Source organism: Miscanthus floridulus, chromosome 8, assembly GCF_019320115.1.
Source record: "Miscanthus floridulus cultivar M001 chromosome 8, ASM1932011v1, whole genome shotgun sequence".
NCBI lineage: Eukaryota > Viridiplantae > Streptophyta > Magnoliopsida > Poales > Poaceae > Miscanthus > Miscanthus floridulus.
Window position 1 is genome coordinate 9,964,254 of NC_089587.1, and position 144,179 is coordinate 10,108,432.

At 44.1% G+C, this 144,179-nt stretch overlaps 5 protein-coding genes, 1 non-coding gene and 5 pseudogenes across 10 annotated transcripts; 5 read left to right on the top strand and 6 right to left on the bottom strand.

The window, feature by feature from the left end:
• Positions 1 to 15,988: 15,988 nt before the first annotated feature.
• Positions 15,989 to 20,600, bottom strand: LOC136475679 (eukaryotic initiation factor 4A). Its single transcript, XM_066473264.1, has 5 exons — positions 20,428 to 20,600; positions 19,438 to 19,510; positions 19,232 to 19,326; positions 18,702 to 19,132; positions 15,989 to 16,885 (listed from the first exon to the last, which is right to left on the bottom strand). The coding sequence occupies exons 2-5, from the start codon at positions 19,506 to 19,508 to the stop codon at positions 16,250 to 16,252; spliced, it is 1,233 nt and encodes a 410-aa protein (XP_066329361.1). The 5' UTR covers positions 19,509 to 19,510; positions 20,428 to 20,600; the 3' UTR covers positions 15,989 to 16,249.
• A 44,694-nt stretch (positions 20,601 to 65,294) lies between these two features.
• Positions 65,295 to 69,041, bottom strand: LOC136471078 (dolichol kinase EVAN-like; annotated as a pseudogene).
• A 1,106-nt stretch (positions 69,042 to 70,147) lies between these two features.
• On the bottom strand, positions 70,148 to 70,221 carry LOC136478883 (small nucleolar RNA snoR1). Its single transcript, XR_010764548.1, has one exon. It is a non-coding gene; the product is annotated as a small nucleolar RNA snoR1 (small nucleolar RNA).
• Positions 70,208 to 78,678, bottom strand: LOC136475680 (uncharacterized; annotated as a pseudogene).
• Positions 78,679 to 79,111: 433 nt separating this feature from the next.
• Positions 79,112 to 80,297, top strand: LOC136471079 (KIN17-like protein). The gene has a single exon (XM_066468812.1). The coding sequence runs from the start codon at positions 79,220 to 79,222 to the stop codon at positions 79,988 to 79,990; it is 771 nt and encodes a 256-aa protein (XP_066324909.1). The 5' UTR covers positions 79,112 to 79,219; the 3' UTR covers positions 79,991 to 80,297.
• On the top strand, positions 80,164 to 80,888 carry LOC136468541 (KIN17-like protein; annotated as a pseudogene).
• Positions 80,889 to 81,985: 1,097 nt separating this feature from the next.
• Positions 81,986 to 86,442, bottom strand: LOC136468542 (uncharacterized; annotated as a pseudogene).
• Positions 86,443 to 87,371: 929 nt separating this feature from the next.
• On the bottom strand, positions 87,372 to 89,325 carry LOC136468543 (tyrosine-sulfated glycopeptide receptor 1-like; annotated as a pseudogene).
• Positions 89,326 to 91,400: 2,075 nt separating this feature from the next.
• Positions 91,401 to 99,836, top strand: LOC136471080 (DNA-binding protein BIN4-like). 2 transcript variants are annotated; one of them, XM_066468813.1, is made up of 12 exons: positions 91,401 to 91,572; positions 92,431 to 92,635; positions 92,753 to 92,799; positions 96,517 to 96,703; positions 96,804 to 96,850; positions 96,984 to 97,034; positions 97,801 to 97,918; positions 98,153 to 98,199; positions 98,277 to 98,303; positions 98,438 to 98,513; positions 98,817 to 98,956; positions 99,401 to 99,836. In XM_066468813.1, exons 1-12 carry the CDS (start codon positions 91,528 to 91,530, stop codon positions 99,494 to 99,496), a joined length of 1,086 nt encoding a protein of 361 aa, XP_066324910.1. In that variant the 5' UTR covers positions 91,401 to 91,527; the 3' UTR covers positions 99,497 to 99,836. The 2 variants fall into 2 exon arrangements, with proteins under 2 accessions (XP_066324910.1, XP_066324911.1); XM_066468814.1 differs by having other exon boundaries at positions 91,531 to 91,661.
• A 217-nt stretch (positions 99,837 to 100,053) lies between these two features.
• On the top strand, positions 100,054 to 107,926 carry LOC136475681 (pathogenesis-related homeodomain protein-like). 2 transcript variants are annotated; one of them, XM_066473266.1, is made up of 12 exons: positions 100,054 to 100,562; positions 101,307 to 101,757; positions 102,409 to 102,574; positions 102,658 to 102,778; positions 103,955 to 104,070; positions 104,154 to 104,504; positions 104,623 to 104,814; positions 105,249 to 105,338; positions 105,655 to 105,705; positions 106,133 to 106,207; positions 106,872 to 107,114; positions 107,272 to 107,926. In XM_066473266.1, the coding sequence occupies exons 2-12, from the start codon at positions 101,342 to 101,344 to the stop codon at positions 107,638 to 107,640; spliced, it is 2,190 nt and encodes a 729-aa protein (XP_066329363.1). In that variant the 5' UTR covers positions 100,054 to 100,562; positions 101,307 to 101,341; the 3' UTR covers positions 107,641 to 107,926. The 2 variants fall into 2 exon arrangements, with proteins under 2 accessions (XP_066329363.1, XP_066329362.1); XM_066473265.1 differs by having other exon boundaries at positions 100,093 to 100,566.
• Positions 107,927 to 137,480: 29,554 nt separating this feature from the next.
• Positions 137,481 to 141,128, top strand: LOC136475682 (protein CHLOROPLAST IMPORT APPARATUS 2-like). Of its 3 annotated transcripts, none has more exons than XM_066473268.1 (3): positions 137,481 to 139,263; positions 140,310 to 140,521; positions 140,640 to 141,128. In XM_066473268.1, the coding sequence occupies exons 1-2, from the start codon at positions 138,013 to 138,015 to the stop codon at positions 140,484 to 140,486; spliced, it is 1,428 nt and encodes a 475-aa protein (XP_066329365.1). In that variant the 5' UTR covers positions 137,481 to 138,012; the 3' UTR covers positions 140,487 to 140,521; positions 140,640 to 141,128. The 3 variants fall into 3 exon arrangements, with proteins under 3 accessions (XP_066329365.1, XP_066329366.1, XP_066329364.1); XM_066473269.1 differs by having other exon boundaries at positions 140,310 to 140,516; XM_066473267.1 differs by having other exon boundaries at positions 137,482 to 139,263; positions 140,310 to 140,474.
• The last annotated feature ends 3,051 nt before the right edge of the window (positions 141,129 to 144,179 follow it).

Here is a 144,179-nt window from a genome sequence, read left to right on the forward strand (position 1 = left end):
TCTTCGGCTCCGATCATGGTGATTGTGAGGGGTCTTGACCTTTCCCCGACGGAGCGCCAAAAGATACTCTAATGGATTGCTCGTGGCTTGTGTGATCCTTATTTTGTGTTGGTTGTATGGCACCCTATTGAGGGTTTGGCGTGTGAAGCCAATTAGCGCGTGAACCTCCAAGTATGTGAATCGCCATAACGAGGACTAGCTTGCCGGCAAGCAAGTGAACCTCGATAAAAATCATTGTGTTCATCATTGCTTCTGAGGTGATTGGTCTTCATTGTTATTCATCCTTGGGATTGATTGGTTCCCTCATCTACACGGCAGTATAACCTTCTTGATCACTCTTTTTACATTACCGCAAACTAGTTGTCAAGCTCTTTAGTGTAGCTAGTTGTGAGAGCTTGCTTGGTTGGTTGGTGTGGCTCTTTAGTTAGCCTTTGAGAGCACACTAACATAGGGTAGTGTCATAGCTTTTGTGTGAATATACACTATCTAAACTAGAATTATGGTAGGTGGCTTACATTTTGAGTAGGCTAGCGCAACACTTGCTTCGCCTCATAATTGTCTAACCTTTTGTTAAGTGTTATTGTAGAAATTTTTATTAGGCTATTCAACCCCCCCCCCCCTCTAGCCATTAGGACCTTTCATCGGTCGGCACCACGCCCCGCCCAAAGCCCCCATCGAGGAGGCGGTCCGGCCAGGGTGGAGGCGCTCTCCCTCGATGGATCCGGTTAGGAGGCCGCTCGGCCTAGTGGAGGGGCTTGGCAAGGCCGAGGCTGCCTGCCCGCTCGTTCGCACATGCCTAGCTACCATCGTTGCCGACTTCTGCAGACGCGGCCTCAGCACGCTCGTCTGTGACTACTTCCTCCACTCCCTCAAGGTCCATACAAAACCCTCTCCTCCCTGATCCACCCCCTCGGTTGTTATTATGTATTCCGGTGGAGATTTGGGCGGTGATAGTCGCATGGTGTGAAGGTTCGTGTCTGTTGCATGCTACGTGTCTGAAAATTATTGCCTACACCAAATGGCAGGGAGACATGCGAGGATGGAATCGAGATCCTGTCCCGAGCTCGGGTGTGTATGAAAATGATGCCCAAGTGAAATCTTAGTGCTGGAGTGTACAGTGTAGGATTTAGAGTTGCGGCACTCAGCTTTATCTTTCAAACAGGTAAGAATCACTGAATGCTGAAGCAAATGGGAAATGCCCTAAAGTTGAGAAGTTAACAGTAAACTAATTTGAGATTGAAATTTTATTTTTCAAGGATCAGCCAAGGTTGATTGAGTTTCGGTATCCTTGATCCTAAGTCAATGAAGTAGGAAGCTGGAAATTTGGGATCAATGCAGGTGGCTACAATGTAAGTTAGGATGATGGTGTCACAGCAGTGCCGATCCTGAGTTTTATTGGACCTAGAACGAAACTAAAATGTTGGGTTTTTTATATAAACATGATAATATACTCTCATTGCTAGTATATATACACACATATATACAAAATGTTACCAATAAATAGTTAACTGAATGGAAAAGTAATATTCATATGAAATAATTTGTATACATATTAAATTACCTCAAAAATTTCTTCTAACATTCCTCGAAGCGAAGTCATCAATAATGGTGTCTTTTTTTCTCGAATACGCAAGAGCGTTGCGTATCATTGTATAAAGGAGAGAATAGAGGTTTTGTATAATGCGCTGGCTCTAGGCCTGGCTCAGACGGTTGGTTACTGTGGGGGTATGGCCCCTGGTATCCACGGCAGACAACATGGGCTGCGCCCTCAGGGGCGGCCCAGCCCACAAGACGAAGCCTTGCGGGGCATGACTCTGGTCGGTGCCTTTCGTAAGACATCTAGAAGATATCCCAAAGATACTACGAGATCTATTAGGATATGTATGATCCCAAGATTCCTGTAATCAGTTATTACTATCCGATTATCTCTCAGATCTAACCAACTTGTAACCCTGCTCCCGGACTATATAAGGAGGACAGGGACCTCCTCCAAAGACACGCAATATCATACGATAGCTAATACGAACCAACAGACCACAGGAGTAGGGTATTTATGTCATACTGATGGCCTGAACCTGTCAAGCTCGTGTGTCTCTGTTGCCTTCTTGTTCTTGATCTCACACACCTCCACCGATCAATCCACCTTCGTGGGATACCCCTCGGAGGACCACCGACGTTATTCTGTCGACAGTTGGCGCGCTAAGTAGAGGTGTGCGCTTGATCCATGGCGAGCCAGATGGACCTCAAATCAACAGCGCGTTCTCATCATCAATCACGTGGAGATCCATGCCGGTCCACTTCGATGATTCATCATGGGCTACATCAGCCCCGCGACAGCAGATCCGATCTCAGAACCACCTCTGAGGTCACCTTCATCAACAACTCGCCGCCCGCTTCCTCGCTACCAGAGGAGGTAGATCAACAATGATGATCTGATCTTATCCATCGATCGGGTCGGTCTGAAGCTCACCGATAGCCTCTCCATCGCTGAATCGGCTCTGGACACTCTGGTTTAGCGCTGACCACCCTTCGATCTAGATCTATCGGAGGCTGCTCGAGAAACTCCAGGGGTTACGGCCCTACCCTTCGGGTTCACCAACGCTGTCGTCGCTTACCAACATGCCCTGAGGGGCAGATTCATCGACAAGGTTGAAGATGTCCATCCTCTCGCCGACCAGATAGCGTCATACGTCACCGACCAGACATTCTGTCTAAAGCTAAGTCATGCTTTAATATTCTTTTAAATATTCTCCGGTCTCCATATATCGCCGCAATGTTTCTCTGAACTGTTTTCTCCATGTTTGCTCTCCAAATGATTTTTTGAACCCCCGAACAGTCCTGTTGATGCTCGGACGCCTCCAGAGACAGCCCTGTCTCCGGCTCCTCCCTACACATGCACGAGCATCTGCCCTCTGTGTTATGGATGGTCGACAGCGTCTCCTTAGCGACGCTTGTTCATCCTACATGTGCACGGGCTCCGCACTTCGTGTTATGGTTAACAGGCTATCTAGGGCTGGAGACTCAGCTACACACTAACTGTTCGGGCAGTTTATGTTAAATACATCTTCGCTCTAATTGATCGCCAAGCTACATACGCTATTTTTCTCCGGAGTTCATATATTTTTACATCACGTACTACCTGTTCTACATGTTTGATGTTTGTATTGCAGGATCATCGTCTAGGTGATTGGACCACCTGGTGCTCGGACTTCTCCATCGATCAACTGGTCAGACCGCTAGGTTCATGGACTTCATCGCTGACCAGTTGATCGGACTATTCGCCAGTCACTTCTACTCAATGCTCATTTCACCGCTGACCAGTTGACCAGACTGTTCGTCGCTCGTGCTTCATCGCCAGCTACAACGGTTACTCCTCGGCGCTCGAATTCTTCGTGCTCGAGGACTAAGTGGGCACACTTCACCGCTCCTCGGTGCTCGATCATCTCCAGCGACGTCGGGGACTCCTCGCTCCTTGATGCTCGGTGATCGCCAGCGACGTCGGGGACTCCTCGCTCCTCGATGCTCGGACATCGCCAGCAACGCCGGGGACTCCTCGCTCCTCGGTGCTCGGTCATCACCAACGACGCCGGGGACTCCTCACTCCTCGGTGCTCGGACATCGCCAGCGACACCGGGGACTCCTCGCTCCTCGGTGCTCGGACATCGTCAGCGACGCCGGGGACTCCTCACTCCTCGGTGCTCGGTCATCGCCAGCGATGCCGGGGACTCCTTGCTCCTCGGTGCTTAGACATCGTCAACGACGCCGGAGACTCCTCGCTCCTCGGTGCTCGGATATCGCCAGCGACGCCGGGGATTTCTCGCTCTTTGGGGCTCGGTCATCGCCAGCGACGCCAGGGACTCCTCGCTCCTCGATGCTCGATCATCGCCAGTGACGTCGGGGATTTCTCGCTCTTTGGGGCTCGGTCATCGCCAGCGACGCCAGGGACTCCTCGCTCCTCGGTGCTCGATCATCGCCAGCGACGCCAAGGACTCCTTGCTTCTCGGTGCTCGGACATTGCCAGTGACGTCGGGGACTCCTCGGTGCTCGGACATCGCCAGCGACGCCGGGGACTCCTCGGTGCTCGGACATCGCCAGCGACGCCGGGGACTCCTCGGTGCTCGGACCTCGCTAGCTTCATCGGGGACTCCTCGGTGCTCAGACATCGCCGCCTACGTCGGGGACTCATCGGTGCTCGGACATCGCCAGCTTCGCCGGGGACTCCTCGGTGCTCGGACATCGCTGCCTATGCTGGGGACTCCTCGGTGCTCGGTCATCGCCAGTGACACCGGGGACTCCTTGCTTCTTGGTGCTCGGACATCACCAGCGACATTGGGGACTCCTCGCTCCTTGGTGCTCGGACATCATTGGCGACGCCGGGGACTCCTCGCTCCTCGGATCTTGCTACGTCTCATCGGTGTGCTATCAAGCTGCTCCATGCTGTTCGGATCAGGGTGCTGATCTTGGGCAACACATCTGTGGTCTTGATACGCGCATGTCAGACGACGTCAGCAAGCTTTCAGACTTCTTTGTCTTTGACCCTGCTACAAGATTCATTCTTTATCTTCTAGCAGGCTCGGGGACTAAGTGGACACACTTCACCTTGCGGTGAATGTGCTTGTTCTCATCTCGTGGCTATGCCCGGGGACTGGCTGCCTGCTCGGCTGGTCTTCTACTTTCTAACCCTGACACCACGTGACTACGTCACCTACTGTCAGTCTCGCGGACTAGCTATGGGGGTATGGCCCCTGGTATCCACGGCAGACCACATGGGCTGCGCCCTTAGGGGCGGCCCAGCCCACAAGATGAAGCCTTGTGGGGCACGACTTTGATCGACGCCTTCCGCAAGACATCTGAAAGATATCCCAAAGATACTACGAGATCTGTTAGGATATGTATGATCCCAAGATTCTTGTAATCAGTTATTACTTTTCGGTTATCTCTCAGATCTAACCGACTTGTAACCCTGCTCCCCGGACTATATAAGGCGGGCAGGGGTCCCCTCCAAAGGCACGCAATATCATACGATAGCTAATACAAACCAACAGACCACAGGAGTATGGTATTACGTTATACTGACGGCCTGAACCTGTCTAACTCATGTGTCTTTGTTACCTTCTTGTTCTTGATCTCACGCTCCTCTACCGATCAATCTACCTTTGTGGGATACTCCTCGGAAGACTGCCGACGATATTCTGTCGACAGTTACATTGAGATCTCGGTAAGTAGCGAGCTATCCCCGTTGCTAAACTCCCTAAATTCATTGCTCCAGCTTGGATCCACAGGTCGGCCTCCGCCTTGATGACGAGCAGGATATCGGGCACCGTGGTCGTGGCATCCCTGAAGCAACGGGTGTTCCTCTCTTTCCACGATTGCCATGAGACCAGCGCGAACAGCGAGTCAACGCCCTTCTTCTAATGGTCGTGCCAGCTCCGTCGAACTCGCCTCCACCATGCTAGAACTGATGGCGCCGGTGCTGGTAGTTCACGTCCTAGAGTTCGGCAAATGTGGAACCATACCTCCCTTGAATAGGGGCAGCTACACAAGATGTGGTCTATTGTCTCCGGCGCTTGATCGTATAGGTAGCACTCTTCCCTTGCTTCGAGACCGTGCCTTGCACGTCGGTCGTTCGTCCAATGTCGTCTCGTGAAGGTGAGCCAGAGGAAGATTTTTACCCTCAACGGCGCCCATGTCTCCCATATTAGCGAACGCCCCCGGAATGAAACGGAGCCCGCGTGCACCATTCTGTAGGCGGACTTGGCGCTGTAGTTTCCATCAGGTGACCAACGCCACACCGTCCTGTCTGGCTGATCGTTGAGGCTGATGTTCTCCATGGCCTCCCAAAGATCTAGGCATTCAGCGATCGTAACCGGTGTCAGGCTGCCAGTGATGTTCCGCATCCATTGCTAATTGACAAGGCCTTGGCAGACGGTGAGGCGAGCTCTGGTTCTTCTGGGGACGAGCTGCACCAGGTTGGGTGCGATGTCCGATGGTGCCTGTCCCTGAATCCACCGGTCATCCCAGAAGTGCACAGACATGCCGTTTCCGAGGGCTGTGAACGTGAATGCGTGGAAGAAGGCGCGCACTTTCGGCTCGGCGTTGATCGGCAGTTCGCTCCTTGCCCGCGAACTGTCAGTCTTCTGCAGCCACGGCCACCTCGTCTGTAGTGCATAGCCCACGAGTTTGAGGTCGGTGATTCCGATCCCTCCTAACTCCGTCGGCCTGCGAGCAGTGTTCCACGCCACCATGCATTTCCCACGTACCGATGCATCCTTGCGGACCCACAGGAACTTCCTGCATATGGCGTCGATTTCCTTTCTCGCCCAGGGAGGAAGATTGTCCGCCATCATTGAGTAAACCGGTACAGTCTGGAGCACCGATTTGATCCACACAATCGCTTCTCAATGTATAATATTGCCATTCTATTTATCCTCTCTTGTGACATTATGGATCTCATATGGTTCTTTAGCAATTTTAATTTTGAGAAACTTCTTTCAGCTGATGTGACATAGTAAACAAAATGCGATAAGTAATGGAAGTACTAGGATTTACCTGGGTAACTAAATTTCAGATTCCTACCTTGCTGCCGCCTGACGCCTGCCTGGTGCCTGCTCTGCTGACTGCTGGAACTGCCGAAGCCGAACAGGGATGAGGGATCACGTGAGGTGAGATTAGTGCCCTGTGTGAATCTCCGTTTGCGAACGCCGCCCGGCCTCGCACGCGCCCACACCCACACGCAGGAAGGAAGGTCGCGTACTTGCGCCCACGCCGCACTCGCAAGGAAGGAGTCGAACAGTCCGTGCGTGATTCTTCTGCCGTACTGGATACTGGGCTGAGTACTAGACGTGTATGCATACTGGGGAGGGCCCATTGGCTCACTGGGCCTGGGACGGCCGTCCCTCCCGCCCCGCCTCAGGGCGGGGCCTGTGTCACAGCTGGTGAAGCATGACCCATTGAGACTTCGCGAAAAAGGTGGTTCGTATCGTTGCTGGTTTGTGAAGAAGTACTGCTGGTTGGTTTGTGTGAGAGAAAAATATTGTTTTGGCTGAAAATTTACGATCATTTACGACAAACCACAGCCAAACGAACCGGCTGACTGTGGTTTCTTCTAGTGGGTGCTTGTGGTGGGTGGCTAGGATTTGTGTTTCAGGATTTCTATCGTTGAATTCCCTACCTTTGTCGTGGTTCGTTTCAGGAAATGGAGATGCCGAGGAATACGGATCAGATTGCACGGCTAGGGAAGGAGGTAATCAGAACACCTTTCCCCTGGTGCTAATTAATTTCCGTCCTGAAATATTGTGGTATTGCATAGTACTCACGAACCTGTGCAAAGCAGTGGGTGTAAAGCAACCTCGCAATCAATTTGTGAACTATGCACATAGGTTAGAAATAATTGCAAGAAAGGAATCACTTAGTTTGGTATTTCCATGTTTTATTGCTTCTCTATCACCGGTACAATTCAGATTTGGGGATCTCACTTCACTAGACCTGTATGCATTGTTGCCAAAACTGGAGTTGGACAATATCAACCAATGGTTAGACTTTAGGTGTCCTGTCTGTTGTTTGACATTCTACTTCAGTGAGATCTCAAAGATATGTTCACATGTAGTTTCTTTTCTACCTCCTTTTAAACAAATCAAATGTTAAAGAGTCTCTCATCAGATAACCGATCAATAAGCATATCACTATTCACTAAAGCCTATTTTTTTCTAGCATAGAACATAGCCTTCGTTTAAAAAATCTATTTTCAGTAGTATAGGATACAATATCCCTATCCTTAGATATGCATTAACCTTTCCTTGTGGGCACCAGAGTCCCTGCCTCCCTGGTGTGTTATTCTTTTGTCAGAACAAAAAAAGTTTTTGCCCCTTGCAAGTTAGATAGGCGACAGGATCGTTTAGAAGCAAATATCAGAGTGCTCTACTTGCTATCATTCACATACGTCGGTTTCTATTTTTCTCTACCATTTTTTTTAATTTGAAATAGATATTCTTTTGGTGCTTTCATCCCTTACAAATATTGTACCGAGTTACTTGATAGTTAGTCTTCTAAATCATGGACGGGTGCTAAACAAAAGTTTTAAATCTCCGGCTATAGCTGCAGCTATAGCCGGAGATAGCTGCTGGATGAGATAAAAGCTAAGATATTCGACTTTTGGCGCTAACAATAGCCAGCAACTAATAGCCGGAGAAATCCAGATATAGCCGCTAATGGAGCCACGTTTTAGCTACAACTGAAACTTTGCTGGCCCAGAAAAGTCACCCGCGGCCCAGCTAAAATTTTCTGGGCTCAACTTTTCCCAACCCACCCCCACACCCCGTAATCCTAGTCTGTAGTCTCGGTCACGCTCGACTCTCTCCCAAGTCCCTGAGAAAAAGGAGCAGGCGGCGACAGCAGCCTCTCTTTCGATGGCGGCGGCGGCCTCTGCTTCCGAAGCTAGCGTCGGGCTGGGGCCAGAAGCGCAACCAGCCGGATCCCCTAAGCGGCGGCTGCTGCCTGCTGCGGATTCCCCAACCTAGCGCAGCTCGAGCCGCAGCGGAGTCAGCAGTCAGCACGACCGGAGGCAGCTCGAGTGTCTTCCCCAACTCTAGTTGTCTTCCTCAGTTCTTCATCTTGCCCAATCCTAAGCAACATCAACAAGTCGTTGAACACCATGAAAGATCAATCAAGTAACTTTCTTCATTTTCCCCAATCCTAAGCAGCAACAGCGACACCAAGTCGTTGTACTGTTTTCTTTAGCTCTACAGTTTATTCAGCGGTGAAGCCAGTGCAAAGTTGTCGGGGTCATGCGACCCCGATAACTTTGTATGAATCAGTGGAACCCCGCGTATTCCGGCCAGCTACGACCCCATCAAATTGAGTTCATGAATCTGTGCGACCCCGGCAGCAGTTTAGTCTAGATTCGCCGCTGAATTTATTAGCCTGTGATGGCCACCTATGAACCTGTGATTTACTCATCTGAAGTTTCAACTGTCATGTGTTTTTTTCTAAAGGGCTTAGCTACATCAATCTCCGGCTATAGCTGCGCTTAGCTATTAGAAAGGTCCACGGCTAAGAGGCTTAGCCGAAGATTTAAAACCTTAGTGCTAAATGGGGAAGGGTGTTGCTAGCAGTGCGTACTGCGGACCGGCGTACAGCCGCAGAAGTGACAACCAGCTACCTCCGACCATCGGCTGGGAGGCGTGGCGGTGCGTCACGCATGGCTGGCTGGTCGCCTCTTCAGTTTGCCAGCGCAGTTGCAAGAGTGGTTGCCGGATGTGTCTACGGCAACTGGGCAGAGCCTATCACTGAATCGTGCATGACGTAATGGAAGGTAATGCTTGCAAATTACCAGACTATTTATTAAAATTTGCAATTCGATGGATTCCTTAAATAGGTGAGCAATTTATTTGCTTCAAAGAGTTTTACCGCATGTGACCGGAAGGTCCCGGGTTCGAGTCGTGGTCTCCTCGCATTGCACAGGCGAGAGTAAGGCTTGCCACTGACACTCTTTTCTAGACCCCGCACAGAGCGAGAGCTCTCTGCATTGGGTACGCCCACCGATGGTTCTACCTGATTATTGGTGATATATGGATTAAATGCTTACATACAATTTATTTCTGAAAGGGGGAAAGGGAGTATGGACTTACATTAGTTTCTAAAATTACTAATGATAAATGCTTGACATAGCTCAATTCAATAAAATAATAAATGTACCTTGTTGTTATGTCGGCGCACCCTCTGGAGCAGACTTTGCATTTTGGTAAGATTGCACATTCAAGTGCGACGCACAGCACAAGTTCAGGTTTATGCAGCGTGCTCAAATCCTGCACAGCTACTAAGCTACATGGAGCAAACCTCATCGAGGCTTCTTGACGACGCTTCGTGGGATTGCTGATTGTCAGAAGTCAGAGTATGGGGCGGATTACTGTTGCTCACTCTACCTGCTGTGTTTTTAGCGAATTGAATTGCCATAGAATGCAATACAGCCCTTGTTTAGTTCCCAACTTTGGTACTATGCAAAAAGAAGATTTTCCGTCACATTAAACTTACGGTACATGCATGGAATACTAAAAGTAGACGAAATTAAAAACTAATTGCACAGTTTGGTTGTACTTTGCGAGACGAACATTTTGAGCCTAATTAGTCAACGATTAGACAATTATTACCAAATACAAACAAAATGCTATAGTAGGGAATCTGGCACTATGCAAACTTTGCACATCCAAATTCCGGCCAACTAAACGCGCCCACAGTTCACCGTGATCTGCAACATATGTCTCTGGAGTTTCCTGATCCAGCTTCCTATCAGTCATGATTTTGTTTTGTTCTTCTAGGTTATTGCCTACAGGTTAATTTTTTGTACTGCAGAGATATTCATCGAACAAAAACAAGGACTCATGAGGGATATCGCTGCTTTCAAGTACATCAAGGGCCACCATACTCTTACAATCAAGTTTGCTTCTGCTATCAAATTGATGAACCTTTTTTCTAGGAAAACTTTACTACTTAGGATGTTTGCTTTGCCTTCTAGGGAAGAAATTGATCTCTCTTCCAATAACTATTTGGACAAAATCAATTATTTCTTTCTATAGTAGTTTGAAATTGCAACACTTCGCCAAAGCCCTGATGCATGACTATTGAACCATTTGATAGGGCTGGCTATTTTGAACTAGAAGATCCCTGTTATATGAGTGCTGTTGCTAACTCCTCTTTTTCTCATTTTACTCACCAGGTGGTATGAAGTGCATATTCAACAGCAACATGATACCGTGTGCATGAGCCTGCTCACATGTGCGTACCCAAAGTAGCAGGTATAAGATTAAATGTTTGCATCTTTATTCTGTAGTACCGATAGCAGGTCAGGATGGTATCAAGTTTGTAGTAGAGGTCAGGATGGTATCATGTTTGTAGTAGAGGTCAGGATGGTACCCACATTTGTGGAGTGATACATTCTTTTAGTGACAAAGATAATACATGTGCATATCAGTATACAATGTTGAATGTTGTTACCATATCAATATAGAGTGATGTTAGTTGGGAATATGCTCTTAGAGCGATCTTGCATGTCATGCATTTTATTGTTACCTTCCATCCTTTTTTTTTCTCAATATACCTGCTTATGTACCATCGAATTAGCATGATCAATGCAAGTATGACGTCAACTTCTTAATGGGGATTTTTTTGGGGTCCTTCTTTAAGAAAAGGGAAATTTTAAGAGCTGGTCTTAGTATATTGCAGAAGGATGAATTGGCAAGAAGTACATAGCTACGGAGGATCAATCGTTGCAATGGTAATGCAGAACATCAATGCTATAGCAAATTCCACGAGATAATACATGGGCTATGCTCTCAACCATTTACAGCTCATGTATAAGTGAATAAAAATGTAATATCATGTATTGTTGAGGAATCAGCTAAGAGTAAAGTTGAGAAGTCCAGCGATGCATAGATTATTTGCAATTTCAGTGAGGAAGCGGCTTAGTAGCATCGTCAGGTTAGCGAGGTGGGGGCTGAACTGAAGGTCTTAAATTCCTGGTGTTGGAAACACAACTGGAGGGCTAGGCGAAGGAGAGTACCATGGACTAGGAAATAGAGAAAGTTATTAAATTGTGTGCCAAGACAAATTTAAATTGTTGTAAAGGGTAGATATGAGGGAATATATATGATGATTGATATTTTTATTGGAAATTGATGCTTATTTATTTGAATGTGATTCGGAATAGTATGTTATTAAGATAAATTTAAATTTATTTGTCTATTCATCTTGACACAGTATATATTTTTTATATTATTATTGCATTGAAATTTTGCTCTACTAGCAACGCACGGGCATATGCTAGTATTTAAAAAAAGAAAGAAAAAAGGAAAGAAAGGGCCATGTTCATCATCCCTGCTCGCCGTCTGTTCTTAAGTTGTCAGTTTCTTTTCTTTTTTTTTTTGCGAAACAAGTTGTTACTTGTCAGATTGGTAACTAGCAAGTCGCAGAATAAGCTATGCGTGAAATTTGATTCATTCGTGCATATCTGAACTGATCTGATTGGTGAAGTTTATTCCACGAGGAATATAGTACCCCCTTTCATCTAAAAAAATCATAATTCTGAAGTCAAATATTCTCAAATTTGATTAGTTTTATAAAAAATAGTAGGGCTGTCAACATTTATCTTGAGATAGGTTCATTATAAAAATATAGTCCATCATTAATTTAAGTTACATATTATAACTATTAGAGAAGCAAGATTTACATTTTGTTTAACAGAGGGATTATCACACTGGTTGCGCGTGTATTGAAATTGCATTCCTCAAATCCACACTATCAATAAGTAATCATCAAGTTCCTCTCTTAGCTTAAACAATATATAGTACTAGTTTTTATGTTGATTATTTTACAGAAGAAGTCCATCCTCCAACGACAGAATATATATCGGTTTGAATATGTATATATAACGGCAAGGTTTGCATGTTCGGACTTATGATTTTTTAATCTTTTTTTTCAGGGTTGTGAAGTTTGATATGTGTATATATACCTATCAGCAGGATCCGTTTTGTTTATAATGATGAAGTATACTTCAATCAAATCATGGGGAAAAATAGTTAGCCATCCATATCTCTTCCGTAGTTTAATAAGGAGCCGTCTTTATAAGAGAGAATGTCATTTATTCTTACTTTACTTACTTTAATATAAGGCCTTTATTTAGTCTATAGTGATACCATACTATACGATGTGATATACTCGTGTCCTTACCAAGTACCAAGCGGCGAAGATACTGGTGCTTATTGACTTTCCAGCCAGCTGGCCAAAATCAAGATGCATATCACAGTGGCATGCATGCTTTATTCGCCAAAAAAAAATTGACATGCATGCTTGACCAAGAATAATTTCAATTGCAACGACCAATTATAATAGGCAATGCACAATTGTGGAGTTAGCGGGTGATTAGTTGTTGAAAACTAGAAAAACACTCACGTTACCGTGGAAATTTCTTAGAAATAAAGCAGCTGTATCATTGCATATAAGACATATGTTGTCAAAACTAGGTAAGTAAACTTTCAATATAAGACCGAATTATAGAATGCGACGGCCAAACAAATAGTACAATGCGGATGCCTTGTATCATTGTATGTTGATAGACCAGAAATAGTAATTGCATTTAGTGCACGATGTTGTAGCACTTATTGGGAGGGGTGATGTGGCCGGCCAGTGGCCCTTAGTGGGGTATGACGCAGCTTGCATGTGAAAATTGAAAGATAGTGAGGTTTGCTTTTATAAGAAATTTAGACATGGATATAGATATTGATATACATTTATTTTTAAACTTCTCCTATATTTCAGATGTTTGATTTTTTTTTCCAGACAATATGCAACTTTGTCATTGTTTGACTATATATAGAAAAAAATGTGAGTTACCTCTTGCGAATTGTCCTTATAGTTGTACTACCAGTTAGTTACCTAAAATTATTATATAGAATTTCAGGCATCTAAAATTTAGCAACTGACTTATTTAAAGTCATACTTCTTATTTAAAGTCATACTTCTCATGATGTTTTTTTACCAAGACAAGCACAAGAAGAACCTCACTGTTGCACAGAAGCCTAGCCCAGCCCGATCACTTCTGCACGCTCTGAAGCCCATGGGCCCTGTGCTACAACTGGACCTCCACTTGTGGATCCATGGACCAGGGAGAGAAAGATGATAGGGAAAAAAAGCAGTCCGTTTGGCACAGACTCTACCCTAATGCCACTGTTGGATATGTAGTTGTAGTTTAAATTAAAATAATTAAAATATTTATCTGGCTCCAACTATAATAAACAATGAAATGAACCATCAAAATATACTCAACGTATCTCTTGGTCTCTCTATCTTTTTTTTTGGAGTTTACGTATACACCCAGCTTTGGGAGCTGGCGCCGGCCAAGAAAATGCCTCTAATACACTCCAATATGTTGTAGTTGTTAAAAGTCCATCTTTAAATTTGTTTTCTTATAGTCAATTTTCATGGGTTGAGTTTAGATATTCGAAATGCCACAATAACATACTTCTTGCTTTATAAGCTTTTCATTACAAAAAGGGGTACTGATTAAAGTTGTATCTTAGAGACCATATCTATGTCCAAAGTAGTTCACAATTTCGCATCTCAAAAGCTAGCCACATACACACGAGATTATTCAGAAAAAGTGTACTCCAAAATCTTCACATGAAATTTCACTATTAAAAAGGCCCGGCGCATTGATCAATATCCCTTTCAGAGGTAGCAAGTGGCAGAACAAGAAGATCCCAAGCTTATCACATTCATGGGAGACTGAGGAAAAAAGGCAGCTAATGTTAGATGACGCTGACGAGGCTCTGAACCGGACGATAGCCACAGGTCAACATCAATCACCATGGCTTTTAGCAGCCCATAATATTCCCGATGAAATGCATTATTGTGATGACTAGGTACCTCCAGAAAAGATACTTCATTGGTCCCAAAATAACTAGGTACCTCCATTCTGGAAGAGTCAAACTTCTAAAAATACTTTCAGTCTTTGAATGAATCAATTGTTAGACCAGCCTCAGTGCAGTTTCATCTGAGTTTTATTTCCATTTAACAATACTATAATACATCAATAGATTTGATGATGTGGCAGATTAATTATGAAAAGAGAGATAGAGAGAGTTTCATAGAATTTTATTTGAATGAAACTCGTAGTCATGGTAACCAATACAAAAGCTGACGTGATAGCCTTGGTAACCGTGTTACGAAACTCTACTAAGACTGACCTTAGAGTTATTCTTAAGTTAAACTTTTTATATTCAACTAAAATAAAAAAAAACACAAAAATTTATAACATCAAGTAAACACATTATGGAAATATATTTTATAGCATATCTAATAATTGGGTGTCATGAATCTTATTGCTCTTTTCTATTAATCCAGTTAAACATAAAAAAAGTTTTATGCGATACAACTCGATTTATTCAAGGATGGAAGGAGGAGTATCAACATTTATCTCTCAACATAAGTTTATTTTAAACGTATATTCCATGATTGGTCTAATGATATTTATTGCATATCATAAATATCAATACCTTTTCTATATATTATTAAGTCTTTCCGCAAACAAAAGTTAAAAAGAGTTGTCGTCTTGAGAAACATGATGTACAATTCTAAGATAGTATTAAGTCAAACGATGTTAAATTTAACAAGTTTATATTAAAATATTAATATTTATCATGTTCTATATATACTAGCATAAATAAATACTAATAGATTTGTCATGAAATATATTTTATAGCATTATCCGTCATGACCTTTTAACTTTGGTCTTGAACACAGGAGTTAAGGAGTGAAAAAGTTATAGTGCAGAGAAAACTACAAGGAGAGAGATAGTGTATTGGAAAAAGATAAAGGTGGATTAAAAATTGAGAATGACAAATAATTTGGAAAGTAGAAGGCTACAAGACAAGCCCTACGGGACAGAAAGAATACCTGCATTGAGTAATAATTTCTATCAACTTCAAACCTAAAACAATGACTTTAATTGAAGTTAGAATAGAATTGCATCTTTTTTTTAAGAATGTATGTACTATCCTACCCTCTTGTCCCAACAAAAAAAACAGTATACTACTCTCTCCGTTCTACGTTATAAGTTATTTCATATTGTATTTTCTAGATACATTAGATACATAACTTTTGTTATGCTTATAAGTTGTTATAAAAAATCAGCATGACTTAAAGTTTGAAGTGGAGGGAGTATCACATAGCAGGGTGCTTAAGATATATATAATATATATATTTTTCATACAAAATTATTATCATTAGAATGATGATCAAATATATCTACCTATTTTTGAGTCGTTTAAACGGTTTCTATAAATCTCCCAAAATTAAGACATTGTGATCTAGACCGAATCTCTAGAATTGCATACTTTATGCGTCTACGCAAACAGACAATAAGCTTGCCTGTTCATACGATGCACCCATGCAGACATGGCTCCGAAGCCCGGAAAGAACACACACAGCGACACGAATCATAGCACAACAGTGAAAATAAAAATACTCCAGTAGTGTCTCAGCACCCAGCTAGCCCAGGAGCGGCACATAGCCTACTCAGATACAAAAATTCCAAAATGTTGCATACGAGAAAATTAACTTAGAAACCATCCTTCGCCACAATTTGAATAGACCCCGACCTTACCACTCCTCCAAAGCAGAGAAAAGTGGGCGTATTTTAACAAAAACAGACTTCTTTATCCAGAAACCTTAGCAGCCAATATTATCTAGAGAACATCATCTAGAGAAGGTCAGCGACGTTGGCCGGCAGCTCCTCGATGGTCACGTTGTAGAACCTCTGGATGTCAAACAGCATCCTCTCGTCGTCGCGGGTGACGAAGTTGATGGCAACACCCTTCCTTCCAAACCGACCACTACGACCGATGCGGTGAAGGTAGTTCTCAGGCTGGGTCGGCAGGTCGTAGTTGATGACAAGTGAGACCTGCTGGACATCAATACCACGGGCAAGCAGGTCGGTGGTGATGAGCACACGGGAGGAGCCGGACCTGAACTCCCTCATGATGATGTCCCTGGTGTTCTGGTCCATATCACCGTGCGTGGCTGAGACGGTGTGGTCCCTGCTCCTCATCTTGTCTGTGAGCCAGTCCACCTTGCGGCGGGTGTTCACAAAGATGACACTCTGGGTGATTGCCAGGGTCTCATAGAGGTCACATAGAGTGTCAAGCTTCCAATCTTCCTTATCCACATTGACATAGAATTGCTTGATACCCTCAAGGGTGAGCTCATCCCTCTTGACAAGAATCCTCACAGGCTTGTTCATGAACTTGCGAGTGATCTCAAGGGCCTCAGGCGGCATGGTAGCTGAGAAGACACCGACCTGAATCTTCGATGGAAGAAGCTGGAAGATATCATAGATCTGCAAAAGGCACATGTCAGTTGAAGCCAAACAGCTATAAGCTATCAAAAGATATCTTCCATAATAGTAGTAGATAAGAACAGATCAAAACTAGTTTAGGAACATTAGATGACCATATAAGCAGGTTGGGTCTCAGAAATTAAATTAGCCTATATGCATATCCCAATACTAAATTTGACTTATCCATATCACTATCCTACTAACCAACGGGTGTGCCATGCATAAATATGGATTAGTTGATAGAAAATTACAGCCTGCAGGACAGCAATTCAAAATTGGCTGTAACAGCAATTTAAGAATCAGATATGTTTTAATAAGGGCAGAGCCAGTGCCGGAGGCTCCCACATGAGTGGGGTCTGGGGAAGGGAAAGATATGTTTTAATCCAAATTTTTATTTTTATCAATTGAAATTTGTAATAAATCAGGATGCATCAGGTTTAGGCCTTCATTGGTAACACCTAAAACATAATACCACAACACAAACTTAAAAACACACACCAATTGAACAGTTACAGTACCTAAAATTGCAGCCATTGTTTTTGAGGCGTCGCCTAGTCGTCGCCTAGGCGTCGCCTAGGCGACAAGGCGTGGTCGACGGCCTGGGCGTCGGGGTCGCCACGACCTCAGCGTGTATGGCGTCCGCCTCATAGGATTAGGCGTCGCCTAGGCGCGAATGGCGTCGAGCGGACGCCTACCACCGCGCCGCGGACGCCGGATGCTGGTCGTAGGGGAAGGGCGCCAAAAAGAGCACGGCCGCGCGGGGAATCGACCGCACGCCCGCGGGAAACGGAAGAGACGCGGGAAATCGACCGCGCGTGCGCCTCTTCGCGTGGGAAATCGACCGCGCGAGTCATTGACCGCGAGTGCGGGCGAGGGGAGAGGAAGAAAGAAGGCAGCGGACGGACCTCGACCTCCGCTGGGCTGCTACTCTGCTCGTGTCCACCGGCCGGCCGCCCCTGCCGCGGAGCCGGCCTGCATCTTCCTCCGTCGGCCCGCCTGTTGACTGCGCCTCCATCGGGTCCCCTTCCGCCTGGTATGCCCCCCGCCTCCACTCTGCTTTTCCGCCTGGTATGCCCCCCCGCCTCCACTCTGCTTTTCCAAATCTCCGGCACCGTCGACTATTCGGGGGAGGCGGACGGCGACGGGGACTCAGCTGCGGACTCGCGGCAGGACGAGGACGCGTAGTCGGAGGACGGCGAAGAGGAGCAGTTGCTGGTGGGGGTGGACGACGACGTGGTAGCAGCTGCAGTGGCGGAGGCGGGCTTCTTGGCGCCCTTCTTCTTGGACGCGGCGATGTTCTGGCAGAGTGTCTGGAGCTTGGCGTCGACGGAGGCGTGGAGCGGGCCGCGGGAGGCAGCTGCAGTGGCGGAGGCAGGCTTCTTGGACACCCACGCTTCTGTCTGCTCTGCTCTGCTCTGCTTGAGTGCTTGTACTGCTGCTCTATACTCTCTGCTTTGCCTCCTCAAGCTCTGCTCTGCTCTGTCTGCTCCGAATATGCTATACTCTCTGCACTGCATGGGAGAAGAGCTTTTGGAAAGGAAAGAAAGGAACATGGGCTCTAGAATTGGCAACAAACGAGGTATGTATGTGCTGCACTAGTATATAAAATTCTAGCTTACAACGCCTTACAATATGCGTATGGCGTCGCCTAGGCGTCCGCCACAAACGCCTAGGCGTTGTGAAGGGGTTCGGGCGCCGCGCCTCGCCGCGGCGCCTCAAAAACAATGATTGCAGCATGACAAGAACAAACAAAAACACATGTATGGTTTGACAATAGCACTGGAAGTTGTAGCATAACAAGGAGTGAGAAGTAAACCTGATCCTTGAATCCACGGGAGAGCATCTCATCAGCTTCATCCAACACAAACATCTTGATGTTGTCGGGGCGGAGGGACTGCCTACGCAACATATCAAACACACGCCCTGGTGTGCCCACAACAACATGCACACCACTGGCAAGAATCCTTTGGTCCTCACGGACAGATGTTCCACCAACACAGGCATGCACTTTGACACCCAAATAGTCCCCAAGAGCACGCATAACCTTCTCAATTTGCTGCGCAAGCTCACGGGTTGGAGCAAGAACCAATGCCTGGCACTCAACCAATCCATAATCAAGCTGCTGTAAGATTCCAGAACAGAAGGTAGCTGTTTTTCCAGTTCCAGATTGGGCTTGCTGAATCACATCAAGCCCCTTGCAGAAGGGAACAATCCCCCTTTGCTGAATAGCTGATGGCTTCTCAAAACCTGAAGAATGCAAATGCGAATCAAGTAATGTAATTGTAGGATGGATCAAAACTTCACTGAATGAAGGAATATCAGGAAGTAATTGAGATTATTATATACCATAGGCATAGATGCCTCTCAGAAGGTTCTCTTGTAGCCCCATGTTGTCAAAACTTTCACAAACTTCATCATACGAAGTGAAGAAGTCCTCAGTTCTGTACATTGCAAGCACGGTACGAAAGTTAAGTAAATCAAAAGCTACAGGACAAGTGAACAACTAAACATAGCATCCAAATGACTTGACAAATTTATGCAAGAGGACTTACAGTAGCTCCTGCATTTTCTTGTCATACTGCTTGTCGTCAAACTGGGACCCTTCTGGTGCCAATCCTGCCATGGCTGCAATGGAGAAGGTAACCAATAAATGACAGTCAACACACTAGTAATGATGGCCACAAAGGAACACACGGTAAACATAACACCAATAGCAAACTGGACCACAGAACAAACTTTGAAGACATTTAGTGCTCATGCACATAATAATATATCACACCACAAGTGACCATGTTATATTCAAGATAGAAAAATAAAGAATGACAGCAATTTCGAGTAACCATTAGCTTTAGGAATGGACTTCACACTGGATCTGTAAAATTTCCAGCTCAGCACTACAGCAAAAAGTGGCATAACTGACCTAGAAGTTAAGATCAAGCCCAATTCTCTAATGGACTAGTGCATACTGTTAGATATAGGGGTCCCAAAAATGCACGAGTAGTACTTATACAGTGGTACAAACTAAAAGACAGAGCCCAGAGCAAGTAGAAGCCGCAAAAAGGCTAGGTGGAAACATATACAACTCCCATTACATATGGATGGAAAGTCATGACGGACCAACCAACCAAACAGTTTGACCTCAAGAAAGGACCAATGTTTTCCTCCACGACTTAATGGACAAGATTGACAATCGCAGAACAGAGACGACACCGCGCGCAGCCAAGTACACAATAAGCAATATGCCTTTCTTATTTATGCCAGGGCCTATCAATCAAACCGCTCACAGAGACCTTCCTCGCGCCTCCACGCCGACAACACCGGCTCCTCGCCCGAACCGGCCCGGCCCAGATCCGGCCGCGACGCCGGCGGGCAGATCCGAGCGCCCACGAAACAAACCCCACCCCGAGGCCAGATCGAGCAGCGGGGGGCGGGAGACTGGACCAGACGAAACGCGGCGGCTCAAGCCTCAAGGGCAGCGACGAGACGAGACGAGCGAGAGACAGATCTGGGGGTGGGGCGCGAGGGGCACGATGGGGCGTTACCTGACGAGACGAGCGGCGGGAGCGGCGACGACGACGAAGGAGAGCGCGGCTACGGCGACGGCGACGGAAGCGAATCCGAGATCGGCGTCTCGGATTCGATTCGGCGGTGGCGTTTGCGGGGTGAAGGGCAGGGAGGGGGTGGCTAGCTAGGGGAAGAAGGGAAGGGAGGGTTTGGGGGCGGCGGCTTATAAGGGGTTCCGACGGAGGCGGGGCGCGGCTCGACCCGTTCCTCGCTTTCTCTCGGCTCTTGGAGTCTCGCGTCGTGGGGACGGACGTGCCCGTGCGTGCGTGCGTGCGGGTGGTAGGGTTTCGCTCGTCTCGTTCTCGTGCGTGCGATCGCCTCTGCTCTCTCTTGCGGTGCACGGTGGTGGGCTTGGCTCGTTTTTAAATGGGCCGGTGCGCGTCGCGCGCTGGGCCTTTTGTTTTGTCTCTTTTCCTCTCGTCTACTAGCAGTCTCCTCTTCCGGTGACACAGACTGTTCTCAGTGAAGTCAGCATATAAAGTGGCGGTTCAAAGAAGACAATATGAGCTTGGCAGAAACGCAGCAAGTTCTGAGTCAGTACCAGTGGGAGACTCTGTGTTCAGGTGGGATAGATACCCTATTCGCTTACGCTGAAATTTGGTTTATATTGATGCTTATGCTGATTTGTTGTGAGAGAAAAACACTGTTCGTTGGCTGAAAAGTAGTTCAAGCGAACATGATAAAAATCTAGGGTATGGAGGTTCCTAACAAGGTTAAAATGTTTATGTGGCGTTTAGTTCATAATAGCCTGGCGGTCCGGTGGAATTTGATTTGCAGAGGGATGAAGGAGGGTACTCTGTGCCCCATGTGTCGTAGGCTAGATGAAGATGCTGGTCATCTCTTTTTCAAATGCAAAGAAGTGAAGGAGTGCTGGAGGGGTCTAAATCTAGAGGGGCACCATCAGATCTTAGCAGCCTGTCATTCTGCAGCCTGTTCGCTTGCTCGTAAACGATCGTAAATTTTCAGCCAGGAACAGTGTTTTTCTCTCACACCAAACCAACCAGCAGTAAATAATCCACGATACGATACGGCCTCCCGAACAGGCTGCTGGTCGGGACATGATGCAAAAGATATGGTCCTTCTCATCACAGATCCGTCTACAAATCGTTGTTTTATTGTGGAGATGGTGGTCGGCGAGGAACAAGGTGAATGCTGGGGGGAAAAGGATCACAGGCTCTGAGGTATGCTCTCTGGTGACTTTTTATATGGCACAATTTGAAAAGGGAAGGAAAACAAACAAAGGCCAGCAGCAGGCCAGGCAAAACAAATGGGTTGCCCCCTCGGAAGATATGTATAAGATCAATATTGATGGCGCTTTCAGAGCTGCTACAAGTCAGGGAGGATGGGGATTTGTTGCAAGGAACAATGTCGGTGAGTTTTTGGAGGGTGGGTGCGGCAATCTTTGTAGAGTGGCCACCTCTTTTCAAGCTGAAGCTCTTGCTGCCCTGCACAGTCTAGAGAGAGTAGCGCAGTTGGGTATGTCAAGAATTATCCTTGAGACTGATGCAACAGATTTGGTGCGGGGTTTGACTTCTGTGGACCTTGATCAAAGTGTGGATGGTAGCCTCCTCAAGCAAATCAGAGATTTCATTGGTTTATCATTCGATTACTGTGATATTCGGCACTGTCCGAGGAATTGCAACAAAGTGGCAGATTGCCTTGCAATGTGTGGGGCGAGCGTGGTTATGACGAGGACATCACTCCATCACATACAAGCCAAGGAGAGGAGGAAGTCCAGCATGGACGTCCAATTCATCTTTCTCATGGTGGAGGCCCAGTCCAACTGAAGTTGGAGCCCGTCTCGGGTTTTAGGACCAGTCTGTCATAAAACTAGTCCATGCTCCGTTTTCGACGATCCACATATGGATGGAAAACTAATTAGATAAGGAAGCCAATGCAAGTGGTCTCACGTCAAAAGCCCTTCGAAATCAACGGGAATTGTCGAAATAAGTCAGCGTCCAGAATCTATCAGGGTGATGCGACACCGTCTTTTGTTTCGTTGGACCGTGTATCGTGTTTGGGCCCATTAGGGGCGCGTCCAGGAGGATGACGCCCAAAACTCTATATTATACCGCCGTCACTCTTATTAGGATTTTGGGGTTTTGTTTAGTTCTTGATTTCCTCGTGAAACAGACGTCGTTTTGCTACAACTATGACGTCAAGGCCGCTTGTTGTGAACCAGGGCCCCGGTTCTTGATCTTGTTTGCCTATGGCGATTAGCCCTTTCGAATAAAGACCTGAACTCCTCGTTATCATAAGCCTCATATTTATTTGCAATTTCATATTGCGTTCATCCCGTTCTTACTTGTGTTATAGATTCGCTTGCAGGAAAGCCTTCTCGACGAGGTCATTCGCGTTCGCGTGGTTGATAACCAATGGAGCAGTGGTATAACGGTTGCGAGTGTCCAAATCAGTCTTGGTTCGAAGCCTAGATCGTGAACGTCGAGTCTCCACCAATCGACACTATCGTACCTATCGAAAGATCAGACCTTGTCTATATCAGGTTAGCTCTGGTTCGACTGTGTTCATGAACCAAGTCCCCACTTTTCTCTCTAACTAGGTAGCGTGTCCGTGCGTTGCTACAGGACAACTAAATCTTTTATACTAAAAACACACGGATCACACGATAAGATAACAATACTGTTAAATTAAATACCGACGCTAAAGTGACATTTAATTCAAAAAGCAAAGTTCATGAAATTAACACAGTCACGGAGAACGCGATGTTGCAGGCTCACAAACTATACTGTATAGACTTTTTCGTGATATGGCTAAGATAATATTTTATATCGACAGAAAGAATTCTCCGATATCCATTTCTTTCATGTGCCAATAAATCCATGAATAAATTTCACTGCATCTCCATATAATCTAGACAAGTTCGGGTGGAGACAGCGATTTAGACAGGTTCGGACCGTCTAATCGACGTAATGCCCTATGTCCTGTGTCTTTGGTGTATTGTATTGAGATGTAGTAGATAGATCGTATCCATTAGGGGACCTCTACCTCTCCTTATATAGTCTGGATGGACAGGGTTACAACGAAAGTATCCTATTTGGTACTATACAATAGCTTGCGGTGCACGCCGCGCACGTCTTGATCTTGTGGGCCGGACCACCTCTGATGGTGCGGCTCATGTCTTGTCTTGTGAATACCGGGGGCCATATCCCCACAGGTATCCACTTAAGTGTTTGTTCCAAGATGTTGAATTAGGTGTTGTAATTCTTAATTTCGACACATTTTTAAGGTCAATGTAACCAATGATGACACTTTTTTTAGTGGTGCATAATTTTATGGTGCACCTCTTGACTATCTGAGTAAGGACAAGTTAGTATTGCAAAGGCTCAGAAAAGCTACTGAGAAGGCCAAGATTAAGTTTTCCTCCACTATGAATACTAAAACCTATGTCCCCGTTTTATCATTGTCAATGCTTTTGATGCAAAGCAATTCAACATTACCATGATCAGATATAAGTTTGAGTCGCTTGTGAGCAATCTCATAGAGTGACTCTCATTGTTTATGTGATTTGTCTTAAGGATATTGGTAGGACTATAGACCCATGTTGGAATGTCGCACCAAAAAGTATCCACGTTTTGTCTATGATTTATTTTCTATGAATACATACAGGTACTATGATAACACTAACTACACCAAATGAAAGATTAAAGAGAATTTGCATTGCCTCCAGAAGGATTTATTTATTAAGTTCTTTGGACTCTATAGGTAGTTTTAAAATATCTGTTTGCATGTCTTACTTCGCATCCTAATTCAAATTTTTGTAGTTTAATTAGAATATTTAGGTGATTGTATATATATATAATATTCAATACAAGAATAATCTGTCGATGTTTCACCACCAATAGCCTGCCACGGGGGTACCCGGGGCAGTATGTTCGGGCTTCGGCGTATGCTGAACTCGATGGTTAACGCAAGAGACAGCCGATTTATCCTGGTTCAGGTCCTCGATCGTAGATCGAGTAATAACCTTACGTCCAGTCGGCCTTAGCCTTTGCATTGGATTGATTGTCAAGTGTTTTGTTGTACCAATTGTTCTTCTCTTAGGAGCCCTGCCCTCCTTTATATAGTCAGGAGGCCAGAGTCTTAGTCGGTTTACAATGAGATTTCCTAGTAGGATTACCTAATAGTTCTACTACTACGATTATATGGGAAGAATCCTAGTTGGACTAGATCTTTTTTCTACCTTGCGGGGTATCCTGTGGGTCCCGCATCGACAAGCCCCCGAGCACTTCATGGTTGAGCTCTGAAAATCTCGCTCTGCTCCTTCTAGTCTTGTTGAGTAGGAACAAAATGTCATCCGAGCGTTTTCTGGAGTGAAACCTTGTAGCGCTTCTTGAGATCTTTAGGTGGTGAGTGCTTTTTGAAGAAAAAGTGCATCCATCTGGTTGTAGCCCCCGAGCCTCTTACTATTTAGAACAAGGAGCTAGAGGATCTTGTCTTGAAGTTGCCCTGATTGTTCGTTGAAATTTTATCAAAAAGAACTCGAACATGGCTTGTTCCAGGTTCTTTTTGCCGTAATGTCTTGAAGTAGTCTGCATTGAGGAAGCCTATTGGTGACGTGCGCTTTTTCGAAGAAAAAGTGCACTCACTGAGTGTAGCCCCTGAGCCTCTTACTATTTGGAACAAAAAGTTGGAGGGTCTTGATCCTTTATGTTGTTTGAAAATTTTGTATTCTGAAGTAGTCCCCGAGACTTGGATTACGTCATCATCCGAGTAGTTTTGCGGTAAGCAGCCTCTGAGCTTATGTCAAAAAATTGCACTCACTGAGTGTAGCCCTCGAGCCTCTTGCTTTTGTTTGCAAAAGTTGGAGGGTCTCCTGCGGCCCCGTGCTTTCTCCGAGTTCTTCTTTTTAGAAAAGAAGTCGGATGAAGAGTCTTGATGTGTCGTCGTTGTAGTCTTGAGTTTCTTGTATTCTTGGTCCTTTGTCTTTGGTTTCGAGCCTCCGGGAATAGGTGAAAATTAAGGCCGAGCTCCCTAGCTCAGTGTTGTTTAAGCTATGATGCTGGCCAAGCCCCCGAGCGTATATCCGTGTTGTTTTGTTCAGGAAGAACTCGGATGCGTGGTTTTGGCGTATTCTTTGATAGTTTTGCTGTTGTCAGATGTAGTTGTATGGTGGTGGTTGAGTGTAAATGCCTTTTGTTCACGGGTTGTACTGTGCTGGTATATTCTTCCGAATATGCCCGTCTTCGAGTACCGCTTCCTCTCGCCTGAGTCGTCCATTATTGTGTCCTGTCTTTTCACTGTGTTCTTTGTTAGGCCTATTTCGTTGGTACTCCTAGTCCATGTGCGCCGATCCTTTGGTCTATAAATACTGTCCCTGAGTGCTTGTTTTCATTCATTGGATATTCTATTGAAACCTTGGTGGTCATGAACATGGTAGTTTGTGAAGTAGAGCAGCCCCCGGGCATGTTTTGTACTTTCTGTGTGTCTTATCGTAGATGGAGGAAGTCTTGTGATAGGGATTAGAGGTAGGCTGATCCCGCGACAGCATTGTGCCAGGATGTACATGGTGGTAGTTGGAGGAAGTCTTGTGATGTGGGCTTCGTTTCTTCATCCGGCAGTTCTGGGTTGATCCTCGTCGCCTGTCTTGAGACCGTCCGGTGCAGATCAACACCATATCCAGCATCACATCGGTCTTGGGTAGACAGATGCCTGCCGGTCTTCTATGCTCCATGTTGCCCTGCCGTGAAGAAACCAGTGCCCTCGGCGGTTGCGGGATTCAGTTTCGCTAGGGTCTCAAAATTAAGTTTTTTGACTATGACCTGGTTGATTCTGTCAAAGATTGGCGTGCCGAGTGGTTTTACGCTGCCAATTTGATCCCTTCTCTTGTTGTTCACTCTAGATCCGGTCCTGTGGCGAATGACCGATGGGACAAGAAGCTTGAGTCACCTGCTGAGATTCAAGCGATCCAGCCACTCCTTGATAGGATTAGCATGTTGAAACAGCAGGGATTGACCGGCTTTGGTATTGTCTCAAGCTTTCTTCGTCACCGGGTTCAGCCCTTGAAAGAGCGGGAACATCTCGGCTTTGAGTATTCTGGGGCCGAGGATCCTTCACGCATGGTCCCAGCTCTTGAGCTGACCGGTGAGGAGGTACTCGAGCGCCTCCAAAAGATGCTGAAAGGAGTGAGCGTCATTCCTCCTGCCATCTCTGAGTTCTCGGCCATCAACCCGCCCCCAGCTGTGAGTTGTCTATCTTTTTTATTTGAGTTCTTTATGTACTCTTGCTGCATCCATTCTTGCTTAGCTTTTCCTTGTCTTAGTGTTTTATCTTTTTTCGCAGGAGCTTGGGCGGAATTTTGTCGATCCGATCCCCCTTGGTGTTCTCCCTGCCGTGGCGGAGACTGGGGATCGTCTAGCTGGTACTTCTACAATTAGTAAGTCTCAAACCTTTACAGCCCTTCCTGGGGTTTCTTTCAGATTTGTTGATGTATATGAAGAGTATGTTCCTCGTCTAGTCCCTCGCGGTCCTCGCAGTGTCCCGAAGAGGGGGCGAATGGACGGGTCTTCATCTGGCTTGCCTGTCTCCAAGAAGCCTCGCAAACCAAGTACTCCCTTAGGTACTCCAGTTGTTGCTAGCATGCTCTTAGGTGAGCACATTTAATACTCTTTGTTCTTTTATTTTCATGTTTCTCTCTTGAACCGAGTACTTTTCATCTCCTTTTCAGCGGGTGCTCTGGTTTTGTTGGCTGAGGAAGAAGAGGATGATGAAGTCCCCCTCGTCATGCGGCGGTGAGTTGTTTTTCATATTCTTGTTGCATTGAATTTCTCCTCTTTGTTTTGAATTTTAGTCTTGGACTTTTTGAAGTAATCGGAGGTCGGGTGTGAGTTCTTCCGAGGCTCCCGCGCCGACTTCTTCTGAAGCTCCGGTGTCGAGTTCTTTGGTTGCCTCTGTCCCGAGCTATACCGCTCCTCCGGTGCGGAGTTCTTCTACGGTTCCAGCCCCAGCTTCTTCTTCAGCCCCGGCTTCTTCCACAGCTCTAGCCCCGGCTTCTTCCGCGGCTCCGTTGTCTGCTGTCCCGCTCCCGTCGCTGGGTGGCGGGGACGTCTTCGCCGTCGTGGTTCCCCCTGCGAGGCCTTCTCTTGGTTTCGCGAAGAAAAAAGTAGTCGGGTGAGTAAATTCTAGCTTTATCTCTTTGGCTTTTATCTTCCTTCTTCTGGTTCTTATTGGTGCTTCCTTTTATCACTTTTCAGTGTTTCGTCTTCTCTAATTTCTTCATTGACTTCTTCTCTGCCTCCCGCCGTGCCAACGAGTTCCGAGCCTTGGGACTCACAACATTGTGTTGATGAAGTCGCCGTGGGGGCTTCAGAGCTACCTGGCGGAGTTGCGGACTTGGTCGCTCCGGAGGTAACTGTGGCCGTTGCGCCGGGTTCTTCTGAGGGTTTGGCTTCGGCTTCCCTGGAGGTCGCTTTGGTCGTTCCTTCTTCGCCCCAGCCGGCCTCTCCTTCCCCTTCTCTTGTCTCCGGTGGCCCCTCCTTTTCCAGTGACGTGGTGCAACAGTTCGATGCCACTCATCGGTTATCAGAGCTGACCGCAGCCTGGGGGAGCTTGTCGACCCTCGCGACTTCTTTTGGTGAAAAGCTCCAGGTAGGTTTTACTGTCATTCCTCTTTTGCATGCTTGTTTTTTCTTCTATCCTTACGCTTTGTTTCTCTTTGCTTCTTTTTGCCCAGTCTTTTTCTCGTGATTATTCTGGCTTCTTTTTCTCATCTGAAAATGAGAGGAAGTTGTCTTCGGAGGTGGACGCTCTGAAAGCCGATCTTGACTTTCTCCGGGTTGAGTTGGAGACGCATCAATTGCACCAAAAGGAGGAGAAAGCCCTTCGCGCCCGGGTTGTGGAGACGGAGAAACAGAGAGATGCTGCGGTGGAGTCTGCGAAGAATGAATGCAAAGGTGCCGTGGGTTCTACCTGTTTCTTCTTGTATTTTGACTTCTTTTTCCGCTGACTTGTTCTTGGGTGTTCTGTCTAGCTCTCCGAGTTGAGAAGCAGAAGCTCTCGGAGAGTATTGATGAAATGAAGGCCCTTGTCCATTCTAGTCATAATAGAGTTGAGGAGGTAATTACTCATGCTGAGGAAGAACTCGCCCTTGCTAGGCTGATTAGGCGTGGAGCTGACAGAGATCTTGTGCAGGCCCAAAAAACCATTGAAGGCTTGTTCGGGAAGCTGGCGACGGCTACCGAGAATTGGAATGCCTTGTGGAAATCTTTTCATTCGGTAGCCGATGTCCTCTGGACTCCAGCGGATGACGGGCAATCTTGGGCGTAGTTCATTCCCCGGATTCCGACTCGTTTCCAAGAGTTCGCGAAGAGGTGTGCCCAAGTATGTACCAAGAATGTGCTGGCCCAGGTCCGGGTCCTTGCTCCAGAAGCGCCTCTCTCCAAGATAGCAGAAGAAGCTAAAAGCCAAGAATATCTTGACGCCGTTGAAAGGATGGAGCCCGAGGTTGAAGATCTAGCCAGTAGGGTTGTAGATAGTCTAAATATTGATATTTCCCTTTCTGATGACAACGCCTGACTCGATTGAGCGTCCTCTTGTAATATTACACTTCTTTTTAAATGAAGATTCTTTATTTTTGTCGATGTATTCTTTGCCTGGGTGCGGTTGAAGTTACTTGACTTGCTGAGTACCTTGTCTTGTTCCCGTCTCTGCTCCGTAAGACAACTCTGTGTGTTATTCTGACGAGGCCCCTCGATTTGTCGAGTACTTTTCTTTTCTTCTTCCTTTGTGATCCGTCGAGTGCTTTGTCCGTGCTATGACTTGTTAGATGTAGGTCTTTGCGTTAACAACCTTTTGCCTGCGCTATGTAAAACGACTTGGTATAGAATGTTGCCTCAATAAACCTCGGCATCCGAGTGCTTTCTTGAGTGGCACTTGTGCTTTCCTGAGGAAAAAGTATTCCTATCTGGATGTAGCCCCCGAGCCTCTTGCTTTTCGGAACGAAGTGCTGGAGGGTCTTTTGAAGTTGAAATTTTGGTCGACTCAGCCAATTTGCTTTTTGTTAGCTTTTAGCTACCCTCATCGGCGAGTTCAAGCGTTTTTTCAGCTATTTTGCTCTTGACCGGGATGCTCAGGCATGTTTTCAGCCATTTTGCTTTTTGTTTCGGGTGTTAGCTTTTAGCTACCCTCATCGGCGGGCTCAAGCGTTTTTTCAGCTATTTTGCTCTCGGCCAGAATGCTCAGGCATGTTTTCAGCCATTTTGCTTTTTGTTTCGGGTGTTAGCTTTTAGCTACCCTCATCGGCAGGCTCAAGCGTTTTTTCAGCTATTTTGCTCTCGGCCGGAATGCTCAGGCATGTTTTCAGCCATTTTGCTTTTTGTTTCGAGTGTTAGCTTTTAGCTACCCTCATCAGCGGGCTCAAGCATTTTTTCAGCTATTTTGCTCTCGGCCGGAATGCTCAGGCATGTTTTCAGCCATTTTGCTTTTTGTTTTGTGAAAACAACTCGTTGGAAGTCATGACAAGACATGCTGTGGATGAATATCATCTTTATTGATCATGAGTATAAACTAATACATATGTTGTTGAAGAGTATTGTCTTTCATTGATTGTGAACGTAGGTCCCTTGTGGCTTGCATATCTGTTTTTTCTTGAGTTGTTTTTACGCGTAGAATCTTCTTAGCTGGCTGATGTGCCATGTACTGCTGACTTCTTTTCCATCTTCGGTCATTAACTTGTATGTGCCTGGTCCGGTGACTTTTGTGACGATGAACGGGCCTTCCCATAGACTGAGTAGCTTATGTCGTCCATCAGTCTTTTGTATCCTTCTTAGCACTAAGTCTCCAACTTGTAGTGATCGAGGTTGGGTACTCTTGTTGTAGTGCTGTCTTAAACCTTGTAGGTATCTGGCTGATTGGAGGGTAGCATTTATTCTGACTTCTTCTGAGCTGTCGAGTTCTAATCTCCTTGTGTGTTCTGCTTCTCCTTCATCATATTGTTTTATTTTTGGGGATGTCCAGATCAAGTCGGCAGGTAGTACGGCCTCTGACCCGTAAACTAGGAAGAAGGGTGAGTGGCCTGTTGCTCTGCTTATTTGAGTTTGTAGCCCCCATATTACTTTTGGTAATTCTTCAATCCATTTGGACCCATAATCCACTAGTTCTTCGTATAACCTTGGTTTTAATCTGGCTAGTATGAGTCCATTAGCCCTTTCTACTTATCCATTGGCTTCTGGATGTGCAACAGACGCATAGTCTATACTGAAACCACAGTCTTGTGCCCAGCTCTTGAATTCTGTAGCTGTGAAGGGGGAGCCTAGATCTATGATGATTCGATTGGGCATGCCGAAGCGGTGCATAATGTCTTGGATGAACTCGACTGCTTTGGTTGCACTGTATTTCACGAGTGGTTTGTATTCAATCCACTTGGTGAACTTGTCGATTGCTACAAAGATGTACTCGAAGCCGCCTTTTGCTTTTTTCAGGGGTCCTACTTGATCTAGCCCCTAGCAGGAAAAAGGCCAAGCGGGTGGGATGCAGATAAGATTGTGAGCTGGTACATGGGCTTGTCTTGCAAACATTTGGCAACTTTTGCATTTTCTGACAAGCTCTTCTGTGTCTTTCAAAGCGGTTGGCCAGTAGAATCCGGTGCGAAATGCTTTGCCCACTAGTGTCCTTGAAGCGGCATGATTTCCACAGCAACCTGAGTGTATTTCGTCTAGGATCTCTTTACCTTCTTCAAATGAGACACATTTTAGGAGTACTCCTGATGATGCTGCTCTTCTGTAAAGTTTATCTCCTACTAGAACGTAGTTTTTGCTTCTGCGAACAACTTGGGTGGCTTCTACCTTATCTGCTGGTAATTTGTTTTCTTTGATATAGTCGATGAAAACTTGGGTCCATGAAGTGTTGATTATCAAGATCTGAACGCCTTTAGCCTGAATTTCATGTGTTGTTTCACCAAGTTGTTTGATAGAGGGAACTGATAGCTCTTCTATGAATACGCCGGGTGGAACCTTTGCTCTGTCTGATCCGAGCTTGGCAAGGACATCTGCTGCAATGTTGGAATCACGTAGGACGTGTAAAATTTCTAATCCTTGGAAGTGTTTTTCAAGTTTCCGTATTTTAGCACAATAAGCACCCATGTTTTCTTTGGTGCAGTCCCAATCTTTGTTGACTTGGTTGATGACCACTGCTGAATCGCCGTATACGAGTAGTCTTTTTATTCCGAGGGTAATCGCGACTCGTAGCCCATGGATGAGGGCTTCATATTCTGCTTCGTTATTTGTAGCTTGCCATAATATCTGAAGGACGTACTTGAGTTGTTTTCCTTCTGGAGAAATGAGGAGAACGCCTGCACCGGCCCCGCCTAGTTTGAGTGATCCGTCAAAGTACATCTTCTAGTGGTCGAGGATTGTATCTGATAAGGGCTGTTGAATCTCTGTCCATTCGGCCATGAAATCAGCGAGGGCTTGAGATTTGATTGCTTTCCGTGGGGTGAAATTGATGTCAAGAGCTCCAATTTCAACTGCCCATTTGGATATGCGCCCTGTGGCGTCTTTATTGTGTAGGATGTCTCCGAGTGGAAAATCTGTCACTACGGTAATCTTGTGGCTTTCGAAATAGTGGCGAAGTTTCCGTGAGGTAATGAGTAGGGCGTAGAGTAGTTTTTGTACATGCGGGTACCGGATTTTGGATTCTGTCAGTACTTCGCTGATGTAGTATACTAGACGTTGCACTTTATACACGCGCCCTTGTTCTTCTCTTTCTATGACTATTGCTGTGCTGATTACGGTAGGAGTTGCCGCAATATATAGCATCATATCTTCATCTTTCTTTGGAGGTGTCAGGATAGGTGATGAAGTGAGGTATTCTTTAAGTTTTTTGAAAGCTTCGTCGGCCTCTATTGTCCACTCGAACTTGTCTGTTTTCTTTAGTAGTTTAAAGAAAGGTAACCCTTTTTCGCTGAGTCTTGATATGAAACGGTTGAGGGCTGCCATGCATCCTGTTAGTTTCTGCACATATTTGACACTTCTAGGTGGGCCCATTTCTGTTATAGCTCGAATTTGCTTGGTGCTGGCTTCGATCCCGCGCTGACTGACCAAAAATCCAAGTAGTTGTCCTGAGGGAACTCCAAATACACATTTATTCGGGTTCAATTTCCATCTCCATTTCTTCAAGTTTTCGAAGGTTTGCTTTAAATCTTCAATTAGAGTGTCTGGGTTCTTTGTTTTTACCACCACATCGTCCATGTATGCCTCCACATTTTCACCAATTTGATTCCCAAGGCAAGTCTGGATAGCTCTTTGGTACGTGGCACCAGCGTTCTTTAGTCCAAACGACATGGTCTTGTAGCAGTAGGCACCAAACGAGGTGATGAAAGATGTCTTGCTCTGGTCTTCTTCTTTTAGTGCGATCTGGTGATATCCTGAATAGCAATCGAGAAAAGATAATAACGCAGATCCTGCTGTCGAGTCAACTATCTGGTCAATGCGTGGTAGCCCGAACGGATCTTTTAGGCAATGTTTGTTGAGATCTGTGTAATCGACGCACATACGCCACTCGTCCGTGTTTTTCTTCTGTACAAGGACCGGGTTTGCTAGCCAATCTGGATGTAGGATCTCCTTGATGAATCCGGCTGCCATTAGTTTTGTTATTTCCTTTTTAATTGCTGCTTTCTTGTTGGGTGAGAATCGTCATAGCCGTTGTTTTATAGGTTTGGAGCTTTTGTTAACATCAATTCTGTGCTCAGCCAACTCCCTTGGGACTCCTGGCATGTCGGCTGGCTTCCAAGCGAAGATATCTTTGTTGTCCTGAAGAAAGTTGGTGAGCGCGAGTTCCTATTTTACCGAGAGGTGAGCACTGATAGTTGCTGTTTTGGAGGTATCGCCTGTGCCTAAGTCAATTTGCTTGACGTCGGCTTCTTTTGGTGGTGCGATGATGCTGGGCTTTTTAGCCGGTATTTCTAATTCTTCTTGGCTTGTTTCTACAACGATTGCGGCTATTTCTTTTCTTCCATCGTCGGCTTGCGCTTTAGCTGCAATCTGGATCGCCTGAACATCACAGTCAAAAGCGCGCTTTAAATTGCTTCGAAGGGAAAGGATGTTGTTGGGTCCTGGCATCTTAAGTAGTAAGTACGGGTAATGTGGTATTGCCATGAATTTGGCCAGTGCTGGACGTCCGAGGATTGCATGATATGATGAATCGAAGTCGGCGACTTCAAATTTGATAAACTCTGTTCGGTAGTTTGAAGGAGTTCCAAAGGTAACAGGTAAAGTAATTTGTTCGAGTGGCATGGCTGCTTTGCCGGGTACTATTCCGTAAAAAGGTGTGCTTGTTGGCGTAATCATCCCGGCGAGTTGTAGTCTCATTTTCCTTAGAGTTTCCGAAAAGATGATGTTAAGCCCAGCTCCTCCATCGATTAGTACTTTGGTGACGGTCATACCAGCAATAGTCGGATCCAGAACCAATGGATAATGGCCTGCGTTTCCCACGCTAGTCCATTGGTCTTCCCTGGTAAATTGGATAGGATACTGTGACCAATTGAGGTATCTTGGTGTAGCCGGTTCTGCTGTCATAATGGTCCGTAGTGCTAGTTTTTCTTGATGTTTGCTTCTACAATCCGGAGCCCCTGAGAAAATCACTGCTACCGTTCCCCTAGGTTTTTGGAATTCTTTGTCCTCGTGGTTGTCTTCTTCTCTTTTCTGATTGTCCTCTTTAGTGTTTTCCTTACTATCTTTTCTTGTGTATCGATCATTGAAAGTGTAGCAATTTCCGATAGTGTGCCTCCCACTAGGGTGCAATGGGCAATGTATGTTTTCAATGTCATCATATCTTCTTGGTTTGGGAAATTTCTTTGATTTGTCGGCCATTGCCACAGTATTGTCTGGTCTACGTTTTCTTTCTTGATGTCTGCTATTTCGTTGACTTTGCTTGTCTGGGTTGTCTTGGTTGCTTCTGTCCGGGAACCTCTCTCGTGTTTTTTCTTCTGCAGTAATCATCTTTTCTACTGTACGTCTGAATTCTTCATTGTTTCTCGGATTTTCTTTGCAGAAGTCTTGAAATTGCCATCTGGACATGATTCCGTGAGAAAAAGCTTCAATTACTTCTTGTTCGGTTATGTCATGCACTTGAGCTCGTAGTTCGCCGAATCGTCGATAATAGTTTCTGAGACTTTCACCTCCCTTTTGCTTGAGTCCTTTTAGTTCTGCATGAGTGATTGGGTGTGTAATGATTCCTGCGAAATTCTCACAAAAAGCTCTCTGCAAATCCTCCCAATTTCTGATAGATCCTGGATTTAGTTTATCGAACCATTGGAGGGGCATGGCCTCTAGTGCCATGGGGAAGAAAAGGGCTTTGATATCGTCGTCTCCTCCGGCTAGTTCAATCGATTGTGAATATATTCTGAGCCATTGCTTTGGTTCGGTCTTGCCATTATACTTGGAGTGATTAGATGGTTTGAATTTGTGAGGTAATCGCACCAATGCGAGCCTGTTCGCAAAACAGGGGAACCTGTCGTGAGCCTTGGTTTCTTTGAATTCAGATTCGGCGCCTTCCTCTGGCCAACTATCGTTCTGATGGGAACAATTTTGCGAGGTTGTCTGGGTAGGAACCCTGCTCCTAGTCTTCCTTAGTTGTTCAAATCGGTGGCCTTGATTATGTTCCTTCCTACTTCCTCCGTCATGGCTTCCACCTGGCCCAAGTCTTTCAAAGGCGGATTTCCTTTGATTTTGATCTTCTTGCCGGTGGGTTGTTGATCTGGCGGGTAGTCTTGATCGAGCTTTCTCTTCATGTGTTCTCAGGATTGTCGATCGGAGCAAGTCCTGGAGCTGTTCATACTTCTCACCAGGATGCGAAGTTGCTCCGAGTTCTTCTAATGCTTCTCGAATCTTATCGTAAGGCGTATTCGCCGTGCGTCTCCCTTCGACTTCTCGTTGTGATTTTCTTCTGTTGTACTCATCCAATTCTGACTCGTATCTGGTCCAAGCTTCCCTGTGCTGCCTAGCACAGTGTTGGCGCCCTTGCTTCAACTTGTTTTTTCTTTCTCTAGCTTGTTTCTGACTATCTGTTTCTCCGTCGTAGCCCTGGGCAAAGGGTGATATGTTGGATTCTGATTCATCTGATGATCTGACATCGGGTGCTTCCAGGGGATTTAATGGTGACCGCGGTCGTCGAACCATGAACACTTCTCGTGCATGAGTCGTTCTGTTATTGGCGTTAGTTTTCATACTGTCGGAGTCGCTGATAACTTTAGTGGATGCCTCGGTGTCGTAGATCGAGTCTCCTTCTTGGTAAGGTAAAATAGCTGTTGTTGTCGTGCCGACTAGTTGGGTTCCGCTACCTTCAGGAACGGAATCCGGCCAGTGGATGATACAGTCCCACGATGTTATCGTTAGCACGAGGCCCTCCTGAGCTCCTGTCAGTGGTATCCCGAATCTTGGATTGAAAAATCTTTCGACCTATCCTTGATAGGATTTTGCCATGTTGTCGAGCCCAAATGGAGAAGAACTCGACTTCTTGAGAGAATTCTGGGGGTAATCCGAGTTGTTTTGGGTTGTGCTCCGGAATCTTGCCAAAAAAGAACTCGGTTTCTTGAAAGCACTCGGATAAAACTTTGCTTTGGAGCTTGAATTCGAATCGGATACGAGTGGTCGTGAAATCCGATTTGATTCGGATACTATGAGCTGCGCGAATCTTCTGGTGAGCTGATCCATTGTAGTTGTTGGAATAGGAACTTTTTTTAGATGATCTAAATCTTCGAGGAGATGGCTTTGAAGCTTGCCGTTGTTGTCTGCCTCGCAGATCCATGAGCCGAAGATGAAAGTTGATCCCGTCGAGAAAATCATGTTGTCGAGGTCCATCGACCTCTCAGAAGCAAAGTCGCCGAAAGCCCCTACCTGGCACGCCAGCTGTCGATGTTTCACCACCGATAGCCTGCCACGGGGGTACCCGGGGCAGTATGTTCGGGCTTCGGCGTATGCTGAACTCGATGGTTAACGCAAGAGACAGCCGATTTATCCTGGTTCAGGTCCTCAATCGTAGATCGAGTAATAACCTTACGTCCAGTCGGCCTTAGCCTTTGCGTTGGATTAATTGTTAAGTGTTTTGTTGTACCAATTGTTCTTCTCTCAGGAGCCCTGCCCTCCTTTATATAGTCAGGAGGCCAGAGTCCTAGTCGGTTTACAATGAGATTTCCTAGTAGGATTACCTAATAGTTCTACTACTACGATTATATGGGAAGAATCCTAGTTAGACTAGATCTTTTTTCTACCTTGCGGGGTATCCTGTGGGTCCCGCATCGACATAATCCATGCATGATCTTCTTGAAAGATTTCTGCAGGGTAAAGACATCTTCGTTTTTCATGCATGCCCGTGCTAACACTACGGTAAAAACAAAAGGATAATATATCAATTAAAAAATAAAAACAAAACTCATGCTCAAAGTCAATGAGATAAATTATAGATACTTGAATTTTGTCATCCATTATCTACTGGCGTGCCTATAAATTAGACTGAATAAATGTTGACACCGTTTTTTGCACGTGTCAAAATAATCGGAGTGGACTAATCGGCAAGGGGAAAGTTATTGAATACTTTGATAGCCAACGAAAGCCAGTTTGTAAAGATGGTTGCCGATAGCTGGTGATGGTCGATGGAAAGGTTGATTTGGACTCGGGCGTTGCCGATGAGGTTGGAGGTGTTATTGTCGATGCCGATGAAGGGAGGCTTGAAGACTACTGCCGATGAAACATGGAGTATGCCGATGAAGGGAGGCCTGAAGACTACTACCGATGAAACAGGGAGTATGCCGATGAAGGAAGACTTGAAGACTACTACCGATGAAGTAGGGAGTATGCCGATGGGAAAGAGGACGGTGAGATTTCCATCGTAATTGAGGCGGACAGGGAAATAGATAGGAGTTGATTTCCTTTTCTATATTTGTTAGGGTGTGATTCATGTAAGAGTCACGTGTTTCCTTAGATATGGGATTGGTGTCCTAGTTGTGTTTGGTTGTGTCTCTTTAGATCAGGGTATAAATATGGAGTAAGGGGCAATGTAATATGATCATATCAATCAACATCAAAACCAATTTTTACTCCTATTTGCATCTACTTACTTTTCGGCGACTTCGTCAATTTGCATATTTTTCCTTTTTTTACGAGTTCTCATTGATTCGGCGAGCTGCATCGCTTTAGTGCGACCTTCGGTGATTCTCGAGTTCCGCGTGAACACCTCTTGGTCGTGACTTCTGGGCGTATCGCTGTTGTCAGGACCAAAGTGTTCGTATCTTCATCCTTGTCGATTAGCAGGTCAAATCGACTGGCACGCTTTGGATATCGATTCGGGTATTAGCCCTTTGTGTTTGCAGATCACTTTTGCATCAACACATCTTTTGGCACGCCCGGTGGGACCAATCAATCAATATGTTCAATCCCGAGATCGATTCAGGGAACATTATCGCAGTATCAGAAGAAGATCTCAAGGAAGAACAGAGGCAGGCTATGGAAAAGGCTGTAGAAGAATACAAGCAGCTTTGTCTGAGATCGTTTAGCTTGAACAAGAGTGGACAAGTCATCCAGAAGCAAGATTTGCCGTTGCCTCGGCAGGTTACCTTTGACTCCAATCCTGGTAAACTTCAAGAGATGGTTAATTCTGCAGTAAATCATGCTTTGATTAATCATTCCAATGTGCTGTCCAATACTGTTCATAATGCTGTGGTTCGAACTCTCAAAGAAGGACAAGCGGCACCACATTACGTTGGGCCTGCCTATCATCAACCAGAGCCGGCATCTGTCAAAACTCCATCGGCTCCTTCGGCCGTTGTGGGTACAGAAGTTACTTCCCCTCCAGTATTGGCAGGCTCACCTAATATTCAATCTACACCGATACAATCAGATCAGGTACTACCAGGAGGGCGAGTTCAGCTTAATACAGATCTATCGGCATCAGCTATGTCAGGCCCTGTGTCTCAGAATAGCCAGATTCCTACTAATTGGTGGGGATATGGCATGCCTCCAGAGTCATCTGCTTTCAATCCTAGATTACCTCAAGTGTTTGATGCAGTAGGAAGAGCGCCTATACCATCGGCCGTTTCGCCGATGGCTCAAGTGCCTCAATATGCCGCAACTACTTCTGTGCAACCAACTCCAGGAGGTTTCCAGATGCCTATGGTTCAAACATTCAATTCAAGTCCATCGGCGAGCTTACTGCCGATGCAGCAGAAAGCCCCTGCTATGAGTCAAACTGGGGTTCAGTTCATGCCTCAAACCAGTTATAATTATCCAACAATATCAGCAAATTACCAGCCATCGGTAAGTTTTGTACCGATGAGTTCTAATAATGATTGGTCAGGATAGTTACCTGTTCAACATACAGTTCAGCGAAATCAGCAGGTTGCAGGGATTCAACAAGGTCATATGCAAGCTGGTTTCCAGAATCAAGCATCGGCAGCCCAGCCGATGAATCCTTTCCAACAGGCTAATGGGCCACAAGTAACGGCAAATATGCCGATTGCTGGAGATCGTGGGCTACAAAGATATGTGGAGGGATGTCAGCAAGCACCTCCTGTAGAAATTCAACCAGTTCGTCAGCAGGAGGCTGATGCTTTTTGGGCCGATAAGATAGCAGAAATTGTGAAGGACCAGTTTGGGATAAAGCCCAAGGTCAATACTTATTCTTATCGGACTCCATACCCTCCTGCATACGATTTAATTCCTCTCCCAAATCGGTACAAGGTACCGGATTTCACTAAATTCTCTGGGCAAGATGATACATCAACAATGGAACATGTCAATCGCTTCATTATTCAATGTGGAGAGGCAGCTAACAGAGATGAATTAAGAGTTCGATTATTTTCATCATCTTTGTCTGGATCAGCATTTACATGGTTCATTTCATTACCACCAAATTCTATTATTACTTGGGTTGATCTAGAAAAACAATTCCATAAGTATTTCTTTGCTGGAATCCATGAAAAGAAGCTTACCGATTTAGTAAAATTGAGACAGCGTAATGATGAATCGGTAGAGAGCTTTGTACAAAGGCTACGAGATGTAAAAAATAAGTGCTATAGCCTGGTGCTGGATGATCGGCAGCTTGCCGATCTGGCTTTCCAAGGGTTATTGCCACATCTTAAAGACAGATATGCTTCTCAGGAGTTTGAAAGCCTCAGTCATCTTGTGCAAAGGATCTCTGATCAAGATACTAGGGTTTTTGAACCTAAAAAGAACTGGAGTAAAAAGGTATCATTTGTTGAAGAAGTAGGAGATTCTGACTCTGATGAAGAACCAGTTATCGGCTTAGCTGAGTGGGTTAAGAATAAAAAGCCGATATCATGTCCCTTTGGTCAAAAAGAGCCAGAAAAGTTTACCTTTGATATCACCAAGGCCGATAAAATATTTGATCTTCTGCTTCAAGAGGGCCAAATTAAGCTGTCACCTAATCATGTGATCCCATCGGCAGAAGAGTTGAAGAAGATTTTGTACTGCAAATGGCACAATGCAACTTCACACAGTACAAATGAGTGCAAGGTATTCAGGCAACAGTTACAATCGGCTATTGAATCTGGGAGAATTAAGTTTGGTACTTCCAAGACCCAGAAGCCGATGAAAATTGATCAACACCCTTTTCCAGCAAATATGTTGGATGCCAAAGGAAAGACCAAGGTATTGACGTCAGAGGCTGCTGAGAAAAACGCATCAGTGGACCCCCAACATCGGATAACTACTGATGATGCAAAGAGTAAGGGTTTGCTAGGAGAAAGCAGTAGTTCCAAAAATCCTCCTCGACCTGGCATTGTGATTACTCATCGAAGGCAGCAGGAGGGTTGGCGTCAACGTAATGACCGATATCGACAACAGCAAGAAATGAGACGTCGGGAAGAATGGAATCGACATAAAGATCATTGGAGATGTCCGTTTTTCATCCATTGCTGGGAAGAAGGTATTAAATTGCCAACTGTTGAAAATTGCCCTGAGTGTAATGGTTATTACGGAGTCAATCGCTCAGAAAGGAGGTTTCAACTTGGTAATCAGGGTTTGTCTATCAATGAGCCGATCAGAGGCAGAGCATCAGTGCATGATCGGCTGGGGGGCAGACTTAGTGTACATGAGAGGCTTGGTAAACGTGCTGGATATTTTCTAAGGAATCAAGAGGAGCTTGAGGAGATGGCAAACGCAAGAGTTCCCGATGAGGAAATATTCTACAGGGACCCTAATATACGTCGTGTAGAACCAACTAGGACTTGTTATCAGCCGGTTTGGAAAACCAAGTTTCCTCGATGGTGCCCAGAGGGTCTGACAAAGACGCAGAGAAGGAGGATGCAACGTGAGCGTCAGGAGGATTTATACCAAGAGGAAAATTCCTCCAATGAAAGGGCTGGTCATCAGCAGTGGCAGGTAAAACACAAAAATAAGGGTCCATCGGCAGATGTTAATATGGTATTCATGTTGCCGATGGAGTTTCTGGCACTATCTGATAATGAGGAAGAAGTTGTTCTCTCTGATCAAGTAGCTCAGCTAACACTAGATCCAATGATGGCTATTTTTGAGAAACCTACCGATGACGAGAGACAGCATCTTAAGGCTTTATTTGTGAAGGGCAGAGTTGATGGGCAGCCTGTGTCTAAGGTACTTATTGATGGAGGGGCTGCGATTAATATTATGCCTTACGTGATGTATCGGAAACTTGGTAAAGGAGATCAAGACTTGACCAAAACCGATATGATGTTGAAAGATTTTGAAGGCAATGTGTCACCGGCTAAAGGGGCAGTGTGCGTTGAATTGACCATCGGCAGCAAAACCTTGCCAACGACGTTTTTTGTTATCAACGGCAAGGGTGCATATAATCTGCTTCTAGGGAGGGATTGGATTCATGCTAATTGTTGTGTTCCTTCTACAATGCATCAATGCCTCGTACAGTGGATTGGGGATAAGATTGAGGTCGTCCCTGGTGATTCTTCTTATATCATCGCATCGGCAGAATCAGATACTTATGAGCGAACTAAATGTATATCAGGAGAAGCTTGGGAAAAAGAATTCCTTAGAGTTGCTGATTATGAAATTCCACCGATCCAAGCAGTCGGTTCTAAAGAGGAGTTTTAATGGATAGGTTTGCCGATGATGGAAAATTAGGTCAAGGGTTCACATCGGCAGATGATTTAGTAGAAATAGATATCGGTGATGGTGATAGGTCAAGACCTACTTTTATTAGTGCTAAGTTAGATTCCAAGTGTAAGCAGCGAATAACAGATTTGTTAAAAGAATATAAAGATTGTTTTGCTTGGGATTATACTGAGATGCCTGGATTAGACCGATCGATAGTTGAACATCGGTTACCTATCAAATCTGGATTTCGGCCACATCAGCAGCCAGCGCGCCGATGCAACCCTAATGTACTTCCTGACATTAAGGCCGAAATAACTAAATTAATTGAAGCAAAGTTTATTCGGCAATGTCGATACGCAGAGTGGATCTCTAATGTGGTTCCTGTTTATAAGAAAAATGGAAAACTTCGTGTCTGTATTGATTTCAGGAATCTCAACAAAGCCACACCGATGGATGGCTATCCAATGCCGATTGCTGATTTGTTGATTGATGCTGCGGCTGGACATCAAATTATCAGCTTCATGGATGGTAATGCAGGTTACAATCAAATATTCATGGCTGAGGAAGATATTCCCAAGACTGCTTTCAGATGTCCAGGACATGTGGGGTTGTTCGAGTGGATAGTCATGACGTTTGGTTTGAAAAATGCCGGTGCTACTTATCAAAGGGCTATGAACTTTATTTTTCATAAGTATATCGGCACATTAGTGGAGATCTACATTGATGATGTAGTGATTAAGTCTGGAGATATCACAGCACATTTAGCCGATCTGCGAAAAATACTGGAGTGCACAAGGAAGCATGGATTGAAGATGAATCCTAATAAATGTGCATTCGGTGTATCGGCAGGACAATTCTTGGGTTTTATGGTGCATCAGCGGGGCATTGAAATTAGTAGGAAGTCTATTGATGCAATTAACAAGGTGATTGCTCCTGCCAATAAGACTGAATTGCAATCTTTGATCGGTAAGATTAATTTCATTAGAAGATTCATATCTAATCTGTCGGGTAAGATCAAGGCTTTCAGCCCACTACTTAAATTGAAAGCTGATCAGGAATTTGTATGGGGAGTTGAACAGCAATTAGCCCTTGATGAAATTAAGAAATATTTATCAAATCCTCCAGTGCTAGTTCCACCTCAACATGGGAAGCCTTTCAGGTTATATTTGTCAGCTGATGATACAGTTATCGGTTCAGCTCTTATTCAAGAATTTGAAGGGAAAGAACGTGTTATTTATTATTTGAGCAGAAGATTAGTGGATGCTGAGACGAGGTATTCGGCTATCGAGAAATTGTGTCTGTGCTTATACTTTTCTTGTGTCAAATTAAGGCATTATTTGTTATCTGCCGAATGTACGGTCATATGCAAAGACGATGTGGTCAAGTATATGCTGTCGATGCCGATATTAAGTGGTAGAATCGGCAAATGGATTTTAGCATTATTAGAATTTGAACTACGCTACAAATCAACTAAGGCAGTTAAAGGGCAAGTGATGGCTGATTTTGTCACTCAGCATTGTAATACGGTGGATTCTCTGGGGATTGCTCCCTGGACACTTTTCTTCGATGGGTCCACATGTGGTGAAGGAGCAGGTATCGGCATTGTGTTAATTTCACCTCAAGGAAAGAAGTATGAGCTTTCATTGCCGATTGTTGCTACAGCGACAAACAATCAAGCTAAATACCAAGCCTTGATAAAGGGGTTAGAATTGCTGAAGGAGATACGTGCCGATGTTGTTGAAATCTTTGGTGATTCTATGCTAGTTATAAATCAATTGGCTGGAATTTATGAATGCCGAAGTGAAGCTTTGATTTCGTATTATGAAAGGTGTTTGCAATTATTGAAAGGATTTAGAGATTTTCGTCTTGAACATATCTCTCGATTGCATAATGAGGAAGCTAATCGACTAGCTCAGCATGCTTCAGGGTATCAGCCTATTCAGGAAGTGCTAACATCGGCAGTTGATACCGATGACTGGAGGAAGGAGATTGTCGATTATTTAAAGGATCCATATAGAAAGGTTGAGAGACGTATAAGGTTCCAAGCTACCAAATATGTGCTCCTCGATGATGAATTATATTATCGAACTATGGATGGAGTTTTACTCAGATGTGTTAGCAATGATGAATCGAAAAGCTTGATGGGTGAAATTCATGAAGGAGTATGTGGGGCACATCAATCGGCTTTCAAGATGAAATGGATGATCAGAAGGAATGGGTACTATTGGCCGACTATTCTTGAAGATTGTTTTAAATATTTTAAGGGATGCCAGGGGTGTCAAAAGTTTGGTAATATTCAAAGAGCACCTGCATCGGCTATGAATCCTATAATCAAACCATGGCCGTTCCGGGGATGGGCTATTGATCTCATTGGTCAGATTTATCCGCCATCGAGTAAAGGACATAAATTTATTCTGGTTGCTACCGATTATTTCACAAAGTGGGTTGAGGCAATTCCTTTAAAAAAGGTGACATCGGTCAATATGATTGATTTTGTGAAAGAGCATATTGTTTACCGATTTGGTATTCCTCAGACTATCACTACCGATCAGGGTACTATGTTTACATCAGGAGAATTTGATGAGTTTGCTGTAGGTATGGGAATTAAAATTTTAAATTCTTCTCCATATTATGCTCAAGCTAATGGTCAAGCTGAGGCTTCTAACAAAGGGATCATCAAACTCATTAAGCGCAAAATTGAAGAAAATCCTAGGAGGTGGCATACAGTATTAAATGAAGCCTTGTGGTCATATCGGATGTCATGTCATGGTGCAACCAAAGTAACGCCTTATCAGTTAGTATATGGACACGATGCAGTATTGCCTTGGGAAATTAAGGTTGGCTCTAGACGAATACGTTCTCAAAATCAGCTGACAGCCGATGATTATAATACTCTTATGAAGGATGAGTTGGAAGATGTGGCGGGTCATCGGTTAAGGGCTTTAGTTAGTATCGAAGAAAATAAGAAAAGAGTAGCTAGATGGTATGACAAGAAGGTGAAAGTAAAAGAGTTTGCCGATGGAGATCTGGTCTGGAAATTGATTTTACCGATTGGGACTAAAAGTTCAAAGTTTGGAAAGTGGTCTCCTAATTGGGAAGGTCCATATCGGATAAATCAGTCTATTCCTGGTAATGCATATATTTTAGAAACCCTCGAAGGGGTTGTGTTTCCCAGAGCGTTAAATGGAAAATATTTAAAGAAATATTACCCTAGTATCTGGACAGATGCATAAAAGTATAAGTGCCGATAACAGTACTATCGGATAGAATTATGCAAGGGTGTCAATGTCTCATAAAGTGCCGATACAATAAATAAGATTACACGTTCAACAAGGATTGGATAGCTAATATCGCACGCAGGCGAATCTGGTCAGCTTCCTCCATTTCTTTGATATCGTCATCGGCAGCACCCTCCACAGGCTTGAGTTTTTTCTTCATGGCTAAAGCTTTGCGAGCTTGGATATCTCTTTCTTGCTGGAGGGCTTTGACGGCATTGGGTAGCTGGCTTTCTTCTTGTTGAGCATGAGTTAAGGCTGCGTCGATTTCTTTCAATTCAGCCAATAGAGCTACCTTCCTTGCTGATAGATCCAAGATTTTCTGCTTAAGTGCAGCACCCGAAGTCTGCAAGTTGACGATGCCCTTGTGCTTCTCATCAGCGATTTGCTTCAGTTGTAGCATCTCTTCTTTAAGTTGAGCTTGAGCTGCTCTATCGGCAATGCGCTGAGCAGCCCGTTGATATTGCAGTTGGCGGCTTTCTAAGTGAGCTGCTGGGAAGAGTATTTCTTCAACATCGGCAGGGACCTGGCCACGAATTGTTTTGAAAATTGCCTTTGCGGGGTCCGAGTCATCTACCAGTTGGGCGGTACCTTGCTGTAGCAAGTTCAGGAGGGTTTCCAACTTGGATTTAGTCTCTGCCGATATTGTTCCCAGTGCAAGGGAAGAACTTGTCTCCTCTCCATCGTCGTCAGAAATGTCAATGGCAAAGGAAAATAGGCTGTTCGGGGAGTCTTGTTCCTGAGAGAGAGAAAAGGAGATCAGTTAGGGGTAAGTATGAGTATTGTAAAATCAGATAGGTTGATTGGTTTACCTGTTTCAAGGCAATTTCCTGTGCTTGACTGGAGGAAGCAACCTGGAGTATGTCGTGTGGGGGATCGGCTGAGCTTGCCGATGGGATATCCTCTGTGACTTCATCGGTGGTGGGCTCTTGAGGTATGATGACCGATGACATTGGGGCAGATGTAGGGATCGGCATAGACCTTTGTCGTTTTGGCTGTACTTCAGTATCTGTTAAAGCTTTGCGCTTTGCTTGGGCATCGGCAACGATTGGCTGGGGGGCATCGACATTTGTTGGTTGTGAAGCTTGGACATCTGGTATGTTTGCCGATGTACCCAATTGTTGCTGCAAAACAAGTGTAAGATATGATATTTAACAGATAAAATGTAAAGTCAAGAAGCTACCTCTGAAGGTTCATCGAAAGAAGTGGTGCTTGATATCGGCGGAATTGCCGATGACGATCCAGTAGCAGCTCTTACCCCCTGATGATTAAGGTTAATACAGTTTGTGATCGGCATAAGTGAAAATAAACAAGGTTGTTACCTTAAATGCTTTGACCAAGGTTGTAGCAGCGGCCGATGGAGTAGCCCTGGATGTAGCCAATTTGGATTTAGAAGTGATGGTCTTGGTACGAATCTTCTGGTGGGTCAAAGCGGCTAAGGTGGGAGCGTTGTAGCCGATCAGCGATGTTGGGGAAACAGGCCGGAGATTGAAGGGTTTCCCACTTTTACTCACCGATGGTGCTGGGTTGTTAACCTGTTACAAGAGAATCAGTTACTGATATATGAAGGGAAAAGCAGAAGGGAGTTAAAGGAAACTTACCGCGTCGTCAGGGATGGCATATTCAGGGTCGATCATGTGCCGATATGTGTGAACAGAAGTTGCGAACAGTTGTTCTTTCCACTCTCGCCACCATTGCTTATATGACTCGGTGATGAAAGATATTGGTGTCCAGGTGGATATATCAACATCTGTAGTATCGGCATCGGGGGAGAGTTGTACTACCTTGTTCCAGTCTGTTCCGCAGGTGATTGTTTCCCTGGGTTTGATCACATCGGCAAAGCAGAGTTTGATTGGCAGTTGCCCAAAAGCCAATTGGCGGGATACTGCCGATGGGTTGTAAAATTCATATGTAATGTTGGTGTTTTTCCCGCTGCCGAATGTGTTTACTGGAATTGCCCTGGGAGTGATGATAGCCATCATGAGCTCATTATCTTGATTCAGAGTGTCATCGGCAAAGTTGAAAAGAAGGGGGAATCTGTTTTCTTCGTCGATATAAGGCACCCAGGCCCTATGATCACGAGAAAGACCATTGTAGAAGCTTTGAAAGAATCTGCCGATTTGGTCTTCGTTGGCTTCTGTTCCAGGAAGGACAATTATGGCTTCACCAAAATTGAGGGGTGAGCGTGTTGCCGATTCATCATCCCCGAGCACATAGTCTTCAGCAATTTCTCGTGGGAATTGTTGAGCAAAAAAGTCCCATTGCAAACATTTGTGCATATGGGCATTCAGCCACATGTTGATAAACCACCACGGGCCTCCCAGGTTGCCGATGGGTTCACCAAGCAAAAGTTTCTGAGACACTTGATGAAGAAGATGATAAGTGGAGCTCAGAAGGTATCGGCCAAGAGGAAACCTTACGCCATTAGCCAAAAGTTCAGCTGCAGGGAGGAAGGCGTTGGTTGGTCCTACTGATCGACCACAGAAGATAAATTTTTCTAACCACATATTCAGGAATGTGGCATGTTCCCTCTGGCTAAGTGTCCCGGTTTTCTGGTATTCTTGAATATATCCTGTCCAACCGCCGATGTTGCGGGTATTCACCCTATATTCAGACTTTCTACCATAGATGGAGCCTTCATCGGCAGTTGAGATGTCCAAGCCAGTAAGCATGTGGACATCGGCAAGGGTAGGAGTAGCTGGGCCATGTCCAAACATAAAAGTATTGGTCGTGTCTGACCAGAAATAAGCAGCTGCAATTATCATTGATTCATTTTTCTGCATATCGGCAATAGAGAGCCTGATGCATTGGTCTAACCTTCGTTCTGCCCAGTATACTTGCATCGATCTATTAACCCTCAAGTACCAATCTTTCCACCCTTTGGTGGTTTTAGGCCAAGATCGGAATGTGTCTTTCCACAAATTCAGAGAGAAATTTTGGGCTCTAAAGGGGATTCTGTTAACCTCTGCATTGATCAGATCGGTTGGATCTGGGTTGCCCATTGGTCCAAGGCATTGGACGTGCGGCTGATCGGTTGGGATAATTAATTTGTTGCGCAGTTCCTAAGGTTATGGAATCCAGAAGATAGAGGAAAGGAAAAAATCACCAACTGAATGAATTTGCAAAAAGATCAAAGTAAAAGGTAATGGAAATGGAGCGAACCGCGGGGACGTCGAAGTTGATGGCCATTGTCTTGAGGAAGGTGGAGGTACGAGCCGGAAACTTGAAGTTAGCGCCGGAGAAGGGTTCTTGTTGGTTGAGGTCGCGCGGTTGTTCGTCGGAGTCGCCGCCGGAGAGAGAGAATGCCAAGGATTGGAGGCTGAAGATAGAAAATGAGGGTTCCGGAGAAATCTATTTATAAGCCGCCCAGAATAAGGGTATTTTGGACTTATCTCTATGTCGCGCGCATATAGGTCAAGGCGGTTCAGAAGGATATGGTAACTGTTCGCGCGATAATCAGGGGATTGTACAGATGAGTTGATAACAAGTAATCATGACTTGGAAGGGATATCGATACATGATATTTTAATTCTAAAAATGGCAGCATTATCATGTTAAGATCTTGCCGATGGGTTATTGTTTTGGTATCTTAACCATAATCAAGGCAAGAATGGTTGGCGATTGTGCGATATTTACTGAAGTGCGTGAATCAAGATTAGATTTGATTGGATTTGATAACAAATTAAGTTTTGGCTTGGAGAATGAGTTATGGTAATCGGGCAAAGGCAAGCGTTATCTGGAGTAAATTTCGGAGCATTAGTGGTTTTATACTCCGAAATTGGGGGGCATGTGTTGACACCGTTTTTTGCACGTGTCAAAATAATCGGAGTGGACTAATCGGCAAGGGGAAAGTTATTGAATACTTTGATAGCCAACGAAAGCCAGTTTGTAAAGATGGTTGCCGATAGCTGGTGATGGTCGATGGAAAGGTTGATTTGGACTCGGGCGTTGCCGATGAGGTTGGAGGTGTTATTGTCGATGCCGATGAAGGGAGGCTTGAAGACTACTGCCGATGAAACATGGAGTATGCCGATGAAGGGAGGCCTGAAGACTACTGCCGATGAAACAGGGAGTATGCCGATGAAGGAAGACTTGAAGACTACTGCCGATGAAGTAGGGAGTATGCCGATGGGAAAGAGGACAGTGAGATTTCCATCGTAATTGAGGCGGACAGGGAAATAGATAGGAGTTGATTTTCTTTTCTATATTTGTTAGGGTGTGATTCATGTAAGAGTCACGTGTTTCCTTAGATATGGGATTGATGTCCTAGTTGTGTTTGGTTGTGTCTCTTTAGATCAGGGTATAAATATGGAGTAAGGGGCAATGTAATATGATCATATCAATCAACATCAAAACCAATTTTTACTCCTATTTGCATCTACTTACTTTTCGGCGACTTCGTCAATTTGCATATTTTTCCTTTTTTTACGAGTTCTCATTGATTCGGCGAGCTGCATCGCTTCAGTGCGACCTTCGGCGATTCTCGAGTTCCGCGTGAACACCTCTTGGCCGTGACTTTCGGGCGTATCGCTGTTGTCAGGACCAAAGTGTTCGTATCTTCATCCTTGTCGATTAGCAGGTCAAATCGACTGGCACGCTTTGGATATCGATTCGGGTATTAGCCCTTTGTGTTTGCAGATCACTTTTGCATCAACAATAAATAATTAAACACCGATAGAAAACTAAATTAATGAAAGCATCATTGCAAGACATCAATCATCTTATAGCTCCGAACAATATCGCAAAGCTACTAAAAACTATAATCGTGCCCTCACCTCAAATATTATCCAGATAAATGGATTACAATAAAAGAAATAGATATCAGAGATTTCTTTTTGTCAATATAAAATATTATCTTAGCCGCATCACAGAAAGGTCTATAAAGTAGAGTTTATGAACCTACGACGCCGCGCACTCCATAACTGTGTTAAATTCATAAACTTTGCTTTTTGAATTACTAGGTAGCGTGTTCGTGCGTTGCTACGGGATAACTAACATTTTATACTAAAAACACACGGATCGCACGATAAGATAACAATACTATAAAAATTAAATATCAATGTTAAAGTGATATTTAATCAAAAAATAAAGTATGTGAAATTAACACAAGTCACGGAGAGCGCGGCGTCACAGGCTCACAAACTCTACTTTATAGATCTTTTTCGTGATGTGGCTAAGATAATGTTTTATATTAGTCGGAAGAATTCTCCGATATCTATTTCTTTCGTACACCAATAATTACCAATGTTGAATATCCGGACTCGGATACGGATAGATCTAAACCCTCTAAACGGATTTGGTCTCGGATACAGTCAAAAAATATTCGTACCATTTTCATCCCTACTCATAACAATGCCTAAATAAATGGATTACAAATTACATCCACCAAGGTTCATATGCAATAGACAAATTACATCTGCAAGGTCCATAGCTCCAATAAGTTAGAAAATAATAATACAAAATCTAGAATTGAAAATTGAATTGTCTTAAGAACTAAAACAAACTAAAGCAGTTTTGCTGAGCCGCTAGTGATCGTGCTTGTCTAAAATTAAACTACATGCTGATCAACAGTATTGGACGAAATGGTCTATTTAAATGACCACAGGATACACTATATGTTTGAACAAACTGTATGAGTTTGATAGCTACTGCTCTAAGGCCCTGCAAATGGTAATATGTCAAAGAAAGTTAACCTTCCAAACTAATAAATATGCATTAAGCTAGCGTGTCCATGCGTTGCTACGAGACAACTAAACTTTTATACTAAAAATATATGGATCGCACGATAAGATAACAATACTATAAAATTAAATACCGACATTAAAGTGATATTTAATCTAAAAGGCAAAGTTCATGAAATTAACACAGTGACAGAGCGTGGCTTCGCAAGCTCATAAACTCTACTGTATAGACTTTTCATGATGCGACTAAGATAATGTTTTATATCGACAGAAAGAAATCTCTGATATATATTTCTTTCGTACGCCAATAAATTCATGAATAAGTTCTACCGTATCTTTATATCATCCTGTACGCAAGTTCGAGTATATATATAAATATTAATTCTTGTCGCATGGGTAATACTGCGTGTCTTAAAAAATCTCTTATAATACCTTAAGTATGTTATACTCACCCTATAAATATATGTGGCTTTAGGACTATTTCACGCAGACATATACTGTAGAATAAGGTATCCACTTAAGTGTCTATAGCAAGATCCACCATCAGCAATATATAGAAATGGTTAAATCATAGGTATTATTATTGCAAGCGACGAATAAAAGTAAATTAGAGGTTATCATAATTGTACATTTGATTCTTCCTAGTTTTTTAAGATGATGATGTCCAAGGTAAACTTCAAAATATATCATTTTCATGCATTGTGTTTGAGTACAAGCTAATTCACCATAAAATAATAATTGGAATTTTCTCTCTTAGTTCAAAACTATAAGATATTTTGGTTTTCTAGATATATTGTTTTAATTATGTATATCTTAAGCATATAAAAAAGTTATGTATCTAAAAAAGCCAAAGCGTCATATAAGTTGGAATTGAGAAAGTAATTTTCCGTAGATTCATTGGCCCACTCCGAATTAGTTAGAAACACTTTCACAAGAAGAAATTATCTGCTCAGAAACCACAAATTCAAGTTTTGCCCCCTTATAACACAAATGTTTTTAAATTTGCTTCACAAAGTCAATCGTCAACTCTTCATTGAGGCGCGATGTGATGAGGATATGACACCCATGCATATGATCATATTTGGCGCATGATATGGAGGGCTAGGAGGCCAGTAAGGGTGTCCAATTCAAAAAGGAGGTCCGAGGCTAATTCGGTTTGAATTCTCGAGGTGGATGCCCAAAGCAATGCATATGACCATGTTTGGCGCATGGTATGGAGAGGTAGGAGGCCAGCAAGGGTGTCCAAGTCAAGAAGAAGGTCCGAGGCTAATTCGGTTTGAATCCACGAGGTGTAGGCCCAAAGCAACTCAAGTCCGAGTCTGTCTCGGCCTCTAGGATCAGTCTACCTTAAACTGGTCACCCGAGACGCATCCAGACTCCGTTTTCGATGATCCACATATGGTTGGAAAGATAATTTGATAAGGAAGCTAATACAAGTGGTCTCACATCAAAAGACCTTCGGAATCAATGGAAATCATCAAAACAATTCAGCATCCAAAATCTGCTAGGGTGTTACGACACCGTCTTTTGGTCTGTTGAACCGTGTATCGTGTTTGGGCCCATTAGGGGGCGCGTCCAGGGGGGGTGACGCCTAAGACTCTATAAATAGCAGCCATCGCTCTTCTTAGGATTTGAGTTTTGTTTAGTTCTTGATTTTCTCGTGAAATAAATATCGTTTTGCTGCAACTATGCCGCCAAGGCTACTTGCTGTGAACCAGGACCCTAGTTCTTGATCTTGTTCTCCTATGGCGATTAGTCCTTTTGAATAAAGACTTGAACTCTTTCTCATTATTATAAGCCTCATATTTATTTGTAATTTCAGATTGCATTCATCCTGTTCTTACTTGTGTTCTTAATTCACTTGTAGGAAAGCCTTCTCGGCGAGGTTAATCGCGTTTGCGTGGTTGATAACTAACGGAGCAGTGGTGTAACGGTTGCGAGGGTCCGAATCAATCTTGGTTCGAAGCCTAGATCGTGAATGTTGAGTCTCCACCGATCAACGCTATCATACCTTTTGGAAAATCGGACCTAGTCTACATTATGATGGCTGTCAGTTTTACTACCTCCCAAGCACCATCCAGTTCTAGCCAACCTCTAAATGTCTAAAGTTTTCAACACCATGTAAGCATCATTCCATACTCTATTTCAACAAGCTCTGCTTCTAAACCTTCCTCTCCAAACTATACAACCTCCCCGTTGCATGATCCTAGGACCTCACTGTTTCGTGCAAGTAGTTTGGGCACAAAAAAACCATCTGCTCATCATCCAGCCCTAGGAGTAGCATGTAATTCTGAAATCATGACACATATCAGATTCTTAGGACATGTCTACACGAGAACTAAGGCATGAAGGGATGTGATTGGTAAAGAATGGAGAGACAATATATGTGGTTGGATAAAAAATTATTCTGTAGAAACTATCCATTAGGACCATGGTTTCTATATGTAGTGTCTATGAAAATTAATATGTATCGCATTGTGACTGTCCTAATACATTATAGAAACACTAGAATAACTATTTTTTCATAGGTAGAAGTACAAGATTGAGAAGCAAATTGTCAAGCTTGTTTGGCTAATCTATGAGCATCTTGTTTAAATATTCGTCAATAAATCGTGGAAAGATAATGTCCAATTAATCAAAATATATAAGTTAGAGCATGGGTGAGGGAGGGCGTGAGGGTGGAGGCTGGTGCGAGCGAGGGCGAGCTAAGCTAGCGAGGGTGGGCGCTATGGCGAGGCCATAGGATTTATAGCAGAGGATTGATAGGAGTCTCTCTCTTTTCTTTTTGTCTTAATTTTCTTTCCTTCTGTGTTAATCCTCTTTCCTTTTGCTCGTTGCCATGCATGTTGGTGCATGCAAACATGCAATGTGTATATGGATAGCACAATAATTTTCTACTTCCTATTTTGCAAACATGCAATATTCAATCAAGAAGACAAATCGCGGGCTTTCCTTTTCTCGCTCGCCCATTGGACAGCGTGGGAGGTGGGATCGATCGCATGGGGTGGCAGACGGACGTGACTGCCCTAATACATTATAGAAACACCAGAATAACTATTTTTTTCACAAGTAGAAGTATAAGATTGAGAAGCAAATTGTCAAGCTTGTTTGGCTAATCTATGAGCATCTTGTTTAAATATTCATCAATAAATCGTGGAAAGATAATGTCCAATTAATCAAAATATACAAATCAGAGCATGGGCGAGGGAGGGCGCGAGGGTGGAGGCCGGTGCGAGCGAGGGCGAGCTAAGCTGGCGAGGGTGGGCGCTATGGCGAGTCCATAGGATTTATAGCAGAGGATTGATAGGAGTCTCTCTCTTTTCTTTTTGTCTTAATTTTCTTTCCTTCTATGTTAATTCTCTTTCCTTTTGCTCGTTGCCATGCATGTTGGTGCATGCAAACATGCAATGTGTATATGAATAGCACAATAATTTTCTACTTCCTATTTTGCAAACATGCAATATTCAATCAAGAAGACAAATCGCGGGCTTTCCTTTTCTCGCTCGCCCATTGGACAGCGTGGGAGGTGGGATCGATCACATGGGGTGGCAGACGGACGTGACTGCCCTAATACATTATAGAAACACCAGAATAACTATTTTTTTCACAAGTAGAAGTACAAGATTGAGAAGCAAATTGTCAAGCTTGTTTGGCTAATCTATGAGCATCTTGTTTAAATATTCATCAATAAATCGTGTAAAGATAATGTCCAATTAATCAAAATATACAAATCAGAGCATGGGCGAGGGAGGGCGCGAGGGCGGAGGCCGGTGCGAGCGAGGGCGAGCTAAGCTGGCGAGGGTGGGCGCTATGGCGAGGCCATATGATTTATAGCAGAGGATTGATAGGAGTCTCTCTCTTTCCTTTTGTCTTAATTTTCTTTCCTTCTATGTTAATTCTCTTTCCTTTTACTCATTGTCATGTATGCTGGTGCATGCAAACATGCAATGTGTATATAGATAGCACAATAATTTTTTACTTCTTATTTTGCAAACATGCAATATTCAATCAAGGAGACAAATCACGGGCTTTCCTTTTCTCGCTCGATCCTTTTCTTTTCTCGCTCGCCCGTTGGACAGCGTGGGAGGTGGAATCGATCGCATGAGGTGACAGACGGACGAACCAAAGCAATTGTCGCACCAAAATAATATCCACACTTTGTTCTTTTTAGTAGTAGGAGAAATGTCACTTTAACGTTGGTATTTAATTTTTACAGTATTGTTATCTTATCGTGCGATCTTTATGTTTTTAGTATAAATTGTTAGTTATCCCGTAGCAACGCACAGGCATGCTACCTAGTATAAATATAAAGAATGAAAAAGACGACAAGAAAGATAGGCATTAGGCCAACTCCTTTTGATTCTTTACAAACACATCTAAAAGTTAATATGTGGGCTATGGGCTGTGGGCATCAAATCAAAACAACAAAAAGAAACATGGATTCGACCATAAGTAGCATTTGTCCTCCTTTTTTTTGAAAAAAAGAAAGGTACTGCAGAGTTACAGGATTATCAATCTTATCAGCACCATCAATTTTTGGCAACTGTAGAACTCAATCAAGACACCCATTGAAGTGCTACATCCTAACTCGCAACCCAATTAAGAGTAAGTTCTCACAAGCCTAGCTCCCCAGCCATTATTAAACTGTATGAAGGGCTCCGAAATGAAGACCACTATTTGAAAAAAGAGTAAATGATTATTGTTTGCTTACATGCATGATTGTTTCCTTCCATGCATGATTATTGTTTCTTTTTATGTATGATTATTTCCTTCCATGCATGATTATTGTTTTCTTCCATGCATATGGCCTTAGGTGATCAATTTGTTTTCTTCAAAGCAGGCGGGGATCGCAGGGATGATAGTTTCTTTTTATATCGCATGGGGTATCGCACGGGGTGGACAGATGGATAAACCAAAACAAATATCGCACCAAAAGATATCCACACTTTGTTCTTTTTAGTTGTAGGAGATCTGATCTCTAGTGACATGGCTGGAGATGATGTCTAATGGAAACAAGCTTTCCGAGTTAGGCCCTGTTTAGTTGCACCCCAAAATGTCAAATTTTTCAAAATTTCCCGTCACATCGAATCTTTGGACACATATATGAAACATTAAATATAAATAAAAAATAAAACTAATTACACAGTTTAGACGAAATCCACGAGACGAATCTTTTAAGTCTAATCAGACTATAATTAGACACCAATTATCAAATAACAACGAAAACGCTACAGTAGCATTTTGCCAAAAATTTTGGCATACAAACTGGCCCTTAAAAAAAAGACTCCCACGCCGCCGCCTTTCGTTTCCCCGGAGCGGGCACGAATGCACGATGGGCCTCGTCACGTCTGGCGTAACTATGTGCCGATGACGTGTGGGCCCGCAGGATGTTTCCTTGGGCCCGAAGGAATCCATTGCGCGTAGGCACGATGGGGACGGGAGGTGAGTACTCTACGCGTCCATGACGATCTGGCGCGGCCTTTTCTTTTCTTTTCTTTTCTTTTTTCCACCGAGTTACCGCTGGCTTAGAGCATCTAAGGACCCTTTTGTTTGGATCTGTTTTAGATCATGGTAATCGAGAGAGAAATGCTTTCATTTATTGACCCGTTTATGATAAAAACAGTCGCTAAACAGGTCAGTGTCCGTTCGGAGGCACCGCTCGCAGATGGACCCGACGGTCGGCCATGTCGGTGCTTACAAGGAGTTCCGATCAAGGGCTTGTTGGGTTCCTCTGGTTTGAGGTAATTTTCAGTTGAAATGGTTCACTAATTTATATAACTAGTTAAAATACACGTGCCTCACGCACGTGATTACAGTTGTGATAAAAAATGTTCTATGCGTATACAAAAAAAACTTTGAGATTATAGGATACATAAATAAAGATCTGGTTTGCAAATTATTTTGTTTACGAGATCCATATTGTTTTAAAATTAGAACATCAAATAGAAAACAAATATTTTGTTATAGCAATCAATTATTGACACTCATATAATACACATAATATAATTATTTAGATGACAAATTTGAGACTGATGGCCTCTTTGATTGTTCTGGTGAATTTATTTTGGATGTCCGTAGTGTAAGTGCAATTGCCAAGGGAAATTCAACATAATTACATAGTAAAAATCTACATTTAAAATTTTATGTACAAGTATAAACACGTCTCCTATCTTGATAGGATAAATATTTTTATCGGGTCATTCATATATTCTCACTAAAACTCTACTTGGCCGTTCTCATCGGGATGAAAATTCATATTCCACAACACAGAAGTGATTTGTTAAAAGCCAGCTTCAGATAGATGCAATAATTAATAGTTGACACCAGTAGCTGCCGTATCGAATAAAACCTTACTTTGAGCTCTCATATTGCAAAAACACTACAGACATATCACAATAAATGGTTGCTTGTGTCTTCAACCCCTCGTCCGTGTTATCTTGCAACGTTCAAGTAAAAGTGATTCAGAACCAGGTATCTCTGAAAGCAGAAGTTAGGTGCATCTATGTTTCACGAACCACACTTGGCAGGACAGTTTGAAGTGACACTTACAAAGAGCCTAGTTTGTCCAGCTCCCCACTGATCCCTAGTGCAATGTGCTTCTTGCTGGCAATGGTCTCCTCCAGAATTTCCAATTGAGCATCTTGCTCTGCAACATGCACAAGGGGATAGTGCATTTTTTTAAATCAAATTAAAAAGTTTCAGGACATCAGATTAAAGAAGATAGCATATCCCCAAAAGGATATCACAACAGCTAAGCCCAAAGTGTGTCAAAAGACACATCAAGAACTAACCAGGCATTATCAACATCACATTGATCATTGTGATTATCAGCAAACAACCTGGTGTGATGACGCTTGTGGACCAGGAGTCCACGACAAAAGTAACTGGAAGCTGCCAAGAGGACTCCAATCATGCATAGGCCTACGGTGGTCAGAGAAAATATAAAGAACTAACACACTCAAATCACAGAACTTGCTAGAACTGTCCCTTGCACCATCCCTGAAAGTGCTAAGAGCGTTTAATATATAGGAAATCACAGTCAGAAAAAAGTGCTCATAAAAGGATACAACTATACAAACCTGTGGAAGTATGATCCTCTTGGATTTCTGTCCAGTTGCCATCCAGAAAGAAATGAGAAGTTCCCTGCAGTCAACAAAAGTTATGCACCTAGAGGAATCCAAAGATGTAGGAGTGAAAAAAACTAAATTGTTTGTGTTAGACCCATCCGTGAAGGTATTATACAATGGAAAATATGATTCTCTCTATGCTTAATCAAATATAGGTCTCAGATTAATCTATGTCACAATATATAAGAACCATAAAATACACCACTTAATAAAACTGTGCTGACAACTATAAATCTTTCATGCACCTATGAGCTGTGGCACAACTACGCATTTTCTGTACACATCTTAATTGTTGAGACAATCATGATATTCACAGGATTTGAAATCATACCCTGATTATAACTTTTGGATTAGAAGCAGATGTGTTTTCTTTATGAACGCGCAGACTTCTAAAACACATTGAGTGAGAGAGGGGTACTGAACATTATGCTAGAGAGAGGAGGAGTGGCCCTTTGGGTAATGTAATCAGGAAGAGCTTTTACTCTTGAAAAAAATAGTGGAGTGCACATGGAGGAAGAACCAAAGTGCCAAGCTTGGTAAGATCAAGCTGGGAGAAATTAAGGCATCATCATAGAAGCATGTTGCTTTTTAGTAGAAAACATGAGGCTAAATATTATCAGGGACAGGAAAAAAAAACAGTGTCGCTCCAATACCTGCACTGTTGTAGGTGTCACAGTGTCAAGCATAGTATTGGAAGTATAACTTCTTAACCTCAGCTTAATTTTCTTTGGTTCAATATCCAATGATGTCTTCGCCTGGAATGCAAATATAGTTGAATCCAAAACCTAAATAAGCATAGCAAACAAACATTAATATAAAAACTGTAGCGACTTTGTTCTACAAAGATACAAAAACGCTTTCATAAGAAAAAAGTTGGCCAACTGACCTCTCATCTTGTCAGTGAACTGAGGGGATAAACCCTTAGGGTCCTGCATGTGGAAGTTACATGGTCCAGTGTGATAAAGATCGGACAATCGTTGTACTATGAGGCTTTTGGAAATGACCCATTCAGCCATGTGCATTGCTGCTGTCTGAGAAGGTATGGAAAGATTGGATTGACCAAATTATCAGTCCAGCTTGGGTGAGTCAGACCTGATCAGAAGACACACGTTAAAAACTGCTTCCTCTCTAGTCTCTTGAACACGATTGGTTCTTATTTGATTAGAATGAATCCACTTCACGCACGATTTGGCTTGGAATCTTTTTATAGACCTATATCGAATTCAAAGGATAAGAAACGGGAGCAAAGATTCATCAGACCCACCCGACCGTTTAGATCTTTGGCTGCTCTCCTGCCCCTCTCTATTTTCTAGCTTCAATCCCACACCAGCCTTTAGGATTTGAAATGGAATATAATCTATCTATCTATCTATTACACCTAAAAGAGAGAGAGAGAGAGAGAGGGTTTTGTACACAGGACCCGGCACTTCTCAATTTTCATCTATTTTTTCAATAAACACGTCACAAGGACAAACAAAGAATTGGGCATTCTCTCGAAACCCTCAAGAAAGAGCTCATAGAAGCCAACGCACACTAGGCCAGACGCCGCACTGCACGAAGCTACCGAGGTGAGGTCGTCGTTGAGGAGCTGGTAACCAAGCTGGTGAGCGTTGAAGCGTGCTGCTTGGAGCTCAAGAAGGCACTACGGCAAGCCACCAATTCGTCGTACGTCTACCTTCTGCCCAAGCTCACCTACTTATAAATTAAAAAGTGAAATAAGTGACTAATTTTGTCGAACACCACCAATTTATAAGTCACCCCTGCTTATAAGAAATAAGCTGGTTCACCTCTACTTAAAACTTATAAGCCACCATTTTCTGCGTGGGGCCCACACCTTTCACTTAACAGGCATGAGCTTATAAGTCATTTACAACTAAACAGGCATGACTTATAAGTCACTGGTTTTCAGTCACCTGACTTATGGAAACCAAACAGGGCCTTAGTTGGAACCTGTTTCTACGCAAGGGAAACAAGTATTACATCGAGGTATCATTGCCCCACTGAATTGATTTGAAAGTAGTTCAAAATTTCAAATACAAAATCATTTATTAACATTTTGTTATTTGTAATGGTAAAATCTATGTGGTCCCATGCAACGCATGGGTATGTATCAAGTTCTAGAAATAAAATTCGATTCCACAGAAACAAACGGGCCGTATGAGGCTTCCAATATGGCTATTTATTACAAGAATTAGAAAAACAAATGAAAAAACATGTTTCGATAGAATTTCTAACTCTCTGTCTTTTCTGTACTCCAAAATCACCATTTTAGTTCTCCACTTTTGGAGAGATTACATGGCTCTCTAAATGCAATATATGATAGTTTTTTTAATAATTTTTTCCACATAAGGAAAATTATGATAATTTATATTGAAGTATAGAGAACAAACATTTGTGTCCGTTGGAGACACCAGAGATATACAAAGAAATATTTATTCGACGGCTCTCTAAATAGATATATAGATTAAATTTGTAGAGCCTCTTATAGTGTGTTTGATCCCATAAATTAATTAAAACCAATAATATCTAAAGATGCCTCCCATTTCATTATTGGTTACTTTCTAATTTCTCAATTCTTGGGAACCAAACAGGGCAAACAGGGCCTTAGAGTTTGCCCTTAAGTGATCCGGACGTGCGAGTGAACTTTATAGGGTTTTTTTTTCTGGAAAGAGATAGCAGGAGCTCTGCCTTTCAATAAAGTAGAAGAAAGAGTTTACACACAGGTACCACGCCCTGAATACACGTGTGAAATATCCACAGGATTTATTTGAGACACAACAAGCTCCAAGTGATCAAATTGATCAGTGTAATCGGACAACAGAATGAGAAGAACAACTCGCTTGTATTGATCTCAGGCTTATACCTTTATACATGTACAACATTGACACAGTCATAGGGCTAACTAGAATAGCTACAAACAAGGAGAGCCAAGGAACGTGCTTGTGCTCGCTAACACCCCCCCGCAGTATGAGCGTCGTTGCCGGCGACGCATAGACTGTCTCGGAACTCCTTGAAGCTTGCCGTGGGAAGCCCTTTGGTCATCACATCGGCGAGCTGTTGTGTCGTTGGTACCTGTATAATCTGGCATTGGCCAACAGCAACCTTTTCTCGGACGAAATGCACATCGAGCTCAATGTGTTTGGTGCGTTTGTGGTGCACGGGGTTGGAGCTCATGTAGCATGCGGAAACGTTGTCGCAGAAGACGATCGTAGCCTTGGACATTGGGCAGTCAAGCTCACCTAGAAGCTGGCGAATCCAGGTGCACTCGGCCACAGCGTTTGCAACGCCGCGGTATTCGGCTTCGGCACTTGAACGAGAGACGGTGGTCTGTCGCTTCGACGACCACGAGAGAAGAGCGTCTCCCATGAACACGCAGAACCCTGAGGTTGAGCGTCGGGTGTCTGGGCATCCCGCCCAGTCGGCGTCCGAATAGGCGACGATGTCCGAGTTGTTGCTGCGCCGAAGATGAAGGCCGAGCGTCGATGTGCCGCGGATGTACCGGAGAATTCGCTTGACGAGTGCCTGGTGTGCCGTTGTGGGTGCGTGCATGTGCAAGCATGCTTGCTGGACGGCATACTGCAGGTCAGGGCGAGTCATCGTCAAGTACTGGAGCGCGCCGACGAGACTCCGGTAGTCCGAGGCATCGGAGGTGTTCAGAGGAGAACCAGCTTCACTGGATAGCTTGCCGGCGGTGTCGATGGGTGTGTCGCAGGGACGGCAGTCGCGCATGCCGGCACGGTCCAGCAAGTCGAGGGCGTACTGCTGCTGTTGGAGGAAGAAGCCCCGATCGTTGCGCTGAACTTGAATGCCAAGGAAGTAGTGCACGGGTCCCATGTCTTTGAGCTTGAACTCGTCGTTGATAGTGTTCACAACCCAGCGAAGGATCTCGCTAGAGGAGGCAGTGATCACGATGTCATCGACGTAAAGTAGGAGATACACAGTGTCTTTTCCTTGCCGTAGGATGAAGAGGGAACTGTCGGAGCGGGTGGGCCGGAAACCCATCGAGCCAAGGAAGGTGGCCAGGCGCATGTACCACGCCCTAGGCGCCTGCTTCAGGCCGTAGAGGCTCTTGGAGAGGCGGCACACGAGGTTGGGGCTGTTGGTGAAGCCGGCAGGTTGTCGAGCGTAGACTTGTTCGTCGAGGATGCCGTGGAGGAATGCGTTGTTAACGTCAAGCTGATGAACCGGCCACTGGCGTTGGGCGGCGAGACTGAGCACCGTGCGCACTGTCGCCGGTTTGACAACCGGGCAGTACGTTTCGCCATAGTCGACTCCCGCGCGCTGTGTGAATCCACGGACGACCCACCGGGCCTTGTAGCGATCGAAGCTTCCATCTTCTTTGAATTTGTGACGAAAGATCCATTTGCCGCTGACGACGTGGGCGCCGTGTGGGCGAGGAACGAGTTCCCACGTGTCGTTGGCAAGCAAGGCGTCGAATTCCGACTGCATCGCTTTGCGCCAGTTTTCATCTTTGAGTGCTTGATTGACGGTGCGCGGGATGGGCGAGATGTCCGCCGTGGTCGCAGCGCCAGCATACCGGGGGTTGGGCTTGAACGTGCCCACACGTGCCCTGGTGATCATGGGGTGGGGCGCTGGAGTGGCGACCGAGTTTGGCGGAGGAGATGAGCCCGCGATCGAGTCCGGATTTTTTGCTGAAGCCGGTGGAGATCGTGGTGATGCGGTCGTAGAGATGGTCGCGCCTGGATCGCGCGGGGGTCCACTGGGACCAGGCGTCGTGGCTGGTGTGCGCGGTGATCGCGGCGCGGAGTCGAGGCCACCAGGATCGCGCGGCGCGGCTGGTGCGCGCGGCGATGGCGGGGGCGGAGGTGCCACGTCGTTGTCACTGAGATCCGGGCGCCAGGGGTTGTAGGCGCAGTTTGTTGGCGAGTTTGGTGCTGGTCCGGATCGGTAGGGGAAGACAACTTCGTCGAAGTGAACATGTCGCGAAATAATCACTTTCCGCGTCGACAAGCTGTAGCACCGATAGCCACGATGATCCTGCGAATATCCAATGAAAATACAAGCCACAGACCTGGGTGACAGTTTGTTAGGGCTGGTGGACTCGGTATTGGGGTAGCATAAGCAACCAAAAACTCGCAGGGATTTGTAGTCGGGATCGGTGTGATAGAGGAGGGAATAGGGGGTGGCCAGGGAACGTGGCTTGCAAGGTTTTCGATTGTGAAGATAAGTCGATGTTTGCAAGGCTTCGACCCAGAATATTGGTGGAAGAGCGGCATGAAGAAGGAGGGCGCGGACTCCTTCGTTCAAGGTGCGCAGAACACGTTCGGCCTTCCCATTCTGTTGGGAGGTGTAAGGACATGAAAGACGAAGCACGATGCCATGTTCAGAGTAAAATCTGCGGAGGACGGAGTTGTCGAACTCGCGTCCATTATCAGTTTGAAATGCGCGAATTGGACTGCTGAACTGCGTCGTGGCGTAGGCATGGAAAGACATTATGTGTTTGGCAACATCAGACTTGTGACGGAGAGGGAATGTCCAGACAAAGTGTGTGTAGTCATCTAAAAGCACAAGATAATATTGAAATCCTGTGAAGCTTGCAATAGGTGACGTCCAAACATCACAATGAACCAATGCAAAGGGAGCAGTGGTTTTATTTTGAGAAGAAGCAAAAGGAAAACGAATGTGTTTGCCTGTTCGACAGGCATGACATGTATGTGAAAGCTCTTTATTACAAGTGAATGAAAATGACTGAAGAAGACGACGGAAAGACTCATGGCCGGGGTGACCAAGTCGTTGATGCCAAAGATCTGCAGAGACGGCGGTGAGGCAGTGTGAGGATGCAGTGGCCGCCGGATGCAGTGGATAGAGATCGCCCGTGCTGTCACTGCGGAGTATCACCTCCCGGGTGTGTCGATCCTTGATAGAGAAACCACAATCGTCAAATTCAACGGTAATTGGATTTTCACGAGTAAGAGTGCGAACTGAAACAAGGTTCTTGATTAAGGATGGGGAGATCAGAACGTTATTTAGAGTAAGTGGAGTAGAAGAGGTTTTAATGGAGGAGGAACCAGTGTAAGTAATGGGGAGAGAGGTGCCATTACCAACGATGATTTTAGTAGAAGATGAATTGGGCGTGAGAGAGGACATGTTACCAGAGCCTTGGGACATATGTGACGAGGCGCCGGTATCGAAGAACCACTCGCCAGTGGACTGGGGTTGGTGCAGGGAGATGTTGTTGAGGGTGGCGAGCAGGTGGGGATCCAGCTGATTGGAGGCGCCAGCGACGTGTGCCTGCGGCGCCGGGGCGGACGGCCGAGCGCCGAGGACGCCGGGTGCTGGAGCGCGCGGTGGCCCCTGGAATGGCCAGGCCTGAACCATGCCCGTCCAGGGATTGGTCGTGGGCCAGTAGCCTGGAGGAGGCGCCTGGTTGGACGGTGTCCCCTGCTTCTTCTTCTTCTTCTTGTGGAAGGAGGAGGAGGTAGACTGGCGGCCGTTGTTGGGTGCTGGAGGAGAAGGCGTCGTGGCCAAAAGTTTCCCGGGGGCGCCCTGGGTCATGGACGCGCCGTGAGCGGTGTGGGCGACAAGGGCGGCCGCGGCCTGGAGGTTGGCAGCCGAGGACGTAGTCGAAGAAGAGGCCAACGGTGTGGTGCCGGTGGCCACGGCCTGGCTGACGAGGGCCGCCGCAGCTTGCATCTTCTCGGATTCGACGATTCGATGTTCCTCGAGTTGCAGCATGGATCGGGTCTTGAGGAACGAAGGCAGGCGACGACGAAGAGTGATGTGGGGGATCGCATGATGAAGTCGAGGGTTGAGGCCGCGGACGATGTTGTAGATGAGGTCCTTGTCGTTCACCGGAGCACCAAGGCCGGCGAGACGATCTGCCATGACTTTCATGCGAGAGCAATACTCGAGAACGGGTAGATCACCTTGGTAGAAATTCCGGAACTCGGCGCCGAGATAAACAGCGCGAGTATCCTTGTTGTCGCGGAAGAGGTTGCGGACGCCGCGCCAGAGGGAGTACGCGGTGTCAGTGTCCTCCGAGACCATGGAGAGGAGCTCGGGAGAAATGCGGTTGTAGAACCACGAGACAATGGCGCAGTCGTTCTGCACCCAGTCGTTGTCGCCTTTGGACTTGGTGCCGTCGACATGATCGCTCAGCCCGTACTGGCCGAAAATGGCGGAGAAGGAGCGAGCCCAGGCGACGTAGTTGGCTTCATTGAAGTCGAGGACGATCGGCACGCGGTTGAGGATGTTGATGCCGTGGACGACGGATGGTGCAGCGGGCTCGGTTTGGACGCGGAGGGTGTGAGGGAGGAAGGACTCAGCGTCGGAGTTGCTGTCGGAGCCCGAGGAGGAGGACGAAGAGGAGCTCATGGCGGCACCGAGTGGTGGAACGTGGGCAGCGGAAGTTCAGGATTGAGGAGCGGCTGATACCATGTAATCGGACAACAGAATGAGAAGAACAACTCGCTTGTATTGATCTCAGGCTTATACCTTTATACATGTACAACATTGACACAGTCATAGGGCTAACTAGAATAGCTACAAACAAGGAGAGCCAAGGAACGTGCTTGTGCTCGCTAACAATCAGCATCACAGCATGTATATTCGTTCATCCCAATGACAGGTTCATATAAGACTTTATGTACAGCCAACTGCCCAGCTCTGCCAAAAATGCCCTCTACTGTACGACTGGAGAACATTTTATATTCTTCTACTGCTGTTCCTATGCCTATACCGACTGTCTCAACCACGAGCACGTCCTCTCAACTTCCGAAGGTAGGGGTTACAGAGAATGTGATCTGTTGAACTGAATCATCAGGCAGTTGATGCACCTAGGATACCAAGTGACTAATGTAGAGATAATAACATATTGCACTATATATACTAAAAGTGTAAACAAAAAGAGGACCTCAAGGTCAGTTTGATATACAGAAGGCTACTCCTATAGACACAGAAGACTATAGAACACGAGGGGGATGAAGGCATTGTCCAGCTGTGCAGTGTATGCCTCCAACAATCCACTCAATGTGACAGCTATCAGAAGTGAACCAATTCTGTGTCAGAAAGGAAAATATGGGTCAGCAAGATGTTATGTAAGCTTGCTTTGTTGGTTTTGCTGTCAGTAGCTAGCTTAAAAGCAAGAACGAGATCGGACCTGCGAAAGAATGTACCCACTGGAAGCTAAGAGTGACACCAGGATCGAGCAGGCTGCTAGCACCGAAGTTATGCCCGCTGCCGTGCCTTCAATTGTTTTCTCTAACATTTCAGAGAAGACCAAAGCATAAGAGTTCAGAGAACAAAGAGTGGAAGGACATAACACATAAGAAACTGGACTCACTTCCTGTCTTGCTTCATCTTAACACACCATACTTTGTACCCTATCATTGATGCCTAGGTAAAAGAAAACAAAGAGAATCCATCATATGGGTCAAATCAAAGATAGTAATCAACGGATCACACAGATTAGACACAGAACTTACCATGGTATCACCTATCCCCAAGCTGAGAATTCCAGCAAAAGGGGCAAGTGGTCGATCATTTAATCCAGATGACATCCATTTGGGAAGTGCGCAGAGGGAAAAATTTATTGGCCGAAATCTCCCAATATTTCCGATATATCCTTTTTATCCGTAGGTGCCGATAAGGAAATATCTATCTTTTTCGTATAAATTTTGTTTAAATTTATTTAAATTTACTTAAATTCAAATTAAGTTTTATTTGAATTTGGTCCGATATTTCCGATATATCATGTTTATCCTCTTTATCTGTGATCCCCGATAAATTTTAATTTCCGAAAATGAAAACCTTGGCAGCCAGTAAGAGTGAAAAATGGCTGAACACACCAATAATATAAGGTTTTCAACCACAGAACGTGACAAGAGGTAAGATATGAAATGAGGAAAATGAAGCCTATTAAAGCACACCTACTTGACAATAAGAATCTCAGAATCACGATGATCGGTAAAGGCGTTCATAAACTGATGCACAACATGCCCAAGAGGGTATATTTCCCAAATCTGAGGCATGGTTAAACATTTTTTTTTGGGTGGGGGCAAATGAGGGACGGGTTACTCAAATTAAATGAGTGATTTTTTTTTTCTGGAATATAAATGAGTGAAAATAAATTGGGAAGACAGAAGAATAGGTCTCTTACTCGTATCATCTCCAATATCAAGAAAACTGCAAATGCTGCACCAAATGCCAAGTCCAAGAAAGCAGGCTGCAAAATACGAACAATTTTCCAGACCAAAATACTTAATATTCTGATGGAAATTGAACCTTGTTTTAGGACTGATGAAAATCAAACCTAAATACGCACAAACCACCTGAAATATAACTGCAGAAGAGAAAATGAGAACAGCGACAAGATGATAATACTTGCGCAAAAGAATCCTCTCTGTCTTGCTTTGCTTTGATATACTGTAGAACCTTCTAACTGATACATATATTACACATATCCAGTATGCACATAAAGCAAGTCGTTCATGTGAATCAGTGAACATATAGTTAATAATCCTGTGAAACAATGAAGCATTAAGCAAACATAAGTCAACATCTTAAAAGATTTTACAAGCAACAACATCTCACAAATTGTAAATAGTCCATTCCAAAAATGTTCTCCAGCTAGCCTATTCACAAAGACCAAGGAGTCCCTGTTAAATTATGTCTATCAACCACTGAACATTAATAGTGCAGGTAGAAGATGAACAGAATGACTTTGCTATCAGTTATATCATACTCCCTCCATCCCAAAAAGACCGTAGCTAGAGCTATAAACCTGGACAAACACTTGTCTAGGTCCATAGCTGGAACTGTGTTGTTTTTGGGACGGAGGGTGTAGACAATATATTTTGAAATGAGGAATCCCAATAACCAAACAATTACTATATTTAAGAACAGAGGGGATATTCAATTTAAGGGTGTCAAATTAAATGATGCGCATTGACTAACAGGCGCATGGCCGTGTGCATGCCTTCTAGGCTCTTCTCGTGAAAGGGTGAACTGCGGTGCTTACCAAACAAAAGGATGCACTTTTAGGCCTTGGACAAGGTGTGTCCATGATGGCAGTAAAAACATTAACACCACCACCAACGAGATATAGAATAAGGCAGAACCAATTCTTTTTCGTGTATGTTCCTCAGCTGCTTGTGTTTGTTGCTTTCCCTCCATTCTACAGCAATCCCAAACTTGAAGAAAACTCTTGTATAGTAACGGAAGTAGAAAAAGGCCAAGTAAAAACCCCTGCCAAAATGAAAGCGAGTAAGCATAAATGTGCAATGAAACTCATGCCACACAACCAAAAGCAACCCTACCTGAATAATTGCGGTCATATCGCTTCTAGTTCCAGGTGTGTGAATGAATGCTTTTGATGACATGGAGAACTCCATCTGCCATCACAAATGCAAGGCAAAATAATTAAGTAAATAAATAATCATCTTTGCCACTAGCTGGTAGAATAAATCATACCTTTGAAATTGTATGTGCCAACATATCACCAAAGTAGAGAACAAGACCACCTGACACCAGAAGCGCCTCCCCTGAAATATGCAAAAGTGTAAATAAATGAGGGTGAAAAACGAAATAAGTCCAAGTCAAGGTAATCGAAAAATACACTGATACAATACAGAAACAACAGAGGACCACAAGTGATTACTAGACTTGTATACAAGATATATTAAGGTATGAATTTCTACTAGCATATGAAACTAGACATGATGAAAAAGAAGAGAAATGAAGACCTAGTTACATCTTAGACTTTAGTTACAAACCAAAAGATGCGCATGAGGGAAACTTCTCTAGAATATGCTTGATTAAGATCACAGCAGCCACTCCATGACAGAGCATATACACCGTATCGGTCATTACCATCAGGCCTACAATAAATCCAGCACGTAGGTCAGTTTGAGAACTTCCTTGGTATGCAGTATGCTGAACCTAAATTACATTTAAATGTGGATTACACATGCGTGTTACCTCCATCAGTCTTCAGTAGAAAGGACAAAAAGAATGTCATGGGATATAAAACTATCAACAATGAGCCGTACTCCAAACGTTTAGAAATTCCATTGCTGGGAGACTTCCGGAGATGCCAAAGGAATAAAGCTAGCAGACTGAGACAGCTGATTGATGCTGCCCAGTACTGCATTTCCAGGTATGCAAATTCTGGAAATGGAAACACAATGTAATTAGCAAATTGTGTCCATGGCAACTGAATAGACAACAAATACAACTTAGAAACCCTTTGAGTTGTTAAATTTGAATGTGGAACTGAGGCAGATCTTCATTTAATAGCCAACATGATCGAGACAGCAAAATCGAAACACACCTTTAGGTCCATTAGGATCAGTTGGTAAGAGCCTCGACAGTTGAATTAACCGAGAAAGCATGACGCTGGGCAGTGGCTCCAAGAAGTATGCCTGTTCGGTTGGCTGGTTCGTATCGTTACTGGTTTGTAAAGAAGTACTGCTGACTAGTTTGTGTGAGAAAAAAATATTGTTCCGGCTGAAAATTTACGATCGTTTACGACAAGCCACAGCCAAACAAACAGGCTGTAATACATCATTGTTATGCCTTTCCTTTTTTATTTGTCTTGCTAGAAGCACAGATAAGAGCATTTGTCGAGTATAAGCTACATAGTGAGCATATACCCCAGAAGAGAACTAATAGATTAGCGACTATGGAGTACATGCGGTTTTGGACATCGCAGAATCCCAATTAATCTGAAAAGGAATCCCTAAGCCTATTCTTTACATTCCTGTCAACTGAATAGTTATTAGACACTAAGGCTCATGTTAAACCGCATTTTGGTGCCATGGAGAGCGAACCCCATTTTGACTGCATGTAGAAGCCAACAACCCGACTGCACAAGGGATCAGCCCTTACGCCTGCAGCTCAATATCCAGTGAATCTAGTAATGCAATACTTGTCTCCCGATTTTAGCTGCATTCCACACGTTGAAGCAGCCTGAATTTGATCATCACTCGCACGAATCAGCCTCCGAGTCTCCCCGCTCCGTGCGGGCAGAGCTTTTTGCGCCTGAGTGGTAGCAAGGTCCATAAAAATAATTTTATCTAAAAAAGGCAAAACAGGGGTACTAAGTAGGGATATATTCCCCTGTTCGCTTGGCTGATCCCTTGTTAGGTTTTGTTTACTATTGTCCTGTTCATTTGGCTTATAAACCATACCTTTTCAGCCAACGAATGGTATTTTTCTCATATGAATCGGTTAACAGTACTTTCAGTTATGTCTTATCAACCAAACGAACATATACTAGTTTGTTATATGCACATTACATACTCTTGTTGTCTGTCGGATTGGAGCCGTTTTTAAACTTCAGCTCCATGCACGAGCAGTTCTACTAATGAAAGTAAAGCTATTTAGATTCTCTTTTTTTCCGATAAAATAGCTTCTCACATTTTCAGATTCATCAAACACTCACCCCCACCTCAAACACTCGCACCCACCCAGATTTTAAAGAGCTCCTAAAACTATTGAAAAAGCTATGTCAAACGGGACATAATTCTCACCCCAATTCAATTTTGTACTGAAACAATCAGATATTGTAAAAGCAGGCAAAATTGCAACAAAATTGACGAGCTCAGAGAGGTGCTAATCTGCTGAAGGGAGTAACCCTTCTCATACAAGAGGTGTCAGAAATAAGCAACAACTCAGGAATAGGAAGCCATACATGCCAAGTAACTTTTCCGGTTATTACAATAGCCACATGTGCGTGCCCTCATGAATACAGGAGGAATCACAGAGCAGCTTGCAATCTCCATTGTCCACACTCCACACCACATTATAACATCCACGGCTAATACAAAGTTTAAGAACTGCCCAAAGTCTAATACTCATAAAAAAAATGACATCACACTAGGATTGTCATTTCTCCTTCAAAATATAGGATCATGATTAACCAACAGGTACTTGGCAGTAAACTAAACACTGCAGCCTTGCGTCTGGTCCTAGATCTGGTGCAACTCTTCAGCAGCTTGAACACAAAGTATCCTGAAAACAAAACAATTCCTAAATGGTTAGTAGATCGGACTATGATAGTAATTGTAATTTAGAGTTGCATTACAGTAAACCAGAAAAAAATCCCTAAACATTGCACCCCCTTCAGAAGGAACAATCCTGCAAATACAAAAACAGATGCTACTTCAATCACATGCATCACATGAGGGCCACCAAGTAACTTAAATTCAAAGCTCTAACTCAAATACCACCCAGTTCAAGCTTCACAAGAATATGGATGAAGATACATGGACATGTGCATCCAGCCTGTCAATGCATTTACATATCAGATTCTTCCTTCGCAGAAAGAACAAACAGGAAAAACAAAACCAAAAATAAACATTATACAGATGAACTAGTACTTGATAATGCATGCTCTTATGGTAACAAGTGCCCAACTTGCTGACAACAGTCAAGCGCCGCAAGTGTGTATGTAATGCAAATATCTAGATAGCATTGACGTTAGTCCAAAAGAAAAATGAATGACGCGCCTTATGAATAGCTGGGCCAAAAATTGCTATCTCCCTCCCTCCCTCCCTCCCTCTTGTATGGCCCAAGGAGTTCTGGGTCTTCTTTAGTCTCCAGCAGCTGTCTTTTTCTTTTCTTTGTGTGGATTATTCCAAATGCAACTATTTGTACCTCTATTTATGCTCTAAGTGCCTGTGCTGCTATTCCGGATTCAACTATTATTCGGAGCACAATTTGTTAAAAACAGAAAGTACTAAATTGTGGACACTATCAGAAACCATAAATCAAATGGCGGAAAACTACCCTACTATTCCTGATTCCACTTTCAGACCATCTTAAATTGAAATTATAATGATTTTAGGGGAAAAAAACAAGGTTTGGAGATTATAGAAAGAATTTCGAAGATATCTTGATCAATGTCAAAATATCATTTAGAATCTGGATCAGAGATTGGCGTTTACTTTAAGAAAACATGATGAATTAATTTTAAAATGATGACAAAATTACAGATATTGATATTACTGGAGATCAGCTTGTATTTATGCTTCTTTCTTATTTGTGCTAGTGCTTTTACAAAAAAAAAAGAACAAGTTCCAAGAGGGTGTTCAGGTAGATGGCACTTTAGTCTGATTAATTGGTCACTGGACTATACCTACACCATGCATTTGATTTTTAGCATAACAATATAATTCTATTTTTCAAAGGTTACTGGACTACATACCTACACCATGCATTTGATTCATTTAGCATAACAATATAATAATTCTATTATTCAAACCACAATGTTTTGTTTATCATACATGCCTTTATCACTACATATAAATATTGAGAGAGTGCAAAAGAGGCCTCGACTTCAGCAGGGAAGTGTGTTGCTTCGAGATGCATTATGAGATCACTCACTGAGGACCCAAAGTAGTTCTTCTGTAGTGCTGGCTATGCTGTAAGGTGCAAGCACGCAATAGCAGGGCACCAGTACTGGCACATTCTATTGTTGACAACGATGCCCAATGGAATCTACATTGTTGTCCAAGTAATATACAAGCATATTGCTTTTCACTTGTATTTCTCTAACCAAGGCTGCTGAATTGGCCACAGGAGTAGGTGTACTAACTGTACCAGTAGTTGGTGTTTCTCTCACCAAGTCTAGAGATGTGTATATTCTATGCAATGAAACTGAAGAGCAGTTCAGTTCAGCTTTTGCACTTGCTGTGCGTGAGTGTACTCTGTTCTCAGCTCCCTCTCTCTTCTACCTCTAGCCCAAACCAGTGTGTGCGTGCTTGTGTGTGAGCTGCTGCTCACCTGTTCAGGCCAGCCGGTTTCCAACATTTTGCGCTATCTAAAACTCTGAAAAGAGAAGTTAGATTCCACTAGTATTCCTACTGCTACCAGCAGACTCCGTACCTAATACTAGTAATCGAAGCATATTTAGTTGTAGCAATAGATAATGCTAATATGCACACAACTCATGCCAGAAAGCTGAAATGAACCATACAGGATGCATACTACGCATGACCTGAAGAACAGGTTACTTATTTTAACTATGCACTAAAATGTATATAAAATGGGGAAACAATACTGAAATTGATATATTCTAATCTATTTCAGTTTAACTGAGAACACATTTATGTCCGTAATCTGACCATGCACATACTACATGTCTACAAGTTCAGTCGGTGTAGACAAGATAATCAGCACTGGCCATACATCAGCCATTACTTGGCACTGTAGCCATACTCCTATATGTGACGTATGGATAGCCATCAGGTTAGGGATAGGGATATGTATTGGATATAGAAGAGGTGGGTTTGGGTTAGGGATATATGAATTTTATCCTTTTCCTTTGTTTGGGAGCAGCTGGCTTTGGGATTAAATTTAGGTGGGTCCCATGAGATAAAAAAAAGCGCACACGCCTGTACTCCTCTCCTCATCCGTTCAATCCAGCCACCAGAGTCTTCTCATCCCCATCCAACCGTAGGCTTGACCAAGCTCGGTGGCTCCGGCAATCCGCACGTCTGTGCGTGGGATAGCAGTATAGCACAACTCCAGCGAGCGCGGCTCTCTGCAGGCAGCATGTGTGAGGCATGGGCGGATCGGCCCATCGGCAGTGTGCGAGGCTAGCGGCGGCTCCAGGTGACGGGCGCCTGCACTGTTGCGGCGCACAAGGCGAGCCTGTCAACCCCAGGCCAGCGCTCGTGGCAGCGTGAGCAGCTGCACACACAGCTCCGACGTCCTAGGGTGTCGGTAGCGCGCTCTTTCATCCGCCGGAGAGGACGACACGAGGACGCGAGGTTAGTGCTCAATCGTGCAGTAGATCTCCGGCTACCAATGCGGCGTGCTTGGCTCCAGCGTCCACCGCGGGCTCGGTCCAGACATCCAACGGCCGGCGCATGCGTGCGGGGGCGAGCGCGGCTCTGCTGCCGGCATGCCACGCCGCGCACGCCATTTCACGTCCAAACCCAGCCCTCCCGTTGGGTTAAGAACACTGGGATAGAGCATCCTCATTTCCCTATCCCAATCCATGTTTATTTCCCTATCCCACTATCCAAACACGGGTTCAAATCTATCCAACTCTTCATATCCCTATCCCAGCTCTCATTTCCCATGAACCAAACGCCACCATAGTACATAGGGAGACCAGCACAGTTGACCTATTGCCTAATCTCTGCTTTCAGCAAAATATCTAGAGCAAGCAGCAGATTATCTTACACAGAACTTGATATATATACCCCAGAGAAAATTCTTATCTCGAAACCCTGGTTTAGACTGCATCTGTTTGTTGCGGTGTAAACGCAACTTCTGTAATATTTCAGCATGGTGTTATCTTATGTTCGCACGTCATGCATTAGCTACTAAGAAACCTGATATAGTCAAGTTCAAAAAAAAGAAACCTGATATAGTCCAGCTTTTTTCAGTTCCCAAACATTGTTCAATTATAACTGAATTTGTGTGTGCTCCCATACGGCCATACTTAGAATAGAATAGATGGCAACAGTTTTATCAGCTTTTTGTCAGTTCCTAGGCATTGTTCAGTTAACATTGAACTTGTATGTGCCCCCATACTTAGAATAGAACATATGGGTATAATCTTATCATTTTTTTTTCATTCTCTAATTTATAATATCTCTGCACTTGTCTCAAATAACCATATGCAGTGCATCGGAACAACTACAGATTTTTTATGCTTCATTACAGCTAGCTGAAACATTATCGATGTCTAGTAGTTCCAAAGTTGATGTTAGTTGTTGAGGATACATGCCATCATCATTTGAACGTGCACTGGTCATAGATAATTAAGATTTCTATGGTACAAAGAATATGTTTCTGTGTCTGATCCATAAGTCCTTATTACCAGAGCAATGAAACCTCCTTTTACTTTACAACCAGAATGATTTTTTCCTATTTCTGATCCACAATTCCTTATGTCCAATGTCATATGTAACCATAAACATTTATTTCAAAACCACAACTATTGTTTCCTCTACAATCTGCAAATCCACATGCCTAACGTTTTTATTAATCATCAAAGTTCATTGAAGAATAAGAAATCACTTAAAGCATATCAGTAAACTAAAAAATACCATGAGGTTTGTTACTAGAATACAAAAGTCAATTACGCAGGTATTAAGCTGCATGATTTAAGGATACAGAAACTAGACTGAAAGCAGTTTTAAATCATTGTACACAAATTTGGGAGTGAGCAAGACTCACGTTAATCAGACGAACATTGCCAGCTCTGGACGGCTGAAGATGTTATCCCCATCATCTTCCAGGGCAGGATAAGAAGCAACAAGCGCATCCTGTGCACCAATGTACAGAGAGTTGTAAATCTTCCAATAAACTTCACGCACTTTCCTTGCTGGATGGAAGAGACCTTGCAGGCAATAATTCAAAATCACAGCTGCACCTAGTGCGACCCTCATTCCCTCAATTGCTTCCATGACAGCATTTATAACGTGGGGAGATGTCTCAAATATGTTGGGCCAAACATAGTTAAGCAGATGGACAAGAGCATCCTCACAACCCAGGCCAGCAACGCCTAGAGCCATGTGCTTAACAGCAGAGGCAGCAGTCTGCCGGTGAACCAGATCCCTATCCATTAAAGCATCTTCAAGCAAGGGAGTGACAGCATATATGTAATCTTTGCCCATCTCACCAATATACTCAAAGAGGAAAGAGAGTGACTTCAGAACACCATTTTGGACATTGAGCTCTGGGACCCGGTACTCATTCATAAGGGCAGGCAAAACTGTGAAAGGTGAGCAAGTTTCAGCAACTATGGCAATCGCTACAGTTGTGCAGACACGGTTCTGTCGCTCCTGCACCTTCAAGTTATTCAAAAGGGTGGCCAACACATCCTGCGGCCCTATAGCCTTTGCAATATAACCAAATGTGTTCACAGTGGCTCTCCTAATACCCTTCTTATGAGCCTTCAACATTTCGAGCAGCTCAAAACAAATCCTCATCCATTCCCTTGCTGGCACAAATTCTGCTCCACGATCAGCAATCCTACCAACAAGATCAATGCAGTTCTCCTGGACCTTCTCATGCCTGTTCTTCAAGATGGGGGTCAGACGAGGAAGAAGATCCTTGATTGGAGGAGTCATTTTAGTCATACCAATGACATTGACGATAGCCTTCAAGGCTCCAAGAATTGAACCCAGCACCTCAGGATACTCCTCTCCTAAGTACTCATACAGCACAACACCCAAGTGACCCATAAGCTGCTCCTCCTGGCACTGCTTCATGACAATGGCTATCCTGGAGATCAGATCAGCAGCTTGCTGCCTAACTTTTGCACTCTTGTTGTTCAGTCGCCACTTGATGGTACCACAAATCTGAGGAAGGTATGGCTTAACTCTCTGTCCAAGTGCATTAACCACAGCTCCAAAACCATTAAGCATAACATTTGCATCATCACTAGTCTGTTCTTGGAAAGCATACAAGATACCATCAATAAGCAGCTCCTCCAGACGAGCATCAATATCTGAAGCACCCAAGTTGGCCACCACCTTCTCAATTGTTTCCATCACCATTCTTCTGTAGGGCTCGCTTTCATCTTTCAGATCCTCAACAATCCTCCCAACTATATCAGCAACTCCAACCTTGTTTGCCATCTCCACTGTAGTTTCCACAAGCTGCTTATAGTTCCTCCGATCTAGAGCCATTCTCCTCACCCAGAAGTGCTTGAAGAAATCTGGAAGGATGTCATTCCGGATATAATCAGCCTCCACACCCTCTGTACTGACACACTGTTTCACAACCTTGAGGACAATCTTCTTCATTTCTTCATCTGGAGACTGAAACTCCCTAATGAGGACCTGCATCACCTCCTTTGTGTAGTAACTAGCATACAGAGCGTCCATAAGAGGGATGATGAAACCAATGGCCTTCAGGAAGGCAGCAAGGACCTTCCCGCGGTGAGATCTGATACCCTTCCATAAAGGTTTTAATACAGTATCAAAACTTTCTATACCATATGGTGCAGCAGCCTCAGCAAGTGCAGCGAGAGAGAGGGCAGTAATTGTCCGGACTTTCTGGTTTTCATCGCTCAAACCATGCTCAATGATCTCAACTAGTGACTTGAGATGTGGCAAAACAGCACAGCCCATGAGAATAGCAATCTGCTGAACAATTTTGATACCAGTGTGCCTAGCCTGCCACGATTTCTTACTCTGACAGACAGCCTTCAAGAATGGCAAAAGCGCAGGGATGCCCAAAGCAGAAGCCACCACACTGAACGCCCTAGCAGTCGTGTTTCTGACATACTCATCAATGTTATCAATGTCCGGTCGCATGGCAGCAATCATAGTAGCAAGCCCAGCTGCTTTGCTAAGATTTGAGATGATCTCCCTGCCTTCAACACGAGCATAGTAGTCCTCATCAATCAACAGTGGCTCAATAACCACAAGAATCTTGTGCACAAAAGGACGGACCAGCTCATCCAACTTATACAGTACCCTATCAATAACCTTCACCAGAAGATGCCTCTCCTGGTCCTCCAGTGTTGGCTGCATGAGTAAGGGCAGGATTTTGTTGAACAGCGGTCCAGCACCGAATTCCCGGGCTTTGTCTGTCAGTTGCCGAAGTGCTGTTTTACGCTGTGGGGGTGTGCCATTCTTCACTTTGAGTAGCAGTTTCATGATTTTCCTCTCCTTCTGCTCCTCAGGCGATAGCTGCTCCTCCTCTTCCTCATTCAGTAAAGTTCCAAAGTACTGGTAATCCTCTGGCTTCATCAGCGGTAATCCACCAGGCAGCTCCTTGGGCACATCAAAATGCTGCCCACGATTCTCCTCTGGAATAGCATAAAGTGGTGTCCCCAGCGGTGTTGGGGTCGCAAGGAGCTTCCTTGCCGGGGTCCTGATGGGCTGGTAGGAAGCCGGAGGCTCAAGAATCTTGTACCCCTCCTGCGGGAACATGCCATCTAGCTCCTCGTCGGTGAGAGGCCTGTTCCTCTCCTCAATGTCCCGCTCCCACCGCATGAGCTGGTACTGCTCTGGAGTAATCGGTCCACGAGCAATCTGGCTAGGAGTTGGTGTGGAAAGGTTCTCTGCACCAAATGGCGTCGGACCAGGAGTATAACCAGCAGGTGTTGCAGCACCAAGACCACCAGGGGTTGCACTTCCCATACTCGCTGGCGTCTCATCCCACCTTGATCTCTGCTTCTTACCAGGGGTTGGCGTGACACCACCAGGCAGCTTTGGAGTCGCATCCCAAGCCCCAGAAGGAGTAGCCCCAGGGGTGGCACCACCAGCTGCAGGCGTCGCATCAGCATCAGCCATCCTTCCTGGAGTCGGTGTCTCATCCCATCTGTTCCTTCTCACCGAGGGTGTGGCATCTCCAACACGTCCAGGGGTGGCATCCCAACGCCCAATCCCAGGAGTTGCATCAGGGGCATCCCAGTCCGAGGATGTCTTTGTCTTCTTGGCACCGGCAGCAGCATCACCATCCTGCGACTGATCCCACCTGTTGCGCCGCTTCGTCGTGGCAGCCGGCTGCTCTGGCGCAGCAGCCTTCCTCTCCTTCTCCTTCTCCTCCTCTTCCTTCTTCTTCTTGGCAATCTCCCTCAGCAGGTCCTCCTTCTTCTTCTGCAGCGCCGCGTCGCGCATGACGTCGGCGTAGGTCCGCACCGATGGGTCCGGGGTGGCCTCCCCGGCGGCGAACGGGTCATGGCGCTCCGGCGAGATGATCTGGTTGAGGCGGCGGCGTCGGTAGTCGTCCTCGCGGTCGATGATGCGCTGGGACCTCTTGGGCAGCCCGTCGTCGTCGTCGGCCGACCGCGGGATGTCGGCGGCGGCGATGGCGTGTCCCGTGTACGCCGCGAGGCGGCGCGGCGCGGGGTTGGCGGCCTCCGTGTCGTCCTCCGCGGCGTCGTCCTCGGAGGCCGGGATGGAGGTGTCGTAGCCCGCGAAGCGGTTCGGGTCGGCGCCCCCGCCGCCGTAGAGGTCGGTGTCGAAGGTGACGGAGGACACGGCCATGGGCGCGCCGGCAGCCAGCGCCTCCTCCATCTTGCGCCGCTCCTCCTGCGTGCGCGCGAGATCCGCGTCGATCGAGTCCATGGCGACGGCGGCACGGGGGTGAGCTGGTAGGGTTTGCTCTGGTGGACGATGCGAGATTGGGGAAAGAAGGGGACAAATGAACGATGTCTAGCTAGCGGGAGAGGCCCCTCACAAGTTCACATGTGGTGGATTGAAAAATCTCGGTGGTACGTTGATTGGTCATAGCTGCGGTCCGGACCGTTCATTTGTGGTACAGCCAACCGACTTCTCCAAGGTCCAGTTCAGTTTCAGAAAAATTTGCAAAATTTTTTAAGATTTTTCGTTACATCGAATTTTTAGATACATGTATGAAGTATTAAATATAGATAAAAAATAAAACTAATTATATAGTTTAGATAAAATTCACGAGATGAATCTTTTAAGCCTAATTAATCTATGATTGAATACTAATTACTAAATACATCGAAAAATACTATAGTAGCATTTTACAAAAAAAAAAAAAAATCGCCATCTAAACACTGCCCAAAGTCCAAACAAAGCCCTCGCCCCAATCGGCCAAATCCACTCATCATAAAAAAAAAATCTACTCCTCGTTGCTTCGCGTCCGTCTCCTGGACTAACGTACTCCCCCCTTCTCCTACTTGTAATTCCCCTCCTTCTGCTTGTGCGGCAGGGGCCTCTCCCGCGCGATGGGGAAGCACGAGTTCCTGACGCCGAAGGCGATCGCGAACCGGATCAAGGCGAAGGGGCTGCAGAAGCTGCGGTGGTACTGCCAGATGTGCCAGAAGCAGTGCCGCGACGAGAACGGGTTCAAGTGCCACTGCATGTCGGAGTCGCACCAGCGGCAGATGCAGGTGTTCAGCATGGCGCCCGACCGCGTCGTCGAGGGCTTCTCCGAGGAGTTCCTCGAGTCCTTCCTCTCCCTCATCCGCCGCGCGCACCGCCACTCCCGCGTCGCCGCCACCGTCGTCTACAACGAGTACATCGCCGACCGGCACCACGTCCACATGAACTCCACGCGCTGGGCCACGCTCACCGAGTTCGTCAAGTTCCTCGGGCGCGAGGGGTACTGCAAGGTCGAGGACACGCCCAAGGGGTGGTTCATGACCTACATCGACCGTGACTCGGAGCAGGCCGTCAAGGACCGCCTCAAGCGCAAGAGGATCAAGCCGGACATGGCTGAGGACGAGCGCCAGGAGCGCATGATCGCCCGCCAGATTGAGCGTGCGCACAAGTCCTTAGCCAAACCCGATGATGGTGATGCTGCCGAGGGCGAGCCTGAGTCCGGCAGCGAAGGAGAGTATTCAGGTTCAGATGATGATGGGGAGGAGCGGGAGGATGGCTCGAAAGAGGCAAGCAAGGCAACTGGGAAGATTGCAATTGCGCTTCAGAAGGCTGTGCCAGGTCCCAGGTTTTTTTTTTTTTTTGACAACAAACGGGGATATATTAACAGCATTTAGCTGAGAGTAATGTTACATGCTGGAAGTTTACAGAGTGCAGTGCCTGTGCTAGAGGGCACTGATGACCTTGATGCAAATAAGAGCATACATGCTGAAAAGTAGTAGCAGCTTCTGAGAAGGCCTGTCTGGCAAGACTGTCAGCAGTAGTGTCGAGGTTCCTGCTAATCTTGAGAATGGTGGCACGTCTGCGAACCGAGCAGTTGGTAAATGAGTGGGTGAGGAATTTGATCCGCCAATCTGGTGGGTGGGATTGGTCTTGCTGGTTGAGGAAGTGCACCAGTTGCTGGGAATCTGATAAGAAAGTGGTCCTGTCAAAGTGCAGGGTGTCATTGAGCTTGGCCGCAAGGTTAATCCTTTTGAGGATAAGCCGAAGGTGAAATTTGGTTTCGACGAAGAGGATGACTTGGGTACCGGAGAGAAGGAGAAGGATGAGGCGGCCAAGAAGATGGGAAAGGATGTGAAGGCAGCAAAGGCAAGGAGGTTAGCATTGGACGAGCTGATGAAGGAGGAGGAGAAGGCCAAGGAGAGGAGCAATAGGAAGGACTACTGGCTGTGCGCTGGGATTGTGGTCAAGGTGATGAGCAAGTCATTGGCAGAGAAGGGGTACTACAAGCAGAAAGGGGTGGTGAAGAAAGTTATCGATAAATATGTTGGGGAGATTGAGATGTTGGAGAGCAAGCATGTTCTCAGGGTCGACCAAGATGAGCTTGAGACCGTGATCCCTCAGATTGGCTGACTGGTGCGTATAGTAAATGGGGCTTATCGGGGGTCAAATGCCAGGTTGCTCTCAGTGGACACTGAGAAATTCTGTGCAAAAGTGCAGGTTGAGAAAGGCCTCTATGATGGGAAGGTTCTCAGGGCTGTCGAATACGAGGACATTTGCAAGATATCCCGATGATATAGAACGTGATTCATTCCATTTTCCCGATGATATAGAACGTGATTCATTCCATTTCCAGTGTGTACTAGCTGTGTCAGTTATACGCCTGACAGCGTCTGTGCTTGTTATTGTTTGTGCTAGAATATCTTCTGTCGAAGCAGTTTTCAATATGCTCATGTTTCTAGTTCACTGTAACTGCTGAAAGGCTATCTGTGATAAAATGATGCCATGTATGTTTGCTTGTTACTAGACCAGGATAACTGTATTAACAATTTTGTAATATTTGGTTAACTTCTATATTTCTGTTTCTAGTTAATCTTTTACCAGATGTTTTCTTGGTAGTTTGAGCATTACTTGCCAATCAGTTCTTTTGATAATGTTATCATATTTTGGAATTTGGATGCTATTATTATGAAGGTAAAGAACTCAACTAAAAGAAGACCACCAAAAGATAATTGAGAATTAGTCAAAGTAGTTTTTTCAATGTTTTTTCCCTATGATCTATGTTTTGCAACCCTTTGCGAGTATGGTTTGGTTTGGAAAGTTATTTGATGACAATTGTGCAGTTGCTGCATCTATATTCTGAATAGCTTAAAGGAAGTAGCAAAAAGTTACATATATCTTATTAGCAAATTTATTGATGCAACATACCTTGTTTAGCAATTCCAGATGAAATATGGCTAGTTCAAATATCTCACAAGTCATAACACAGTCGTCACTTTTGCTTTATCCCATGTTTCACCTAGAAAAAGCTCCCCGTTCTAGTCTAGTAAAATGTAACAAACTACTACTGAAACTAAACTGCTATTAGTCTCTGAAATTTGGAGTTCTCTTCAGCCTAATGATAGCATATAAGAATGCTAAAATAGTATCTTAAAAAGCATCAATTTACATATACAGTTTTTGTTGAGTGGCTCTGCTTTGTTCTTTACTTCCTATTTGATAGCTCTGAAACATATTACGAATTCAAATTCCTACAAGCCGTGTTAAGTGTCCTGTCCTGTGCCTCATCTACCCGGGTTGCTCAGGCTGCCCGCTCACATTCGAGGATATTCAGAAGCTACAAAGCACAAAATCAAGTAACTGGAGATCCATCCCGTCTATTTCTTCAATAGTCAATCCTTGAAGCCCTTCTCCAGTTCTTGGTTGAGGTTCTTGCCGATGAAGACAGTCTTGTTGATGCGCCGCTCATTTGGCTCATTTTCCTGGCTGACGGCTCCAACGATCACAGCTTCAACATCTTTATCCTCAACAGGGACATAAGGATCTTTCTCCGTGTTAACAAATAAATCCTCGGCTACCGAAGCCGGCACTTCAGAAGAACCAACTGCTGTGACATCTGAAAACATAAGACACGGGTATCACCATTACATATGTGGAGTGGCAGTTGGCAGTAAATAACAATAGAACATAAGACAACTGAAAAGAGTCTAAACGGTGGTGTTGTTTGCAACAAGCAACTTACTTGTGCTTGCTTGGTCAGATTGCATATCCAGTAAAACCATTTTTCTCTCAAAGACAGAGAAAGGGTCGCCCAGCATCATGAAAAGATCAACTAGCTTAGGAGCATTGTAGTCTGATAACTTGATCTGTTAGCCAAACATCTTGGTATACTCTGAGTGAATATGGCCAAGTTTAATATATCGACCATTTGATTTAAACAGCTGGATCATTTCAGTCTTCAAGATCAACAGGTAAGGACCTACGGATCACAATACCTTTACCCCATGCAAGGCTTGGCCAGTCCCACATGTAACTCCCGGCACTAGTGAGATCTAAGGCGGCGGTATCTTGAGACGGGATAGCAATCACAATGGTGCACCCACGCTCGACAAGCACGCACACCGCCGGCACAAAGTCTGCATCACCAGATATCAGCAACATATATGCAGGTGCGGGATTGTCATATGCAAAGCGGAACATATCAACCAGGATAAGCTTATCAGATGCATCTTTTCTTCTATTGAGGATATCAACATGTTTGACTCCAGTTCTTTGGAGTCCCTCCCTGATTGAACAGGGACAGCCCCATACGCCTGAATTGTTGCTGAATCTACAGCAGCATTCATACTCAGAGCCTTTCTAATATTCTTAGATATATCTTCTACGTGTGAATCCTTGGGAACCTTGCAGTTCTCAATGTTCCAAAACACAGCCATTGGAGTGAGACGAATTTCTGCAGAATTCATTATTTTATCCTTACCTGACAACAACAACAACATAGCCTTTCAGTCCCAAGCAAGTTGGGGTAGGCTAGAGTTGAAACCCACCGAGAGCCCCAAATCACATTGTTTTATCCTTACCTGAATAAAAAAAAAGATAAAAGGTTCAGATCATGAAACAAATAAACACAAGCATAAAGCATGCAGTGACATAAACAGCAAAGGCAAATATTATGCAACAGGAATGTAAACACATCAACCAACATCATGCCACAGTTGAGATATCATTTCCTATATACAGCAACAAGAAACATTTATGGACATACTATCACAATAAGTAAGTAGTATTGATCAACTGCAACAAAATCTATTTTAATATATTTCAGTAGAGATTTCAAACCCCTCCTGTTCCTTCAAAAATAAATACACCAGTACTAAAACTATGTCATGAATAACGACATTAGCTACTCAATTGCATGCATCAAATTAGTTTAAGTTGTCTACGTTTATGTGTCACTGATATGGGATAAAACTACAGAAATAGATATGTTCTTTCCTGAATTTTGTGAGTTCTTTTTTTCCCAAAAAAAATTCAGTGTACTTTTTAAATATTGGTGTATATAGTGCAACGAATGCATAATTCTTGTCCTTGAAATGATAGTTCTCTATCAAATCAATGTTAAAGAGATACTCAGCAAAGTCGCCTCATGTCTTGCGCGATCTGGAGAAGGAGGACTGTTGTTACTCCTTTTTTTATGAGCACCTAGCACTGGTGTTGATGCTGGAGGTAAAACTTCTTCTCCGGCGGCGCTTGGAGGGTGGTGTTGCCGAAGGAGTCTCCTCCCGACCACGCATCACCTGCGGCGACTATCAGAATTCACATTTCAGTCTAGCATGGAGAAGAACAAATAATTTGGCACAGACTACAGACAGCTGAGTACCTCCCAGTCGGAGAGCAAAGAAGCAACGGCAGTCTCTGCACTTCCCTTCATGCCCGTAGCAACATCCGAAACCTGCAGATCTATACTCCATGGGTGCAACATCTGAAAAAGTTGAACAAATGTTCAGACATATGACTAGATGATAAACAGAAGTGTCATGATCATAGTATTATTATTAGTACCACGACGTCGACATCGATGGACTTATGCAGGATGTGGTGCCCCGGGCCTCCATCCTCAAGAGCGAGGCAGAGTGGCTTAAGTCCATCGATGCCTGGTACTAATAATAATACTATGATCATGACGCTTCTGTTTATCATCTAGTTATATGTCTGAACATTAGTTTTCAACTTTTTCAGATGTTGCACCCATGGAGTGTAGGTCTGCAGGTTTCGAATGTTGCTACGGGCATGAAGGAAGTGCGGAGAGTGTCGTTGCTTCTTTGCTCTCCGACTAGGAGGTACTCAGCTGCCTGTAATATGTGCCAAATTATTGTTCTTCTCCATGCTAGACTGAAATGTGAATTCTGATAGTCGCCGCAGGTGGTGCGTGGTCGGGAGGAGACTTCTTCGCCAAGACCACCCTCCAAGCGCCGCCGGGGAAGAAGTTTACCTCCAGCATAACACCAGTGCTAGGTGCTCGTAAAAAAAGGAGTAACAACAGTCCTCCTTCTCCAGATCGCGCAAGACATGAGATGACTTTGCTGAGTATCTCTTTAACATTGATTTGACAGAGAACTATTATTTCAAGGACATATGCATTTGTTGCACTATATGCACCAATATTTGAAAAGTTCACTGAATTTTTTTTGGGAAAAAAAGAACTCACAAAATTCAAGAAAGAACATCTCTATTTCTGTAGTTTTATCCCATATCAGCGACACATAAACGTAGACAACTTAAACTAATTTGATGCATGCAATTGAATAGCTAATGTCGTTATTCATGACATAGTTTAAGTATTAGTGGATTTTTTTAAGGAACAGGAGGGGGTTGGAACCTCTATTGGAATATATTAAAATAGATTTTGTTGCAGTTGATCAATACTATTTACTTATTGTGATAGTATGTCCATAAATGTTTTTTGTTGCTGTACATAGGAAATGATATTTCAACTTTGATATGATGTTGGTTGAGGTGTTTACATTCCTTTGCATAATATTTGTCTTTGTTGTTTGTCACTGCATGATTCATGCTTGTGTTTATTTGTTTCATGATATGAACCTTTTATCTTCTTTTTTTGGTATTCAGGTAAGGATAAAACAATGTGACTTGGGGCTCTTGGTGGGTTTCAACTCTAGCCTACCCCAACTTGCTTGGGACGGAAATGCTATGTTGTTGTTGTCAGGTAAGGATAAAATAATGGCTTCTGCACAAATTCATCTCATTCCAATGGTTGTGTTTTGGGACATTGAGAAATGCAAAGTTCTCAATGATTCGCAGGTAGAAGATATATCTAAAAATATTAAAGAGACTCTGAGTATGAATTCTGTTGTAGATTCAGCAACAATTTAGGCTTATGGGGCTGTCTCTGCTTCAATCAGGGAGGGACTCCAAAGAATTAGAGTCAGACATATTGATATCCTCAATAAAAGAAAAGATGCAGCGGATAAGCTTATCCTGGTTGATATGTTCCGTTTTGCATATAACAATCCCACATCAACATATATGTTGCTGATATATGGTGATGCGGATTTTGTGCCGCCAGTGCACGTGCTTATCGAGCTTGGGTACATGATTGTAATTGGTGTACCGTCTCAAGATACCGCCGCCTCAGGTCTCACTGGTGCCGGGACTTACATGGTATTATGATCCGTAGGTCCTTAGCAAGGGAACGAAAAAAAACTCCTCCAGCGAGGCGGAGCGGTCGACGGTGAGGGCGTCGGGCTCCACGGCGACGCAGTCGAGCACGACCTGCTCGACCTTGCGGATGTGGAGCCTGGAAGAGGCGATCTCGGTGGTGACCCCGAACTCCGGCGCGGCGGTGACCACGTGCACGTCATGCCCCGCGGCGAGCATGTGCCTCACCTCCTGCGAGGGGAGAGGATAGAGGAGGGACGCAGGCAGGGTCAGAAAACGGGACGGAAGGGATCAGGCGCGGGCACCACCGCACCAGGCAGTAAGCCGCAAGCGGGTGGAGGAGTCGAGAGGGAGGGAGGGGCGGACCTCTAAGGCGCGGGTAGCGTGCCCGGAGCCGTGGCCGGTGACGTAGTAGGCGAACACGAAATGCGCGCCGCCGCCGTCTCCGTCTCCGTCACCAACCCTCATCCTCCGGTCTCCGCTGGCAATCGATCGAGTGCGAGGGATCATTCCGCTCCGCTACGACTCTGTAAGCAATGGAGGTGGTTAGAGGAGGAATTGGGGAGAAATTGAAGAAGGATTGGGGAAGAAGTAAGAATAGAGAAATTGGAGAAGCATTACAAAGGCCTCCGGCACGCCAGCAGACTCTTGCTCGGGAGTTGGGAGTGGACTCTTTTCTACTGCTTCTCTTCTCACCTGTTAGGCTGTTACTTATCACGTCGCCGTCGGGTAGGTAGGCGCAAGGTTTGGTTGGTCAGATACGATCCCGGCGCCGGCTTCAATGCGCCCATTCGCCGCATTATGCTCCTGCCCGTGCCTGAGGTTTTTTTGGGTCGCTTTGAGCCTGGTCCGAGACTGACGTCGGTTAGATTTTTTTTTGAAACATGCCCATCCGACGGACATGTATGTTTCTACGTGGGTTCACGATCGTGGCCGTCCTAATGAGAGGAAGCCCTTGTTTAGCCCACCCCAAAACGTTATAATCTGTCGCATCGAATATTTGGACAAATACATGAAGTATTAAATATAGACTAAAAATAATTAATTGTACACTTTGCGACTAATTGACGAGACGAATCTTTTAAGCGTAATTAATCCATAATTTAACAATAAGTGTTGCAGTATTACATGTGCTAATGATCGATTAATTAGGTTTAATAAATTCACCTTGTGGTTTACTGACAGATTCTGTAATTTATTTTTTTATTAGTATCCGAACACTCTATACGACATCCCGTATAACATCCGATTGATGCCCCCAAAACCTTACAGGCTGAATCTAAGGCCTAACATTATCAGCTACCACGTGGCCTTGGTCCTATGAGAGTTTGGCGTCATCTTATCCCGAAAGTAGGAATACTATATATGGATAATTAGATATGCATGTTCTCAAATCATATTCGTCGAGGTCATCACAACAGGATCTTTGTTATTTTGCTTTATACGTAAAGTAGTGGATAAGTTTATGGCTGTGATGTCTATAGAAAAAAAAAGCTCATAGGATCCGTTTTGATTAAGATATTGAGGGGGTTGGAATTGAATTGGCTTCAATACAAAGTTGTCGTAGTATTGAAATGACCACAATTCGAATATTATTGTTTAGATGACCATTGAATTGCTTTTTGAAATCTTAGCAAGTAGCTCAAATCGAATACCTGTTTGGATGCAAAACAATAGAATTGAAACTCTCTCACACGGCAGAAGGAGCTCGTCCCATCTCCAGGGCATGGCCATGGGGGGAGCTCGACCTCGGCGGCTCGCCAACAGCAGGGAGAGCGAGCGAGGTCACCATGGGGGAGCTCAACCCTAGGCATGGCGAGCAAGACAGAGGGACGAGGGAGGGAGCGAAGCCGCCGGGGGGGGGGGGGGAATGAGGCTACCATAGGGGAGAGAGGGAGCGAGGCCGCCATGGAGGAGCTTGACCAGCCATGGGGAAGAAGGAGGCGCCGATGGGGAGCTCGACCGACCATGACGGATCTCGGCAGCCGGCAAAGATGGGGAAGGCCACGGGGAAGAGGGGCGTTGGCCGCCGACGACGGGGAAGAGGGTGCTGGTGCCACCGATGACGGAGAAGAGGGCGCGAGCACTGCCGGCCATAGGGAAGAGGGCGCTGGCGCCGCCAGCCACGGGGAAGAGGCCCCAATTCCACTCAATAAGAGGGTCCGTCCCTGTATTGGTATAGGCCCCTTCCCGTTATAGTTCAAAAAAATAGGTCTCCAATGCCAAATCTCAATTCCACGACAGCGTTGAGGAAACTTGATTCCAATTCCAAAGTCTAGGCTCTAATATTTACATCTAAACGGGGGAATATAATATATTCTATTCAAAGAAATTTTGTTTTGTAATTTTTTTCTTATTAGTGAGCATCTCTAACGTTCTTTTCATAGATTATTATAATCTTTTTTAGAGTTTGTACGCAGACTTTGCAGTAATTATTAAATTTAATTAAATCGACTAATTGACCTCATGGCTGGATTACGGTTGACACACTGGCGAGCAGCTTCAAGCACCTTCAGCATTTGCTCCTCATACCCTGTGCCCCGTAGTGTTGGATCCAAAACTTCAATCTGTTTTCCTTCTGATCTCATCTCCCATATCCACTGGACGGGTTCTTTTGATGCAAATGAGATTGGAATAGGCCGCTGGCCTGTGAGCAGTTCAAGCAGGACTACCCCAAAACTCTACATATCACCTCTCAGAGTAGCCACCCACCCTTGCCCATACTCAGGGGATGTAACCGAGAGTGCCTACCAACTCAGTCGTGACATGTGTTTTGTTGGGAAGGATCAATCTGGATAGCCCAAAATCAGCAACATAGGCTTTGAATTCTTTGTCCAGTAGGATGTTGCTGGACTTGATGCCACGGTGAACAATGTGAGGCTTGCACACATTGTGGATGTATGACAAACCCTGGCTTGCTCCTTGTGCAATCTTTAGCCTCCTCGGCCAGTCAAGAAATGAACTCGCATCATCATCCCTGTTGTGGAGCCAATCATCCAGGCTTCCATTCTCCATGTAGGAATATATGAGGAACCTCGAATTTCCCTGGATGCAATAACCCCAGAGTGACACGAGATTGTCATGATGCGCCATGGAGAGTGCATCAACTTCTGCACAGAATTCCCTATCCATCAGACACATTTCACTGCTAAGTTTCTTTATGGCGACCTTGGAGCCATCAGATAGTGTAGCTTTGAAGACTAGCCCATAACCTCCACAGCCTATGATATTCTCCTTGCTGAAGTTATATGTAGCCTTCACCAAGTCAGTGAATGTGAGCTTATTTGGTTTCTCCCTTGTCTCTTGAAACCATCACCAAGGATTGCTCTGAATTGAGGTTGGACGGCATTCCTCGTATGGCATTCTCATTGTTGCTCCTATTTCTGTTCATGAAATTTGTACTCTTGAAGAAGAAAAAGAAGCAAGCTAGCAAGAATAGGATGGCAATCCCTCCAAAAGTTATGCCAAATGCAAGCACAAAGATGGATTTATTGTTTTGTCGCTTCTTGTTTCTCAATGTCGTTTTACCTGAACTGCAGTGATTTGCAAGCATCGAAGCACACAATTTTGGGTTTCCTGAGTTTTGCTCCGGTAGTCCTCTTGAAAAGTTTGCACGGGTCTTAAAGCAGTTAGTAATTAATTTTAAATATTTTTGCCACGGGTCTAATCTGAGTCTGGCCCTATGCCCTGTCCAAGCCCAGCCCTAGCCCAGGTAGACGTTTGTGGATCGTCACCGTTGAATTTCCACGTGCTACTTGCGCTTGTTTGTTTCAGTCGCTCACCGAGCGGATCGAGGCGATAGTGGATCCGCCGGCGAGGCGGCGACACTAGACACATGCGGAGAGCAGCTCAAGGCTAGCTGCTGTGAGGCGCAGGCACAACTGGGACACATTTTTTTTTCTCCAGAAATGGTGATGCATGCATTTTTTTTTTTCCCGAGACACAGATGCATCCGATCCATATTGAACACGCGTGGTAGGATCATCGGCCTAGTGCTTCTCGGTGGGAGTCGCCCGCGAGGAGGCCGTGAACGCAGCCATCCGCGCCTGGGCCTGGACCTCACGAGATCGAGGTCTCCCTAGCGGCACTGCCGCGCTGGATGGTGCCGCCGCTGTCACCTTTGCTGCCGGCCACACAGCAGGCGATCGAGGGTGTGTTTGGTTGGGGAGGTGAAAATTTTTTAGTATCACATCGGATGTGTTGGAAGGATATCGAGAGAGGTTTTTGATACTAATAAAAAAACAAATTAGATTCGTCTCGCGATTTTGCCGAGAACTGTGCAATTAGTTTTTTTTCGTCTACATTTAGTACTCCATGCATGTGTCCAAGCATGCTCTTTTACTGTAGGAGGCAAAAAATTTTGGAAACTAAACAGAGCCTGATTGAAACAAACAAAAGCGAGCAGCACGTGCAGAGGGAGTACCTGGTACATCTATTTTGCTATACGTCTAATATATAATATGTCTAAATACATGGTAAAATGGATAAACCAAAAAAGTCAAAGCGACTTATAATTTGAAACGAAGGGAGTACTTGATTAACTGATTCATGATATTTCTTTTCTACTGCAGATGTGGCTTGATCTAGTGGCTAATAACTAGAAACAATGACCATGGATGAAGTTTCTTTTGGGCTGGAACACTTTGCTCACTAATATGGGCGTCTAGTCTAGGTTAAGCACAGTACTCGATTCGGAGTACATGCCTACTGATTTTGGCCTTTTGGGCATGGTTGTCAAATCAAACTGTGGCCGCGTTTAGTTGCCTGCGGAATTGGCGCCGCCCGATTCCCTGTAGCACTGTAGCATTTCATTTGTATTTGATAATAATTGTCCAATCGTTGACTAATTAGGCTCAAAACGTTCGTCTCGCAAAGTACAACCAAACTGTGCAATTAATTTTTAATTTCGTCAACATTTAGGCTCAAAACGTTCGTCTCGCAAAGTACAACCAAACTGTGCAATTAGTTTTTAATTTCGTCAACATTTAGTACTCCATGCATGTACCGCAAGTTTGATGTGACGGGGAATCTTCTTTTTACATAGTGCCAAAATTTGGATTTTGGTGAAACTAAACATGGCCTGTAACAACAACTAGAATGCACTGTGCTATTTAAATTGCTGCTCCAATGACATCTCTTTGGATTTAACTGCACCGTTAAGTTTTGCAGTCCAAACCTCATTTCTCACTTTGGCAGCCGCGAGACGTTCACCCGCTGCCGCATCCCAACTTATATATCCTGCACGGAGGAGCAGTGTCGGATCTAGAAATAGGTTAGGAGGGATGCTAAATTATAGAAGACTAGGAATTTTACTAGACATACACCCTTCGGAAGGCTAGAAATCTAGCTAAAAATCTTAATTGCATGGCTATAGAAATTCTCATGATTTTTTACTATAGAAGGCTTTATCCAGAAATAGATTATTTGATTTATTTTTTCGATTCAGACTTAATGATATTTATACGCATTTTCAACGATATCAAATACTCCTGCTGCTAGGGTGGATAGAGATTTTTGGGCCTGGGCTGAAGAGTCGCTCCCTTAGAATTAGGCTCGCGAGGGGGGCTGCCTGGGCTGAAGAGTCGCTCCCTTAGAATCAGGCCCACGAGGAGGGCTGCATCCCCCCGCCCCTGCTCTGTGCTCTCCCTCTCTTCCACGGTTCCATCCAGCGAACCCCCCGCAGCTCCAGGCTCCAGCGGCCGCCGCCACCCGTGAATCTCTACCCAAATCATCCGGTTGCAACTGAGAAGCTAGCATGGGGGAGGAAGAAGATGACCCTGACTGGCTCCGCGCGTTTCAGGTCCATCTCGCTTCATCTCCCTCTTCTACCCCATCTCCACTTGAGGCCAAGGCTCTGGCCTCCATGGCTAAATCGTGGCATCTGCTGGGGTAAGCTAGTTTTCTTATTCCTCTTGGAGCAAAATCTTCTGTTCCGGATGCAAGATGCGACCTCTTGCCTTGGATTTCCACCCCACTTGCACAATCCCGCCCGTATGCGACCTCTTGCCTTGGATTTCCACCCCACTTGCACAATCCCGCCCGTGAAACTCTAGCGAAATAGGCCAGGCCGCACTAACTAAACCCCGGTGGGTGACAGACTGGCAGTCTGACAGAGTTTTCCTGCCACGGTTGCTAAATCCTTGTTTAGCCATTCGTTTCTTTTCGAATGTGTTAATTTAAAACTCTAAAGTAAAGGAAACGAAGATAAATAATGTCGTACTAGCAATTGATCTGTGTGTTTGTGCCCATGGACTCGTTCTGTGCCACAAATTGGTTCATGTAATCATGTCCTACTCAAGAAAGTTCCTGCTCTTTCTGACTTCGTAGGTTTGAGCTCTTTCTGTTCGTGCATTTGTATAAGCAAGTTTGTAGCTATGCGTATGCTCTTTTGTTAAACAGTGGTCGCCCACCTTGATACCACCAAGTAATGCCAATAATGGTACTAGCTTCTAAGTTTTAAGTTGGTGCCGCTGACTATGATGGGGCTAGCACCTTGTTCTTGCAGAACTTATTGGCTACTATTAGTTGTCTTCACATCAGCTTCTGTCAAGCTTTCCAGAACTGTTTTTTGTTCCAAAGTCAATACATCAGATAAGTCTATTATGTAGCAGTTACCACTTACCACGTTGATTCAAACATTGTTTTTCTGGGAGCATAGGCACCAAGTGTGGCACCAGTGATGCTTTCTTCTGGGTCAGATTCCTCTCCTGAAGCCAATCCTACAAGGACCAGTACATCTAGAGAACAAGACAAAGGAGAGAAGCAGACTAGTCCAGATCATGCAGGTGATAGAGATGGTGCTTCGCAAAATAAAAGCAAAATCTCTGCAGCTACTAGAAGAAAAACCGTTGGCAGTAGAAAAGGTAGAACTAACGTACCTGTTTATTTTAGCACTATAAAGATTCTGAGGCACGACTCCATAAAGTTTTGAGCCGTATTCATCACATGGTTGCTTATTGATTCTTTTGGCAAATATGCAGAGGGATCAACCATGGATGAAAAACAAGCGAATACTCCTAGACGCTCGGTATGGATTTGAGTGTTTTAGATTTGCTGTCTCCAATTCATGCTATCTTGGTAACTAGGCTGGTATTGTGTTTTTGCTTCATCCATTAAAAAAGGATAACATACAACATAACAACAATAACAACAACAACAAAACCTTGAAGTCCCAAATAAGTTGGGGTAGGCTAGAGTTGAAACCCAGCAGAAGCAATCAAGGTTCAGGCACGTGAATAACTGTTTTCCAAGCACTCCTATCTAAGGCTAAGTCTTTGGGTATATTCCATCCTTTTAAGTCTCCTTTTGTTGCCTCTACCCAAGTCAACTTCGGTATTCCTCTGTCTCTCTTCACGTTACTATCCTGGCTTAGGATTTCACTACGCACCGGTGCCTCTGGAGGTCTCCGTTGGACATGTCCAAACCATCTCAACCGGTGTTGGACAAGCTTTTTTTCAATTGGTGCTACCCCAAATCTATCACGTATATCATCGTTCCGAACTCGATCCCTTCTTGTATGACCGCAAATCCAACGCAACATACGCATTTCTGTGACACTTATCTGTTGAATATGTCGTCTTTTTGTAGGCCAACATTCTGCACCATACAACATAGCAGGTCTAATCGCTGTCTTATAAAACTTGCCTTTTAGCTTTTGTGGTACTCTTTTGTCACATAGGACACCAGATGTCTGGCGCCACTTCATCCACCCTGCTTTGATTCTATGGCTAACATCTTCATCAATATCCCCGTCTCTCTGTAGCATTGATCTGAAATATCGAAAGGTATCATTCCTAGACACTATTTGACATTCCAAACTAATATCTTCCTCCTCCCGAGTAGTAGTGCCGAAGTCACATCTCATATACTCGGTTTTAGTTCTACTGAGTCTAAAACCTTTGGACTCCAAAGTCTCCCGCCATAACTCCAGTTTCTGATTCACTCCTGTCCGACTTTCATCAACTAGCACTATATCGTCCGCGAAAAGCATACACCAAGGGATGTCCCCTTGTATATCCCTTGTGACCTCATCTATCACTGAGACAAACAGATAAGGGCTCAAAGCTGACCCTTGATGTAGTCCTAATCTAATCGGAAAGTCATCCGTGTCTCCATCACTTGTTCGAACACTAGTTACAACATTGTTGTACATATCCTTAATGAGCCCGACATACTTCGTTGGGACTTTATGTCTGTCCAAAGCCCACCACATAACATTCATTGGTATTTTATTATAAGCCTTCTCCAAGTCAATAAAAACTATGTGTAGGTCCTTCTTCTTCTCCCTATACCGTTCCATAACTTGTCTTATTAAGAAAATTGCTTCCATGGTTGACCTACCGGGCATGAAACCAAATTGGTTCATAGAGACCCGCGTTATTGCTCTCAAGCGATGCTCGATAACTCTCTCCCATAGCTTCATAGTATGGCTCATCAACTTAATTCTCCGGTAATTAGTACAACTTTGAATATCCCCTTTATTCTTGTAGATCGGTACCAATATACTTCTCCTCCACTCGTCAGGTATCTTGTTCGATCGAAAAATATGGTTGAACAACTTGGTTAGCCATACTATAGCTATGTCCCCGAGACATCTCCACACCTCGATTGGGATACCATCCGGTCCCATCGCCTTACCTCATTTCATCCTTTTCAACGCCTCTCTGACCTCAGATTCTTAGATTCTCCGCACAAAGCACCTATTGGTGTCATCAAAAGAGTCATCCAACTGAAAGGTTGTGTCCGTATTCTCACCATTGAATAATTTATCAAAATACTCTTGCCATCGATGTTGGATCTCATCCTCCTTCACCAAAAGATGCTCCCTTTCATCCTTAATGCACTTAACTTGGTTGAAGTCTCTTGTCTTTCTCTCACGAACCCTAGCCATCCTATAAATGTCCTTCTCTCCTTCCTTCGTACCAAAATGTTGGTAAAGATCCTCGTACGCTCTACCCTTTGCCACACTTACAGCTCGCTTTGCAGTCTTCTTTACCACCTTGTACTTCTCTATGTTGTCCACACTCCTGTCATGGTACAAGCGTCTATAGCATTCTTTCTTCTCCTTAATAGCCCTTTGGACTTCCTCGTTCCACCACCAAGTACTTTAGCCTCGCCTCCACTTCCTTTGGTTACTCCACACACCTTTGAGGCCATCTTCTGAATATTGGTTGCCATCTTCTCCCACATGTTGTTTATGTCCTCTTCTTCCTTCCAAGAGCCCTCTTTGATAACCCTTTCCCTGAATACATCTGACGTCTCCCCTTTCAGTTTCCACCACTTTGTTCTTTCAATCTTAGCTTGTTTATCCCTGCGGGCACGCACCTGAAAACGAAAGTCTGCCACCAAAAGCTTATGTTGAGAAACAACACACTCCCCTGGTATCACCTTGCAACCCAAACATGCTCGTTTGTCCTTTCTTCTCGCGAGGACAAAGTCAATATGGCTAGAGTGTTGTCCGCTACTGAAGGTCACTAGATGAGATTCTCTCTTTCTAAAGAAAGTGTTGGCTATCATCAGGTCAAAAGCTACCGCGAAGTTCAGAACTTCCCCCCTCTCCCGATTCCTACTACCATAACCAAAACCTCCATGAACTGCCTCGAAACCTGCGCTTGTAGTACATACATGCCCATTAAGATCTCCTCCTATAAAAAGCTTCTCACTACTTGATACAGCTCTAATCAGGCCATCTAAGTCTTTCCAGAACTGTCTCTTAGCACTCTCGTCGAGGCCTACTTGGGGGGCATACGCACTAATTACGTTCAAGACCATATCACCAATGACAAGCTTGACTAAGATAATCCTATCTCCTTGCCTTCTCACTCCCACCACACTATTCTTGAGGCTCTTATCAATCAAAACTCCTACTCCATTTCTATTCGCGACTGTCCCTATGTATCAAAGCTTGAAACATGTATTGTCCACCTCCTTCGCCTTCTGACCCTTCCATTTAGTTTCTTGAACGCATAATATATTTACACGCCTTCTAGTCGCGGTATCAACTAATTCTCTTAACTTACCTGTAAGCGACCCTACATTCCAACTACCTAAACTGATCCTAGTTGGTTCGACTAGCTTCCTTACCCTTCGCACCCGTCGATTTAGATGTGAAGACCCTTGCTCATTTTTCACTACACCCGGGCGCCGATGTAGCGCGCCACTAAGGATGCGACGATCCGATCCTTGCTCACTTGACACCGTGCCCAGATCGCGACACGGCGCGTCACGGGGGTGATGACCCGGCCCTTGCTCATTTAACACCATACCCGGGTTCCGATATGGCGCGTCGCTAAGAGGGTTACGTCCCAACGGTTTTCTTTCGGGTTTCATCTCCATTAGAATGGCTAGATTTAACGTTGGCTCGCCACGCCTATCACAACCCTCCTCTTTTACCAGGGCTTGGGACCTGCTATGTTGAAACAACATAGGCGGAGTAAAAAAAAAGATAACATAGCACTATGTAATATCTACTGTACTATTAGAGGCTCGCTCTACTAATTTGGCCATCAATGAAACTGTGCAGGCATCATTTTATTGTACAGATTATCTGTACCTGTTTTTGGCGACAACATTTTTGGACCTTATCTTTCTAATGTTCAATTTCTATTGTGATATTAGTGATCAGACATTGCGACTGTTATGTTTTGTTTAAAATTCACTATGGCATAGTAGTTGTAAACTGGTCCTATATTTTAAATTCACTATTCTGATAATAGTTAATTTTGTCACATAATATTTTTTGTAGACTCCAAAGAAGGATATGGTAACACTTTCATCTGGTTCTGATGCTTCCGCGGGACACAGCCCTTCAAGGGCTGGTGAAGATAATCACGAAGAGGATTCACTTAGCACTGCCAAGAGAAAGGATGCTCAGCAAACTAAGACTAAAAAAACAAAGGTTGCTGGAACAAAAGCTGGTCCAGACCAAGCAGGTACTAAGGCACTTTATGACTTCCATTTCAGTTGATAATTGATGACTTATCACTCAGATTTGGAATGACATGTGATACTGTTTCATGGTTGAACATCAAGACGGAGATGCTGAGGATGATATGCGAGATAAACTCACAGGAAACTCTGTACGATGCCAACTCACCCATCTCTCCACTTTATCCTTTTACATGCTCCTTCAAATTTGGATGTGAAGCTCTAGCTATTTTCAATTATATATTTGCAGCTCTCTGATCGAGTGTATGTTCCTCTAAATGCCAGGTCTCCCAGAGGTTACCATTAATATTTCCTGATAAAGTTCAACGTTCAAAGGTATGCTCAACTCTAAGAGGCTCTGCTTATATGAAGATCACTCTCTCATTAAAATTTCTATATTTGCTACAAAATGTTATCAACATGCCTGTTATCTCCCCCTTGTTATATTTATATTCTTATTTTCGGAAGAAATGTCTTCTTAGCATTGCTGTGTAAGGAATAAGTTATATAGTGTGTAGAGGTACAATCAGGAGACATAACATAGATACTTGTTTGTGTACGATACATTATGTATGTCCCCTTTGAGAGAACAATGATTTAACAGTTGCAGGCTTGCAGCATGGACTAAAACACAATAGACACACCTTTTTTCCCGCTTGAACAACGAATGACGTCATGAGAGCTGCATTTTATTTCCTTAGTTGATAGAGGAAAAACGATTAGCTTACAACTGTTAACCCAATCTGAAATCTGAAAAGAGAAAAATGAAAAATTAATGTGCCACAGAGAAATTGAAAAGATGGCGAGAACAACACAATGGGAAAAAGCCTCAGCCTACTTAACTAACAAGCTCCAGATCTCAAGAGCTTCGGCAGTGTACCAAAGAGCCATATACTTTTGGTTATTATTTCTTAAATGTGTATCTGTGTGTTAAATGGAAATGTGAACAACTGGACTTCTGGAGAATAACTTGGTGAATCTATCATTCCCTGTTATCTTGTAACATATACCTGCAAAATTCCGACTGCATATCCAAAATTATATTTTATTAATATATTTCCCAAGTTATAATCCTTGTTCTGTTTGTTTATTTTCTTTCTAGGCATTGATTGAATGTGATGGTGACTCGATAGATTTGAGTGGAGATATTGGTGCGGTTGGGCGGATAGTAGTTTCAAATGGTCCTACTGGAAATCAGGATTTGTTGTTGGACCTGAAAGGTACCATCAAGTAATTTATCATTTTGTGTACTTCTTTGGATACTGAATTGTATTGATGTAATCTGTCAAAGGATATCCAAGGCCAGATATCAGTACTGAAGCTTTGCAATATTCCAAGACTTGAAACCAGCCCTTTTTTTGTCTTTGAAACCAGCTTGTCTTAAATCTTGATATGTGCAATATTCCAAGACTTGAGTATCTTATGTAGTTATTTCTTCTCTCCAACTCATACAGGAACAATATACAAAACAACTATAGTTCCATCCAGGACATTTTGTGTTGTAAGTCATGTTCCAAACCCATGTAGAGGTTTATGGTTTTGTGTTATTTTTTAATCCTCGATGTATTTTCCTTTCAGGTGAGTGTGGGACAATCAGAAGCAAAGGTTTATAAACTAAATTTTGCTTGCATATTTGAGCTCTCCACCATGTCAATTTACATGCGTCATAATTTCGAGCATTTAGTGTGCCATTTCTGCTTGTTAATTTGGTTGTGTTCAATTTCTCAATTTCTGTGCAGATAGAGGCTATAATGAATGACTTCATTCAACTGGAACCACAGTCCAATTTATTTGAAGCAGAGACTATGATGGAAGGTGCATACTTCCAACATTTACTGCAGGGTGCAGGCTAATATAAATTCAATTTTTCTCCAGAGCATCTCTAATGTATAAACGTGGCATGCATACTGCAAACTTGTAAATAGTGGCATGCTCTTATGGTTCTTTGATTGAGCTATTTCTTGGTGCATCGTCATTTGTGGCTGTAGCTTCAGTTTTTTAATTTGCACTACGAGGAACAACCAGGCTTTTCACGAAGCTATGGTCCCATTATTTATACGATGATAGCCTGTGCTACAATTTTTATTCTCTGATATTAAAGATCCATCATCTGTTTAGGTACCCTTGATGGATTCACATTTGATTCAGACGAGGAGGGTGACAAACTCTATGAACCACAGGCTAATCAAAATGATCAGAACAATGAAGATGAAGGTCAACCTAAGGCAAAGACCAAAAGGAAAGCAGAGAAAACAGCGGTGTGTTTTCTTGACTCTAATAACTAACCTACAACTATGAATAGCTAGAATCCTAGTTGTTATATACAGAAGTTTCCAATAGGTGGTGTTGTGGATTTGCAGTGATTGCAAATTCTGTATTGGATGTGTTTATCGGGAATTTGCACGAGCCGTTTGCAGTAGCACTGTTCTTATTTTTTTATGCTTCCTTGCTGTTGCTGTGTTCGATGAAGTAACCATTTCACAGAACCATAACAAAAAAATGTTGTAAAACATGCTACCAACAAGTTATCTTAAGCTTTCCCTGCTGCTACCTGCTAGTGTGTTGCTATTCTCTCATAGTAGCCCTTACAAGTTACAAGTTGATCTTATGTAACTACAGAAACTTTATTTACTTAGAACAATGCTTGTTGCAGCATCATAATGCACCTGATGGGAATCTAATCCGATTCCTGTGACATGCAGGGGAAGGCACCGAAAAAAGCTAAGGCAGGAAAGGGCCCTAAAAAGGGTGCAAGGAAAACCCAACCTGCCAAGAGAGGTAGGAAGGCGAAGAAATGATGCATGTTGATTTCCTCGGAGAAGAAAAGAAAAAGGCTATTGAGAACCTGAGATAGTTGGCAACGAAGATGAGAATTGTTGAACGTATAGCCATTTCTGTGAGGCCATGTGTGGTACTTGTTTTATAGAGAAAGAGAACATGCAACACTGCAAAGCTGATTTTCTGTAGGGGAGCATTGCTGTATACTCTAGGAGCTTTCAGCTTTGGATCCTCATGTCCACGTTGGAGTTTGTAAACTTGTTTCTGAGAAGGTGTGGCACTGTGGTATGTAGTCTTGTGTACTCTGTACAACTAATCTGAATTCTCGATTCGTTCTCAATTGATCACTGTCGATCCCCATTCTGGTGCCAACAGGATTTACATGTTCATGTTCGTTAACAACGATCAGTTCTTGGTCCCTTGATTAGAGTCACTTCACTGTGCATTCGTGCCGAACTCAAATTTCGTCACGAAAGGGAAAAAATGCATTTTTGTTATAAAGAAAATAAACAAACAAACAAATAAACTATATATATAAAAGTTCCATCCGATTCCTTCCTGGGTATTCCTGCCTTGACTGACGAAGTGGCGAGCAATAATTATCGCAGCGTCCAAGGTTATCCATGCCGTCCGATCAGCCGCCCAGGACCATCCCAGCCGTCCACCTAGCCGCCTGTGTTCGGGTGGCAAAGAAATCGGTCGGCTTATTTTTCCGGCCGAAGCAGTATTTTTCTGTCACGGCCTTCCAGCATAATCCATGCCAGCCGAAGACGACGCGTCATTCCTTCCCTGCCCCTTCGCCGCCTGCTCCGCTCTCACCTTCCTTCATCTCCGCGCCCGCTTCGCCTCGCGGTCGGCCAGTCGCAGCAGCAACCGCCGCCGCCCCCCCGCTTTGCTCCTCCACCGCCTCCTCCGACCTCCTCACGCCCTACCTCTCCGTCCGTCCCCCGCCCCGAGCTCCGTCGGCGGGCTCCAGCGCCGCCGTGGCCGGCTACGGTTCGGTCCCGCATCTGGGGGCCGGTGGTAAAACGGCCCGCGTCCTCGGTCCCTTTCGACGTCTGCCCGCTTCCTCGCCGGCGCCATTGTGTTCGTACGCCTCCTCTCCCCAGCTCTTGCTCGCTAGCTTGCTAGTGTGGTTTGTTTGGTTGCTGTGTACTAGTTCTGAGGAGGGGATCGGGCTTGTGGGTTTCGCTTTGCTCTCCTCTGTGCTTTAGAGCCCAGATCTACTGCCCCAAATGGATGTAGAGGTGTTGCTTCACCTTTTAACCGGCAACATTTCGACTGTCTGTTTGGAACCAACCAAGTTACCACTGACCGCTACTCCGTGCTTCAGATTGCGCACTTGGGTTCCGGTATGCGCGGAAGCGGAACAGTGGAACAGGGCGTGTTGGTTCCCCGTATGCGCGGGAGCCGAACAGTGAAACAGGGCGTGCTCAACTGTCCACCTTGTGACTGTTAATTCCACACGGCTCTGAATAAATGCCACACTGCACAATCTGAAACCGGAGTGTACTTGACAGTTTATTGACCGTAGATGTGCACATACGGATAGATTAGTGCTGTAGTTTTCTTAATACGGCATTCTGATAAGTGCTCTGTGTACATGCATCCGGTGTGGCCAAATGTTTTTAGATGCCTGCACCTATAAGAAATAGAAGTACCACAGTAGGTCAGATCAGCATAGCTCGGTGCAAGATACGGCTCTTATTTTTTTTTTTACATGCTGCAGCCATCAACTTATCATTTGTAGTCTTGTCACTACTAAATTTGTTGTTCAACCTCTTACCATCTGCCTGCTCCTATCTGACACATCTTTTATTGTATTATTAGGTATAAATCCCCTGTGATAATAACCATTGCTAGTGATGCATTCTTCGGAAAATAAACTGGTATGCTCCAACTCGGGAAGATCATCAAAAGGGAATGAGACCTCTATGGAGTTGGTTCCTGTACCAAAAAGACCAACTAGACATGATGCTTCCCGCCAATGCAAATCTGATTCTCCTTTGAAGCGATCACCAAGGAAAGTTAGAAATGCTACTCTGGCAAAAAACATAAAGAATAAATATCATTGTAGTCCCCTCAAACAGCGGAGGGGTTCAGATTCTGTTGCTGGGAAAATTGTGACAGGACTAACCGCGCGGAGGAGGAAGAAAAGAAAAATGCAAAATACAGACGAGGCAACTCGCTTGGAACGAAGAGCGAGATATTTTCTAATCAAGATAAAATTGGAGCAGAATTTGCTAGATGCTTACTCTGGAGATGGATGGAATGGGCAAAGGTGCATCCCGTGCTCTCCCTGCTGTAATCTGCTGGTGAAAAGAAAGTTTTCAAATCTATATACATCCTTGTAGAGTCAATGCATTCTTTTGAACTTTGCAACCAGAAAAATGCTGTCTTGTCAGGATGAACAGAGGAAAAGTTCAGAGAAATGTATTGTAGCTTTTAAGGCTTGTAACCAACAAGACGCCTATTCTTTTGGAACTTTTACACATGAGATTTATGATGTCCCATGAAGAATAGGTGTATGTGGGCAATGTGACAAATACATGTTTTTAATTATTTAAAATTAAAATTAAAATTTCTTAATTATAGTAATATCACAGGTCCACTGGCTGCTGCCATTCGTAACTTATTAATGTAGCTTTTCATAGTCTAGGAACATTTAGGTTGATGCAATTGAAGTCTATTTCATGGAATGAAAGTGCTGTGTGGTTTTATTGACTGGGCTAGTGAGAGAACTCTGATTTTCTTGCCTATTGTTTGGATAGAATCATGTTAACAGGTTATATAACTTCTCTTAAATCAGTTCCACAATGTTGCTGTTATATAATTTGCTTCCTCATTTTTTTCAGATGCTTTCATGTGTTAGTACAGTAAAGTAAGGTATGATGGTAAAAAGTACACTAATTATGTTCACTTTTCCAAACAGCCGGGAGAAAATAAAGCCAGAGAAGGAACTGCAGCGTGCCAGGAAACAAATCATAAAATGTAAAATTGCTATACGTGATATCATTCGCCAACTTGGTTTGTATACTTCTACTGGAAGTGTTGATGACCCAGCAATGCCTCCAGATCACTCTACCAATCCCAAACATGTATGTATGTTATCAAGTGAAGGCCAGATGTTCTACTTCATAGGATCTATCAACTGATAAATTGTCAATATTTATTTTGCTAGACCATGTGCTCAACATGCAAGTCTCATGAATCATTTCTCAGCAATAAATTTATCTTTTGCGAAGGGCCCTGCAAAAGGGCATATCATGAGAAATGTTTGGAACCTCCCTTGAACAAAAGCGGTAATTATTTCTTGTTTTACTTCCAAATATGCGGCTTTGTATTTGTTTGACATGGTTATTTGTTGAGTTTAAAGCCTAACAGATTTGTTTTGAATTCCCCACCTCTCTTCCCTGAAAACTTTGTTTCAGCCTTTCATGCTATCTTTTTTTGTGCTTAGTGTAATAATATTGTTACGTCTGTATGCCAAAACAATGCCTATTTTGTTTGTTGACCGGTAAAAGTTATAAGGCTGATTTTTCCATTTTGAAACCAGTTGACCATTGACAGATAAACAGTATATTGACATTCTTATTTCTTACATTAGATTTATCCCTTACTAAAGAAGTTATCAGTCTAAGTTCAGGGTAACTTTTGAAAATATCTGTGTTCACTTTATTTTAGAGTAATATTTCATGTGCTGCCACCCACCAGGGTCCTCAGTAATAATAGTTGGATGCTGCCCTAGTTCCTCTTCTGTAAACCTATTTTTAGAGTTTTGCTTCTTGCTGCCTAACTTTATAGTTTTGTTAATTTTCTTCCTTCTATAACTCTGTATTAAAAAAAAATCCCATGTGTAACAAGTTGAGATTTTTTAGCTGTACATTTACCGCATAGGATGTACATGGCCAGATGGCCTGGATGTAAAACCAGCTACATTCTGCATAGTCTGCAGTTTGAATGCACTTGTTACTGATGCTGTCATTATTATCATGAAAAGTTTGCTTATCATGATTGCAATATGTAATACAAACATTGATTGGCAATGGGCACATACCCTAGCATAGTTGTGCCAATCATCTAAATTAACTTGTGGAGAAAAATAAATGATATTGCGAATTTATGGAACTGCAGTCAGCAAAGTGTAGATTACCTGGTACCAGACTCAACAGTACTAGAGTTTAGGGCCACTAACTCATGATTGTATATTGATTTGTATATTCATGTAGTCTTTTCTATGTAATAGCTTTCATCATGTTGTGGTGCTGTTTGGTACGCCTTTGCTTGGGTCTTATATGTAGTAGACTCCTGTGATAGTTGAGTGGCATTTATTTCATAGGAACTACTGCTTATCTTTGAAGTATTATTACCCCTTTACATGTCTGCTTTTGCAATAGTTCTATGCAGATTCTATTCTGATGTTGCAGTGGCATTTATTTTACCATTGATACATTTATCTGTCTTGTTCTTTTCATCAGTACTTCCAACAAGTAGCCATGGATGGCTTTGCAAATTCTGTTTGTGCAAGATGAAAATTTTAGAAACTATTAATGCACATCTAGGAACAAGTTTTACAGTGAAGTGCCCCTTTGAAGTAAGTGTTTGTTGTTCTCACACCCATATTATGACTTGCACTTCAGCATTCCTGTAACTGTCAACTCTACTTGCTTTCTGTAGGATATATTCAAGGAAGCAACGGAACAAATAGACTCCGAGGATGCACTAGATGAAGATTGGCTTTCTGAGTATTCAGGTGATGAGGACTATGATCCTGATGAAAATGAGGACAGCGGCAACTGTATGGACAGCGGGGAGGAAATTATGTCTGATGATTCCAATGGTTCAGGAAGCCCCCTTTATTCTCCAAATGACGATATTCCCGACTTCATATCAGCAGACTTAAATGACGTGGAAGGGTTTTGTCACACCAATTTAGACTTAGGCATTGATGCCGTTGAAGATGATTTGGCACAGATCCTTACCTACCAAAGGTCAAGAAGCGATGTTGATTATAGAAGGCTTAATGAGGTATGTTTCACCAGTACAAATTGTTGTTACCAATACTGTAACTCAAAACACTTTGCTTGGCAATATTTTGTAAAAGTCACTCATCAATGATGTGTTGATTACTTTTTATTCTGTGCAGGAAATGTTTGGAAAAATAATCGGAAATGAAGAACAGAGTGAGGATGAAGATTGGGGCCATGAAAGGAGACAGAAGAGGACACGTTCAGGTGGCGCTGGGGATAATTCTGTGGGTTTCTCAAATGTTATATCTGATGAAAAGAGCCAAAAGAAGGGGAGAAAACTTTTCAGGATTCCTCCTGCAGCTGTCGAGGTAATTGATAGTTAAAAAATGATAGACTACTTTAGAGCTGTATATTATGATTCATATAGGGCCTGTTTGGTTTCCTTTATGGTAGCCTGTATCGCATCTAGCCAGCCAGGCCTCCTCTGGCCAGGCTGTGGCCATGCATACCATTGTTGTTTGGTTGCCTTGATTTGCAGCACCAGGCCCTGGGAGAAGTACAGGCAATCAAATGTAAGGAGCCTGCATCCCATGAGCCAGTCCAGGCTATATCTGGCCAACCAAACAGGCCCATATGTATTTGCTATCATGCTGTGATATAAGGCCAACTCATGGCTGTAATTGGATTTAAACTAGCTTATTGTGCCTGCATCTATGGAACTACCACTTTTACCTTGTTTAGTTTTTCATGGCTTCACGCTTGCTTACATTAATAACCTCTGTTCTTCACCCTTGTATAACAGGTACTTCGCAGAGCTTTTGCTGAAAATGAGCTTCCACCCCGTGATGTTAAAGAAAATCTCTCAAGAGAGTTGGGAATTTCTTTTGAAAAGGTATTCAGTATTGGATTGGATTAATGTTGTCAGCTGTGCATTACTGAGTCCTTGTATGTTTTGATTCATCTGAAAGTTGATTTATGGTGTTCAATTACCATTTGGCACCTAACTAAATTCTACACTTGTGTGAGAAGAGATTATATAAATGCCATTCATTTTTAAAATCAGATAGTGAGGTCCATATCACAGTTGTCACTCTTTCCATCTAACAATATATTTGGGCAGAGCATCTAAGAAATATAGATTAATTACAAATTTGTTTTTTCTTAAAATGCCTTAAGATCAGTAACCAATGTCTGTCATCCATTTACAGATTGATAAATGGTTCAAAAATACACGGTGTGCTGCTCTCAGAGATCGTAAGGTTTGGATTTCTGTCCCATGGTTATTCATATGATCTACATTATATCATTGAATCGATAGTATTTTATTGCATTCAAAGTTGTTACCTTTGATTCTTGCCCCCACCCCACCAAAACAACCACTTCTGTTTTCTCTATACGAACATTTGCAGTGGGCCATAATAGAAGTTCAAAAAACCAACAATGTCATTGCATTTATGCCAGTGAATCTGTGTTTTCTATAAGTGCACAAGTTACTTTATATATACAGAATCATACATTAGCACGAACTAAACTTCAATTTAACTGTTATAGCTTCGACTATTGCATATGCTTTTATTCTGTGTGTAAATTTATTGAAGGACACATAGCACCAAGTTCTGGTACTTTTCATTCAGCATATCTTGTGGTTATATACTTAACAATGTTGACATTGGTGCCATCTTTCAGGCTGAAGGGAAGAGTCATAATACGGCTCCCAGCAAAAGCTCAAGAAATAAAGGAAAAGCTGGAATCTCAGGCAAGGTTGATTCAGCAGACAGTTCGTACTTTGTTCCCATGTCTGAAACCACCAATGTCCTGATGTGTTTGTGAGCAAATGAGAAGAGTTTGATTCTCAGTTGTCTATTGTCTTAAGGATTCTTGTTGGTTATAATAATGCCATCGCAACGGTTAGCTCCCCAGGTGAGGGAGCTGCTGGCCAGGGATCAAATCCTGGTGGCCAGAAGAAAGGCCCCTTGCTGCCAATCCCCAAAAGGTAGTGGCAGATTGCAGGTCTGTGGCAGCCCTATAGGGGTCATGAAGCCAGGGTTTGGGGTCTTTCTTCGGTTGTTTGTCAGTTTATTCTTATTGCAAGACAATGCAACCCCCCCACCCCCCCACCCCCACACACACACCAGACGAGTTTTTTTTTTTAATAATGCCATGTCCCAAAGGTTTATAGCCTGTGCATTCCTTGATTTATAAAGTGTAAATATCACCTTTACTGATTACTTCATTGAAAACCTCATTACAAGTGGCCACGAGCTAAAGTGAACTGTATTTTAAGTTTTTTTTTTCTGTTACACTGAAATATTTTGGTTTCATGCGGAAATTTATTGAAGGAAAGTGTCAAGTTCTTTTTTTCATTTGATCTTGTGTATATAGATATCCAATACAGTGTTTTGTTAATCTCTCTTCTGTCCTGCAGGCTGAAAGAAATGATCATGTTACTGGTCCCTGCAATAACTCGAGAACAAATGAAGAAAAATCTGGTATATTATCAGGGAAGGTTGATCCAGCAGACAACTCTTGCTTGGTTCCCTTGTCTGAAATCATCAATGTGCATACACGATTGCAACAAAATCTTGAGATGAGGATGATGGAATCAACTAGCAGTCCTGTGTGGCTGCACAATAAAGGAGGTTGCTTGTTTCGAACAGGCCAAGCCAAGGTAGAAATGACACAATGCTGATTGCATTTATAGATCTTATCTAATTTAACGAGGGCCTTGAACCCCCACCCCCCACCAGCACCACCACCCTCCCACCCCAAAAAAAGCTGTTATCAAATTTCATCAAGTTGATCGTGTGGTCTGAACATGTTTGCAGGAGAGTACATTACCTACAAGCAAGCCTTGTTTGCAGTCAGAAATAAGCCATCCAACAACTAATGAAGCGAGTACTTTAGCGCAAGCTGCTTCTTGGATGGATGCTGGGGCGTGCGCTGAGGTGCAAGAAGCCACTCCTTGGGTGGATACTGGGGCCTCAGATTACCAGCCTTTCCTGGACGTGATCGATGAGATGTGCGGACTTGAGTGCAGGCTGCAGAGGCTGAAGGAGAACATGCTCTCATCTGGGATAGATGGAAGAACCGCTAGAGAGAGTGACATGGGAAACCAGGCTGTGGTGCTTGTGCCGACCGCCGAGCTCAAGGAAAAAGCGCCGCATGGCAGTTTTTTGGGGCATTATTGCCCATAGATCTTATATATAGCAGATAGCTGTACAGAGAACCAAGAAGAAAAAAAGAAGAAGAAACAACAAACAGACAAGTGCCCTACATACCTATCCATACTGTCAGGTACTCTCCTTTCTTGGGCCTCGACATTACTAATACTGTGGTAGTAGTCCAGATGAGCGAGAACCATTACTTGTGTGCCTTGGAGGTTCATATCATATGTTGTATATCAGAAGAGTTGTGCTTAGTAGTAACAATGGTACACTCCTAAATCCTAATCCAAATCCAGACTGTGAATCTGGATTAGCTTGTCATGTGGTTGTACCGTGCAGAAGAGACAGATGTCAACTGGTCGTTTGATTTTACAGGAAGGAACTTAACATGCATGATTTTGGCCCCGTTGTGTGACAAAACGGTGCGCAGCACAGATTTAAATCTCTTTCCAGTGTTGTAGACTGCCAACAGACCATAAGCAATCAGATTTATAATTTTGTTGGGTAGTTCAAACACCAGAAGACAATCAGATTACACGAGCTATCTGTTTAGCCACCAGCCCACCATTTCATGTTTATATTAGGAAATGGATCCTGCTGATGCTGCCAGAATACTTCTAAGGCCTCGTCGGGTTCTCCAGGAACCATTTCCTAGAAAGATTCTCAGCTGGAATGGCTAGCTAATCTGTATAAGCTTGATCAAGCAAGAATGGTTCATATAGTATCATTCTGGCTAACCGAACGAGCCCTATGGATTCATTCCGGGTATACAGGCCCTGTTCGTTTGGCTGATGCTGATGTTGAAATGTTGTGCGAGAAAAACACCGTTCCTTCGCTGAAAAGCACTGCTGCTGAAGAACTGGGTGTCAATTGCTATATAAATTAGCATGTGGTTCCTGGTGAAAATTTCCAGGGCACAATTACTAGAGAAACGAACGGAGACGGCTGGAGGAATGGCCTTGGCCAGTGAAAAGGATCTCCAGTCCACTCCAGCGCAAGTAAGGCACAGGCAGCGCGTGACTGCGTGCTCGCATCGCAGACATGTTATCCGGTCCGGTCCTGAGCAGAGGCAAAGCAAATAAACGGAGGATGGGTTAGGGGTCCAAGTGTCTGCGCTGCGCACCATGCAAATTGCAACGCCCTCGGCCTCTGGCCTCTGGCCTCTGGTACGCTACAACTAGAAGCTGACAGAGTTGGGATAAGATGGGCAGGTCATGGGTTTCTGCTGATGGGGACGGCAGATATGCTACCCTTGTCTTTTGGTGCGGCGGCCGGCGGGCGGTGGCGGTGGGTGCTCACTGCTCAGTGCTCTGCTCAAAAATCACCAACGTTTCGCACTGCTCACGGATTTTTGACGTGCTTGGTTTTGGCAGATTTGTTCGAGAGGGGGGTTCTGCTTGCTTGTTTGGCGACCACATATGGTAAACTTCGGGCTGCTTTGTTTGTTCTTGTGAAATAGGTGTCCTTTTGAATAGATACCTCTTTACAATCTCTTCAAATAGACATATCTTCTCGAGTGATCTTATCAAGACTAGTGTAGGCATTGGTGATTGTATTAGGCGGTTACCATAGTTACGGTGCATACGGCAGTATTTCTTTAAATTTCTTCTTTTTAAAATGTTATACGGTGGTTTTTAGTCTGGTTCGACGTGTGGTGGACTGGTGGTCATTTGGTTTGTAGAGTGTGTGGGTGCACTGAATTTGAGTTGGAGATCGATAAGGCTTCGTCCTGGTCCGTCCACACACGGTCGGTTTGCATTGGTTCATCGTCTACGTACCGTGTGGACGGTGTGAACAAGAACAGCCGTAACACCCTTTTTTTTTTCTCTTGTGGTGTGTGTGCGCGCGGTAACATCTTTAGGATCTGGTTGCATTGCTGTAACACCTTTAGGATCTACCGTAGCTCACACAGACACTGGCACAGGGAGTAAAGAGGGCAGTACATCTCCCATGCATGCATGCATGCACATATAACGATGTGTAGGAGCATGTGTTTTTATAAATGCTTTTTTCAGGGTAAAAAGAAAAGTTCGTCTCAGTAGAGAGAGCATGTAGTATTAAATATGTGTAGGTATAGTACAATGCAGCGGATGCATGCATGCTACAGGATCAGTTCCTCCTCGCTCTGAACTCTGAGCTTCTCAACTCCGGCCAGGACGAAGAATTTGTAGGTGTACGGCACCAATAGAATGGCTAACTGCTAGCTGCTGTACACCAGAAAGTGGCTCTAGCACAAACATATGCATGCACGCGTGGCCATTTAATTTGCCAGAGGAGGGCACAACGTCCGCTTCTAAAAATGATCGATCAACAGTGAGTAAGTGACTATTTGTTACATACGGGCGTTCAATTAACAGTGACTATTTCTTATATACGGACGTCGTCGTGCCCGTCTCTATTTTTTCTAAAACGCCTCCGAAAATGCTTGTCGTTGTACATACTAGTGCGGTGCGTGCGTACTTTGGTCCTTGGTGCACGGCAGTTTCAGTTTTTCGCGCGGCTACGGCAGTGGGGCCCGCGTGTCAGGGACTGTCCCCGGATGGAGCTTCTCCTGCGATGGCACGGGCCGGCAGGCAGTTGGCACTAGCTAGCGGTGGCAGTACGTAGTGGCACAGCTAGCGGCTGCTGCATCTGCATGCATGGACCATGCACGTATGTACGCATGCAACCATGCAAGCAAGCTGCCGCGTGCCGACGTACAGGTACAGTGGCGTGTCGACGCTGCCAGCCGGCCCCCGGCCTGGACCGCACCCGCCACACGGCCCAGCCGGCCCCTTTTCTTTGGGATAACAACGCTGCAGGAGAGACGGAGCAACTCGACCGAGATGCTGCAACATGCATCAATGCATGCCCCTCTCTCTCTCTCTCTCTCTCTCTCTCTCTCTCTCTCTCTCTCTCTCTCTCTCTCTCGGTCTCTCTTTCCCTGTGCTGTGCGTGCGGTGCATGAGCGGTGAGCCGGCGTGACCATGCACGACGGCGGACACTGCTGCTGATCATGAGTCATATGCACCGGTCGCAGGGATCGAGCGTTAATTAGTTTGGCTGCATATTATTATTAGGGCAGGGGCAGCACGTACGTATATACGGAGTACACACGCGCTTGGGTGCATGCATGTTACGTACACACACCATGTATAATCCTCGTCATCGATCCTCAAGATCAAGAGGCGGCATGCATGAATGAAGAGAAGGTCGTGTCTAGATCCTATTGTCTGAACTCTAAAGCGTAATCACTGAACATTAGATTACTTTAGCTCTTCGAGGCATATCAAACAGGAGATCTAACATTTGCTAATCTTACAAAAACTTTAGGCCACACAAGTGACATAAAGTGGCATGTACATTTAGTTCTTGATATACAAAAACTTTAGACCACACAAGTGACATAAAGTGGTCTGTACTTTTAGTTCTTGACATTAGTCAGCTAAACTTTTGACCATAGGATCCAACACATGACTAAAAACGCCTTGCATCGCCCTGCATTCTTTCAAGACGGGAGGAGTCAAACAACTTTAACTCTGGTTAAATCTATATAAAAAGAGTATAATCTCATATAAGTATTAAGATTAATTAATCATGACAAATATCCTCATGCAGTAAATATAATAGTTGATAGTATATATTTGCATAAACTTAGTCATCAAACTTAAAAAATAACTTAGTTCGAATCTCTAGAATTACAATCTTTTGAGACGAGAAGGAAATAAGGGGGAACACGTACACGGGCGTCCCAGTAATAAAGGGGAAAAAAGGGAGTGCCCTTTTTGCCCTTGATCCAAACGCGTACGATAGGATCACAGGTCTGCGTGCATCGGTGTATGCTACCTCTTGGATCTTTCCGGTAAATGGCAAGCGGATCGGATCCCGCGATGCAAAAGCCACAGCCAGATCGAAGGCCCAGTAATTACTTCTTACTGCCTTCTTGTTACTGCTCCCTAGTAGCACGTTGTTCTGTGCCTTAGACAACGACTACTGCCCCCTCAATTCAAAATTAATGCATGAAATTAGAGATGTTATTTATGGCAAAATCGACACATGCATGGTGGGTGTGTACAGGGTGCGTACGTGACACTTGAGAAAATTTGAATAGGAGGATCATTTTGCTTTTTGAGCTTATTATTAATTACTTTGTGCTCGGCGTACAGGCCTGAGTAACTGTTCAATGTTTCTATCTTGTGATGTTATGTCCTTTGAGAGTAAAGTTTTCAGTACGCTTGTGTTCTCGGAACCTAGCTTGGGTACCACTAGTCCACTATATATGGAGATTAAACGTTGATAGATCCAAAAAAAATGATGTTTGACCTTTCACAAGGCCTCGCCAAAAATGCGAATCTCCAGACTTCCAATCTGTTTCGGCCAAGTAGTTTTTTTCTTAGAAGTTCTTGCCAAACTCCATCTTCATTCATGAGCTTGTATAACCATCTACTAATAAGCCTCCTTGATGATCTTTTGGGAGGCACAAAATATAATCGACATTTGGATAACCAGTGTTTCCCCCCTTATGGTTACCCCCTTGTCAGAAAAAAAAACTCGATCTATAAATGTCTAACTTCTTCAAAATACCCTTAGGTAGAACAAAATCATCATATACATAGCAAGGTTGCTCAAAACAGAGTTTATCAGAATTAGTCGTCCACCATAAGGCAAACACTTCCCTTTTTTAGTTGCTTAGTTTTTTCTTAAAAAACGGTCTTCAATAACTTTCTAATATTTTTTATTGATTTTTTTATGATTCATTGAGATGCCTAAATATCTAAAAGGAAGTTGACCTATACCACAACTAAAGGTGCGCGAGTACTGGTCCTGAAGTTCTTGGCTTCCCCATAATAAAATAACTCACTGTTGGAAAATTGGTTTTAAAGCTTGAAAGTTGTTCAAAGGTGCAAAGAAGAATCTTCGCATTCTTTGCTTGTTGAATATGATTTCCACAAATAGGATTGTGTCATCGGCATATTGTACAATCGAGAGGCCATCATCTATCAAATGACAAAACAAGGTGATTCGCTTTCACCAATTCTCTTAGCTCCTAGAGTTGGCTCTTTAGGTGATCGGCAAACACTTTCTCTTGCAAGAGTCCATCTTCTGTAACGTGGTGAGACCCGAAATGAGGTTTATATCTTAAGATTAACTTTCATAAAATTGAAGTTTATACCTTTTGGCTACAATGATAGAGCTAGGAAATTAGAGAGGTTGTACAACATGTTAAATCAAAGATTGGGGGAGCTAGCAATGAAGTGTATTGGCATGCCAATATGTGATAAAGGCCTAGGCATATGTCTTTAACAAATTTATTAAGCACCTGGACTAACTAACACTTGCTTAAGCAGCCTTCCAATATATACATTGGGGTTCTATCTTCTTCCACCTGGGGCTCTCTCTAAGATGGATATATACTATCAAATCCAAGTTTTTCTGGATGGGGGTAGATATATAGTAATTGAGCTATCACATGGTAAAGTAATATCAAGGAGGTCTCTGGGTATTATGAACACCAAAACTAAGTGAATTTGGAAGGTGACTCTTGGCTTTGAGGAAATTCATTTATACAAAGTGTTGAAAGCCAAATGTATGATTGATAGATTCTTTATATTTATGGGGAATCAAAATCCAAGTGATCGTATGATTTTTTTTGTCAATATTCCCTAGATTTTTTTTTAAAAAAAAGTTTGGTAGGCAAGAATCGTGGAGTGACATATACATATAGTGGAGGGAGAAGGTATATACAAATAAAAAGGTATGACAAGCAACTTTTCCAAACCGAGCTGTCCTCTCTCAACCCCCCCCCCCCCCCCCCCCCCCCCCCCTCCCAAAAAAAAAAAACAGCGTACGCCATATCGATCGCCCTGTTCGCTTGGGCTTGTTTGACTGATAAGCCATGGCTGAAAGTACTGTTGGCTGATTAGGTGCGAGAGAAAAATACTATTCGTTGGTTAAAAAAGTACGACTTATAAGATAAACAAGCCTAAACGAACAGGTGATCGCTGACCCAGTGACCTTTGTACAGAAAAAAATGAAGTGTACAGTATGACGAAACAAGTAGCAAGCCGCCGTACGTACGTGCAGAGCGGCCAGGTCGCCTGCACAGGCCAATGGTCAGCTGCATGCATGCAGTAGGAGTAGTGTAGCAGAGCTAGCTGCTGCATGCCACATTGCCACTTTCTCTGTATGGTATGGTATGGTGCAGTAGTATTTTTGGGCAAGCATGGAAGGATATGGATGGGAAATTTGGAGATTGATTGCATTGGTGGACGGGTGGTACCTCCTACGGTCGCCTCCTCCATCGTGCATCATGCGGACGTCCACGGTCCACTCTCTCTCTCTGCACCAGCACTGCTGCCTCATCTTGCCCTTTTTTTTCCCATTCCAGAGCCCTAGGCGCTAGCAGAAAAGGGCAACTGTCACAGCTCGGCAGCAGCAAGCAGTCAAGCAGAGACAGACAGAAAAAGATTGGAGGTTGGAGGAGGCAGCAAAGGCAAAGCACAGACTAGTTGCAGTGCAGTGCATGCAGCTGCTAAACATGCATGGCCATGGGCGCATGGCTTGCTCAAAAGCGTGCTCTGCTTCGACTCCTTCGAGCTGAGCCGACAGCCGAAAAAAGAGAGCGAAAATGTAATGGCAGGCAGCTCTACACTACACCTAGTTGTAGCTAGCTAGTAGGAGTAGGTCCTAGCCCACCATACTGTGTAGGAGGAGTACATTTGATTCAAACTGATGGATGCACGACTCATCAGACGATGGTGAAAATGCATAACATAATTAAACTGATTCCATAGTTACTCACATTATTATCTCTACTAGTAGCTCATTAGAAGTTCAGTCTATTTCCTTAGTTTCCTCCTTATTTTTTCTTTATATAGTATTCTTGAGACAGTGGCGAATCTAACCGACAACATCATCAGGGTCAACTTCGGTGCCGTTTGAATGCCACTGAATTCGAAGAACCCGAATAAAAAAGAATCACAACAGTTTTATTGGATTTTAGGATTATAAGAATCTATGATTTAAAACCCCTCTAGAATTTAGACCATTTAGATGATATACTACCAGGATTCTGGAATCTTTTTATCCGGATTCATGGGATTCAAACAGGGTCTTCATTACACGACATAAATTTTCTTGAGATTTAACAGTATTGTGCTAGAAGATTAACAAATTTTATCGGGGTCAGCAGACACCGACAGACCACCTTTTGATCCGCCCCCTGTCTCCATAAGATGATCTACCATACATCAACAATTAGTTCTCTCAGCATAACGTTGCTTTATTTAATTTAGTTTCGTCGGGCAATCCAAATGAATATGAGCCTTTAATTTCAGTCCTAGACATGCCCTCATTTCATTTTTGTTTTCTTATTATATGGCCCCATATATCGTCATGCTTGCATCGCAGTTGCATTGGTACCTCCTTGATTGAATAGGGCACCGTCTCGTGCTACCATACTAGCCACGCATGCCACGCATCTTATATTAATTCGTTTTGGCACTATATATAATATAATAACATACATATAGCGACAACAATCGAACCGCCATGCATATCATCAGCTTTATCTTGCATGATAGTTTCCGTATAATTGAGATCTGTGTTGTGGAGTTACTAGCCAACTAGCTTCAAATATCTATTCTAGACGATATATACGTCGTCCAAGAGTACATACACGTGGTACATGTTCTCGTCATATATATGTGGATAAGTACGCAGGCCTACAAAGTACAAACTCTCTCTAGATGCATGAGAGTGTTCTTACCATTTAGGGTAAAATACATTTTTAACCCTCTTCAACTATTCGGTGCCTCTTCAACTATTAAAACGGGACAAACAGAAAAAAAAGTAGACATGAAAAATAAGATTGAAAGTGTACTTTATTATTATTAATTTATTACTTTCGTGTGCATGAAATATATATTGGGCATTGATGCGGCTTTGTGTTTTAAAACATATGACTTATGACATGCTAATTGAGTAGGTCTAAAATGAACTTCTTAGGCCCCATTCGGCTTGTTGAAACTTGGCTGAATTGGCTGAAAAATACTATTCTAGCTGAATTGTTGCGAGAGAAAAACACTGTTCCGGTTGAAAAAATAAGCTGAATAGTGCGGATTATAAGGTAAGCCGAACGGGGCCATAGTTCTATAAGATGCACTACTCCAGATCTTGACATCACTGTCGGTTCAAAAACCCCCTTCACTGCCTGATTTTGAACCGACAGTGGCATACCGGCAGTGATGGGGGTTGACATCACTGTCGGTTTCTAAAAACCGACACTGATCTACAGGCAACAGTGTCGGTTCCTTGCTCCACCCGGCAGTGATCTACAGGCAACAGTGTCGGTTCCTTGCTCCACCCGGCAGTGTCCAGTTGAACAACACTGCCGGTTTATAGACACAACCGATAGTAATGTTTGCTTCAAGAGTGTCAGTTCTTGGCTCAAACCGGTAGTGTTGAGCAAGCCTACACTGTCGGCTTGTGTCTCAAGCCTACAGTGCTGAGCAAGCCATCACTGTCGGTTCATGATTCAAACCAGCTATGTTGATCGAGCCATCACTGCCGGCTGGTAGCTCAAACTGATAGTGTTGTCTTCAGCAACACTGCCGATTTGGATTTCAAGCCGACAGTGATGGCTCAACCAACACTGTCGGCTCGTGCCATGAACCGGCAGTGCCCTCTTTACCATCACTGTCGATTTTGTGCTAACCGGCAGTGATCTCATTTTCATATTTTACTGTTTTATAATTTAATTTATTTTATTTTATGTTTTTGGTGGAATCAGATTTTGCTTTATATTCGCTGCGTAGACGATAGGTCCTTCAACATTAAACATTACAAATGTTACGGTTGCAGTTCAAATGTACTTATGAAGCTCTCGATCGCTTGAAATAAAAAAGAAATTACAATAGTCTAGCGAGCCGCTCTGGCCCGTACTACGCCTTGTACTTCACAGACTGTGCAATGGAGAATGTTCCTTTTTTTCGAGCACTATGATACGACGAAGGTTGATAGCTCCGATGACAGTGCTATGACCTTCATTTCTAATAGCCTATTGTGTTTTAATTTCTTGTGCTGTCATTAAAAAAACCTAGTTTCGAAAGGCAGAAATGTTAAAGAAATAAGTAGATCGTTTTGTTGAATTAACAGATATAAATGAAATGGGGATTATACACATCAAAGCATATGTTGCCTCCGATCTTACGCCGAGGTAGCGAAGCATTGCCCACATTATGTAGAACCCACATTCATTGTTTCCCACCGGTTGGTCTAGGATCTCCAATTGCATTGGTGCAACCTGGAATGGGACCTTCGTCCCACCGACTATTCTTGCTTGGACACTGTGCCACATTATAAAGTGTGAAAAGGGGCAACATTAGAACATGTTATGTGCGATTAGAAAATAATATGTTATTAGGTTCGCTTACGCATGAAGCACTTCGACTAGGGGATCGAGCAAAGAAAGTGGTTTTTTCTTCGAGTCCCACACCTTGATACGATTTCTTTTAATATCGACAACAATGAAGACGAAATGGTTGTTGCAATCACAAAACCCTAGTTAACGAATCACCATAACTACAAAAAACAAGCATAAAAATAAGAGTAGAGAACACATACTCGTAGTTGTTGGCTAGAAGTATTTCAATTTTATTACTCATCTTGAAATTTTCGAAAACGGCAGTCAGTGTCTCTATCATATCTTCCACTTTATTTTCATGCATGCCTCCACATGTTCTCTCGTTGACTAGCTCAGGGTCCAAGAAAGACATATGAGCGTACTTTGTTTTGAAGCAATGTTTTGCTACACACCTGCATAATTCATGGGGAATGTGCAGTCGTTAACTATTTGTGTATCGAGAGAGTAGTTAATTATAATATCGTGCGAGTAGGGTACTTACATAGTCCATAGCGTCAACATTTGTGTATCGAGATCGCGTCTATGGAATAGCTGAAACAAGTGATCCTAACCGACAAAGTGCTTCTCTTCATTAGGATAATGGAAAATATGCGATGGGCGGATAATATATTCGAAACTCGCCTACCCCGTCTCAAGTGCTTGGGCCATGTAATAATCATGCAAGTCATGTATATATGTTGTCAAAATTTTATACTCCTCGTCCACCAAGAAATTACCTCTTTGAAACTGCAATGCCGGTCTTACCGTCTGATATAATGAATCATAATAGATGTTCACGGCATCATCCCTGGATAATTCGAGGTTGTCTTTGACAATCTTGTTTATATTCCTTTGATCTTCATAGTGTATTTATTTGACTCTTAATTGATTGTGCTTACTCTCTGTTTACCTATTGAATTTGGACTGCACCCTCCACTTAGGCAGTGAGACAAATAGATTCCAGAATCTAACTTTGTCTTCCTTGGAGGCTACTTCTAGCTTTTGTTGGTTCATCAAGTTTGTAACGCTGCCACTCATCGTCCTTTTCTTTTTTTGTTGGTCCACTTTGGGAGCATTAGCGACCAAATCAGAGTACCTTTTCTGTGACTGTGAGGATGCCTTAGATCTTGTTTTGGGCTGTTGTGGAGGAGGTGGATGAGAATTATGTTTTCTCGAGGGTGATGAAGAGTGAGGAGGAGGAGGAGGAGGAGTCTTCTCTTTTGTTGGGGCTGATAAAGATGGAGGATGAGGTGGAAGAGAAGGAGACTTCTGTCTTCTCGAGAGTGATGGCAAGGAAGCAGGGAAGGTAGTGTGATCTCCTCTGTTGGGAGGTGGTGAGTGATCATCTCTGGGAGGCAAAGATTCGTCATCGTCCTCATCATCATCCGAAGACAACTAGTGATCAAGCTTAATGAAGCGCTTGTGCCAGGCCACATGTGCGCCCTTGTTCTGAACAAGGCATTGCATGTCTTCCTGTGCAGGGTAATCAATGTGCATCTTGTTATACTTCTTATTAAGTATAGTATTAATGCTGACACGACCATACCCTGCTGGAATTGGACGGCCATTAATGGTCCCGTCTCCCGTAGGCTAGGCCTGGCCGACCGCCACCTTGTCAGTTGTCCATTGCTGATGGATGTATAGCCTAACATTGATGGGTTCGGTGATGCTATCCACTAGATGAGGCGCATTCACCTCTTCATCATTGAGTGGGGTCGATCCATAGCTGCTGCGACCCCTAAACTATGAGCTAAAGCTAGTCAGAATAGGTTCTTGTGGTACTACTCCTGATCCCATGGACTCCATAAGTACATTGACTTTTTCTTGAACCCTCTCATCAATCCATTTTTCGAATTTGTCTTCCATCTCTTTTAGAACCCTCATATACTCTGCCTCTTGTGCCGCTCTACCCCTCGAGTAGCTCCGATAAGTGGAAGATTCTTCCTCGAATGCTATTTTCCAAGGAACAAGACTGACTCCTTTAGTGCGACCATTGTGCTCCTTGTTTCTGAGTGCTTGGGTGAGCATGTCATTCTCCCTATTAGTACTGTAGGTCCCTTTCCTCACCTCATCATTTACCTCAGAGATCCTCTGGATGAGGCTGCTCATGGCTAGATTTGTGGAGCTAAAGCTCTCGTCCGAGCCATGGTGTACCCCCCTCTCCATATAGAAATATATCGATGTGGGCTCCCAATTGGTAGTCTTAGGCTCAACGCCAAGGCGTTCTACCTTCTCAAGTTCCCTTTCAAATGCATCCATCTTACTGGCATAGCCACAAGAGCTGAGTTTATGAGGATTCATCGCTTTAAGCGAGTTCTCCTTATTCTTCATGCTCAGTTTCAAGTACTCCTCATATTGCCTGTATTGCTTGAATTCCTGCTAGAAGTCCTTCTGCTTGGCATATTGTCCACCATCCTAATTTGGCTTTTTATCCTCGAGGATAGATTTCTTGTACAATATCCCCTTGAAAGTCTTGAAGCATGTCCCCATGATTTCTTTTGCTTTTTTCTTGACTTGCTCCTTGTCATAGTCCTGTGGGAAAGTGAAATACTATGGGATCCATTTCTCCCATATGTCATCCTTCTCACTTTTGGGAACCCTCCACGGGTCATCATGTTTCTCAATCCACTTCATGTACTTAATCGAGATGTAGTCCCTTACAAGTGCCCCGATGACAGTCTTGTATTTGTCCATAGCTTTTTTAGGTGTGAGTGGCTCCATGACTTGGTCAAACTCAGTGGTATGCCAGTGTGCATTCCTACCAGTAGGAAGCTATGACATGCCTCACTTGGCCTTGCTGCTACCCAAAGCATCTGGCTACTCGGTCGGCTAAACCTCCTGTTGGAGACACCAAGTAAGCTAATAGACTCTCAATTAATTAGCGTGTGTGGCTACCTAGTCATATGATACCTAAGTTACCTGGTCATCTTAATCCATCTCAAGAAAGAGTGGTAGGGGTCCATGGTACCTTGTTCTCACCGTCCTGATTGTTACCGCCACTGTTTCTCGGATCATGCGACTCCCGTGCCACCGATATCAGCCGCTTCTTGTTGCCTATCGGTTCTTGGGCGATGGGTTAACGGGCACGATGAGTCATGGCTATGACATGATCATGGTTAGTTTTGGATGCATACAACTACTAGTAGCATTTGTGCATATATATATTACCCAACTAATAGAGATTTAATGCAAAGTCTAATAATAAGTCCACATACAGTTCACATACAACAAATGCATTGTTTGATTGGCTTCATACAACAAAGTCCACCTACTATTCTATGAAACAAAGTCTACATAAACTTTCAAATAAGAAAAGCAATGACCATAGCCATAAATAAAAGCATGACATATTTCCAAGACCAAGGAGCAATTCTTCTAATCTTCATATCTTTAGCGGGGGGCTTCTCTTCAATCTCTAGTGCCGGTGGATGGCCATGGTTTACACCCATTGGACCATAGTAGGCCCTCAAAGCTTTAGTTTCTATGTTGTATTTTTTGTAACAATTACCTGGGTATTGGTTGACTTGAGCATAGCAATCTTCCCAGGTCAGGTAGATCCTAGGCACCCGACCAACATGCACTACATACCATGCCATGGTTGCCTATACATTTAATCTAATTAGGTTGATAGTGCTATATCATTCAAACATGTTGTAGACCAAGCAAACTAAGTTTAGTGTATCGAGCAAAGTTGTAGACTATATTCAAATATTCAAACTTCAACTTCCAACAAAACTAAACCATGAATTTCAACATCTAACTCATTTCAATGTATGTTTGAGCACTAGTATGTATCCAACCATGCTTCAAATGACCATAGTGTTTTAAGCTAATTTGTTCGCCATAGATCAAAGAACATTTGCTACTAAGGAAATTTAAAGTGTTTCTACATGAAATCTAGAGAAAATGGGATAAACAGGTTGCTATCATCCTCACAGGCATTTCAACAAACACCTAAGGGGCAGTACCGGACACACTCACCGTCGGGGGTGGGTGATAGTAGCTCTCCGCGCGCTCCTGAGGGCCTCGGTCTTAGGAGATGTAGGCGTGGCGGTGGGGGCACGGCTTGCATCGTGGAGTACCTTAGGGTGGATAAGGAAAAAGAGGGCGGCGATGGTGCTCTAGTGACGTCGAGGAAGAAGAGGGCGCTGGCGTGGTAGGGACAGCGTCGGGTGTTGAAGAAGAGGATGTCGCAATGGCTGCAGACGACAGCGCAGGTGGTGGGGGAGCTCCGTCGACGTGGAGGAAGACGACGGCGTGGGTGTGCCTAGGATGGCAGCGACGGTTAGTGGCAATCCGTCAAACACATAAGGGGCGCAGTGAGGGAGGCGCTCACCTTGTTGGTTGGGGACGCCGCTGTCCGCACGCTCCTTCAAATCCACGCTGTGTTGGGAGTTGCCGACATCATGGTGGGAGGGGTCATGGAGGACCGCGGGGTAGGGGACGCTAGAGTGGAGGACGACATCATGCGTCTTCCTCGCTACCACGGGCCGCACAGTGACGCATGGACGTTAGCGTTGAAGAAGAGGAGGGCGCTCAGACTACGAACGACGACGCAGGGGTGGCGAACGGTGGTGCGGGGGGTGGCGGTGCTCCGTTAGCTTGGAGGAAGTGGATGGCACATGGTTCAAATGACTTCGAAAAATTTCACCCCGCGCCATCGGGCTATATACTCGTGGCACATCACTACCGGTGCCAACGACAAACCGACAGTGATGATGTAGCATCATTGCCGGTGCCAAAGGCAAACCGGTAGTGATGGCAACTCCACTGCCAGTTTGTTTAAAAGGTTAAAAATAAAAAGAGAACTTATAGTAACGAACTCCTTATCCTAGTGTAGTGGTTAAGGCCACGCATTCTCGACCCCGCGACCCGCGTTCGAATCCCAGGTAGGCAAACCTTTTTGTTTTTTATTTTATAATTTAATAGTGTGTTAGAACAGGATAAAAACAAAAAGAACCTAAACCTATCGAACTCCCTACACTCCCATAGCGGTTAAGGCCGCACACTCTCAACCCCAAGACCCGCGTTCAAATGCCAGGCGGCCCAAACTTTTTTGTTTTTTATTTTATAATTTAATAGTGCGTTATAACAGGATAAAAAACTAAACCTAACGAACTCCCTACACTACCGCAGCGGTTAAGGCCACACATTATCAACCCCAAGACCTGCGTTTGAAGTCTAGGTGGGCCAAACTTTTTTGTTTTTTATTTTCTAATTTAAATTGTGCGTTATGACAGAATAAAAAAGAAAAAATACAACGCAACAGTTAATGCCGCGCACTTTGGACCTGAGACACGCGCTCAAATCGAGGCTGTGCATAATTTTTTGATTTTGATTTTAAAAATATAGATATCACTGTCGGTTTTCAAGGAACCAACAATGATACCTGTCATCACTATCGGTTTTGAGCTCATCACTACCGGTTTGGTGAAACCGACAGTGATGATTATATATAATCTTTTTTCTTTTTAAAATTTAATAAATTCACGCAATTATATTCCTATTGCCCTATGTTCAAATGGCTTGAATTTTTTTGCAAGGATGTACATCCAAATTAAGGCCCCACACAAGATCTTAAGTTTTTTTGATCAATTTGTTTATTATTATATTTTTTTACTGCTACACGGGACAAAAGAGGCCCAATTATATGTTGGACACACTAGAATTTTGCATCCACCTCGATAAAAAATTGTTCCCTAGGGCACATGATACCCCGTGGAAAAGTTTGGCACCATTCTGGATCATTTCGGGGATAGGCTCAGTTGAACCTCTAATTAATCGGTGACGTCGCGTGGAAATTCAGTTAAACAGCAGAAAAGTACCAGACCATCTTAGAAAAATCCCAAACTTGGAGGTTCCTTCACCCGTGGCATGTGCAAACCTAAGAAAAAGTTTAAGACTAATATGACACCGGAATACATATGGACCACAGAAACCTTGGGAACCTAGGTGTTTAATTATTGTAACATACGACGGCTTCTATAGGTTTGTGAAGCAGGTATGTACTGCCTATGTCCAAACGGCTTTAATTTTTTTTGCGAGCATGTACACCCAAATTATGGCCCCACACAAGATCTTAGGTTTTTCTGATCATTTTCTTTATTATTATTTTTTTATGCTAAAAGGGACAAAAGAGGCCCAATTACATGTTGGGCACACTAGAATTTTGCATCCACCTCAACCAAAAATTGGTCTCTAGGGCACATAAGACCCCGTGGAAAAGTTTGGCACCATTCCAGATCGTTTCGGGGGTAGGCTCAGTTCAACCTCTAATTAATCGATGACGTCGTGTGGAAATTTAATTAAATCGGAGAAAGTACCAAACCATCTTAGAAAAATCCCAAATTTAGTGTTTCATTCACCCGTGGCACGTGCAATCCTGAGAAAAAGTTTGAGACCAATACGACACCAGAATTTAGAGTTCTTGTATAACAACACATGAATTATATGACAAACACAAGCCAAATTAAACTTAAACCATGCAAATTAAACCTAAACAAACACTAATGAGGGGTGGATGCATAGCACCATACATTTGCATCAAGCATGGTAATTGATGTCACAGATTTTGTAACCACAGCTATCGATGAAGGCCAATGCCCATACGATTGCACTCTCTCGTGCCTCAAAAGATCGGTGACATGGTCGTCCATAGATGTAACCTACTGAACGACCATTAGCCCTGTCAGTAAATCTTATGCAGAACTGACATCCTGTAGTAGTGTGTTGGCCAAGGTTCCCAATACAATATTCCCAGTCATACCCGAGTCTCTCCATAGCTTGATCTAGAATGGCCAACAAGCTCAATGTAGCATAGGTACTATCATAGAGCACCACCTGCAAGCGGGCAACATAAAAAATGAGAGATCGTTATTACAATAACAATATAATAAATAACTATGACTCAAGTATCAGTGACATCGACTTTACCACATCCATTTGGCTATAGCTCGCCCAATATTCGCTTATTTGCGAAATGGGAACATCACCAGCACACAAAGCTTCTATCTTGAAGTGCGAGAAATCAGACACCTGATAGCAAATGTGCTTAAGTGCCACCGAACAGTTGCGCATGGCAGATAAATGGACGCTTCTCATGATAGGCATCCATGATCCCATTCGCCGGATAAATTCCTGATGCCCTAATGGTAGCCTCGAAGGGATGTAGAAGCTTAGTTCACACGTCCAAGTTTGACCATCATCAACAGATGCCATGTTCTCAATGATGTCCAACACCATGAGCAAGCTAAGTGCTGCCTGCAGCCACTCTATCAGGGCTATCGTCTATGACATATGCAATAATGATATTATTTGAATGAGTCCATACACATTATGAAACAACACTTATTACAGAATTTAAACTATAATTATTAAATAATTAGCATCCAAAAATAAGATGTTGGAAAATATTTCATACGATAGCTGGAATAGGGTGGTTTGGAATGGCCACATCAGGATCGAATGGATCATCGCCAGGGTGGAAACCTGGTTCTTATGGTGGAGGATGTCCGTTCATCCCACCTAATAAAATTCAAGAAATATAACTATAAATATATATATATTTCATTATATAAAATATGCCAAGTAAAATGTATCAAATTAAATAAATATAGATCGATGCATATATATACATAGCTAGAATATGGAACAGGAGAATATATATATTGCATTGTACCTAATAAAATTCAAGAAATATGAATTGAAATATATATTGCATTATATAAAATATGCCAAGTAAAATGTCGCAAACAAAATAAATATAGATCGACAATGCATATATACATAGCTACAATGTGAGATAGGAGAACATATATATACCTGCAATAAAATATCCAGGAGCCATGACCAAATTATGTAGAGTGAAAAGAGTGAGAAGTGAGAGTACGTGAAACTGAGAAATGAGAGTGAAGTGAGGGTGCGTACGTGGGTCTGTTCCTGGTTCCTTTTTATAGGGGGCAGACATATCACTATCGGTTTTAAAACAAAACCGACACTGATGGTGTCCATCACTGTCGGTTTTGTAATGAAATCGACAGTGATGTAACCCTATCACTGTCGGTTTTGTATGAAAACCGACAGTGATGTGGCTGATAGCACGTACTTCCATGCATGCATGCATGCAATAATAAATGCATGCCGCAATAAAGGTCATTACTTAGAAAAAATAGCAATCCTATGATCTTTATTTAATGCTCAAATAATGACAAAAAATTCCGTATCAATTGCATAATTTCATATATGGGTACAAAAACACCATCGTCCACCCATATATATATATATATATATATATATATATATATATATATATATATATATATATATATATATATATATATATATATATATAGAACTACTATCCTGTAGCTGGCTACAGAATAACTTATTCTGTAGCCACTTTGAGTTATGATAATTACTATGTTAATTTACGAGATTATAGTAACTTCTTACTAAGTGGTTTAATATAACGTTATGGTAAATATCCCCATGTGTTATAGTAATCCAACTATCGTAAATATGTATTGACATTATGGTAAATTAGTATATAAAATTATAGTAAATGGAGGTGGCTACAGAATAACTTATTTTGTAGCTGGCTACTGAATAGCCTCTCCCTATATATATATATATATATATATATATATATATATATATATATATATATATATATATATATATATATATATATAGGGAGAGGCTATTCAGTAGCCAGCTACAAAATAAGTTATTCTGTAGCCACCTCCATTTACCATAATTTTATATACTAATTTACGATAATATCAATATATATTTACTATAGTTGGGTTACTATAACACACAGAGATATTTACCATAACGTTATAGTAAACCACTTAGTAAGGAGTTACTATAATCTCATAAATTAACATAATAAGTATCGTAACTCAAGGTGGCTACAGAATAAGTTATTTTGTAGCCAACTACAGAGTAGTAGTTCTATATATATATATATATATATATATATATATATATATATATATATATATATATATATATTTCGGTTATAGAAATACAACATAACATAACAAAAACCTTGAAATAAAACTACATATACGATAACAAAAACATGGCACTAAAATTAAATATACGATAAAAAAAACATATTTCCGTCTAGGTTAATGTTACAATCGAAGTGTGCAAACACATGATAAGATAACCATCTCAGAAGTATTCTTCTAGCACCCAAGTAGGGTGGAATAGCCGCTAGAGAATGCCGGAGATAGCTGACGAGCTACGCCTTTGGAGGACGAATGGAGAGGTTGCCGGACACTATTGAATGCCTCTCCGAACAGATAATCCAAAGCACATCGGACGGTTGTTGAGCACCGATGAATGCATGTCGCTCTGGTCAGATAGTCCAGAGCACACCGCATAGGATGACTCTGTCAACCTCGTGGTGTCCCCAAGCTTCAGTGTTGCTCTATCTTTAGAAAAATTCTTCTAGTACCTTTTGTCTGCACCATCCTCGTGGATGACCACGCTTATTGAAATTTGTATGTGGAGGGCTTTCTCCCACAGAGAGGTCATAGATGTGTATACTAGCTAGAGAGAACAAAGTGAGAAATAAGCAGGAAGGGTGGCAAGACTTGGCTGTTGAGAGGCTCCCGGCCGAGGGCCATTTTATAGGGGCTAGTAGTCATGGTACATTTTTTTGAACTAAAGCTGTTGGGGTAGGTGGGAGCAGTGTTCCTGCTATTGTGGTCAGTGGGAGCACTGTTGGTCAGTGAGGAGCATCTAGACATCACTGTCAGTTTTGGTTTAAAAACTGACAGTGAAGGTGGCCTTCTGTGTCGGTTTTAGGAACCGATAGTGATACCTCCTAAAAACTTTCATCAACCTTTCGAAAGAGAACATCTGATGCAGGTACATTGGGCCAAGGGCTCTAATTTGGTCAACAAGATGAATGAGCAGATGCACTTATATATCAAAGTAAGTTGGCAGGAAATGCATCTCAAGCCTAACAAGAGTTTCGGCTATGTCCTGCTATAGCTGGTCTAGCATGGATACATCAATGGCCTTTTTTGAGATCATGTTGAAGAACGAGCACAACTTTATGATTGGGGCGCCGACCTTTGGGGAGAGGATACTACGTAGGGCAACAGGGAGCAGCTAAGTCATAATGACATAATAGTCATGGGCCTTCATACAACCATAGTTGAACTTGAGTTCTTTCATGTTCACTAGCCTCTTCGGGTTCACACATTAGCCTATCGGGACTTTGAGTTCATTGAAGAAGGAAATAAGCACACACTTTTCTTCCTTCTTCAAGGTCCACGACGCAACCAAAAGTTTGAACTGGCCATCCTCTAGCGCCACGGAATGCAGCTCCTTCCTGATTCCTAAGTGTTGTATGTCTAGGCATGTGGCTAGTGAATGCTTTGATGTCCCCCCAGTGTCCATCAAGGTGTTAAGCGTGTTACCACACACGTTTTTAGTAATGTGCATGGGATCAAGACAGTGGCGTACACTCAGCACTGACCAATATGGTAGTTTCTAGAAAACTAACTTTTTCTTCTAGACGCTCCCATCAGGTGCTGCTACTGCATTGTCCCCCTTCCCAAGGACAACCTCTAGTTTGTTGACTTCTCAAAGTATCGCAAGCCTGTCTTGAAATTTTGGAGGTAAGTGTTTCTCAATAGTCTAGTCAAAATCTTTTTTGTTCCTACGGTAAGGGTGATCCTTAGGTAGGAACATACGGTGTCCCATATAAACTGTCTTTGAGTTCTTTGGCAAATGTACCACATCAGTGTCGACCAAGCACTCGACACATCCAATATAGCCTTTTCTCTTCTCTCCGGACAAGCAACCTCGACCTGGCAGGTTGATGATTGTAGCGATAAATACTTCCTTGATCATGACATGTTCCTTTTTGTACTCGTCCCAAACATCCTCCATACCCTTTTCAAATATCTATACTAGTTCATTGATCATTGGTTCTAGAAACATATCGATGTCATTCCTAAGTTGTCTTGGTCCTTGGATCAGTAGTGGCATCTGGAGGTATGACCGCTTCATATAGAGCCAAGGTAGAAGGTTGTATATATAGAGCGTCATTGGCCATGTGCTATGATTTCTTCTAACCTGGTTGAAAGAATTCATCCCATCTGTGCTCAAACCAAATCAAAGGTGCCTTACCTCTTCACCGATGTTCTTATAGAACATAGTATTGACTGTCCTCCAGTCCTTTTCATCGATGGGGTGCCTCGTCATTGTATCTTTCTTACGCTCTTCGCCATGCCAGCGCAACAACTTGGCTGATTTTGCACATGCAAATAGCCTATGCACCTGGGGAGCTATAGGAAAATACCAAACAACCTTCACGGGATCTCCTCTGGTCTTGATACCCTCATCTGACGGCCCTTCCTTGTACCGTGGAGCTTCACACTTGGGGCACGCATCTTAGTCTTTGTATTCGTCTTCACGGTATAATATGCAATCATTAGAACACGTGTGGATTTTTTCAACCTCGAGGCTGATGGGGCATATCATTTGCTTGGTCATGTATGTCTTTTCTGGCAACTCATTTTTTGGGAGCATTTTCCTTATTATACCTAACAACTGATCGAAGTCTTTACCGCTCAATCCGTTTGTCGATTTGAACTCTAACAGCATGATGTCGGCTTCCAATTTACTCATTGGATAATTCTTATGCAATGGTGTTTTGCCATCTTGCCTCATTTTCTCTAACTTTCTCAGGTGTCTTTCACTAAGACATCCGGTCTCTACATTATGTGGCAGCTAAGAAATGCCATCGTTATCCTTGGTGTTGTCAGCTAGCGTGTTTCTAAACACATTGTTAACTGTGGCCATAGGTTCCATGTTGACAATGGGTTCCTCATCAGCATCGTGGATGGCTACGTCATGCATGGCCACATCATCATCGTTTTCATGCGGAACATTCACACCAACCTCGCCATGTATAGTCCATATCGTATAGTTTGGCATGAACCCTTTATAATCAAGTGCAGTCGTACAGACTTAATTTGGGCCTATTTTCTTTGATTCATGCAATCTTTGCATGGACAGAAGATAGAGTTCTCATTCCTAACATGGGCTTTGGCATCGGTGATAAACTGGCTGACGTCATGCATGTACCGCTTGTCCATTCGGGACAGATGGATCCACTCTCGATCTATCTCTGTATAAAAAAATACTGAGACAGTAATTACAGAGAAATTAATAAGAAGTGCAGCTTCATGAACAACAATTGTTGCTTGAAAGTACCATTTATTCTACACTTATTTAATTTAGTCACCCCATTTTTAGAAAACGTTATTGTACACTAATTATTAGAAAATTAAAATTGATAGTCCCGTCCATATAAATTAAAAAATATAGCCCCATAAAAAATAATTATTGCACAATAATGAAGAATACTTATTCTAGTCCATGCCACATAAAAATAGAGACACTAATTTAAAAAAAAAGACTAAAATTGGAGACATGATCATGAACAACAATATAGCTCCAAATAATGTCCATATAAATTGAAAATCATAGCCCCATAAAAAACAATTATTACACAATAATAAAGAATAATTATTCTACTCCATGCCACATAAAAATGGAGACACTAATTTTTTTTAAAAGACTAAAATTGGAGACATGATCACGAACAACAATGTAGCTCCAAACAATGCGTTATTAGGTGACACATGGATTAATTTGCCCATCAAAATTGTAAAAGAATCTACTCTACTCCTAAGAACTAATTATAGCATCACATACTAACAATGACGATCTTGACCACCATAAAATAATTAGCTAGGAATTTAAATGTGTTCATAGACACTAACCTTTTGGATGATAGATTCACCACAATTTGCTTGGAAGCCTCGCACAAAGTCCAATTGGAAAAGTGCTATCTAGAATGGAGAAAGAACTAGAATATGAATGAAGCACTATAGACATCAAAACAACGCTAATTAAGCAACAAAATCAAATAAGCGGATGCTTGTTACTAACCTTAAAGCAAAAAGATCAAGCCATTCTTTCAAATCCAGGAGCTAGCTTTACGGTGAAGAGCGACCGCAACAATGGAGGGAGCGGCCCAAACACGCGCCTCTGTGCTCGGGATGAAAGAGAAGAGGAAAGAGAGGACGGCACCAGCTTTTTGTACTGTCAGTTTATCACTGTCGATTTTTTGCTAGAACCAACAGTGATAGCACTAAATCACCGTTGGTTCTTGGCTAGAACCGACAGTGATAAGTGGCCGCCAACTCATTGCCGGTTTTATCCTAGCCCAATCATTTTCTTATTTTCAAGTTCAGAACCGACAGTGAAGGTACATCACTGCCGATTCTCACAAATCCGATAGTGATGAGGTCGACAGTGATATCTAAATCTGTAGCAGTGATGTTCTTATCTTTCAATACACTTTGTTGGAGTACTCAATAAAGTGTAGAAAGATGGAGAGATGGGTAAAACAGACCCGACTGACTCTGTATATCTCTTAGCTTGTCCTATAAATAACTCGATGAAATGATTTTTTGTCTTTAAAAAAACAAATACAAGATGTTTCTATTCTCATCCGTTCAAATTGCGTGATGGTCGGCTCTTCGAGAAGATGCATGTTGGCACATACACGTCGACATTACACAGCAAATAAAGGAGAGGCATAAAATTAAACAAGCCTAGCTGGTACGACCGTGCACCATAACCAGACAAAAATCTCTCAAAATAACAGCTGGCCACAAATGCAACACACATCTGTTAAACACAGCAGCTAACTAGCGGTTCTAGACACTTGGTGGATGAGCCTATCTATCTATCTGCTACACTGCTATCTGAATCCCCTTTGAAGTCTGCTGGCTGCTGGCTACACGCAGCTGATTGGCTGCTACATCCTGACCGTTCAGGATGTGGTGTGTTGGAATTTTGGTGGCAACAACTAAACAGTGATATTTAACTTCAGCCGCATAAATATCTCAAAAGGCAACTAAGAACATATATAAGATCATTACTAAATGTTATTGTGTAGGAGCTTATTATTACTACACCAAAGGCATATTATCTATATTACAATATACAGTGCCTCCCTTTCTTTTTAGAAAATGGAAAATTTTTGGCCTATGCGACAATGCCTCTCTTGTTATCATGCATTTATATCCAACCGTAAATTATAGTTTATAGCTGAAAAAACATTTGAATTGATGTAGTATATATAAATGTTGATGATTTTGCAAATATCCTAGTGATTATGTATGTATAAATAATTATCTCAAAAATTGAGGCACCAACCACGCAAAAAGACGCTTTTGGTGCGAAAATAAAATATCTTGCTGGAAGATCCTGCTGCCTGGCCTACCATATGGGCAGCGGAAAAACCTCATCCTAAACAAAGAGCCAAGATTAATTTGGTTGGCTAGAAACGGCTCAGTTGGCCCCTCTCCTCTATCATTAGTGGTTGAACCCAGGGGACTCAACGTACGGGGCATCGCGACCACACATCCTAATTCGTAAATAAAAGGCAAGTCCAAAAGCGAGAAGAGTTTGATGCTACGCCGCATACGGAGAAAACTCTGTTCACGCCGCTGCTGTCGCTGACACGAAATAGCAGCGGACGAAACTCCTGACTCCTCTCACTGACATAAAACAGCACTAGCTACCAGTTGCAGCATGTGGCCCGTTCGCAGTCGAATGTTGTGACACAAACTTTCAATATCCAAAATTTTAAGGGAAAAATCTTGTAGCACAATCCCAAATTATTGTATTAAATGGAAAATGAAGGCGCACAAGGTAGAGAGAGGGGCTTGTGGGGGTGTGCGTAGCACTGTTCCTCTTGGTGCTGGACCAATCACCATCAGCCATGCACACACGCTAGCTTCCAAGGTCCTGCGGGCCCCGCGCTTAGCTTCACGTGAAAAGGTTGCCCAGCCGATAAAAGAGCGCGCCACGTAGGCCTGAGAATCCGGCACGGCCAATGGGAGCACGCCATGTCAGCGGATAAGGGAAAAATCATAGAACCTTTTCCGTTGGGGTGGATGGGATGGGCAATCAGTATGAGGCTTAAAGGCGTCCTAGCTCGGCTGTTTACTAAAATGCCCCTGCAGTTTGCTTTTGGTGGTTACAACTCCACAGGAAATGCATATTGCTGTTATGTATGTAGGTAGGACATTTATGAACAAAATGTTTTGGGTATCACAAACTCACAATGAATTTGTTCCAAAAAAACATTCATATATATACATATGAAATGATGTGTGAGGGTAGTGAAACTTACACTACTTCCTGCTTGATTTTTTTTAGAAAAAAAAAGAAAAATCTTTTATTCGAGACTCCGTAAGAGTTCTGCACTCAATCATTCATTATTATAAAGTTCTAGCCTCCGGTTGATGAAGAGAGTCTTTCAAAAGACATAAAAGCTGAGAGACCAAATAAGACTAATAACAAACTAAGCCCTAAACCTATTCAAAGGTAGCCCGTAGCCACCCATTTTTTATGAAAATATCCATTGTCATAGTCTCCAACACTTTGCTCGATTTGTTTGTTACAATCTTCGGAATAATGCATGGTTAAAAACAGTAATATTCACTAAGTAGAAATTACCGAGATTTATTATCTAATATTATTTTGACAATGTAGAAGTACTTTTGGTCACAAATCTATTACCATTTTTCAAGTGACAACTAACCACTTCAGTAAAATACAAGTGTGTACCTATGTCCTCCTCGATGAGCAAGTGCTTTTAAAAAGGGACACATGATATTTTTTAAGAAATATGGCGTGCATTTCTTGATACATGGAAATATGATTTAGACACCCCTCGTATGTCTTAGATACCCTCGCATGATTCAAAAAAAAAAGAATCTATAAATGATGGATACTATCAGAATTTGGAATCTCATTTCTCCAGCTACATTTTGCTATATATCGACCGCACTTGGTTGGACCCCATGTTATTCTTGAATTTGTCCTCTAACAGAAATAGAAAAGGAGGCAGAAATAATAATAAAAAAACTCATATGTACTTCATTCAGGCTAGCAGCAAGTAGTGCTGAATCTATTTATGCAGGCTTTGTTCGGCTGGCTGGTTGGGCTGAGCCTGGCTGGCCAGCCAACTCACAGAAGCACTGTTTACGTGACAGATAGAGTAGTATTTTTTTTCTCACAATAATCAGCCGGAACAATATTTTAGCTTATTTTTCAGTCCTGCCGAATAGGCCCGTAATGGACCAAAAGCATGTATACACGTCACAGGAAATGCCAACAGGCAAGTTTAAACAAATGCCATTGTACTAATATATTTATACCAGTCCATTATAAAAATATCACAACAAAAATAAAATACGATCATTACTATGGGATGCCGAATTACATTAGTAGTATATTTAACATGAATCTGCACACAGACATGTAGCATACATCAGGACAAAGGGTGGTACTTGACATTTCACCAAGAAAAAAACATATGGGAGGAAAGCTTCAAAGATTTGCTTTTAATACAGCACAAGAGGCATGACGACAAGACAAGTTGTTTAGTCCAAAAGAGAATGCCATTAAGTAACGATTATTCCCATGTTTCATTGGCCACTGCCGTCTCTAGCTAGAAGAAATGTTATTGACCCCTAGCATGGTTACAAGGAGACAACCAAAGAAACAAAATGCCAATTAAGCTTAAAAAAGCTTGGTGCTCAAATAACTTATTTTTAATTATTTTATTTCTAAATGCCGTGAAACCATTATGAGATCATAACGTTTAGAAGAGTAAAAATGATTCCAACAAGTCCTAACAAATTGTCAGATTATTGCTTATAATTTTCATCGGTTGTGATCACCTCTCCTTGTGTATAATTCTTATTTTTGTCTCCTTTCCTCCACACTTTGCCATTATGTTTGTTCAATCAAAGGTGTACTAGCAATTATGGGAATCACACACATGGTTCTTGCTACTACCAGCTGCCTTACTTTGTGAGACAGACTTGCAGTAGTTGGCAGGCACGGAGGCAAGCGGGCCCAGGCTGGCTCGGCCCGGAGCAGCAGGCCGTGCCTGGGCCTGACCCCAGGCACGTGGGCCGGCACGGCACGACCTTCTACAGAGCAGCCGGCCCGATGATGGCCCAGCCTGCCAGCGCCCCCCTCCCACGCGGCCGCGTCGCCCCGCCCCTGCATATAAGCGGCTCCCCCCCCCGCCCGCTCCCAACCCTAACCCTCTAGTCTCCAGTCTTCACTCTCCTCGTCCGCTCCGCAGTCAGCAGTCGCCTCGCTTCCTCGTCCGCTCTGCTCTCCGCTCCAAACCCTAACCCTAATCCCCAGTTCCCCACTCTCTCGCCGCGATGCAGGCGCGCAACCGAGCCCCGCTCGCCCAGTCGCCTCAGCCTTGCCGGCGGCTGGCTCCGCAGTCCGCTCCCAACCCTAACCCTAATCCCCACTCGCTCGCCGGCTCGCATCCACGATCTGGTGAATCTGAGCTCTCTCTCATGATCTACTGATCTCGTCCGTCGTCCCCGACTCCGGTGACCTCAATCCGCCTCTCCTCCCTTCTCTCTCTCTCCTCCCTTCTCCCTCTCTCTTCTCTCGCTCTTGGTGAACTATGTGAGTTCATGACCGTATTCCCGTCCGTCCCTCCTCCGTCGTTCGCCATCGTTTCTAATCGGTCTCTCTCCTCTGGGTGGCCCTCGTCATCTCCGGCACCAGGCTTCGGTTGCGCAGGTACTCTGCTAACCCTAACCCTAACCCTAACCCTAGATCTGTCTAATGTCTTATCCACTTCTTGTGTCTCTTCTATGTCTTCCACTAACTCTGGATCTGTACCTCTATGGCTCTATCTCTCTGACTCTGTTTTTCTCCTCCGTGCAGGTTGGTTGCCGATGCCTCGTCGTCCTCTTCCTGTGGCAAAGACCGGGCACAGCGGCCGCGCGCACCGTTGAGGAACAGTGCTGGAGATAAGCCGTCCGTGGTCAAGGTCGCCATGACGGATGACGATGATGTCGTCTATCCACTCACTGGCAATGTTGACCTGATCGCAGCAGGGCTGCTCCCAAAGGACGACGACAACATCCATGACGACGCTGCTGTATTGTTGGGTATCGATGTCGGTAGCGGCTCTGCTCCGATCGATCTGGACAGTGGCGACGGTGGTGGAGGGGCGGAGCCGGCGCCGTCGACGACGACGACAGGGACACCGGTCGGCTCCAATAGCACAAATGGTACCTCATGCCTTGGTAAGCGTAAATCTGTTGTCTGGGTTGATTTTGATGAGATCTATGAGACTTTGAATGGTCAAAAGGTTAGAACTGCTGCTATTTGTAAAATGTGTAAGAGTAGATTGTCTGCTAGATCTACTGTTAGCACTGGCCATTTGATTAGGCATCAGAAATCTTGTAGGGAAAAGGTTGATCATGCTGCTAGGGTTCAGTCTAGGCTTTCTTACAATCCTGATGGATCTATGCATAACTGGGACTACAATCCTGTTGTTGCTCGCTCTGAGTTGTGTAGGTTGATTGCTAGACTTGACCTTCCATTAGGTATAGGTGGGTCACAGGCATGGGAGGATTACATTGTTCTTGCTCATAACCCTAGGTTTGCCAAGGTTTCTAGACAGACCACACTAGAGATCTTGGTAAGCTGTTTACTGAACGCCGTGATAAGCTTAAGAATTTTATGTTGCCTGCTACTTCTTCTGTTGCTTTGACTTTAGACATTTTGACCTACTTCTGTGGTGGCGTGACCACAAGCTAACCTTTCCAATCTTGTCTATAATGGTTAGAGATATCCTAGCAGTTCCTGTATCTACTGTCTCTTTGGAGTCTTGTTTCAGTTTGACAGGTAGGATAATTGAGGAACAGCAGCGGCGCTTGTCACCAGATACTATGGAGATGCTGACCTGCTTAAAGGACTAGGAGTTAGGAGAAAAAAGGGAACAGCATGCTGTTGACAACCAAGAACTTGAAGACTCATTCTAGAACTTGTACCTTGATGAAGATGGACATGCTGGTGGTGCTCCTGGTACTTAGTGAGGTACTGAGGTTGAGACTTGCCTCCTGAGTGTGTGTGTGTGATCTGTGACTGTGAAAGGGTGTGTGTGACTCAGTGACTATGAAAGATTTGTCTATCATTTGAACAGTGGTTAATTAAGAGCTGGCTGCACTCTTTTTTCCTTTCTAGGGTTTCTCACAAGGGTGAGTTTTACCTAGAAAGATTTTTAATGAGGCAGCATTGCACTAAATTTCTCATTTTGGTTATTTCTGTTGTCTGTTGGCTTTGGACTTTGATTCTGTGAATCAGTGAATGTATGAACTGTGATCTGTGAATGTATCGGATATTTCGACTTCGATTATGTGAATGTATGAAAATGTGACTGTATTGGAAAAGTTTTGGACTTTGATTTTGTGAATGTAAGAAACTGTGATGATGTATTGATGTGAACTATGAATGTATGAATTATGAAACTGTGAACTGTTATCTGTTTGTGAATGCAAAGGGTAACAGGCCACGGGCTGGCACGGCCCGTGATTCTGGCCGTGCTTCGCGGGCCAGCCCGACATGGAAATCGGCCCATAGGGCCATGCCTGGGCCGAAGGCCAGGCCCGTGGGCCTATGAGGCATGGCCCATGAGGCACGGTGTGCCGTGCCGGCCTGTTGGCTATCGGGCCGTGCTGGCACGGGCCCGTGTCGTGCCGTGCCGTGCCAGGCCGGCCCGTTGGCCATATATATTGGCAGGCATAGAAATAAAAATACCTTCGATCATCTAGTGAGGTTCTTCCAAAAAAGAGGGAACGAGCATCTCCAGCAGTTCCCCAATACAACTCCCCCAATAAGATGGTATTGGGGTAGCCCAATATCACTTTCTAGATTTATTAGGGGAGTTGCTGCAGTAGTACCTTAATATATCTCTCCCAATACCCATATGAAAGGTGGGTTCCATAGGAGTGTAAGAGAAAATATGGTTCAAAAGTGGTAGTGGGGATGATCCCCATGGTATTGGGGGAGTTGTATCTCCCCCTTTCTTTGAGGAGAGATGAGGGAAATATTGGTGGCCACCAAAAAAGGGAGAGGTACTGGAAAACTACTGGAGTAAGGAAAAAGCATAGATGTCCCCAATATGACAGTTTTACGGAGATATGAGAGGTATTGGGGAACTGCTGAAGATGCTCAGGATGGTGAATTTTGGGAGGTAGGGCAAATTGGTCTCATGTAGCCATTTGCAAATCTCAGATAACACAAGCAAAGCAATCCCAACGCATGTACAACCTAGCAATTGCCCTCGGCTCCGTTCGGCTGCCATTATAAGCCGGCTTATAAGCCAGTTTATTAGTCATGGTACAATATTTTTTGCTTCCAATAAATCAGTTGTACAAATCAGCATAGGCGGCTTATAGACCAACCGAAGAGAGCCTAGAGTTGAGGGGAGGGGCCTGAAAATGGCATGGACCCACAGGCAGCAGGGAAGAAAGGGGCCTGATGAGAGGGTGGCTTGTCTCATTCTCTGGCCTCCTATCCCAAGCCCTCTAAAACCCCACCCTGTACCTCCTTCGCTTGAACCCTTTCTTCCTCCTCCCCCAACCAGCTCCAATTCCCCCATAGTCCTATTTCTCTCTCAACAATCTCTCTCTCTCATCCTCCAAAGGATCCAAGAAGTACCATTGCTGCTCTCTCCATTCGTCCCCAATCCCAACACAGCTTCTCAACTCAGCTCATGGAATTCCCCTGATTTTTTTTTCTTGTGCTCTTGGCTGCTGCTTCACTCTGCTTCTCCTCCTCTTCTTGCCACAGAGGAGGAGTGCATGTGCAGCAGCTGCAAAGACAAAATCTTTTTTTTTTCCCACCTCATCTTCTCCAAGGTGTTGTTGGTGCCCCAGGTGGAGGCAACTAGCAAAGTGTTTGGGTTCTTGAATTTTTTTTAGGGGCCCTGATCGATTAGGTTCAGCCATTTCTTGCCCCGGTGTTCTTGGATTCATGGTTGTGGAATTAATCCAAGAATAGCTGGCGCTGCCCATTTTCCCTTCCAAGAAGACGAAGGCGATCGTTTGAACGGTAACTGTTGCTGTTGAGGCGGTGCAATGTCGTCTTCCTGCATACCAACCGGCCTGCGGCTGGACCTGGACATGGTGAAGGCGGCGGCGTCACCGGGCGCGCACTCGTCGCCGCTGCGCCCGGTGCACTCGTCGCCGTCGTCGACGCTGTCGGAGGCGTCCAACGCCTCGTCGTCGGCGACGTCGGTGTCGCTGAAGCGGGCGCGCGCGCCGCGGAAGCGGCCGAACCAGGCGTACAACGAGGCCGCCGCGCTGCTGGCGTCCATCCACCCCTCCGTCTTCCCCGTCAAGAAGAGCCCCAAGACGGGCCCGCCGCGCCCGCCGTCGCGGCAGCTCTCCGGGCTCGCGGCGGCGTTCGACGCCTCCTCCGACCTCCTCCCGCCGCTCCCCGTGCTCGCGGACTCCGCATTCCTGCTCCGGGACATGCCCGCGCCGTCGCCGTCGCCGTCGCCGCAGCCACAGCCGCAGAGCCCGTCCGGCGGCAAGAACTGCTCATCGCCGGCCCCTGTGAGCAGCGCGTTCCGGGACTTCCGCGACCCGGCGCCGTCACCGGCGAGCCCTGACACGGTCGACGTGGACGAACTTGGCGAGATCGACTTCGACGACGACGGCTTCGACGCCGAGTCCATTCTCGACGTCGACGAGGCCGCCGCCGGCGCCGCGGCCGAGGGCCTCGACGGCATCATGGGCAGCCTCACCGTCGAGAGCAACAACACCGCCACCACGTCCGATGACTCCATCCTGTCCAGCTCCGGCATACACCCTTACCTCAGGAGCCTCATGGTGGTCGGCCTCGCCGGCAGGTTCGAGCTCGGCCTCGGATTCCGGCACGGTGCTCGGCCCAACCTCAACCGCGCACTGAAGCGGCGGGACGACGACGGCGCCTGGTGGATGTGGCCGGCAGTGCCGGTAAAGGACTTGACGATTGCACCACCGACACCGCCAGCACCGCCGGCGTCGAACGCCGCAATGCCACAGGCCGCCGCCGGGCCAGAGAAGAAGAAAAGCAAGAAGAAGAAGGTGGTGAAGGTGGAGAAGATCATGGCGAAGGGAAAGGAGGTGCTTCCCAACGCGAAATGCAAGGAGGAGGAAGCTGACGCCTCTGTTGATACCGCTAATGGCGACGGTGACGCTGACAGTACGCCGACGAAGGCGCCAAAGACCGGGTTGGGGCTGAAGCTGGACGCCGACGAGGTGCTCAAGGCGTGGTCCGACAAAGGGTCCATGTTTGCCGAGGGCAGCGGGCCGGAGTCGCCGACATCGGCCGCCGAAGTCCGGGTAAGTAATAATTCGGTACCATCTGCAGACATCTTCAGTGTTCTTTCATTTAAAATTTTGAAATTCTAAATATATTTAGATGTAGAGTAAAAACTATGTCTAGAAAAGCCAAAACAGTCTACTCCTACAATCTGGGACATAGGGAGTAGAAAAGTTCATTTCAAATTGAGTTCATCAATTGCAAGAGGAAAAAAATGGAATTTTGAATTGCTTCCTTCAAGCAAGTAAACCATATTAGGAGTCTCTGGACAAACTGTTTATCTAAATGGATGGTCCCTCACACAAAGTACTGTGTAGTATAGTACTGCACTGCTACATATAAGTGAGAACACGTCTGTTTCAGAATATCAGCGGTACCGCAGTAAGCCAGTAACCCATAAAAAAATATCTAGAAAAAATATTTCTTTTTTGTTTATCAGAGGAGAAAATACAGAAATAGTGAGCCTTAGAGGTTTAAGTTTCAGTAAGCACGATTTTCAAATTTCGATAAACTACTTTCTGCTCTTAAGTTCAATGTAATTCTGTTACACCTATAGGTGAAGATCTGTTAGAGAATAGATTAATCCAATTCACCCATTCTATTTGGTTATATATAGCTCGTTAAACTCAATTATTCAACAATGGACCACAGACAATAGAGCCTGGAGATCTGGTACCAAGCAAACAGGTCTGTCCTCTTGCAAAGGGTCATTTTGGGTTCAATTTTGATGCCCCTTAGGCCAATGATAGAGCAATTGCAACAAACTCTAGCCCCAATTTAGTTGGCTTTTCTGCAATTTGATCTGGCACATGCCACTATTTGGACCTGTCATATTATCATATATATGACAAAACCATAATTACAGATATGTCCAGCCAGCCCTTTATAGTATGGGCATACCAAGCATGTGGTTTCCATTAGAGACTTTTCAGTGATGATGATGATGCAAAAACAATCTGCAAGTATCTTCTGAATATCTTTCCGTGCTATATGAAGTTCTGAACTGAGGAATGGGAGTTCTTACATACAGTCTTACTGATGAAAATTACATTGACCATTGTTGCAGGCTAAGCTTGCAGACATCGACCTGTTTCCGGAGAATGGAGCTGGTGGTGGCATCAGGGAAGCCAGTGTGCTGCGGTACAAGGAGAAGAGGCGCACCCGGCTTTTCTCCAAGAAGATCCGGTACCAAGTGCGCAAGGTGAACGCCGACTGCCGGCCTCGGATGAAGGCAAGCACTTGAACTGATTAGAAAGCATAAAAAGATCTGTTCGTAAGGCAAATAAAACTCACACCAAGAAATACCATGTGTTCAACCTGATGACGCAGTTCATCATAGCAAAGCTTCCGAAGTGCTGACATGTCTGTGTGTTCTGTTCTGCTGTGGTTCTTGCAGGGAAGGTTTGTTAGGAGCCCATCTCTTCTTCAACAAGCCCTGGAGGAAGAGAGCTAGCTAGACAGACAGTGATCCTTGCTAGCCTTTTTTTTATCAGCACCTTTTTGGCCTTTTAGTTCCTCATTAGCTAAGAGATGTGAGTGAGAATTTTACCCCGTTTTGTTTTTCTCAAAGTTTTTCTCTGGAGAGGAGAAGAGAGGATAGGATGCCTTTAGAGTGGATTGTCATGGCATGGTGGTCAGATAGTCTGTCTCAGGTTTACAATGTCAGGTAAAGGAAGGAAATAAAGTGATGTTAGAAGAATATATAGTCATACAGCAAGCAGCTCAGATGATGGGTTTTGTTTTGCTTTTACTGCTCCAAAATTACCGACTGAATATCACTTTGCACTGTAACATCCATTGCGAAGAAAAACGACTAGAAATTAGCATGGATTATTGTGTAGTAGTAAGCACTAAGTATCAACTGAAAGCATCTGCTGTTCATGCATTAGGCTTGCTACTGCTTTGGAGAGGTCAATTACCTGCAGCTGCAGGCATCCAACTACACGAAATGACGAAACATGTACTGCAGTCACTGCCAAAAGACAGTAGCAAATCAAAACGAAAAGAGAAAGACACTATAGATCTCCTTGAAACTTCATCACCACCTGGAAACTTTGCAATAAAAAAATTATTTCACAAGGCGCGCATCAAGTAAGAATTCTAAAAAAATAGACCAACCAACACGTGGCTAGCTGAAGCTGAGGTTCAAGATATCAGATATTTCAGATGGTATCTTTTTTACTTGCAGTGCATCGGACAAAAGAGCGAAATGATATGGCAGAGGCACGGACCTGCTCAGCTCAGTTATCCACAGACATCTAGGCAAAATTCCGGATTTTTTTTTATTTTTAATCCAATTTTAATCAATACTTTAATACTAATAAAAAAAGTATTTGCACTAACGGACCCTTTTGGTTGTGCCAGCGCGGATGGCGCGACAGTACCACAGTGTTGCGCCACATGCGCTGGCGCGACAAGCTGAGCCACGGTGGTGCCCGACGTTGACTGTAGCTGGCGTGGCGAAGCGTGGCCCCGCCTTGTCGTGCCACCGACTCCGGCGCGACAGAGCTATCGCGCCAGGCGGGCTGGCGCGACAAAGGGAAATAGAGTTTGGCCGCCCGGCCCACTTTTCTTTCTCTCCCTCTCCTTTCCTCCCACGCGCCTGGGCGACGCCTCCGCCGCCGCCACCAACTCGGCGCCACCCCGCCACCTTCGGCCGTCCTCGTCGTCTCTGGCCGCCGTAGGCGAGTTGAGCGGCGGCTGCTGCTGTCCTCTCTCTCCCTCTCCCTCCCTTCCTCAGTGCATTGCTGCGGCCAGGGAGCGTGAAGGCGCGGCCTCCTCGGTGCCTTGCCATGCCTGGCCGTGGCGGCGCCACTGCCAGGCATCTCCAGCGCCGGAGAGTGGACCTCCCTGCTCCGTGGAGTGCAGTACACTGCCAGGTTAAACTCCCTCTCCTCGATTTCTTGACTTCTTATGCTATTTGTTGCTTGACTAGGGTCAGGAAATTAGGGATGCTATGAATGTTGGTAGCGTTGGTTGTTACTATTTGATGCGTAGATTATGTTTAGGATAGACTCTGCCCGTGGATTGGATGTAAACTACGTGTTGCATGAACCTAGGTGGTTGATGCATGGAGGATTTTAGATTGGTATGTTTGTTGCCTTTGTTGACATCACTGTGAAGTTTGTGATATTGTAGAGTAGTAGTGAATGCACACAATTTATTTTTGAATGTGTAGTTGTTGTTGGTGTTGATGTGTTCATTCCTATTTTATAGATGGATCGGTTAGTGCGATTATTTTATGGTGACAAAGTTAAAGGAAATTGGGAGTTTGAAAGTATGCAAGAACATGTCCAGTTCTTTAGTACACCTCCTACCTTTGGTGGTTTGGTTAGCCAATGCCGAGATAAATTTGGGTGGCCACTAAGATTGAGAGGTCGATTTGACTGTAGAAAGGAATGAGCACACTATGTGTTGATGTCTTTGTCATGTGACGATGAATGGAAGAACTACGTAGAAGTTGTCAAGGGTAGTAGCGTTATGTGCTTGGAAGTTGTTGTGGAGAAGGGGTGTAGCCCAATTGTGGTGGTTGTGGATGATAATGTGGATGTGGAGCCCATAGAGAACCTTACCCAAGACGAAGAGTTACAGGCAGTTGTCGTTAGAGAAGTTGATAGGTCATGTGAGCCCGGTGCCTTGAATGATGATTTCGATGAAGAAACGTTTGATGAGGACGGTGGCAACGGAGATGGAACACATGATATGGATGACATATCCCAAGGATCGTACGATGACGAAGTTGATGTTGCCTCCGCAGACGAAGATGACTTGACTTCAGGGTCAAGTACTTCAGATGATGTGTTGGAGGACAAGTACAGGTCCAAGCCTAGTAGCGAGGACAAAAGTGATTGTTGTGAGGGAGGGTTTCGGACACAATAGAAGTCCCAGTTGATGGGTCATTGAGAATGGAGTACAATGATGTCGAATTGAGGCAATTGAAGGTTGTCCATGTGGAGGTACCCTTGGTACCAAATTTCATGGATATTAGTATGGTTAAGCAGGCAATATGTGACACTGGTTTGACATTGTTGGCCGATGAGGTACCAGATAATGAGGAGGTGGAGATTAAGAAGGGAAAGGTATTTGATACATCGGAGCATTTGAAGTATTTCCTGATGGACTTTGAACCAAGTGAAAGAGAGTGACAGATGCTCAAACATGCGCTAAGTATTGGAACATATGCTCTGTATGTCTGAGCTTATCAGCTGTAAAGAGCGTGTATACTGTGTAGCTGTCGAGTCCTAGAGCTATTGAGCTATCGAGTCAACCAGTCTTCAGGGGGCATTTAGGAGAGAGCTCATCCCCTTTCATAGTTGAAGGGGATGGCCTTACAAATCAGAAAAGAGAGAGAGAGTGTGTCTATACGTGTGTTGCCTAGTCTTGTTGCCCACATCATCGGGTACGGGATGGCTATCGGTGCCCATAATAATGTTTATGTTTAGACACATCTGGCAGGCTGTACCATGTTCGTCTGGCATGCCCCGATGGCACCGTCCTGTAGGTGCACAGGGCATGGTAGGGTACAGTCCTTGGTATTGCGATTAACTTGAGCACCTCACCTTATCTGCTCTGCCTACTCCCTAGGCCCACACCGAGTGGGTGTCTCCGATCAGTCGTTCCTAGTCGGTCCCGACCGTGTTGGTTAGGAAAGAGCAATGAGCAGAGGTCCGGCGTATCCTCAGTCGGAGAAGGGGGTCAGAGTCGAACTGTGGTCCCACCTTTGCCAGGCCTTTCGGTCGAGGACCGGGTCATTGTCTCGGCCTATCATTATGTACCTGGGTTGGCCCAGGCGCGTGCTGTTGCTGCGCTGCCTGCTAGGTAGAGTTTTGTAGGGAAGTGGGTCCATTGGGGACCCTGGGTTTAGGAATCTGATAGGAGCCCCCGAGCCCCTTTGGGACTTTTGTGAAGCCATGAAGGGGCTGTTCACACATGTTTC

Coding starts and splice junctions, on each gene's coding strand:
- LOC136475679 (XM_066473264.1), bottom strand. CDS start 19,508: ATGGCAGGATTGGCACCAGAAGGGTCCCAGTTTGACGACAAGCAGTAT. Junction 19,327..19,437: donor AAGAAAATGCAGGAGCTACT/GTAAGTCCTCTT, acceptor TGCAATGTACAG/AACTGAGGACTTCTTCACTT. Junction 16,886..18,701: donor CCCGTGGATTCAAGGATCAG/GTTTACTTCTCA, acceptor TGCCTTTTGCAG/ATCTATGATATCTTCCAGCT.
- LOC136471079 (XM_066468812.1), top strand. CDS start 79,220: ATGGGGAAGCACGAGTTCCTGACGCCGAAGGCGATCGCGAACCGGATC.
- LOC136471080 (XM_066468813.1), top strand. CDS start 91,528: ATGGGGGAGGAAGAAGATGACCCTGACTGGCTCCGCGCGTTTCAG. Junction 97,919..98,152: donor TTTGTTGTTGGACCTGAAAG/GTACCATCAAGT, acceptor CAACTCATACAG/GAACAATATACAAAACAACT. Junction 98,957..99,400: donor GGAAAGCAGAGAAAACAGCG/GTGTGTTTTCTT, acceptor TGTGACATGCAG/GGGAAGGCACCGAAAAAAGC.
- LOC136475681 (XM_066473266.1), top strand. CDS start 101,342: ATGCATTCTTCGGAAAATAAACTGGTATGCTCCAACTCGGGAAGATCA. Junction 104,071..104,153: donor CAGTGAAGTGCCCCTTTGAA/GTAAGTGTTTGT, acceptor TGCTTTCTGTAG/GATATATTCAAGGAAGCAAC. Junction 104,505..104,622: donor ATTATAGAAGGCTTAATGAG/GTATGTTTCACC, acceptor TATTCTGTGCAG/GAAATGTTTGGAAAAATAAT.
- LOC136475682 (XM_066473267.1), top strand. CDS start 138,013: ATGTCGTCTTCCTGCATACCAACCGGCCTGCGGCTGGACCTGGACATG. Junction 139,264..140,309: donor CATCGGCCGCCGAAGTCCGG/GTAAGTAATAAT, acceptor CCATTGTTGCAG/GCTAAGCTTGCAGACATCGA. Junction 140,475..140,639: donor ACTGCCGGCCTCGGATGAAG/GCAAGCACTTGA, acceptor TGGTTCTTGCAG/GGAAGGTTTGTTAGGAGCCC.